This window comes from Rhopalosiphum padi, chromosome 3 (genome assembly GCF_020882245.1).
Source record: "Rhopalosiphum padi isolate XX-2018 chromosome 3, ASM2088224v1, whole genome shotgun sequence".
Classification (NCBI taxonomy): Eukaryota; Metazoa; Arthropoda; class Insecta; order Hemiptera; family Aphididae; genus Rhopalosiphum; species Rhopalosiphum padi.
In genome coordinates, this window is record NC_083599.1 from 25,412,000 (window position 1) to 25,543,576 (window position 131,577).

Sequence of the window (131,577 nt, forward strand, 5' to 3'; positions counted from 1 at the left end):
TACGTTTATAGGTATGTTGATTTTATTCGATGTACTTATTTAATTCGAATTTAATTCTCATCTGTAATAAAACAAAGTTTTAATAACTAATTTTTTATAAAATAATAAATAATATCCTATTTTTAGATAGCTCAAGCCTAAAATTCCATTGATATTGGAGTAATAAATTCTCGAAAATAAAAATGGATAGCATATACTTTTCCTTTGTTGTTTGACACATTCATGAGTTGAATTAATTTTATGTTGCTCTAAAATATATTTTTTAGATATTGAATTCAATCTTGCGTTATTTTATTTCTATTATTCATCTGAATAAAAATTATTACTGCTTGCTGTTATTTATCTTATTAGTACGATTTAATATATTGATACATATATTAAGACATTTGTCAACATTATTATTATTTTATTATTATAATTTACTTAATATAATTTTATTATAATATCAATAAAACATCTTCACAATAAAATTTTTATTGATTCATCTGGGTTAAAACTTAAATAATGTTATCTATAATTATGTTTCTAATTGATTTAATGAAAAATGAAACATTTTAACTTAATAGTTGACAATTATTTTATGGAAAGTAAATTAAAACAAATAAAATTTAAATAAATTATCTTTATTCTTGTAGTAAACCCAATACACTCGTATTGTGTTTAATTATTATTTAGTGTAGAAAACACATTAATTTAACATTTTTACTTACTTACTATTCCTACATGGTAAACAATAGGCCAAAGGCCAGAAAAATACGGCTTTCCGCCGAATAATAGTTTTTTACTACACTCAGCGGAAACACCATGTTATATTTACATGGGCCAAAGTCCAGAAAATATGTTATTTCTGTGAATAGGGGATTTTTACCACATTCAGCGGAAACAACATGTTATATTTTCATATATATATATGTAGATAGCATCACGCCACTCCAAATCAAGCCTGATTATAATTATTAATAATACTAGTCCCCTATACGTCATTGAGAACTCATATAAATACGAGTAGAGGACCTAGTGTTAGACAGAAGGTAACCGTAATTCTAGAAGGTAGTTAACTCCAGTGTAAGACTATTGCTCGTCGCCGCGGACTTCGTCACAGCCACATCGCCGCGAGTTTACGGTCATTCCCCAGTGTTTATAATTATACATAGCAGTAAACTATTTTAACTGTGTTTTATTTTATTTATATTTATTTATGGTTTTATTGTTAACGTAATAAAGTAACTATTTTATTTCAATTAAAACGACAAGTGTTTTAATTAATAATTACCTACCTTTCTCATCACCAACTCAAGTTCAACCAACGAACGTGCTACGTCGTTCAAATAATAATTGGTACGTGATCACAGTGTCCTGCACAGCGATCAATACAGATCTTTCCCAAATCAGACGGTCTTCAAGACTTGTATTAAAGATTTGGATCACCATTTTATGTATGTTTGAATATCATACACTGTATGAAATACAGTAAAGGTGATAGTTCACTTCCTTGGGATACTTCCGCTTTAATTTTATAGTAAGGAGAGTAAGAATTGTTATGTTTAACAGTGAAATATCGGTCTTCGATATAAGATTTTAGAATGAGGAGCAGGTAGAAACGATTTTAATTTGAACAATAGTGCGTCGTGCCAACGATCGAACGTTTGGCGTTTGCACGATATCAAGAAATACCCTTGGACAATATTCTTTTCTTTCGAATGATGATGATATTTTGTCAGTGATATTCTATGTATTTGATGAATTGTAGAATGATATGGATCGGAATCCAAATTGGTCATTTGGTATGATATTAGTTTCTATGATAATAGGGGTTATTCTTTTAAGAAATAATTTTTCGAAAAGTTTCCCTAACGTCGGTATAGTTAACTTATTGGGCGATATGAAGTTACTAAATGCTTTGGTTATTCTGGATTGGGAATTAATATTATTGTAGAGAATTTCCATATTGGGAGAATGTATGATAACCTGAGCATTGTGTTGTGTATATGAGTCAGAAGAAGGATGGTTTTGTTTGTTAATTATTTGTACGGTGTTATGGTTGATAATTTTAATTGGGGAGATAGTCTTAGTTAGAGTAGTATTCATTTTTAATTAGGTGTTGTTACGTAAGTGATATATGGATGGGAAGACGGTTCGTTTAACGTATAGGTTTGAGTAATTAAAATACTTACAAAAGTCTTGACTTGGGGTTTTGAGTCCCAGACAGACAGAGGTTTTTGTTAGAAAGCACTTATGAATTTTTTTTGTTTTTTTTTTTTTTTAACACTTCACAACGAAAACGGTTAAGTATTTGGTTTGGTTTTTAATAAAATGGTAATTAACGATTAATATAGAGCACACATTACGAGTGCGGGACATCGAATGCTAAAACTTAAATATTTAAATATTATTTTATTTTAAAATCATTTTATAATAATATTCATTATTCTAAATAGAATTAGGCATTGTCTCACCGGCGGAATGACCTTTTTTGATATCAACTACCAGAAATATTAATATGCTCTCTACTTAGTATTTATTATAATAGTATTACTATTTATCTATTTTTATAAAATAGATTTATACTACATTATATCATTTTTATTAACTTTTAAGTTGATATCACATTACCGTAAAGCAGTGTGATTATTTTCATAAAATAATAAATAGATACTTAATAATATCTTAAATGTTAAAATGTTATTGCGTAAAATAAAATTCATAAAACACGTAAATAATTAATTCCTTACCAAATACCAATAGTGTTATTGAATTTTAACAAAACAAATAAATATAATTAATCATCGTTAAAGTATGTAATTTTGTCCAAATTTGACTTACAAAAATATATAACAAACAATTTAGTATGTATATTTTTTTTAGTTTCAGTATGAATTACTTATAAAGAAACATTTTATTAAATTTTGAAAACTAAACTAAAATAATTAAATATTTTACAGATAATTGTATTATTACAAAATAATTAGCTTGTAATCTTTTGTCGTTTTGAACGAACAATTATTGTATAAAATAAAATTTTGCATATATATTTATTTATTCCAGTAGTTTTAAAAAGCGCAATAAGCATATTAGCAATAAGCAATATTTACGGCAAAATATTCAAAACTTTTTTTAAACTATTTAATGACAATTAAAAATTTTCGATTGTTATAAGTTTTTATTTTTGAAATGCCGATGAAAAAAATTTGACATTCCAAATCATAGACTAACTAATCATCTCCGTTAAAAATCGTTTTCGTTTACAATGGTACCTGTCATTGCATTCAAATTTAACACATCTATTTTAAGGACCAGTCCCCATCACTACCATACAGCAGAGCGATACCCACTTGCGCCCACCTTTTTCTTGTTATATATTATACATTTATAAATATTATATAAGTGTATTTTTACATTTTATACGTTTTTACATTAGGTACCAACTAAATTATTTATTATAACTAGTATAAGTGTCTTTTAAATTAACAAAGCCATGCTTAATTTTTAATATTGTTTAGGTTATAAAGTACTTTGGAGCAACTATGATTTAAAGTTACAGGGAACTAACATTTTAGTTTATTTAGACCTGTAATAAGTTTAATATTTTGTAATATTAAAAATAATGTTTTGCTCCAGAATGGATTTTTGGAAAGTGACAACTTCAAAATATTTAATAGTCTTGTCTATGTCTTCATTAGTAAGTGGGTCGCCTAATATTATTTCCAGAAATGAATTTAGTTTCCACTCCATCCGCTGTGATGCCCTTATCTATAAGACTATTCGTCATGGCCCAAAAGTTCTACTGTAGTATGATGTAGAGCACGGCCTTAGAAGATAGATAAAAAATAAGATATAAAAGATCTTCTAAGGACCATGAGTGTTGAACTGTAGACGATGTAGTCACTAGTCAGATTGCATCTACAGCTATACTTATCAAGTCTGTAGCATGCACTTATTAGTTATTTCTTATCAATACAATAATAATAATAATTTGAATCGAGTACCTACTTACTAGTTAGCATGATTAACTAAATTAGTTAGTTAGTTAATCACAGGCAGAAGTATGAACTAAGAACATCACTGGTAGAAGTAATAATATAGGTATTAAAAAACATGACTTAAAAATCACTTATTTAGTTATGGGAATATCGTGATATCGTGGTTCTCGACTGTGATGCTTTATTATAACTTTTAATTGATAAATTAGCAACTAATGAAGAGTTTTATATTACATTTTTCAAGCATTTCTATACAGAAAATAATATTTAATCGACTTTTATTTTATAAGAAAAACAATTAAACATTTTTTTTTATTTTTTTTTTTTGATATATATATATAGTTAAAAAACAGTAAAACATTTTAAGTACTTTTTAAGGCCTGCCATACTACGACCTATTTATTGTTCAAATTGGGTCATTAGCAAACTAAATATATCGATTATACGTATTATGTCAATTTATTATTTTGAACAAAACGATGAATTTTTGACTTCAGCCTCTCTTTGAAAAGGAAAATTCATCTAGTTGGTACATTGAGGGGGGGAGGGGAGGTCAAAAGTTAAAAATTTTCAGTAGTTTTCAAAAGCCTTAGGAAAAACCCTAAAAAAGTGACAAAAAATTAAAGCATTATTTCTACTCCAACTCGTGATGACAAACACGAAAAATAAACATAGATACATCAATATATCATTGTAAAATCAATATACATTCCTCACTTCGTTCAGATTCTAATATTTAAAAATTCTATACTCACATTATTTTAATATTATTATTAAAATAATTGATTGGCAACTTAAAATAGATACTAAAAAGTTAGAGACAGTTTTTTTCAATAAATAGTTCAAAAAACAGTCAAAACATATTATGATAAAATCAATAAATTCATCGCTCCACTCAAAATCTGAAATATACCACACACACACACACACACACACACACACACACACACACACACACACACACACATCATTGTATCACCATTAAATTCATCGTTATATTCCGAATTAAAAATCGTCATAATACGTATAATCGATATATTTAGTTTGCTAATGACCCAATTTAACAATAAATTGGTCGTAGTATTATAGCAGGTCTTAAAAAGTACACAATTGCTATTGGTTTTTTCATCGCCTGAAATAGAATTGTAGTATTACTACCTAATGGATATTTTTAGTTATTTACCATTTTTGTATGTCAAGTTAATTAGAAATGTTCCCTTAAGAAGTTACTTTCCAGATATTAAATTAAATATTGTTAAGTATTATTTCCATTGATCGATTTTTTAAAAAATAAATATATAAAAAACTGAAAAATTGAATTATCATGACGTATAAAAAATGATTATAAAATAAACATTTGATAAAAATTTCAAATACGTTTATTCGTTATATTATAAACATTTAAATTTTAAATCATTACACAACACCTATTAAAAATATAAAAAAAATATCATGTACAAAATAGGTACTTATAACTATAATAATAATAATAAAAGTTTATTGCGACAACATCAATTTAACATGATTTGATATCAACAATATCAATAAAAAAAAGTTGCAACTCGTCCTATAAGCATAACAACTTTAATGCGGATCAATTCAGTCCTATTAAAGTATAACAAAAAGTGAAAAAAATATTAAATTACAAATTAATTATGCCAATTATACAAAGCAATAAAAATCTAAGATAAAGCACTAATTATATGATTTTTCTATTGATTAAAATTAATAAAAGAAAAAACCATTATGTTATATACTCGTAATAATAAAACACCTTTAATAATAATGCTTTGATAACCAAAATTAGTTTTCTGGGGAATATTTAGGTTGTTATTATTTTTTTAGTCTTGTATAGTAAACATGCGCTGATTGATAATCCTTGATTAAGTTTTTAATATATATATGTATATAATTAAGTTTGACATTCTGATTTGGAACAATCAGTTTATTCATATGGCTCTTTGGTCTGTGGTTGTACATATTCCAGTCCAATTGATGTATTATGTACAACTATATAAATTCTAACTATTAAAACTATTTTAAAAAAACCAAGACTTTTTTCTTCAAATTTAATATATACAATTCTTAATGTTCAACCTTTGCTTGAAAAATGTAATACAAGACTCTTCATAAGTTGTAAAAAATATATAAAAATTCTATACTCACATTATTTTAATATTATTATTATATATATGATATTCTAAAAGGTTGAACATTAAGAATTGTATACTTATATTCAATTTGAAAAAAAAAATCTTGGTTAAGTTAGGTTAAATAATTTTTATTAAAGAATTTACAGTTGTACTATTTTATAAACATATAGGTTTTAATAATGCTGACAAAATTCATCAAAATAGAATTATTTTTTTTTTATTAATAATAATCTATATTTTACATAACAGTATTGATGTTTACAAAAATTAAGTAACATATATTACACTGCTTCGTCCACTAGGACGATAACAAAATATATAAAGATAAGATAGATAAGTGTCTCTAATAATAAAAAATGTTACTAAGAAAAATATAATATTAATAGAAATTAGTTGATTATAAAATAAAATATACAGAGTATGGTATTTTTTTAAACGAAATACACATATTTCAGCTTCTATTTTTGATAACTTTGTTTTATACAACTACCTACATCATTGTTCCATAATCACCTCTTTAATAACAACTTAAAAATTGAACATTTTTGACACTTTTTGATTTAATTAGGGATTTATTCGTATAATCTCAAGCCGGTTATTAAAAGAGCTATTATAATATTTTGGCGTTCAAATTTAACACATCCATTATAGTGACCTACTCCCCATCACTGCTATACAGCATAGCGATGATACCCACTTGCTCACCCTTTATTTATTTTTTTAATTGAATATCAAATTTATAAATGTTTTAGTTTTATAATTATTATAGTTTCATAGGTAATGCAATATTATTTTCATTATTTTTGGTATACGTAGAATATCATCAATATTGTTAACTCTGACATCATAGTGCTAATCGACTACATAATATTCTCAATATACTTAGTATAATAAAATATTTATTTTGTTATTGGCATCACTATACATATTACTCGTGACCCAGTTTGAACAATAATTGATCATTTGTTATTTTTATTCTTTAAAAAGAGTATAGTCATATTTAAAAAAACGTATATACATCATTATAATATAAACATTCAATTCATCGCCCTATTCCAAATCTAAAAGTTGCATACTACTCTCGTATTTATAAACAATATTTTAGTTAATGTATTATCAAGTTTATTTATTTATCGTTCATGCATAATTGGTGTAAAAAAAGTTCCCAATTGCTATATTGTTATATTTAGTTCGTTTACTAATCACATTTTTAGCAAAACAATTAAAAGGCGGTTTACATGTATATTTTTTAAACATATTACATCCTATAATGGATTGGTAGCGAAGTTATGAAAAAATAGAGCCTGTCGGGATGGCGATTTTTATGGGATGGCCAGTAGGATTGGGCATAGGTTGAAATGAAGGAAAAGTGATTATTTAGAATTTTATTGTAAAATGTTTGTCCTCTAAGGTTATTTGATCTACAAAGTCACCGCCAATAATTAATGAATTTTTTAGTGTTCTGAGGAATGTTCGAAGTCGGGTAGGGGTAATTTTTTGATTAGAGGGAGGGGGGCAATGAACTGATGATATTTTAATGGGGATATGGTCAAGTATTATTTGAATATAACATTTTTAAATTCTATTCGTGGCGACTAATGTATTATATTTCAATAATATGTGTAACTATAAGATATAGTTGCTTCGTTCGGAATTTAGAACCAAATAAAATGGTTTTTTACGCAAAATTGATCTTCTTTTTCGATTTAAATTAAAAAAGAATAAAAGTAGATACCTAATTAATAGGTATGTAATAGTATCTTAATATTAATCTACATATTTTGAAAATGTCATTGCGTAAAGTTAAATTGATACATTATGTAAAGGTTAGGTACTTAATACTTAAGAATCAGAATGTCAAACTTAATTATATACATATATATATTAAAAACTTAATCAAGGATTATCAATCAGCGCATGTTTACTATACAAGACTAAAAAAATAATAACAACCTAAATATTCCCCAGAAAACTAATTTTGGTTATCAAAGCATTATTATTAAAGGTGTTTTATTATTACGAGTATATAACATAATGGTTTTTTCTTTTATTAATTTTAATCAATAGAAAAATCATATAATTAGTGTTTTATCTTAGATTTTTATTGCTTTGTATAATTGGTATAATTAATTTGTAATTTAATATTTTTTTCACTTTTTGTTATACTTTAATAGGACTGAATTGATCCGCATTAAAGTTGTTATGCTTATAGGATGAGTTGCAACTTTTTTTTATTGATATTGTTGATATCTAATCATGTTAAATTGATGTTGTCGCAATAAACTTTTATTATTATTATTATAGTTATAAGTACCTATTTTGTACATGATATTTTTTTTATATTTTTAATAGGTGTTGTGTAATGATTTAAAATTTAAATGTTTATAATATAACGAATAAACGTATTTGAAATTTTTATCAAATGTTTATTTTATAATCATTTTCTATACGTCATGATAATTCAATTTTTCAGTTTTTTATATATTTATTTTTTAAAAAATCGATCAATGGAAATAATACTTAATAATATTTAATTTAATATCTGGAAAGTAACTTCTTAAGGGAACATTTCTAATTAACTTGACATACAAAAATGGTAAATAACTAAAAATATCCATTAGGTAGTAATACTACAATTCTATTTCAGGCGATGAAAAAAACCAATAGCAATTGTGTACTTTTTAAGACCTGCTATAATACTACGACCAATTTATTGTTAAATTGGGTCATTAGCAAACTAAATATATCGATTATACGTATTATGACGATTTTTAATTCGGAATATAACGATGAATTTAATGGTGATACAATGATGTGTGTGTGTGTGTGTGTGTGTGGTATATTTCAGATTTTGAGTGGAGCGATGAATTTATTGATTTTATCATAATATGTTTTGACTGTTTTTTGAACTATTTATTGAAAAAAACTGTCTCTAACTTTTTAGTATCTATTTTAAGTTGCCAATCAATTATTTTAATAATAATATTAAAATAATGTGAGTATAGAATTTTTAAATATTAGAATCTGAACGAAGTGAGGAATGTATATTGATTTTACAATGATATATTGATGTATCTATGTTTATTTTTCGTGTTTGTCATCACGAGTTGGAGTAGAAATAATGCTTTAATTTTTTGTCACTTTTTTAGGGTTTTTCCTAAGGCTTTTGAAAACTACTGAAAATTTTTAACTTTTGACCTCCCCTCCCCCCCTCAATGTACCAACTAGATGAATTTTCCTTTTCAAAGAGAGGCTGAAGTCAAAAATTCATCGTTTTGTTCAAAATAATAAATTGACATAATACGTATAATCGATATATTTAGTTTGCTAATGACCCAATTTGAACAATAAATAGGTCGTAGTATGGCAGGCCTTAAAAAGTACTTAAAATGTTTTACTGTTTTTTAACTATATATATATATCAAAAAAAAAAAATAAAAAAAAATGTTTAATTGTTTTTCTTATAAAATAAAAGTCGATTAAATATTATTTTCTGTATAGAAATGCTTGAAAAATGTAATATAAAACTCTTCATTAGTTGCTAATTTATCAATTGAAAGTTATAATAAAGCATCACAGTCGAGAACCACGATATCACGATATTCCCATAACTAAATAAGTGATTTTTAAGTCATTTTTTTTAATACCTATATTATTACTTCTACCAGTGAAGTTCTTAGTTCATACTTCTGCCCGTGATTAACTAACTAACTAATTTAGTTAATCATGCTAACTAGTAAGTAGGTACTCGATTCAAATTATTATTATTATTGTATTGATAAGAAATAACTAATAAGTGCATGCTACAGACTTGATAAGTATAGCTGCAGATGCAATCTGACTAGTGACTACATTGTCTACAGTTCAACACTCATGGTCCTTAGAAGATCTTTTATATCTTATTTTTTATCTATCTTCTAAGGCCGTGCTCTACATCATACTACAGTAGAACTTTTGGGCCATGACGAATAGTCTTATAGATAAGGGCATCGAAGTTTCACTGTATAAACATTCAATTTAACGCTCGGCCTATTCAAAATCTAAAATTTGCATACTCGAGGCTCATACATTCGTATAATTATAGTCAATTATACTATACGTTTAGTGTCTATAGACTATGTAGTAGTAGCTTATATTTTTATAATAATAATACTGTCCACTGTGTAAGGTTTTTTTTTGTAAAACTTTTGATCTGACGTATGATAACAGTCAAGTTAGCCTACATAACCAGAAAACAAAAAAGCAGCTTAACAAATTAAAATGTTATTACATCATCATAAATTATATAGATGTGAGTTTACGACATACATTTTTAATGAATAAACAAAATATTGTAAACATTGTATCATCTGTATTCTAAGAATGGACGGGATCACGACGGATCTCCTATAAATTTACTATTGAAGTATGATTGGATTTAGTATAATATTTAACGTTCTCATAATTTTTAATATTTTCGTAAATCAAATCAAAATGGTTTTTTTTAAACATAGTTTAATTACTATTACAATTGTAATGATTATATTTTGGACTATGTCAGTTATATCAGTTATTACTGATCAGGCTTTATTAGAAAGTATGATTTAATTTAAAAATATATAAAATAATATAATCAATTTAAATATTTAAACAATAAAAATACAACATATTATAATACATATACTATAATAATAATGTGAACATTATTCTATTATGTAATTTTTTAAAATTGAAAACAAAAATTTACTCATAAAAATTGAATTATTTATAGTTAGATGTAAAGGTAATATTTCAAATTAATTATTTATCAAATAGTAACATAATATATAAAATAGTAATAATATGAAATATTTAAAAAAATATATTAATAATATTTATGCATGGTATTGTGGACTTGTATTAATTATTGTTAATTAGTGTTAAAAGTTATTTTGTATCTAAGAAAACCACATATGACAACTGACAGTGTTAGCCTGTAAGACAAATATTAGAATTTTATAGTAAATCAATAAAATATCTAATGAATACTCGTAATTGGCGAGTTATGTTCCTTCAATTATGATTTGTAACTAGTGTTATATTCAGTTGCATGGACTATTATTGGTTAATATAAATATTATAAGAATCATTTAATAAAAAACCTTTTTTTTGCCTATCAAGAATATTTTACTATAAATTCTTATGTATGATTTTAAATCTTTTAGATTTCCTAGAAGATTTTGCTGGATTTAACAGTAAGTAATTGCATCAGGATAGTAATTTTATTGTTATCAATTCTTTTTCTTAAGTTTTTTAAAAATATTTTGATACAGTATTATAAGCATTAACTTTTTAAGTCTTTAAGGTAAATTTATTAGTTTCAATAATATATACTTAAATTCATAGAATCAGAAGTATATTTATTATTTTCCAATAACAAAATATTCTATGACTCGTATGATATATAATATTTCGTTTTCGAGTTGTAATTTCTATAGTTTCTTATAAGTCATCAACGTTGTATCATCTGTATTCTAAGAATGGATGGGATTAGGACAAATCGCCTATAAGTTAACTATTGAAGTATGATTGGATTTAGTATAACATTTAACGTTCACATAATTTTCAAGATTTTCGTAAATCAAATCAAAATGTTTTTTTTAAGCATAGTTTAATTACTATCACAATTGTATTGATTAGATTTTGGAATATGCCTGTTATATCAGCTACTAATAGGGATTTATTAAAAAGTATGATTTAATTTAAATATATAGAATATTATAAATTATAATCAATTTAAATATTTTAACATTGAATGCACATATTATATAATATATAATATAACAATAATGTGAACATTATACTATTATATAATTTGTTAAAATTAAGCACAAAAAATTTACTGATAAAAATTGAATTCTTTATAGATGATAGTAGTGAAGGTAATATTTTAAATTAATTATTATAATTAATAACTATTTAACAAATAGTAACATATTATATAGAATAACATGAAATATTTAAAAAAAAATATATTAATAATTTATACATTGTATTGATTATTGTTGAGAATTCAAGATTAATGATTGTTATATTGTATATTGTGTAATATACAAATCATTTAATAAATAACCATTTTTTTTCATAATTTTAATTTTTTTAGATACAATAGAAACTTCTGGTGGATTGAAAAGTAAGTAATTGCATCAGGGGAGTCATTTTATTGATATCACTTCTTTTTCTTAAGGTTTTAAAAATAATATCATACAGAATTAGAAGCATTAACTTTTTAAATCTTTATAATGTAAATTTAATAGATTCAACTATATTGTCTATGCATACTAAAATACATAGAATCAGAAATATATGTATTATTTTCTAATAACAAAATATTGTGTGTGTATGAGATATAATATTTTTTTTTCGAGTTGTAATTTTTATACTCTTCTTGTAAGTCATTTGTAGACCGTGTAGAATATTTTATAATTATTTTGAGTTTTAGTTCGTGTCACACAAAATTTTTGATTCGTCCAATCAATTTATATTTTCGATATAGAATATTTTATAGGGCTTTACTACTGCGGTATTTTATCAATATCTGCGCTTTTAGTTCTTAAATGTAATTTGTATAATTAGTGGACATATATAAATAGTTACAAATCTACTAAAAAATGTATCGTTACTACTTACTAATAATAATAATCCATCTTCAATGCTTGTTTGACATTTTTTTTTATTATTATATCGTATATTGTGTAATATACAAATCATTTAATAAATCACCTTTTTTTTTCATAATTTTAATTTTTTTAGATACAATAGAAACTTCTGGTGGATTTAAAAGTAAGTAATTGCATCAGGGGAGTCATTTTATTGATATCACTTCTTTTTCTTAAGGTTTTAAAAATAATATCATACAGAATTAGAAGCATTAACTTTTTAAATCTTTATAATGTAAATTTAATAGATTCAACTATATTGTCTATGCATACTAAAATACATAGAATCAGAAATATATGTATTATTTTCTAATAACAAAATATTGTGTGTGTATGAGATATAATATTTTTTTTTCGAGTTGTAATTTTTATACTCTTCTTGTAAGTCATTTGTAGACCGTGTAAAATATTTTATAATTATTTTGAGTTTTAGTTCGTGTTACACAAAATTTTTGATTCATATTTCTTATTTATATTTTCTATATACAATATTTTATAGGGCTTTACTACTATGATATTTTATCAATATCTGCACTTTTAGTTCTTAAATGTAATTTGTATAATTTATTGACAGATATGAATTAGTTACAAATCTATTTAAAAATGTATGGTTACTATAATAATAATAACCCATCTTCAATGCTCGTTTGTAATTTATTTTTAATTTTTAACATGTATAAATCCTCTAATGATACAATATGTAAGCCTAGCACACCACTTTGTTAGTTTCTAATTCTACCATTTTACGTAACAAAATATTTTGAATAGTATTTGGTTTTTTATATAAGTATTATGTTATCGAAGTATTCATTTAAATTGAAGTTCATCGATAATAAGTGCCTTGTAGTTTGTATGTTAGCAAATTATTGTGTTTATAATGTTTATATAATATTTGTTTAATGAAATTTATTCACGATAAATTGAATGCAATTAAAACCCTATGGCCTATTTTATATAATATTCATACCCTCCAATAATTCTAAGCTAGCCATAAATTTATTATTTTTTGAAATGGTATACTGTCTCTCGCTATAAACCAATAAGTTATAGGTATAAACACCCTTTGTACTTTATCCACAACCACTTAAAATGAATAAAATCAATTAAGACAAATTACGTTCCATATGGTAGTAAGCCTTGGTGCTTTTGTCGCTATTATATACATCTACAGTATTCATATCTTAAATCTGACACGGTAGGCAACGGTCGCCGGTACAGCAAAGGTACCACAGCAACCGAACTGCATCTTACCAACCGCCACCACAGGCAACGACGTCGCGACGTTGTTAACTTTCCCGTCAAGAAGCAAAGGCACCAGACGGTACGGGAAGACAAGTCAGTCCGGACAAGTACCGAACGGTTAGGTCCATCGACAACCACGCTGGCACTTCATCACCTTTTCACCTGTGTGACCACGACAACGCTCACGTCATTCACCCTTTGTATAAACCGAATGATTAGTGTCTTTTTCTTTACTCTCTTGTGCTGTTGTTCGAATAAAGCGCTACAACCGCCTTTTTCAAGTTAAGACTCGTGTGTGTGCTTCTTTTTCAATTCCTACCAAAATAACCTGATCGATCTACCGTGGATCAAATACCACAGCGGCTGCCGTATCAAGTGTCAAAGTCACTAAAAACTGCTAATGTGTCTTACAAATTTAATGAATTTTAATGTTTACTAAACTAATATAATTTAATTACAGATAAAGTTATTGAAGATAGTAAATTGGATTACATAGGTAATTTTTAAACAATATAAATAAACATTTTTTTTAAATATTTCCCATCGATTTTGTAGGTTTTTTTAATTAAATGATCATCATCTACACAAAATTTATCTTTTCTCATATATTAATTATAAATAATTAGTCATATCTATTTTATAGCGTACATTAGTAAGTATTTTTTTGTATTTTTATTGCCAATAGTATCACCAAAAAAATTATTTTTTAGAAATGTTTAGTTGGCTACTGTTCATAGTTCATACCTATCTCACTATCCAAACCACTTACTACCGTATATGTAAACTATAATATAAATGTTTGTAAAATTAGTACTTAAACTTTAAATCGTTATACTATTCTTATTTTAAATCTAATAACTTCAATTTTAACATAGTTTTATATCGAACTTTTTTCATTTTTACACTTTATTATTAGGTATGAAGGATAATAGATATTTAATTGATAGTAAATTACCTATCTTACTATAGACAAATGATTTAATATTATGGTCGACACCAAAAAAATTTTTAAATTTTGAATAATAGTTTTGATTTGTTATTTTTACAAATTGTACCTATTTTATGAAAATGTATGTCAAATATTCTTTCTACTTTTAAGAATTAGTAACAGTGCGCTAATACATGTATACCTATTTTATATTATTTATAATATATTATTATAATTTATAGATACAACGAAAAGTATGTATTTCATTTTTCTTGCAACTAAATATTAGGTTATTTTATAATATACGTGATTAATTTTTATTTTTATTATATTTTAAGTCGACTAACTCAGTATTATGGAATAATATTATAATGAGGATGTTATTATAAACATGTTGGTTTCACATTTACTTTGTTTCATACATCATACTATAATAATTTATTGCAATTTATGTTATGTGATATTATATTATTATAACAATAAAATATATTTATCACCTAACGTTTTCTTTTTTTTTTATATAAATTAGAGCTACTTAAAATCTAACTGATATTAAAATAATACAATTAATATCTATATAACCAAATATCATCACTCATAATCGTCTTTCATCGTTAACAAGTTATTCTACTGACATAATATTAATACATTTTTAACAATAATCGACTATACTGAATAAATTAATGATTTTAAAATGCCCAATATTGTAAACCAATTGTAGTGCATACATACATAGTTATTAAAATAAAGCTGAAACACTAACCCAAATAATGAAACATCCATTTAATTAAAAAAAATAAAACTATATGGCTTATAAAGAATCATAGATCTACTAGAAATCATCCCATTGATAAAAAATTTTTTTTTTTTTTATTTAGCTAATTCAGGTAAATACTTTTAAGTTTTATAAATTGATTTCATAATAAATATTTTGGAAAAATAATTGTGCTGCAAATATAATGTTACGATTGTTACGATGCCATATCCGCAGTATTAAAAATTGAAAAAATTATTAATTTTCTTATATACATTTTGCCATATCGTCAATTTATAAAGTTAATTCATTCACTGTGGTTCTGTATTCTTGAGAATGTTTTGTAAAAAAAAATGATAATTTAAAGTACTGGTAATGAGATTTAGTATTATATTCAGTCTCAAATTAAGATATAACCAATATTAAAAATAATAAGTTTGTGTCATAATAGTATTTTTTTTTATTTTGTATAGATAAATTGGGTAACTTCAATATTTATCATTTTACTCATAACTCATAAGTTTTATAATTTGTGTTCTAAATATTTTTGTTAAACTAAAATAATAAATTACTTATTTTTTTAAATTTTATTTTAGCAATGTTAAAAAGTATGTTTAAAGATTAAAATTTATTTATTATTATTATTATTAGGTTATTATTAATTTATGCAAGGTTTTTTATAATTTCAATTTATTGTGGCTACTTATTTTATTTTTATTTAAAGAATGCTTTTTTTCCAAACTAAATTACACATTATAATGATTAACATTATTGATGCAGTTTTAAGTTATGTACTATGTAAAATTGGTTTATGTTAAATAAACAATACAAACAAATAAGCTATATATTTTTCAGTATAAAAGTTTCACCATTAAAAATGTTTATTACAATTTTTTTCTAGTTTTTAATTACTATTGTTTTTTTTCCTAGATAACCTTGGTACGTTTATTTATTGTAATTTTTAATTTAACTACAATCCAAAAACAAAACAAGATGTATAACAATCAATTAAACTATAAATCGTGACATATAATAGCATAATAATTTTGTGTATAATTGTATCACAAATAATAACTCTATAATACATTCTATATGTTATGCAGAACAAATGAGTAAGTATTTTTGTTATTTAATATTTGTATTTACTCCTCTTCTAGAACAAGTTGAAAAATTAAAAACTACTCTTTAGTTATAGACCATTTAATGATGTTATTATCATTCTAATATTATAATATTTTAATATCCTTATAAAAATTGCTAAAATCTCTGATATTTTCCATTATTTAAGTTTTACGTAACTACATATTGTTACATTTTCAAATAGCAATCCAAATTATAACTAATTTATTCAATTTGATGATTTAAATAATAATATTCGATATTATATAATAATTATTAAATTTAAGAATAAATGAACCTTTGTATAACAATCTAAAAGACTTTAAAACTTTTAGACTTTTAAAACTTAATATACGCATGACGATAGTATGGTTAGAAAAAATATTATGTACATACAGTTAAAAATTAATTAAACCACCTTGCTTACAGGTGCTATAAGTATGTAATTTTATTTAACAAAAATCTATTATTGTTATTTTTTATTGCGATGGTCTTTAAAAATTGTCAAATATTAATTGGCTAAGAATATGTATATGTTTAAAAAGGATATAATAATATTATGTGGTTTTAATTTCACACTTTAGAACAGTCAGAATGCTTTAATTTATAACATTTACAGTAATTTTTAGTAGTTAGCGAGATAATGATATACCTATTACAATTTATAAAAAATAAGAAAAAACGGAAAAATGTTTGCAACTCAAGTTTTCGAAAAATCGATTTAAAAGATCATAAAGATCTAAGATATTTTAAATAACTGATAATTTTATTTGAATTAATTAAGTTATTATCTTTACACCACAAACAAAATAAAGTCATAAATAAATTATTAAGTTACTCTGTTTAAAACAGTACTTTGCACCCGAATTATTTATTTGGGATTCGGATGCTGCATAGATATATTCGAGTGTTCAAACACCGGAATAATAAATTTAAACAAAAGTTTGGCTTTTATAAACCATTATTATTCGGGTTAATATTGGGTAATGCGGGTGTTCACTAGTCTGGGAAAAACAACAACTTTTTATTGAAGGCAAACCCCTCCTCCCAAAAACAAAATACTAGCGTTATTTCAATAAAATATATCACGAATGCACAACATTTGATTTAGAGTTTAGATTAATGATAAGTCACAAAATTCTGAAATTTGTTTCTTATTAAACATATTACAATTATTTTATTTCACTTAATACCATCAATTATCTATAACAACTTGTAAGTAACAATTATAATTACTTATTTTCTTAGCAGGGGAAAGTACGTAACTATTGTTATTAAATTGAATAAAAAAAACATAATTTAATCTTTGTTAAATTTTAAATTTGTCCGAAAAAAATGTACATGCTTGAAAGTAATATGTGCGAAAAAATTTTTTGGAAATTTATTTTTAATAAGTAAATACTAAGTGTGACTAAGATTAAAAACAATCTATAAAGGTCCATTTAAAAGACATATATTATAGCATAAAATAATTTTATCACCACACTTCAGATTTTGAATAATTATAAAATGCAGTAGACTTAAACTAAAATATAGTATTGAGACTAAGACGATATTAAGAACTATTTGAACTTTAAAAAAATAGGGAAGAGAGAGATTGTTTCACTGCATCAGATATATTTACTATTATGTTTAAAAATCCTCTATTTCTTTTATATAATAATTGAAATATATTTCAACTATGATTATTAAATATTATTTATTCATTTTTTCCAGGTGGTATGAAACAATCATTTTTATGTTTATTTTTTATTAATATAGGTTTACAACTTTATTAATCCAGTTAACTAGTTAGACATTATATATTATTAATGTAACATTAATATTGTGGATATTATCATTTTTTTAATATATCAAAATTATCTTACCTATACTGTGCTTTTAGTAATAATATATTCATGATTAAAGATCCGATTGTATTTGCTTACGTATATTCCTATCAAAACTAATACATTTAAAATTTGGTTTCTTACTGAATAGGTCATAAATTCCGTTAATGTCTCTATGGTGGTTTAATAAATAATTAATATTTTTAGTATCTCATTAATTTTTCAGTATATTTTTTATTTAACTGTTATTGTACTTTAAATGACTTTTGATTTTTCATAATATTTGGTGATTTTATAAACAATGTACAGGGGATAAAAATATTTTAGCCTTTATTACTACTTATTAATTCTATAATTTAATCATAATTTATTAATGTGTATTGTTATACTTAAAAATTATTACTGTGTACTTGTTTTTCTATAGTTGACACATGTAAGTAAAAGAGTTGATAAATTATTTTAAATAATTAATTTAAAACTATCTATCTCCCGTTCTTAAATTACCAGTTTGTTTTGAAGCCATCTTCTCTATTATTCCATTTTTTTTTCATTTTTTTATATATATAAATGATGATATCCTTGGGTCAATGGTTCTTTATTTTACACTTCGTTCTATATAATTAGTTTTAACAATCATCCGCGTCATACATTAATATGTCCTATCTATTCTTTCCGTCTTTTACTATAATCGTGATATTTTTCCTTCCTATACTTTTTAAAGTTCTTCATGATTGATAATTCTGTCTATTAATCGTATATTCGATAAAGTTCGATAACACTACATTTTGAAGGATACTATTTTATATACTTCTGCTGCTACTAGTCAAGTCTCGCTACCAGTACGCATTACATAAAGGGTAATAAATATGCATACCACCTGTTATTGGTAATCATTATTCAACTCCATGATAATATTTAAGCTTTTAAGCAAAACAATTATAAATACTTTATGATTACTAACTAGTTTCTACTTTTACATTTCCATTACAGCTACAGATGGTGAGTAAATATTTTTATTTGACCTTTATTCTTACAAAAATTCGCGTGAATGTATTTTCCAACGATATTTTTTCTATTTATTATCGATAAACTCTTAAAAAATCAACTTTATTATCGATAAAACACTCATTAATATCGTTATAAATTAAATATCTTATCTGGTGGATAAAATATGATAGATAAATAATTTATCTATTACATATTTACTAAGTATGGAACAACTTACTAACGTAAACAGATCGTGTCGAAATAAGAAAAGTGCCAAAATACTTCTAAGTGTTTTTATTTAATTTAATTGAAAATATCACTAAGTCTAATTGACAATGTTCTGATGTAGACTGGCGTGAACGTGCTCGCGCTAAATCTGGTAAATCACGTCTGCCGGAGTCCTCTCCAAGGCCCCCTTATATAGCCGGAGTCCCTCGACCTACTACCCATGTCCCTTCTGGCCTATTCCTAAGTGCGTCATTCGTTCTCATGCTATTACGCATTTCATGAGGCATGTGCGATGATTAATCCCAATATAATACAAAGTATCCCAATACAAGGAAAGTATTTGGTCATCCTCATCCTTAGATGTTATAACTGAATCATAATGTACCTACATAATATTGTTTATTAATTAGTATGTTTGTTCTTTTTTTTTATTTTAGATAAAATGAGTACGTGTAATTTATATTATAACTATTGCCTATTCATTTCGGCGTATAATTTATTTCTGCCGATTTCAAATTGAACGTAAAACTTATATTTATACATTTTTGTATATTTTTTACTACACAATTTACGGTTGGATTTTTAAATTATTCAATATCAAATAAAAAATGTATATATTTTTTTAGTAAAAGCAGTTGAGAGTAAGTATATTATTCTTACTGTTCTTAGCATTATGTATTACTTTTCACCGTGAAAATTCTAGAAAGTTGAAAGTATGTTTTAAAAAATGATTATGAATTTTTTAATTTACTTCAAACTATCATGAATAATAAAATTAAATAAAAATTAGATAAGCTATGCAATAGTTACCTATATAATAAATAATTTTTAAATTAGAAAAAAAAACAATATATAACTGGATATTTAATTTTTATTTTTATTAAAACATTAATAGTTCATTAATATTATTTCATGAATGATACAACTAACGTGGATAATTTAAAATGCTTATAAACAGCATTATAAAAATATAAATCTTATGAAAATATTATTATGTAAATTATAAATGTTAATTTAAAATTTGGTTGCACATTTGCTAGTATCTATGTTGAATATTAAGTCACTGTCAATTATTGTTTTCAGAGATTGCATCCGATTACAAGGAGTTTTTATCTAACCCCGAGAAAGGTGTGTATCACTGTGTATAAGAAATTAGAATTCACTAAAAACATTTAAATGGTTCTGAATAGTGTCTATATTTACTATCAATCAGACCCTGACTTATAGTAAAATAATATTTTGGTTTTTAAACACTATAACAAGTAACAACGTGTTTATACTCATTACACACTAATTAAATCAAAATAAATCTTGTAGTTCAATTATATTTGCCCTTACCCAGTGGCGTATATAGGGGGGGGGGAGTTTAGAGGTTTAAACCCCTCCCCCGAAATATATGGTTAGAACGGACATTGATTTTGATTGTATAATTAATTGGTATTTAAGAATGGTAAGTTTTTAACCCCCCCACCAGAAATTAATTTTTATGTACGCCACTGCCCTTACCTAAATAAGAGACTGAATAGAACTGTGAACCAGAAGCACCATTTCAACAGCATGTACATTTGCGATTTTTTGAATTTTGTTATATACATTATTTTGCGGATAATTTGCGTGATTTTGCGGATTAGTTTTCAATTTTTGCGGACAACCAGTTTTTTAGCAAATCAAAAAAAAACGGTTGACATGCTGTTGAAATGGAGCTTGAACCAGAATATGGTCGGCCAGGATCGACCGTAGGAGTAATTAAACAACAGTTTATAATTTTAGATAAAAAAAAAAAAAAACAATGCGATGAGAATATACAGTTTAAGGTTTTACAGCTCAAGTGAAGGGGCAACGATAATTGATAATCCTGGAGACAGATATCAATTAGTAACATACACAAAAACAATACATTTTTAGAGAGTAACAGAAACTGTCAAGTTAAGACAATTTTTTTTGAGTTCTACTTGCGCAAATCCGCCGTTTTTTATATAAACGTTTTCTTTATATTATATTTTTATATTACATATTGCGTGGGTACTAATTGCCATATTATATTTTGCTATTATTTTCTACTTTATATTATACGTGTAACGTGTGTGCGAATCGCCACGTTTTTATGTTATTTTCATATTATATACTATATTCGATGTTACGATTTGGCGGAATTATTTGTCATCTATTTCGTTATAATTACATATTTATTGAGTGTGAATTTTATTTAGTGAAACTGTTATTGACGGCAGTGGACCCCTTGGAAAATACCTGTGAGTTATTTTTTATATCAGTATGTTATATTTAATTTATTATTATTGGTATTACATATATTATATTTTATTCTGTTGGGCAACGTGTTATTTATAATATATTATCCGCCTATTTTTTTTTTATTCTGCTCAGTCATAAGGGCCGTGCAGCTATCATATTTATTATTTATACCTTACATGTCAGTGTAAATTCTTATATATTTGCACTTATTAATTATTCAATATTATTATCACACCGGTTGTGCCGAACCGTCAACTTGTTATATTATATACATTTTTACTTTTTGGTCCAAAAGAGCTGTAATTTGTTTATCATTTTATTTATACCATATTTATTATTACCATTGCCATATGAGTTACCCCTTTTCCTTAGTTTTAAGCTTACACACATATGCAGATATACACACACCAACCACACACTAGCACTCACAGATTTTTTTCGGCGACCCTGTCCAATTTCTGTTGAGTGCTTTATAATATATACATAAATATACACACTATCTACACAGGTTTTGTCGGTGTGCGGCGTACGAAGTACTTTGGTGACCCGCGCGCACGTATTACTATTCATATAGTCATATAGACCCATTTCTATGTTAAGTAATTTCTCTAAAATATTTGAAAAAATTGTTAAAAATAGACATAGACTTATCATATTTTTAGAAAAATTCGAACTTCTGTCCAGAAATCAGTTTGGTTTCAGACCGGGATTAGGTACGGAAAATGCATTATATGTCACACGTTTTATAAATTCTGCACTTGATGAGGATAAGAAAGCAATGACTATATATATAAATTTATCCAAAGCGTTCGACACGGTTAATCACTCAGAACTTTTAAATATTTTGCCTGAATTTAGTATTATTTCATTAAGTTTAAATTGGTTTAAGAGGTATTTGGATGACAGAAGGCAAATAGTGCTAGTAAATAAATAATTAACTATATCGATAATGAAATGGTAGTAAACTGTGAAGTTCCTTAAGGTAGTGTACTGGGTCCTATTTTATTTATCCTATATATTATAAATAGTGTCAGTAATTTAAAAATTGAAAGACTTATTACTACCTATGCTGATGATACATGTCTACTTTTCTCGGGAAATTCATAGGTTGATTTACGTATTAAAGCTACTTAAGGGCTTAAAAGATCTTGGTCGATTTTCTAAACCATAGAAAACTATCGATAAATTATGATAAAACAATTTTTGTGAACTTCATAATTATTGATAGAGAAGACAATTTTGATACATTAAAAATTCATGTCTGTGATAATAATAACCCATGTCGTGATATAAAATGTAAAACGTTATTAAGGGTCTCTAGTATTCGTTATTTAGGTCTAATTTTTGATAAGAATTTAAGATGGAATCAGCACGTGAACAATTTAGTAATGCGTTTACGTACTATGGTCTATAAGGTATAATTTTTATAAATTACAAATGGTAGTACCAATACAAGTTGTTCCAATAGTATATCTAGCATTATATCAAGAATTATTGCAATATGGTCTCCTTATTTGGGGAGGCCTATCTACTAATGCTCTAAAACCTTTATTAATCCAACAAAGACAAATTTCCATATATGCCTGCAGAAACCTATACTCTTGAAGGTTCAACAAGTCAACATTTTAAATTATTTAATGTATTACCTGTGCATTTACTATTTAAAAAAACTGCTATTTTATGGGTAGGTAAAAATATAGATAATTGGAGAACTAAAAATAATGAAAAAACAAAACGGGAACATTATTAGTATACGATGTTAAAGTAATATATTTAAAAACATCTTTCGGTCAAAAATGCTTGGACTACCCGGGTCTTACCTATTTTAATTCAATGCCTGTTATTATTAAAAAGAATATAATCAACAAACAGAAAAATGTTAAAACAACTATTAATAACTGGTTAATATTGTACTTAGGATAGTTATATAATATGTTTACATGCAGTTACGGTGTTTTCTATTATGTATTATTTTAGTTTTTAATTGTATTTATATTATTTAAAATTATTTTGTAAGTAAATTGTCGCTCTCTATACCTTCAACACAAGCCTTGCTTTTAGAAGGTAGATAAATCTCTTTGCTTATTATATAATTTTTATATTTTATGTAATAAATAGATTTATTATAGTTATTAATTTATTATTAGTTTTATTAAACTTATTTTGAGACAGTATTTTCTAAAACGTTGAACTTGAAACCGTGGGCAAAAATAATGAATTATTTTTAAACGAAAACAGTACGGCCTAAGTGCAGGGTGTTATGAGTGGGCATTTTATATTGTTAATCTTTTAGAACCTAATAATTAGATTACAAATTTAAAATAGGAAAATTATATGACACAAATTAGATAAATCTAACAACAATTTTTATTTCAGCGGAACCTTTATACCCGGCTGCTGCCTTCGTTAAAGAAATATCTAAAAATGATATTTTTGAATATGTGAAGCTATTGTTAAAATCAACTAAATTATATGACGCTTAAATATGTTGTCAAACCATTTCACGATGAAAGTAATTTGAATTATCTAATAAAATAATATGTTAACTTTAATTTGACAATTATGAAAAAGAATTGTAAATTTATATCATGTTTATATGTTCTTACATAGTATGTAATGTTATTTTACATAATATTATTATAATATTTATAACGTATATTATTTTCTATTTTACATAATAAATAACTTGATATTCTACGATAAGAAAAGTATTATTTTTTGGTATTTAGGTTTATAAATTATCCTCGTTTTTCCATTTAATTCATGCATAATATTCATCAGAAATAGGTACAAGTAAAATATTTATTACCGAAAATAATCAACATTTCTAATAATACTAAATAATATATTTATACATGTAAGTTGTTACCCCACTCTGGTCCTAAGTGACTTGAGGCCCTCCAGGTTGGTGGTTGAGCGTCGGGCTAACAACCCGAAAAAAAACCTTTGTTCAGGACTCATATACATGAAACCTCAGAATAGATTTATTGGAAATAAGACTGGAAATTGGAAATTTGACTTTGTTATTGGTACCTGTAATTTACGGATTCTGTACAAATCAGGAGCGATTACGGGGGGCTAGGTAAATTGAAACCGAAATACCGTTTTTGTGGTAAACCGAGTCCCTGGTTATAATAGGTTTAGTTTCCAAAACAGCACATTTTCCTTCTCACTTTTATAGGCTTGGTACTATCTATAGTTAACATAACTGGCGTGGTTAAAAATATGCTTTTTTTGCTTTTAATATCTAATATAATACACAACGTTGTACATAAAAATCACAACTAATTAAATATAAAATATACAAATTCAAGTCAATTTTTTTTTTTATTTATTACTATTTATTGTTATTTATGTACATGGTAAAAATGTATTTGATATATTCAGATATTCATAACGAATTCAAATCTTTAAATATTTTTATTTTCATATTTCAACATCATTTCTTGTCTCAAAAAAATTGTTTTTATTGTTTTTAATTTTAATTACCTACCTCTTTGCTACGTATATATATATATATTTGAATGTATTTAAGTAAGCAAATCGGTAATCGATAATCACTAATTGGTGACTATATTCACTATATATAGTACTCATTGAAGAGAATTTTTATTTTTAAGTAGGTACATTGTCATTATTTATAAATTATTCTTTCGAAAAATATTATTTCTCGGGACTCAGTTTACCTAGCACGTTAAAGTTTTTCGGACTCAATTTATCTAGCACCAATGTCCACCTAATTATTTGGGACTCAGTTTACTACTCCCGGATTACGAATCTAATTAAGGAAGTAGAGAGGTATGAAATGAAGTGCGTAGCATTAAAAAAAGTGAGATGGGATGATTCTGCAACAACCAAAATGTCAAAAACAACAATTTTTAGTGGCAATTGTGAACATAATTATCAGGTTTGAACCGGTTTTGATGGTTTCGTAGTACATGAATCTATCACATGCAGTAAGATAATTTAGGGATATCAACCCAAGAATATCGACCTTAACCTTAAGAGAAAGTAGTACCCGCATGTGTTGTCTCCGTCAGGTTAGGTTTATATATTAGTGTGAACTGACCTATTATAACATTTAAAGGTAAGATTATTAGCCAAGGCCCCACGGAAGCCTTTTATTGATATTATTATTCTTAAATAAGTTATGATCATTTTGAAACTGTACATTTTAAAATGATCATAATTTACTTAAAAAAAAATAATATCAATAAAAGGCTTCCGTGGGTCCCTGGCTAATAATCTTACCTTTAAATTTTAGATATAATAGGTCAGTTCATACTAATATTAAAACTCACAGTACAATATTGAAACTGGTGAACGAAAATTTGCTATGTTGTACGTGTGTAAGACGGAGACAACACATGCGGGTACTACGTCCTCTTAAGAACTGATAATATGGATATAGAGCTAATTAATGTCTACAATATTATTAGGGCTCGGGACTTCTAGGAGTCTACGTGTTTTTAAATAATCATTAAACACATAGCTAAGTAATATAGAAATTTGTTACATAGCAATACGAATTTATATTTAAAATTTATAAGTAGTTACATATTTTACATATTCGACCATTTTTCATTTTATAAGTAAGTGCATATTTCACAATTATGTATATGAATGAATAAGTTTTTAATTCCCAACTTAAGAAAATATATAATAGCTCAATTTTCAAGGTAATTAGTACTACTTATATTAAAAATATACAAATGTATTCAATTTAAGTTGTTTTTTAAAAAAATTTTAAAAATTTTTATTTTAGACTAAAACTCAATGTAAAATGAAAACAAATCTGAAAAAAGGAAAATAAGTATCTCAGATAATTAATCAAATTTATCTATTTATGAATCATATATCTACAAATATTATTATTATTTATTACAAATATACTTTTTTTTTTAATGCATATTTTAATAGCATATTTAGAGATTCTTTAGGGCATAAATGCATGCATATTTTAAGGTTTTTTGGAGCATGAAATCACTAGCCTTAATAATTATCTTGTATTTAAGTTCATATATCAAAATGTAAAAGTCTGGTCCATTTTACTTGGAATTGTTTATCTAAATATTGGGAAAAATACTAAGTTTAGAGTGACATAAATAGATTTGTTGATTATAAAAAATAGATTTAAAGGATTAAACGTAATCGCAACGATTACTTTACATCCACAAATACTATCCTATCTACGAAGTAAAAAATTTCCTTTGTGTGAAGTCAGTCCGACTTTTTTATGTATCTCAAGAAAGAGGGGCCTATATACATTTGTTTGCACCTGGGTCTTTGACACTCTAGTTACGGCATTTATAACACTATTTATGCAAGCTGTGTCAACATGCAACATAAAATAATTTTTAATTGAAAAATTGGCGAAGTGCGCAATGACGCGACAACCGATTATATGGCGGTGACGAATACTCAAAAATAAAATAAAACAAAAATATGAACAGTTGGACACGTCTCATAGCGCACCAATAACTGTTGCACATTTATAATTTTCTGTACATGCTATGCCAGAAAAATTAAACTTTATAAGGCGTCATACCGTATTTATATTTATAGGTACTGAATTTGGATGATTACTGAGCCTCACGCTCTGAACACTGCCGTAGTGCCGTGACAGGTCACGTCTCACGTGTGTGATCCGCAACTATAATCTATTGGAGTTTAAGGGGCCTCGCTACTGCCGTCAATGTTAGCTCAAAAGGCTTTAAGTTTTGTTAAAATAAAAGTTAGTTTAAGATGTCCGATTTTGATTCTGAAAAAAAATTTGAACTCGTTAAAAAATTGTCTAAGATCGTACGGAATACTTTGTAAAAATTAAATCTTATATTACAATGTAGTGTAAATAAAAATTTAAAAATATGAATTTTTTCAATTCATGATTAAAATTAAAATTAGCTGGTACCTGTATGGAATTTCACTCACATTAATAATAATCATTTACAACTAAAACATAAATCCCAAATGGTTAAGACGAGATTATAAATTGCCTAAATGTTGTCCGTAGCGAGGCCCCTTAAGAGGACGTCGCACCCGCATATGTGTTGTCTCCATCTTACACACGTATACGACATGGTAAATAGTCGTTCATCAGTTTCAATAGTGTGCTTTTAGTCTTGGTATTATAGTGAATTAACATATTATCTAACTTTTAGGTAAGAACATTATCTGTGTTCTCTAGTTGGTTTTTTACGATATTTTAATTTTTAAGTGAGTTATAAGCATTTTCAAATATTTAATATTTTCCATACTCATAACCAGGTTTCGAGACTTCTAGCACTACAAAAACCATAAAATATGAGCTATAATATGCCTTAAAAAAATGGTGAAATATGCACTATAATATGCTCAAAATATAATTAAATAAGTATGCTCGAAAAAATAAAAATTTAAAAAAATTTATTTTGATCAATCCTAATTCTAAAAATATTTATTTATAATCTAATTCTAAAAAATATACCCGAGTGTTCTTCTTTTTGTCGACCATTGTACATGTATGATTTCTTCATTCTGTAAACATAATTGGTAAAATTCAATAAATCAATAAAAAAGTAAATATAATAATTAATAAATTATAAATTTTAGTTTATACGTTGAAAATTGCATTGTATTATTATGTGTTTGTGAATATTTTCAAATTTGAACGATCTCCTATTATTGGTCAGAAAAGATTTATACATTGAGAATGAACGTTCTATGTCGACCGATGTGGTGATGTGATAGTGGTAGACTTGAAGTATGGAACATCACTACTAGAAAATAATATCATCTGGAAAACTATCCAATTCTTCGATGTCTCTTATAGCCAAAAAAATGCAAGACATTTTTTTCAAAAGTGATAGACCCGTATTTTTTTTCTAAAACTTGCTTTAGTTTTGACTATATTTTCAATCCAATTGGACATCGTAGAGTTTCAAATGATTTTTCTACATCGTTAATTATTTCAATATAGTCAGTTAATAACAATCCCCATGTTTGTAATTTTTTTTGAAGATGTAGTAAGAGATTTGATTTTGGTATGAGTCATAACTCACTTAAAAATTAAAACACCGTAAAAACCGATGAGAGAACACAAATAGTGTTCTTACCTAAAAGTTTGATAATTTTATGTCAATTCACTCTATTATCAAAACTAAAAGCACACTATTGAAACTGATGAACGAAAATTTACCATGTCGTACGTGTGTAAGACGAAAACAACACATGCGGGTGCAACGTCCTCTAATTGCCTATATATAGATTCTAAGATATTATTTATGTTATTTTGTATTGTACCTATCTATAAACATGACTCATGAGCCAAATAAATTATAAGATGATGTTATATCAACCATAGCAGGAAACAAGCATACACTTTGCATATGCCTCATTAGTCAGGATTAGCCAGGATTTATGAAAGGGAGGGGGGAGGCAACAAAAAAAATCTTATAAAAATTAAATTTGTACTGTTCAATTTTTCATCATAAAAAATAATAGAGATAATTCTTATACTTATTATAATATTATGTGACCACATATAAATATATAATACTAAATAAATCCTGCTAAAATTAATAAAATATTTAATACTGTCAGTAGGTATTGGATGTACCTCAACATTGAGTAAATCACTGTAATGAATGAGTTAAATATCAATTAAATGATAAATAAGTAGGTATTTGACGAAAAACGATTCTGAGCAGTTGTCGCTGTATATGTATGTCGAAAAATAAATCATAATTTCTACGAATTTCATTAGAATTTTAAATTCAAACCTTTACACAATATTAATGTGATATTATGCTTAAGTTTTCAATAGAAAACTTTTTCTGTTTTCTTAAGAAAACATATGAGGAATCATATATTACATTTTAAAATGTATTTACTTACAAACAAAAATGTTATTAGGTATAGCCTATAGCCTATAGGTACATAAGTCTAATAAAAATTTAAAAAAATGAAATGTCTATAAAATATAAATAGCCGAAAAAGAATTAAAATACTTATAAAATTGCATTGCATTGAAAATTATGTATTCATAAATATTTTTTGGAAATTTTAAATCCCTATTATTCATTTTTGAGCTACAACAACAAATCAAAGTCAATTTAGTTTTTTTTTTTGTAATTTTTGATTTTAAAAAGTACTTTTGAATTTTGATCCTCCAAAGTACAAAATAAATCAAATTAACTACTACCTCCTTTAAGTTTATGATTAGAACAGTTTTTCTAGAAAAAGTATATTCGCGCAAAAAGAAACATAATGTTAGACTTGCATCATTATATTATATAGTGTGTTAAGCGTGATAAGTCGGCACGCGAACGCGGTCGGTTATTACCGCAAGGAACATATAATATTATAAAATATTATATAAAATGCACTGCTGATCGCCTAGACAAAACGGATTTGGTAACGTTTGCAATCGAACTAGGCATCGTAGCTATAGATAATAAATAACATATTTTATACTTTTTATTATACTCTATGGACGTACTGATATAAAAACAATAATATAAAACACGGCTGATGAGGGGGGGCATGGCCCCTCTGCTCCCCCTGGCTACGCCACTGTTATTAGTCATTATTAAAAATACAATTGTAAAACCATATTCACATTATATTATTATAAGCCTATTAACTTTATATAATATAAATAAAATAGTCTTTCTTTGGCCGTTATTTTTTAAAAACTCTATTACCGTCGCTCTATCTTGTGGTTGATTTGGAATACAAGCGTTTGGCGCTTGGTATACATTGAAACGTAACCAAGTACCTATACTAAGAAAGAGATTTTTTATCACTAGTCGTCCGAAAAAAAAGTCACCCAACTTCACACCCGTAATCAGTATCGTTGGAAATTGAAATACAAACGTTTGTTGTACGACGACTAGGTGCATTGTTCTGGATTGCCAACCATTTGCGTTCAAAATTGCAATCTAAGTAATCGGACGCCGTTGAAGTCTATAGCCAAGTAAGTCCCTTTTGCTGTCCGTGTATTTCCGCGGCACTCACGAAAATTATATAGTTGAATCTTAGTAGATATATTACTATTTCATTTTTAATTTATATGTCTTTGAGGATATGAGAACATTTCGATATTCTTAATATTGGACTAGAGTCTAGTCACTAGACACTTGATTATATCAAGTACAATTTAACATATTATATTGAAATAATATATATAAGTTATAATATTAAATATAACAAAATCAAAATTAAATAAAAGGCAGAGTACCTATAAAAGTTGTGTTGTAGGTATATTATTGTAATTTACCGAAACATGTTTTTTTTTTTTTTAGTGAATAGGTAATTATTAATTATATTAGAATTGCATAATTATGTTGATAATTTTATTATTTTATAACAAGTTTATTGTATAACCAAAAATAACTACCTATTATATATTATAAAGATTAGACATTTTATTATTTTTACAGACTACCTATTATTTGATAGTAATATATATTTTAATTAATTTCTTTGTAGCCATTGTTTTTGTTGGTCTCTACTGAATTCCAATTACCAATGATACACAATCTTCTTAAGAAAATATAATTCTTCTAAAAGTTTAATTTTAGCAATTCATCTTATAAACATAATGGTTTTAATTATGTATATTACCTATTTGTTAACTTAGTTTAGTACATAGTTTAAAATAATGAGAGTTATTCTATAAAGCAATTAATTTAATAGGATTCACCTACAATGCTGTAAGGACGGCCAGACTAGAGAAATTGATCTGAATTTGACGATTATGAGTAAATTTATTTGTGAATAAGGAACTAATCCAGAAGTCACAACTATATTCATGAAAACTAATTCAAAATCCTCCATTAAAGTAAATAAAATTATTTTAATATCTAATAAATGATAAAATTAGTTATACCTTGCATTACGTTGTGTTTGTTAAGTTTTAATTATTACTTAATAATTAATAATTCATATCAGAACTTATTACATGTTGATAGCTTTCATATTATAGTGAATTTAACTGTTATCAAATTTAAAAATAAGTACATTATTATTAATTAAGCTCTGACTATTTTTGATATTTTAATTTTTAAGCAAAATATGAGTATGTAAAATTGTAAAAATTAAAAATGTTCATATCTAGCTTAAAAATAATTCAAAAAAATCTAATACTTATTCACTGATGATGTTATAACTATCAACTTTGGTAATAGATCAATTCACTCTAATATATAACTAATAACACATAACGAGTTCTACTGGATGCAAATTTGCTATGTTGTATGTATAACGTATGTAAGATGAAGACAACACATTATGATATAGTGTAGAGGGCTTCTCTTTAATGACTATTTAAAGGATAAATAACAAATAATTCTTCAACAGAATAATCAAAATCACACCCAAATTATGACTATGTATTAATTAGATAAAATAACTTAAATTATTTTAAGATAAAATCCAACAATAACTCAACTTATATGAACAACAAACAAATAAGCAATTAAAAAGTGTTAAATCTCTTAAAAACAAACTTATTTTAAACTACCTAACTATACCAAATAAACAAAAATTAATTTTAAAAATTAATATTTAAGTATGATAAATTTAAAAACCAACTAATTTCTAAACAAATATATCATAATATAAACATAGTACAAATCCATACAATCAAATAACTAAAAATATAAACATTAAAATAATAATATTTAGATACAATTTAATTTAATATTATTAATCATAAAAATATTGTACAAAATGATATTCCTGTAATCCTTTAAATATAATTCTTATAATTATTCATATATTCAATATTAAATCTTGATATTACTTCTGATTCTCCTTCAGGAAAATTAAAAGAAGAATATTTTACTAATGCTAAAAATATAATTAGTTCAGTATTTTATAAATATAAAATTCACCATTTATAATTAAATTTTAATTTAACACAATCCTCTGCCAGAATGAACAAAAATTTTGTTTTTAAAAGGATATTCAATTATTTTTTTATTAGGTATATTTATTTTTTAGTTTAACTAATCAAGCAAAGTATTAATTTTTATTAGATTTATTCCATCTTTAGACTTTAAGAATTAAAATAAAAATATTTATAGTCTTGTCAAACTATCAGTTTGTTACGTGTGTGACAAACTGCCTTGACCATCATTATAGTCATAATAGTCATTGCATAGATAATGTCAGTTACCATTTTTTCCAAAATAGAATAGTTTGACATTATCTCAAAAATTCTCTTAAGCTTTTAGCTATATGATGTCACTTCATATCTATTTTAACATAATACCTTCCTAAGTACCTAACAAAAATTACCTATATTTGTAATTTTATTAAGTTGAAAACTATACAAGGTGTAAATATTTTCATATAGTTTGGTGTATTTTGGGGAGACTTTGATAATTAAAATGTAACTAATTATATTAAAATATAATTTCAATCATTGAAATTACTATAACAATATATAGTATTATATTATATTGTATTATATTATAATATTATAAATATAATTTAATATCCTAATTTGAATGTTCAAAATCTATTAAAAAATTCAGATTTTTATTTTTACGCCGGACAGAAATAAATATTTATACCAATTAATTATTAATTATAAATTTTATAATACATAAAAAACTTTTACTTAATTACTTCTACTTGTTATAAGTTACATTTAATTAATTTTTTTAGATAAAGGATTGAAAAACAATTAGACTATTATCAACTACCATTACGGTTTGCTAATTTTTAGCTGAAGTAGTCCCACAAAGTTATGAAAGAGACAATATTGAAGATGCCCTTCAACAATATGTAATATCTAATAATTGTGATAGTTGCTGTTCATCAATCTAAAAAAACTAAAAATTATGATTCAGAAGAACATTTTTATAGAGCAAAAGCATCAAAACAGGGTCAAATAAAAAGACAGAGAAAGAAAATCAACTGAAGATCTAAGATTAAAATGATTGGAAACTTGACGCTAAACAGATGAAATAACTGTTTAACTCTAAAACAAAACTGATCATTTCAAATACACTACATAATCCATTGAGAAAAGTATTTGATTATAAAGAGTGAATGATAGTTGCAGATTTGGCCAAAAGGCTGGTTCTGTATGAAGTTTATAAGTGATTGGTATACGCAAATAAAAATGGGTAATTAATTTTTTTATAATTTCTAATTTAAAAAAATTCAGTTTGTAATATTTTATACTAAACAATAGTTCATATTGATTTTTTAGGAAATAAATCATGTTTGAGCATGGAAACAGATGCATACAATGACTTACATTTTATAAAATGGCTAATCAAAGTATACCATTTTCAATCTTTTTCTCAAAAAAGAGTTAACTAATGACTGAAGACTTAGTTTCTTAAAAAGTAATGTATTTAAATAGCTTTTTCATTTAAGTGCATAATTTAATTAATTATTTTTCATTTTATAGAAACATAAATCTTTATTGGCAGCTGAAAACAATTTGACTACATGAAAAAATAAATTACCTTGCATTTAGTAAGTTCTTAATGAATTTTCTACATATTTCTTTTCATCATCTTCATGCATTAACTTGACAAGATTGGCAGTTGGTCTTGTCCATAATTCAATCAACAGCTAAGAATTTGTCTATTCTACTACTGTATTTTACATGTTTTAACAATTTGATGATATTTAACTAAACACTTCGAAATTATTAGTAGTGAATGTGTTTATATATTTTATGTACATGATATGTTACATTTTATAGTTTGTCTTAGGCTTTACTTCAATATTTTGATCAATAAATACTATGCCCACAGTTTGTCGACTGACACTATGTCTTTTCTCTATCAGACGGTGGATCTTTTGATTTCGGCAAACACAGAAAATATTTTATAAGGTTGAATATAAAATTCAAAATTTTATCTACTGTTTTCCATATTAGAAGAGCCACCCTTTAATGGAGAGAGACTTAGACTTAATTCATCTGAATCAAAATCATCTGAATTGACTATGGCCGTTGATCATATTTATCAGTTTTTAAAGTTAATGGCAAAAATAATAATAATAAAAAGATCAAAATACTATAGCTAATCCTTAAACCAGTAGTTCTCAATCAGGGTGACACAAAATCACTGCCTTAGACATACTATAAGATTTAACATAAGAAGTTTTATGATGAAGAACCACATTCTTTGCTAATAGCGTTAGAACATTCAATAAAATTGTGCCAAATAACTGTTCAAACATGGAAATGATGGTAATGATATCTATTACATTGGCTATAGATTTAATTATGGACAAGACTAACTGCTACATACGTAGAAAATTGTAGTACTCGCGACTAGAAATGCATGCTGCAAACTTAGTCTTGGCGAAGTTGTGAATACGGACAATAGTAAAATATGATCAGTTTGTTGAAGAGCTGTTGAGGATATATTGATCACTATTATAGATCTCCTTTGGTATCACTTAGAATTAATCGAGAAACGAAACTAGATAGACAATGAATTTCTTAATATGTTAAGCAAAAGGGTTTATATATATTTATACATACCATGTTGAAAATTGTTATTTTATTCATAATTTGTGTGCTTGAATAAGTACTCTTGAATAATACAGTGTCATTTATTAGAAATTCTTGTTACCATTTTATATAGTATTAATCACACACCCACATATGCTCATAATAACTCATCGGTTATTTCTGATTAAGCTGTATATTACATTATTACTACACACTATATATACAGATATTCACAAGTTGATCAGGGTGTTATAGGTATGCTATGAAAAATGACTAGTTTAATAGCTTATTATTATTTATTTCATGTTCATACAAATTATTTTATTTTCTGTAATCAATTAAAATTTTAACAAAGAAATATTTTTTCGTGAGCCAGCAACTCATATTTTTTTCATTTATTTTTCAATAAAAATTACATTTTTTTTGTGAATATCATTATCTTAGAACCTGGCCAATAGGATACTAGCATGCAGCTTGTTTATTATTCATAAATATTATGAAGATACATGTTCAACAAATAATACTAGTTACACACACATAAGCAAATCACCACCACAATTCACTGTGTAATACACTACACTGTAAATATGAATGCATACAACTGCAGTATTGTCAAACTTGTGCATACCATATAAATTAATACTCATAATTAATAACATAAATAAATATAATTTGATGATGTTCCCGGACTGTGCATTATCTGATAACTATTGTATTAATATATTAATATTTGTATTCAAACTATGAATGAACTTTAGATAAGTAGTAGGTACCTAATTATAATTTTTTCTTTGAAATTATGACCTTTAAGGTTCTACTATTGTTTTTGATAGTTAACAATGAAATTACCCAAACGATAGACCTAATTCCAGATGTCACCAACCACTCCCTGTCCCTACAGTCTGTTATTAATTGATTATCCCATAACAAGACTAAGATATAAAAAAAAAAAATCATTTTCCATTTTTAGAGTATAAAATATATTTATGAGCATAGTTACAAAATCTAGGATATTAAAAAAAAGTAACTTTTAACTTAACTTATGTTAATAATATATCTCTGAAGATTTAAGTTGACAAGTAGATAACTTAACTAGTTACAAAAATTTTTTACCTAACTGGCCCAGTGTAGCCTATACAACCACAGATATAGATAATAAACTAAATTGCTAACTGTTGTTATTGGTAATGGGGAGATTTGAAGCCGCGAAATCGGTAGTCGCCATTTTTAAAAAGGGCAGCTAAACGCTAATAACACAGAATACAATGTCATATTATTTATAACTATAATATAAATTATATTATGTGTCTTGTTCCTTCAAGTTGTAAACTGTTGATATTTAAATTTACTAAACATACATTATTAATAGTCAAATAATATAATAATACATTATTTTAATTATAATTATAATTACAAACCACCCGGGGCGGATCTAGAAATTCATCAAGGGAAGTAATTAAAATATATCTGTTACTGTGAATGTCCGCAATTGATGAGTGCTGACAATCACCTAGTGAATGTCGACATGCACCTATTAAATTGGTGAATGTTGAAAAATTAAAATAATATAGACATGCACTAGTGGATGTTGACATTTATATTAGGATTTTGGTCAATGTGACATACACAACATGGTTTTGGTTAATGTTGACATAGGTTACGTATTCGCACATAATATTATAGTATAGTACTATAGAGTCTATAGTATAGACAATAATATAAAATAGAAATTATATATTTAGTTATAAATATTAACAATTAGGTACTTTTATTAATTATGACTCTATTTATTGCAACATGACAAACTATCATGACATTTTGAATTGCATAAAATGCCAACATTTCTACAACTACAACTTTTTTGTGGTGCACTTTGTTTTGTAATTACATCGTGTATAACCTTGCCCACCGGTTGATGAATTTGATGCAGAAGCTTGCCTTAAGGAAATTTGTTAATCCATTTGTACATCAGTGATTGATATTAAATTAAAGTTCTCAACATTTTTACGGCTTGTACTTGGAGACTTGTGATAGCTACTTCTCTATTCAAAATTATTTTTTCTTTTCTTCTGTCAATTGGTTTATCTAAAAATTAATTGAGTTGAATAAATTAAGTTTCGATTGTTAATTTATTTATTAATAATACGTACTTGATATTTTTTTTGCCTGTTGTTCGTCATCACACGATTTTTCACTTTCTCGATCACCTTTTTCACAATCTGTTAATAATTTTCAAATATTAATTATTATTTATTTATTTATTTTTAATGTTTTTTTTTTATACTTGATACTTACCTGTCTTATTATTTTCGTGTTGTTCGTCATCACTCGACTTTTCATTTTCTCGATCACCTTTTTCACAATCTGTTAATAATTTTCAAATATTTATTATTATTTATTTCATTAACTTTATATTAAATTTTTATTATAATTACTAATAAGTACGTACTCATATATTTGATTACGTTTTCCAAATGCTCTTCTGATTCAAGTTGACGTAGTTTATCTCGAGGAAGAGAAGACGAAAACAGACCCCTTTTGGGTTTTGTGCCAAACATAGCTTCATATGGACTTTGCTTTATACCTTCGTGGTATGCTGTATTTTTTGTAAATTGAACAAAATATAGACCATCCGCCCATTTATTAGTATTATTATCGGACATCCATGCTCTTAGTAGGTTCTGAATATCTTGATTCGCTCTTTCTATTGAACCTTGTGTTTGGCTATGGCGTGGTTTGCCATGAACTATTTTTACACCATCCCACATAAAACACAGTTCTGTGATTATTTTATTCACAAATTCCCTACCATTATCAGAATGTAAAATATTTGGTGCTCCAAAAGTTAAGAATATATGTAACAAATTATGGGCAACTTCTTCCGCGGTTTTAGATTTTAATGGCCGTAGTTGTATAAATTTTGTCAAATGATCTTGATAGTTCAAAATAAATTTGTATTCTCCATCTTTACATGTTTGCATATCAACAAGATCTATTTGACATCGGGAATTTAACTCTGAACTTATTAAAGGCTTCACAACAATGCCTTTTCTAGGTGCTTTTTGTTTTGTTTGACATTGAATGCATAAACTCAAATATAGCATAACGATTTCATATATAATATTTTTGTATTTACATTGCAATTCTTTAATCATCCGAGTACGTCCTCCGTGTCCAGTTTGAATGTGTGTTTGTTGAATAATATCAAACATGTCTTCATTTTTTACATAATATATTCATATTCGTTTCTCCTGGTTTTAAAGGAACTATAAGTTTAGTACTTCCCATTATATTCAATACATCATACCGCTTTAATCGTCGATAGTCATTACGTTGTTTATTAGATTTATCTTTCGAAATGTTCACTTCACTAATTAGAAATTTATATTTTTCAGCCGATAGAAAAAAAGAATTATCATGTCTCTTTTTAGATACTAAATTATTAAATTTATTATAAAATACTTCACGTATGTTTTCCATTAAAAAAAAAATGTTTTGGTTATTGTGCAAATCACTATACTACGATAACACTATAACTATGTTGAATGACAATATCATACTAAATGTTAACGAGGCAGCATATATCATGGTGGTTATCCAGATATAATAAGTCGCAGGGTAAGATAATAAAATATTTTATCGAAATTATCAACTTGTACAATACCTACCTTGTGTATTAGTTAATAGGTAGGTACAATAATATTAGATAAGATCAGATTAAATAATATTGGCATTACTAACATTCACCAATATCGTTATATACATGTCGAAATTCGCTAGTAAATGTTTAAAAACAGTACAAATTTAATCAATATGCCAACATACACCAATGACTATGGTGTATGACGACATTAACCGGTGAATGTCAAAACATTTGTCATATTGAGGTACTTAATATTGATAAATCCCAGCCTACTAACAAACATAGGCGGACATCAGGGGGGACTTAGGGGGGCTCAGACCCCCCCCCCCGAGTATTTCAATAGACCCCCAAAAATCGAAGGTAATATGTTATACTTCTGTATAAAAAGGTGGCGCGGGGTCACTTTACATTAGATTATTATATCCCCCTTAAAAATTCAATTGAATGTCCGCCTATGCTAACAAATTTTGGACAGTTAATAATATTATAATTTTTTTATCAATACTTTTTATTAACAAAGTATATTTATTAATAAAATAAAAGATTTAAAATATTGTTCAGTAATTTAATAACAATTTTTAGTGCTTTAGATGCATGTTTAGGGCCTTCTCTACCTTTGATTGATACAAAGCTATCGATTATACACTATTCACAGTCAGGGCCCCCACAAGAGGGGGCTGATGGACTTTGAGTACAGGGGCCCGGCTATTTTAAGGGCCAGTAGGCCCATTGAAATTTATTTGTAATTTTTATAAAGTTTTATAAAGGGCCCGGACAAACATATTTTAGTACAGGGGCCCGAGATTGTATGTGGGGGCCCCGTTCACAGTTAATATCTCGATAAAAATGCTTGACAATATGTCCACAAATATAATAAAATATTTGTCAATAATTGTATTCAAAAACTATCATTACATACAGTCAGGGCAGGGCAGTATTTTAGATAAGTACTTGTATTTAAGATACGTGTCTGAGATACAATTGTATCTTGTATCGTGGATTTAAATACTTTTTTGACTTGTATCATATAATTATATCCACAAGTAATTGAATATTTTCAATAAAAAATAAATCTAGAGTTTCCAGTTGACATTTTAATGGAATCGTGAAGTAAATTACTGCGGATAGCATATTTAAATAGTAAACAGTTTGGATTAAATTGGCATTATACATTTTAACAGTATTGAAAAATTAAAATATATGAATAAACTTGGTGTTTATAATATAATATAGTATTGTTGACAGGGCCGTAGAGGGAAAAGTTCAGGCTCGGGTGGAAAATACTTAAGGGCCCCTATTAGTGGTGGTTCTAGGAGCCACGGTCACTTTCCTTCCCACAACCCAACATACCATCAGCTAAAATTTGTAAAAATCAAAAAAAAATTGTTCGAATTATATAATTAATTACGGTGCCTCCTTTTTCGGGCCCCTTAAAACGTTCGGGCTCGGAAGAAATCCTACTAGGTGCCCTTTTTAAAGATGGCGGGCTGATTAGTTTCTAACTTCACTTTATTATCACAGTTAGCAATCTAGTTTATTATCTATACAACATTTTACTCCAATGGTGAATCCTAAAAATCTAATAAATAAATAAACAAAAATATTCTTATAGACATCTGTTTATTTGAATTTCTAGGTTTGATGTTATTATTGTTATTAACAATAATTCAATAAGTACAAAAATTATACTGGGTAGGTATACATTTTAAACATAATTTTGAATTCTCTGTTATGAATAAAATCTAAATAATATTCATTAAGTATTTTAAATAATATAATATATATTACACTATTAATTATTATATGATATCCTCATATTTCTATAAATCTTTTAATTTTCGAGTATAGCCAGTATAGGTACTGTATATATATTATATGAAAATTCAGAGCCTATCAAATACCAACTATACCTATAGTGAATGCGAGGGGCAAGTGCCCATTCTCAGTCTCTCCCGACCCTGGGTTCAGCCTTGGGAGTCTACTCACTACTTCTATTACCACTATCTTATATTATCGTACTAGTTACTACTATGCTGTTCGACTGGCCTCTGCCGCCCGGGAAACGCGGACTGTGGTATTTTACGCCACTCTAGACTTTAGCTATCGTGTGTGAAGGGGTGGTTTCCACCGACTGTGTGCGCATGAGCGATCACCACCGATCACGTTCACGTTACGCGGCGTTGTCACTTTACTCCACCAGCTGATCGAACTATAATATTGCGAAGATGTCGACGCTTTATTTATTTTGTCCCTGGGCCACTATACCCACGCGCAACATGGACCAATTAATATATTAAATATTTTTTTGAAACAAATATTATTATTATTAGGTAATAAAAATATTCTTTTATTTTTAAAGTCGAATAATAATAAATAAAAAATTACAAGACAGATTAGTCGAATCTTTGAAAATGTTGATTTGTATCACCTTCCACTGTTCAAAATAATATACTCGTCCAGTATGTCATCTGTTATTTTTAAGAGCGTGTTAAGCACATAATATATGCAGTGCTAAGTTTAACAAAATATTTTAATATAAAATGTGTTTAATAAGGGTATGCAACAATTTCTGAAAAATTGGTAGAGGTATTCTCCCGCCATAGTGCCATAGGGTATATAGAAGCGTCTAAATGAAATAATATGAAGTGGAAATGGAAACTAAGCACAATTGTAGGCCAGGCACGTATACAGGGGAGGTTTTTGGTGTTCAACCCCAATTTTTTTTTTTTTGTATACGTGCCTGTTGTAGGCAAATATCATAGAAACTATTTTCCCGTATGTGAAATATAGAACAATAAAATTGTTATATTCTAATTATGATAATTATTATATTACTAAATACTATTTAAATAAACATCCATTATGTTTCAAAAACGAGTACACTTAAATACTTGATTGTTCCGTACCGGACTATACCTATTTCAAGTACTATAACTAAATAAAAAAAGTAACGATGTAACGAGTATTTTGGAATCGGTGCTATTTTAACTACTTGTTGTAATTGTACCGATTGTAACGATTCCACAAAAGGAACGAAAATTCCCACCACTACTAAATAGTATATTTACATATTATTCTAGATAATAAATATATATTATAATGCTCGCATAAATTAAATTATTATAATTTATTAGGTACTAATAATATTATGAAATGATTATTTATTTAAAAGTTTGTATATGTACAATTTTGTAGATATATGGTACCTATAAATTATTAACATTTAGAACGTAAATTCATCAGTACCTAACACATATTTAATTATATTAACTAATAAAATAAAATTAAGTATATTGTACCAGCAGTAGTAATAACTTGGTATTATAATTTTTAATCAAAAAAATGTTTCTGAAACACATAACATTATTGCTCTTTAAACAAAATCATTTTATTATAACAGTGCTTCGAAGAAAAACATTCACTATATTTTTTTAAATTATATTTTATTTCTATGTCACAATAAACAGAAATTGCTATTTTTATTAAAACAAAATAAAGTGAACAGTCAATAGACCAAGGTTCGTTATCGTATTGATGATTTTATAAAATTATCGCGTCATTCAAAATTTAAATATTAAATTAGCATTTTCTACAGCTAGATACATGTATATAGCTAGTTATTGAAAACAAAATTTGACATAATTTGATTCTATTGAGTATTATAGACCTCATAAGTTATAATGGTAAAGTACATGCACAATTTACAAAAAGTAGGGACTGGTATAAAGTTTGTTTTATCATTTTTGGTTTACATAATATAATAATTATATTCTACTCTATGTCTCCCACTAGTTGAGCACTGCATAATATGCGTTTTCTCAGTCTTACTTAAATTCTGAATAATTCAATTAACTTCTGGATGTTTATAATATTACAATAATTTACAGACTATATTAACTTATTATCAAATTTAATATTAAGAGCAAGTATGAATCTCATAAGTTTTTTTTATTTACCGATTATCGGGTACGTTTAAGAAGAGATTGTATTGATTTCGGACGACGTCATACGGTTGCCGGGCGACAGACGGGCATGTGATCAGTTGCTATGGGTTACCACTTGCTATATTCGTTTCGTTTCAACTTTCAACTCACTTTTACCTTTCACAGCAGCTGATGATCTAAAATTCTGGCATGTTCTACTCGAAAATATCACTGTGTCACTGGGCTGAGCCCTTCCGCCGGTATTCCATTTCTTTAGTTTAAACGTCAATATTATTTTCCCCGACATACATACAGTTTCGTATATTGAAATTAATTTCAGAGGGGTTAAAAAAATGTCCATTCTTAAATTCCAATTAATTATACAATCAAAATCAATGCCTGTTCCAACCATATATTTCGGGGGGGCCTTATAATATGCACCTATACTATGAACATAACATTTTCAGTAATAAAAATACAAACGTTTTAATGTATGGTCTATATTTATTGTCAAACATTTAAAGTGTTAATTAATCAACACGACGTATTAAGGGTTCCGCAACAAATCATAAAAAGTATAATAATATAGTTTTTTTACAATTATTTGACAATAGGTATATAAGTATAAAGAACATTAATAAATATAGTAATTTTTTACATATTTAAAAATAAAAATGTATTCATTATTATCACAATTATTAAGATATTGGATTTGAGTATCTAAAAATTAATTTCGCCACAACTGCTATAAATTATTTTTATATATATTATCAATATAGCATATATTTTTTAACCCAATTTGCCACTTGTAGGAACTTGTACATTCATCCCCTTTAAACACCACGTTACTACCTATTTAATAACAGGTGGTAGTATAGTATATTATCTCCATAGTCCATATTATATATTTATATTGTAGTTACGGCGAATGCCTCCTATAGAATAATAGATAGGTATTATGATTTTATGACATGATTTAATATATTACGTATTGCGTAACCGGGTGGACATGTTTTCCACGTGTATAATACAATAAAAATAAAAAAAAAACAATAATATGTGATTCGACCTCGCCCTTACTATACTACCTCAGTGTAATGACCCTTAATACTTGTATAAAAATTAAGAATAACAGCTGCGCGTAGAACGATTTTCGGAATGACGCACGACGGTGAAATTGGATATATTAGGGGTCGCCAAAATACGGACGTACAGCATCGATTATTATCGCGCAAGACAGATAGGTAACTCATTTTACCAAGGGTCGGTAAAAATATAACATAATATTAAATATTCTACTTTTTGAGTCCTATGGGCATTTATACGCATTGGAGCCAAGTTTACTTAAAAATGGTTCAATTTTAACCGATGCCTATATTCACTTACCCAACCACCCAATTCATCATTCAAAAATTGAGAAAAATGTTTAAACGGCTACACATTAAAATCCATACAATATAAAGCCGTTCGTTCAACTCGTAAATGACACAACTGTTGCTACAATTATATTTTTTATTTTATTACATAAATCAATTTAAATAATAGCCACTCTCCAAAAACATTTAAATACATTTGTATAACATAAAAATAAAACAATTTTAGTACTTAATTTACAACTTACTAACAAGTACCTATAAAAAATATTAATATGCAAAATGTCAAGATTATTAATAAAATTCATAAAAAATTAAATAATACATAGTGCCGATTTAGGTCTTTTGATGAAAATTTTAAGTTTATTGCAGTTATTCATTTTTTAATTACAACAAAATAAGAAATTGATTTTTTTTAAAACTGCCTTTACGTAATAATTCCATTTTTCCTTATATTTTTTCTAATTATTAAGAAAAGTACTAGACATTTTATACTTTCAACCCCTGTGTATATATACTATATTCATTTTCCTATCAGAAAATATATTGAAGTTGAATATCTAAGCATTTTCACTGCTCCAAAAGCCAGAAGAAGACGACAGACACAAAAAAAAACACATCATTGTAAAATCAATACTCACCCTTTTATAATCTAAAATGGTATAAAATGTTTAGTCATACAGTCATAGACATAGTAATATATTTTCATTTAACTAACTTCTATAATATTTACAAATATACAATAAATAGTACGTGATGTGTTGTGTATATAAAAATTTAAAATAATAATTGTTTTTTTAATAATATAATGATAAAACCATGTCAAGTGTTAACAACGACGCAGAAGCGTAGACCTTTAGTGGTGGCGCCACTGAGGGTTATGAACAAGTGTTTGTGCGTGTGTCGGTGCTTGGTATCACATCAAAATCAAAATGTTCATCAGTTGTTAAACGACTTGGCAGTAGTCAGAAGCGTCAAGACGCAATCGATAATCATAATCGTATAAATATTAAATAGTTCAAATTATTATTGACATACAGTAAAATTTAAAGAAGAAAAACTACTATTATTAATATAGGTAATTATTATGTAGATATTTTTAAATGTTTTAATATAATTCATTGATTTAATAGTTTTATAAATATTATATAATGTAACCGATAAAAATAATATTTTAAATGATTTAAAATTGAAGAAATATCATTTATCAATAGTAAAAGTATTAAAGCCATTAAAGGAAAACTGTGATATCCGTGAGGTAGATACTTCAAATAAAACATGAAAAGGGAACTAAAAATATAATTGTACTTAACAATTTATTGTCTATTAGTTAGAAAAAATGCAAACCATGAAGGTTATACTATTTAAAATTATTTGGTAGCAAATAAAATATTTTGTACTACGTTCCTTTGTTTTTATTTGAAAACATATTAGAAAATCTATTAGATAAAATAAATAAATATATATTATCTAATATAAGTTATAGCTGATAACTTGTTACTGAATTTAGTATTGATCATTTCAATATTAGGTAGTTGTTTAATATATTTTTTTCTTAATACCAAGTCACATAATTTTATGTATTATTTTTTATTTCTAGTATTAATTTCTTTTATATTTATTGTTTTTCTATCAATCAATTTCTCATTTAATAGAATATGTATTGAAAAAAATAGTACTTTTTTCCATTTTAATTAGTTATTTCTAAAATAAAAAAATAATTAATTTTAATAATTAAAATATAATAGTAACAATGTTTATGTATATCGTTACATACTTGTATAATATTACTTAATATGAATGTCATTTTACGTAATATCACAGAAATTAGATAAACGTTTTTTTTAATAATAATACTATATAGGTAAGTAGTGGTTGGTAGGGAAATCACTAATTATTAGTTGACTATAGTGTTATTATGTTTTTATTTATTATTAATATATCTAACTTTATCTTAACCACATATCTGACATATCCAGTGCTTTCGTAAATATAATATATCACGCATTTTATCGATCTAGAACAAATGGACGTAGCCATTTGGATGTAGCCGTTTGGACGTGGGGACAATTGGACGTCAAAAAAATAAATATATTAATCAGTAAATACAATTAATAAGCTATTTATATTTTATATTTATTATTATACGTCAAAAATGGTTATAAAATATTTAAAAGTACAAATTATTCATTATATAAAATATTAAAATTAAAAAAAACAATATATGTTATATGTACACGAGCCTTACATTCTCGTTTATACCTACATCGCCAAAACCGTTTTAAACCATCAGAACTAAAAGCGTCAAATAAGTACATGAAACCGTCATTCAAAAAAATTTCACCATCGCGATTCGAGTTAATTAACGACATTTTACATGTACACTTTTACACAATTTGTACTCGACTAACACGATTATAAGTGTGTATTGTCGTGTATTACTGTGTTTCGATAAAGTGTGATAAAAACGGTTGTAATAACCAATAAGTAAGTTATACATTATTTTTATATGAAAGGTACCTATTGCCAAAACGATAAAATTCAATCTATAAATAATACGCGTATTATATGTAAAATTCAATAATAAGCTATACTATTTGATATAATACAATACCATTAGTTATATTATGAACATGTAATATCAATGGTTTTATAATTTATAAATACCTAAGAATAAACCAGAACTATTAATTTTTAGTTTTTTTTTGAAATTTTCTTTGTATTTTATTTTTTACATCCAATTGTCCCCACGTCCAAACGGCTACGGCCATTTGTCCCTATTCGGCATTTTATTGTTGTGCATGGCTTTGATAATGTATAATATATTTAAATCAAAATATTATAATATCAGAAGGCGGATAAAAAATTATAAAATGTATATAATAGGTAGTTGCTAGTTGATAATGAGCAATCAATAATCATCGATTCATCTATAATATATTCAATCAAACCCAAGACTATGTTAATTAAGTATAGTGCCTGGTAGACCCCACCAAATAATATATCATCGATTCCTATAACATAAGACTATCATAGTACCTTTTTAAGATTATGAAAAAAAATATGGGAGAATAATCAGAAATGTAATTACAATTTATTATTACAATAAAATTATCCGCACTAATTGGTATAGAGAGGGGCGTGCGGATAATCAAACAACGATTAAAAATATACGGTAAACATTCATTTAAATTTTTTATAAAATTAAATAAAAATGAAACTTAAACCTACACTATATGCAGACTTGGGTAGAATACTTTATGATAATAGTATTCCCAAGTATTTGAAATACTTCATAAAAAGTATTCTAAATATTTTTCAAATATTCTTTTTAGTAGATTTAGATTTCAATAAAAAGTAATACAATTATAGGTGCTTATATGGTTATATTATATATAAGTACAAAAGCAATTTATATGACAGAAGAAGTAATGGAATTATGATTTAGTGTGATTGGACGGTAAAAAAGTATATCAAATACAGTATTAAGAATATTTATAAAAAGTATTCAAAATACTGTAGTGTATTGAATACGTCATTCAAAAAGTATTCGGAATACTACCCAAGTCTGACTATATGTATAACTTATAACTTATTAGTATAATGCGATAAAATAAATATATATGTATATGTATTGTTCAAAGTACATAAGATAATTAATTTAATTTAAAATTTAAAAATATTGGTGAAATAATTTCAATAATTTCGCTGTGGTATAGATAATTGACGTGCGGATAATCGATATTCTACTTTGTTAAAAATAATGTGAAAAATATTTTTACGAGAAAAAACTAGAAATTATAAATATTTAAGTTTGTTTTTGTGAATCTATCCATTAACAAAAATAAATAAAATAAAATTTTTCAAACTTTCCATAGACTCAAATATTTATCTTATTATACTGTTTTTTTATCAGGTTAGGTTATCTGATTCGCATTTTAAATTTAATATTAACTAGTATTATATTTTAAAGTCAATTCGATTTTAATATATTATATTATATTATAAATATATATATATACATGCATTATATATGTCTAACCATTTTATCATTAAGACTATAAATTTAATAAAACAAGATTAATTAAAATTTTTTTTTTAATTTTTTTTTTAGTAACAATGAATATTTCTGATGAAAATTATAGAAAAATACTGGCTAGTTTTCGGACTAATGACTTACAAAAACTATTGGAAGCCTTTGGTCAAAATAAAACAGGTCAAAGATCTGAATTACGAGATCGAGCACTTGAATTGTTAAAGTCTAAACCAACTGGTCTTAACTATGTAGCATATCTAACAAAAATACTTGAACTACATGGTATCATACAATCTGATTCGTATATTAATGATATGATGCATAATTATTCTATGCCACCTCAACAAAGACAGATGATGTCTATAGGTCAGTCACAGACACCACAACAAAGAATGTACCTACTGCCACAACGTCCTCAACAATCGATGCAAACGACCCGCGCTGGATTACCACAGTTTACGTTCCAAATGCAAAGAGTCGTACATGGAAACCCTACTGATGCAAATACTATTCCTGGAAACACTATGGCTATCAAAAATATTCAGCATACATTTGGTAGTAATCAGCCAGCTGGACCTCATACTGCAGTACCATATCAATTACCCGTAAATCAACCAAGTATGGCGTATATGGTGCAACAAAATACTGTGAGATTTGTTTTGAATACATTGGCAGGTAGAAACAGTAATGATTTAACACCAGCACCTCAAATTTTAGCCAAATACAAGTTCAAAAAACTACCATTTTACGAAGTTATTGAAGATATTATTAAGCCAACTCTTCTAAATGGATCAGAAACATGTACATTAGAAAACTTTACTATAGGTAGCATTATATTTTATCTTTATGATCACTCTTCTTAACTTAATCGTATTCATAATATGTATTTTATTTCAGGAACTAGACAAATGACATTCATCCATACTATGTCACCCGAACAAGCATCACTTATTGCGATGAATAGAGATATTTCATATGGAAAAAATGAGTATCTTTATCAATACCAGATTCGAATTTGTCAGTTAGAAATTGGACGTAATGAGGTAACTGATTTTTTGCCCTTAGGACTCCACATTCGAGTTGGAAATAAAATATGTTCATTGCCACCTACTGCTTCTGTACGATTAGGAATTGAATCTAGACGAATTGCAAAACCTATTAATTGCGCGCAATATCTAAAACTTAATCCAAATATTTCAAACTCGATCACTATAAATTGGGTTCCAGATGGGAAAAAATATGCCTTGGCAATGTTTATTGTAAAAAAGTTAAGTTCAGATAATTTATTAAAAAAACTTCTAGATAGAGAAACGAAGAGTTCAGAAGAGACGAAACATTATATTATTAAAAAGTTCACAGATGTTGATCCAGATTTGGCCACTACGTCTTATTATTTTTCCTTGGTTTGTCCATTGGGTAAAACTAGGATGAAGATACCTGCAAAATCTATCCATTGTGATCATATACAGTGTTTTGATGCAGCTACATTCATTTCAATGAACGAGAGAAAGCCAACATGGGTGTGCCCAACGTGTAATAAACCTTGTTTATACGATGATATACGAGTAGAAAATTATTTTTTGGATATTGTCACAAGTCCTATGCTCAAAGACGACAATGAGGATATTGAAATTTTGGCAGATGGTTCATGGATTATATCTGAAAAAAATAAATATACCAAAAATATGAATAATACTCATGATACTAAAAAAAACCCTATAGATTCTATCGATTTAGATGACAGTGACGAAGAAATGTCTATTGAACCAAAAAAAGAACTTAGACTAGAAGGTTTAGAAAAGCAGAAATCTGAAAACATGAAATCACATCTTGTTGATTTGACAAAAGATGAGAACGAAGAACCACTAAAACATACTGTTAAACTGGAAATTGAGGATCAGACAGTTGATGCTAAACAACCAGTTACTGAACCTGATTTAATACCACAAATTCAAGTACAGCCGCAACAAACAATTACCAGTTCTGGACAAGAATGAAAAATGCAATTGTTCTTTTCGTCATCTCCTTCAAGTTTTACCACTACAACAAAAGTCTCTTAATATTTTTATTATTATTGTAATCGATACTATTTTTAGATGGACAGACTTTTTTTAAAGTCACGATGCGGTTCTATATTTCTATACAAAATAAAAATATTTCTTAGTTAAATATTTAATATAATAAAAATGTTAACATTCTTTCTATTTATCATAATATATTTTCTAGTTAATAACACAGGTAATATTTTAAACAATGAATGCCCATATTTTCTGATAACATTAAATTATTCATATTTATTATAAGTTTCTCCATAATATTTACTTATTTCAAAACGATTAAGACTAATTAACTCATGAAGTAAGCTTTATGATTGCTGTATGAGAACATAGCGCAAATCCGCAATATCAAATTATTAAAAATATAAATATAAAAATAAAAGATAAACTTTTAAATTCTATATTGAAACCAGATACTAGTTCTGATTCTCCCTCAAAAAAATCAAAAAGAGAATGATTTATTGATGTAAAAAATGTAATTTATATTAAAATAAATATTACCAAAGTAAAAATATATGATAAATATAAAATCATTTTAATTAAATCTATTGGTTAGGTTAGGTTATATGTATGCCTCATAAGAAATAATTTGTGATATAAAACAAATTATTTCTGAAACAAAATAGTTTGAATCAGTGTTCGATCTGGAGGGGTGCGTAGTGGGACGGAGCTCCTTACTATTTTTTTTCGCGTACCCCAACTTTATGTTTTTCACAAGAACCGGGGTGATATCACAAACTTATGTCTAAAATAATTTTTATTAAAATGTGGATTTCAATTTATAATATAAGAAATTTTAAAATTTTCAGTATCAAAATTATATTTGATAATAGTTTATTAATTTATTATTATTATTATTATCATCACTTCTATGGCCCTTTATACTTTTTTTTGTAGTTTGATTATTAATTAATTATAATATACGGTTCTTTGCCTATAATTAATTGTACATAATATCTATTCTGTGGACTAGTATGAAGGTAGAATTGTGTAGCTGAAAAGTGATATTCAAAATATAAGTAAGGTTGGCAAAAGGAGTGTGGGGGGGCAAGCCATTCACGTGTTTGTGTTAAGTAATTGTGCGCTTGGAACGCAGTTTTTAAATCGTTGATTGAGCTCCTCTGCTTAATTTTTCCCAATTCGAGCACTGGTTTGAATTAGTAAATTATCTATATTAAAACCATTTATTTTTTAAAAATATACTAAGCTCGAACTAAAAACAAATCAAAACCTTTAGTATAATTAATACCAGTATAAGGATAAATATAATGTGTGTATATTATATATTAGTTAACCAAATATAGTACAAAATTAAAATTAAAAAAAATAAATAATTTATATTATGATGATTTCAAGCCTGAAAAACACCTATAAGATAAAATGTAATTAAACCCTTACATAATTCAATATGACCAAAAATTATAAATACTCTAGTATTAAGTAAAAAACCATATCTGTAAAAAATTATTATTATTATTATTATTTTAAGTTTAAAAATAACTATAATTTAATTAATTAATTCAACACAATTATCTGCCAAAATATTTTTATTCATTTTTTTAATTGTTAAATTATGTAATTCTTTCAAACTAATATAAATTTTTTTTATATAAAAAATTGCGTGTTAGATAGTAAGGTAAGAGTGAATTTATTATATCAATAATAATGTATAACATCAATATAATACAATTTTTCAAATCTTAACGGTTATAAAGTACCAAGATAAACTAAGAAGGTTATACACATAATATTATAACATAGAGGAATACTTTTATTCGGGATTGTAATTGCTTTATGAAGGGTCATAGTTAAATTTTAAAGAAAAATGTTATCAAAAATGATTCCAAATAAAAATGTTTGTATTTTACAAAGTTAAGTTAGTTAAGTTTCATTATTGTATGTTTGTGTTTTAGACTTAAGATTAAAATAAGGGAGAAAAATATTTTTTTTTTAATAACTTACAAGGCAATGAATGTGCCATTGTGAAAAATATTTAAGGCAACCAGACAGACACAAAAAATCAGTCTCTCCAAATCGTTGTATAAGTTAGTACGTCGATCAAGAAAAATGTAAGTTATCAAAATTGTTTTCTTGAATAAGTGTTATAATAAATAAAGTTTTTTGTGCATTTAAATTAACTGTTTTTCTTTGAACAGCCACATTAATTAAATGTATTTTTTTAGTTCAATCTGAAACCAGTTAATTTATTGTTGTTATAAGGATTAAATTCCTAAACAGTTAAAGTAGCTGGCTCTATCAATTATCAACTCTTGAGAGTTTAACTGTTACATGTTAATTGCTAGGTGCAGATAGAAGTTTATCGCTAAAAAAAAGTATATCTACAATAGTGTTCAAGATTTTTTTTTTAATTCAAAAATGAATTTAGGTTTTTGTTAAAGTTTAAGTCTGCAAACAAAAACTTGGAAAATAATGAAAAAAACAACTAAAATTTAACTTATTTTTAATTTAAAAAAAATATACGAATTGAGTAAGTAATAAAATAACTGAAATAGGTGCCTACTTAATGAGTACTGGACACAGATCCTTCTGATAAATATTGAGATTAGTTCTCGATATCTCCTATTCATACTAGAATAAACTAATTTTGTTATCCATTTTTATTTGGTTGTAATGTTTATTACCTACTCTTTCTGTAGTCATTGCATTTTGGGCAAATAATTAAGAGAGCTACTTATAATTTTTATAATATATACATATATATATATATATATTATCATCTATTTTTGTTGTAATGGATCATAATTCCAAAGAATGCACTGTATCTATGTATTACTAGGTATACGTGCTCTGAATATCTAATATCCAATATTCGATACATGTAATACATAGGGGTAGGTACTGCGATGTAAGCTTAAAGATTAAAATACTTAATGACAGGATGGCATCCATTCTACCTGGGTCGGATAGTTTTACTCATAAATATAATAAACAAAAGTAACGAAGGAGTCACACAACATGAACTTGGAAAATGAATCGACATGACCCGCATATTTTTAATATTAAAACAGTAGATTGTAGGACTATAATGGCTATAATCGATGACGGCGATAAAAAGATAAAATAGCATTTCTGGGAAACGCTAGCGAAACTACAACATTCATGCATATCAATTATCAAAACGTTACATGAAACAAAATTTGGTACTTAATATCATCACAAAATATATTATATTATGTAAAATAAATATCGTATTTGTAAAAATGGTTAAAAAAATTTCTATAACAGTTAAAAGTACGTTACATACACATAAAAAAAAATGTAATAGGTACCTTCATTCACACCATGTTATTAACATTATGTTTGTTGTGCTTTTATTATTTTAAATATTTTACTTTCAATAGTTCATATAATTATATTTTCCCATAACAGATATATTTTTTAGTATCTTTTAAGTATCTACAAAATATTTAATAGGATTCAATACTCAATGATTATTATTTTATGTTCACACAATAAATAAAATCTTACTACATTTGAACACAAAAAGTACAAAGACAAGTACTACATTCAGTAGTAAATATTATTTTTAATAATTCTAATTAATTTAGAATTTATATTTTAAATTTTTTTAATTAATTTTATAATTTTTTATAAATATGAAAATGTAGATTATTTTTATTTTTTTTAATAAAAAGTTACTTGCGAATAAATATTATTTTTGGCTTATATAGATATCTAAATTAATCTACATATTAGAAAATTACATAGCGTATAATAAAATTCATAATATGCATAAAAGTTTTAAGTCTCCCATGAATAATGTTTTTGAATTATAATAAAATGATTAACATCATTGTACGTCTTTAAAATAATAATTAAAAAAATAATTTAATTCAAATTTGATATACAATTAGGACAAAAACATACAAAACAATATAATTATTTATAAAAAATGATTGCTTATATATTTTTTAGATTTTTTTAGTTCAAGTATGAACAACTTATGAGGAACATTTCATTACATTTTCATACCTAAGCTATAAAAATTAAAAATATTATAAATGTTTTTCTACAATATACTTGTAGTTTATAAATTTAGTAAAGTAAAATTGATACTTTTAAAAACATAAAATGTATTATGTTTTGCATGAATATTTAATCATTTTTAATACAACATTTAATATACAAAGAACCTAGTTTGTGTCTGGGTTAAAGCATATTTATTTTTAATGGGCATAGGATACCGAACAAATTAAGTCATCCTTGGCCAATTGAATCTATTTGCCACATTATCTTTTGGTTTCCAGGATATTAACAGCTGTTTCAGATCTGCTTCAAGGACTGTTACTGCATACAGAATACTGGCAAACATTAACCCTTTCGGCATCAATTACATTTAAAAGTAAAAGAGGAATTTCATTCTTTGAAAAATAGATAAATGAACATATAAACATATTATGTATTGTACATTTTTTTCGTTCAAAATATTAGAATACATGTCTAGAATATTTTTCATAACTTCTTTTAACTTAAGTTCTAGTTCTTTGTAAAATAATTTTAAAAATGGAATTGTAATACTCTTATGTAAAATAAGTCAACAATTTGTTGATGTGCTTCATCAAAACAGTATAACAAGTCAACAAGTCAGCTATATTAAAACCTATACAACCTATATAGTGTGCTATACTTTGTACAGTATAATAGATAATGACCAGAATAAATTTTCATCTCTTACCAACAATAACTAATTATTTATTTATTGAAATATATTAAAAGAGTTATTCCAGGAACCCCTGGAAAATTTTTCTACAATGAATTATGCTTTTAGAAATAAACAAACTGAAAACATTGTTAACTAGAATTTAAAATAAACTTATTAAGATGTTCAAATTTATTTTCAATATCAAATTATCATAATCAATAATTACATAAATATTTTCTTTACAAAACTCCTTAAAAATAGTATGTTTTAAATAAAAAAAAAAACACAACATTTATCTCATTAATGGTAAGCATATTAATAATATAATTTAATAAAAATACATACTTTAATGTAACTTATATTTTATAACAATAATAGTTGTATTAAAACATTAAGATATACAATAATAAAAATGAAAGTGTTTAAAAATTGTAAACCAATTGAAGTATATAGTAATAAAAATTTACAAATACATTTATCTTTTTTAATAAGCCCATTAATTTTTAGGAATTTATGACTTAGCATTTTTTTTCTTTTCTATCTCTTTTTTTTTCTCTTCTATGGATGCACTTAGTTTAATAGCTTCTTGTTCATTCTCTACTATCCGTTTGACCATTTTATTCATCTCCTCAATTAAAGCAGTTCTCATGTTGTATACAGACACTTTTGAACACTGTTCTTTCCTGTAGTTTGGAACAAGATAATTTATTAAATAAATGATTATTGTACATTTTATTCATTTTTAGTAATTAAGTATATTCTAGATAAAATATAATTTGTTTTGTAAAATAGTGAAATTAAATACAAAGTTTGACTTTGCATGTTTTAATACATTTTATAAACAAAAAAGAAATATTCAATAAATTAAATCATTTTTAACTATTGTTGAATGTTGATATCATATACCTAATATTTTCGTATGCATATTATATTTTTCCAATTTTTCCTATGTGTTGAGCATATTTAAGACTTTAGACTTTTAGAGCATTGTTTTTAAATTTAATCACATATTTTTTTAAGTAATTAGTCCCAAAACTTAAAAATAATATTCAGTAAATCTAAAATAAGTCTGAATAAAAATTCCCGTTTTTATTATTTATATTTTTATATAATAAGAAAACATCATACAAATAATAGTAAGTTCTACGTTCAGATTAGAAATACTCCATTTTACTCTATTATGTTTAATGTTAAGAGAAATTGAAGTGAATTTACCTATTATATTATTAAAAAAATGTAATGTAAAGATATATTTTTTATAAAAACCTACATAGGACTATTAAAAGATTCATGTATTTTAATTTATTACAGATAAATAATTTATATTTATAAATTTTAATTAATTTGTATTTAATATTAAAATAACCGAATTAAATGTATTATTGTGAATTTAAAATTTGTCATGTTAGGTGTTATTAAAACAGAAACCACACATACAGGTATGAAGTTTTTTTGAGTAAATAATTAATTTTTAAAAGTTATTTTTATAATACTATTTTAATATAAAAGTATTTCAAAATTATTAGAACAACATTTAGAAAGTAGAAAAATAAATATTAAATTGATATCCTTTTTACATTAAAAACAATTAAGTTTTTATTTAATGTTAATGACTAATGATTAAAGAGCAGATATTTATAAATTCACATACTGTTTTAAAGTTATAGAGTAATATAAAAATATATTTTGTAACTATTGCCTATTACAATATAAAGGTAAAATGTATACGTTATACTTATAAATAATATATATTTGAATATTTCTAACTGTTTTACATTAAATAAATTTAAATACATATTTTATTATATCAGTATATGATATTTAATATATTTTGGTTTTTTCTCTGTTGAAATTTAAAATGGAATAATTACATAGCACTAAAGCAGCCTTGTAAAGTATTTGAATAAATATACTACTTTAATATTTTACTTATATTATTAATACTTTTCAAAAGAAGTATCAAATACATATTTTTAATACTTTTGTTGTATGTTATTAAAACAAAAAAAGTTATAGTAACTAATTTTTCAAATAAATTTATTTTTGTTATCAACAGTCCCGGATTGAGCCGGAGAGCTACCAGACCAAATCCTGTGGGCCATTAAAAAATTCGAAAGATTTGGGCCAGACGGGCCAGTTTGATGATATTTTGAATCAGTAGAAATATCTTATCTATATTTTAAAAATATGATTCTAAAATGTAATTTATAACGAAAATCGTTTTCTTCCGTTGAATAATAATATAATGATATCTAATGAAAAACAATGGTTAGAGTATGGTCACTATTAGAATTGTTTTGTTTATCTTAATCTTTTGACAACTGACAAATAGCAATAATATGATAATATAATAGATACCTATATCTTGTGTGGTTTATAAATTTAATAAAATTTAGGTTTTGTATATTTTCCATTTGACAGTTAAATGTTAACGTAATAATAATATTGCAGATATCGATATAACAAAATAATTTAGTAGACTAACAAGTATTTTAAACAAATTTGATCCTAGCTAACTGTAGGAGCGTTTACTGATGAAATTTAAGATTTTGCATCTAAATGGCCTAAAAAACAACTTGTTGTTGATGATGACCAGGAAAAATTATTACAACATGACGATAATGATGAGGACAATGAGAAAAAAATATAAATGTATGATAATAATGAGTGTATTGTATGTTGTTTTAAAGTTTTAAAAATCTACAATTTACATTCCATGGTATATTCAAGTTTATTTTTAACATATAAGTTTATCTTAACACTGTCTTGCACGCAAGTACTTTGTGAAACAATATTTTTGAAGTCGAAGTATATACTAAATAGTAAATAGACTCAGAAAATATGTATTGCAAGGAAAAATGGGTACATATTTATTAATGAAATTGAGAGAAAGACATTTTGAAAAACATAAAAAATGAAGATGTTATTGAGTTATAAATATCTATTAAAAGTAATTTATTGACAAATTTACTCATTTGAAAATTATCTGACAATATTTAGTTTTATTTTTTAACGCCGTACAATAATATTGTTTAATAATAATAAAAATAAAAAACTATTAACATTTTACTCATGTTTGTAATTATTATAATACCAAGTGTTTAAATGTTTGATTTAAAATTAGAGAAAAAGAAAGTATTGCTTGTATTTATAATAAGGGTCAGTAAATTAAATTATACTAAAAATTTTTGTATAGATTTAGAAGAAAATTGTTTAATAACTTTGGCCAGTCTAGGTGGACAGCTCGATAAGCAATTTTTTACGAATCCAGTGCTGGTTATCAAGTATATCATTATATCTTGTGCAATTTTTATAAATATTATACATTTTTGTACATTTCACATGTTATTGATGTAACTATAAACTATAATTCTTAATCTTCTAAAATTAATATAAATTAGTGGGGAAAATATATATATTTTAAAAATATTTTGTGTGTATATTTTTTTTAATTATTTGACCATTGTTAACCCATTTAATTACATTTTTTTTTTAAACTTAAATTTGTTTTTAGCTTAAATTGACAGTAAAAGATTAGTATACTTTATGTAATATACATAAATGCATATAATATTGTAAAGCTAAGATTAGAGTTTATATTTTATCTAATAAAAAAAATTAAAATTTTTTTATATTTTAGTGCATGTTTTGGTACTTAATGGAGGATAAAACTATATTTAACTTTTTTGATGTACTTTAAGTCCAGCTTTCACTAATGGGAATCATTAATACATCATACATTTTCCAGATATTATGATTAGTTTAATGATTCAACAGGTATTTTACAACATTGTAATTTCACTAATTCCTCATAACATTACTTAATTAATAATTTAATTTAAATAGATTTGCACAGGTAATAATACTATTAGATATAACCATTTTAATTGTGTTAAGTTATTGACTTACCCATTTCCGAATACTTTATTTATAGTATCTGTATATGCTTTGCAGTTATCAATCAAATTAACGTTTGTTTTATATCCAAGATTATCATCTTCAATGAAAGGTTTTGTACTTAAATTCACAATATCAACTTTAACTGGGTTTAAGCACTTCCTAAATAATACAAAAAAAAAAATTTTAATCAATATGTTCATAATAAGTATATAAATACCCTTGATACAATATATTAATGTATATTTAAATGTAGATATTTAATTACATTTTTTAGTATTTACCCAGTGTCACATCTGTAAAATATATGATTGAACTTATGATCCATGGATCCAATATAGTTATGGTTGAACATACAAAAGAGGAATTTGTTTGTGGATACACTCATTTTATCAAAAATATTACTGAGTTGTGCATGAAAACGAATATCAGCAATACTAGGAGATAATACAGCATTTCTGCGAAATCTGTACCAACCAACAATAGACTTCTAAAATAAATTAGATGTGCATAATTAATCTAACATAATATATGGTTTACACGTAGGTATACGACTGTTTATTTTCATACCTCAAAATTTGCTGGACATTTTTGTAAGAAGTATTTCAATTTTTTGTAATCTATTTGTAATGGGTTTGAACAAAGTTGTTCATAGAAATCTGGTAGCGGATATGAAGCATGGATACCTGAAATCAAAAATAAAATATTAAAAATTCATACGACAAAGTAGGTATTTAATAATATTTATATTTATTTATAACTGTTAATTACATATTGTTTCTTCTGTGATGGTGTTGTTCAATGATTCATCGGTTATAACGTTTGATACTTTAATTTTTTTATCTCCAATTAGGAATCCAATCTAAAAAAAACCCATAGTAAATTATTTTGATTAATTTGATGGTGTAAGTAAACATACAAAGTTTGTAATTGTGATCAAGTAATAGATAAGGTCTATACAATTTGTTTACTATAACATTAATCTAACATAATATCACCAAATCGATATGACTTATATTATCAACTTGAGTGTGTGGTCAAAAATTTAATTTAAATTATGAAATGTCTAACAGTGTTATAAGGAAATCATTGTCAAATTATGACACATTACTGGGTGGGTGCTTGTGTAGCAATAAAGTTGGGTGACAATTTGCAACGCCAATGATGTTGGTCGTTACCATCGGCATGTGTTTTGATGTTTTTCGACTCCGTTCGGTGAAAGCAGTGTACGACGACTATTGTTCACAGTTGATACATAAATAAAGGACTTTTTAAAGGCATATTTTAATAATCGTACGCACCTGGTTGCACGGTTCTTTCAGGCAGTTGTACTCGGTGATGGACAGCGTCGGCGTGGTTACGACGAATCGCAGATTGTAGTATTCTCGTGACATGACTTACGTGAACGCAGACAAACTCGTTCCAGTTCTAGACTTAACTACCAGAGGTTGTTCGGTCGTTACCAGAAGAACCGTTTGGACATTACAAGACGAACACTGTTCGGTCTTCACGAACGGCAATTTAAAAATGGCGAAATGCCGATTGCCGGTAAATCTGGACGTCGGACGAGTATATATTATTATTATTATTATTATTATATTTACATGTCACTTCGCGTGACGATAATAATAATAAAAAAATAATAAAACAATTAAACAATATTATTGTGAGTGGAGATAACGTTGCTATACGTCGTAATCCACAATACCATGAGCATTAAACATTACCTACGTATTATCACATGAAACTTAATAAATTCTGTGATATTATCTATGACTATTCGATTCATTTTAAACTGATAAGGTCATAATATTGCTTTACGACGACACAAATAAAATTGATGATTAAATATTTAAATTTGTATACAGCGTTGAAAAGTACTCGAGTAAAAGTATTTGGTCAAAGTTTTAAATAGGTACTTTCTCAAAGTATCTGTACTTAAGATTAATTACTAATTTTTTAATACTTTATTTTTTAGTGCTTATATATCTTTTATATACCATGTACTATTCTATCACGTGAAATAAAATAAAATGAGAGATTGATGTGTGTTTCGAGTCAGAAAATATAATCCATATAAAAATGATCAATATAGTTTAATATACAGTGATAACAATACAGTCGTAGGTAGTTGTAGTTTAATACGTAGGTAGGTAGTAGATATGATTTCAAAAACCGTGTACTGTACGGCTGTACAACATTGGCGACTGTTGACCGCTGTCTGTTGAGTATTTATGTAGAGCCGTAACCGATTGTCGTTAGGTTAAACACCATACAAGAAATTTTCTAAATAATAAGAATGATAATATTAAACATAATATCATAAAATATCACAGCTTAGTAACATACCTAATATATTTATTTATTGCAAATGAATAAATGTTAACATTTTTATTTGAATTATATTTGTACTTTATTTAATAGGTGCAGACAATACAGTACCTAGTACAAATTATTAATTTATTATTGTATTTTATTATCTTTATTATATCTATATAGAGACTCAAGATTGTATTTACATTTTTCAGGAGGTGTAGTGAACACCATGAAAGTTCAAAGTATTATAACTATTATAGGTACTAGGTAGTAGAACTTTATCAGTTTTTCCCAATTAAAATATTTTTTTGTGAGATAACGGAAATCAAAATCAAAATTACTTGTTAGTTGTTTTTAGGAAACAGATAAGTAATTTATGGCTATATTTTCGCAGTAAATAGTATAGTACATTAGTACATAAGTATATAGACATATAGTACTACGTTTGGAACAATTCTAGTTTAGCAACCTATCGATTTTTTTTTTTTAATGTGTGTCACCGATAATTTTAAAACGAAGTTTGTCCAACCTTTTTTTTACATTCTTATAAAGCATGCAAAAATACACATTAAAAAAAAAATCAAAATAATCGATAGGTTGCTAAACTAGAATTATGCTCTACGTTTAGAATAAGGATAACTTTGGTGAACACATATACGTAGCTAATATTCGTATACTTAATACGTCTTGATGGTTGCAAATATTTCCTAACTCATGGTAGTCACTTGTCTTTGTTTAAGTAAATAAATGATTAAAATATTTAAAATTGTTACATCAACTTTATAAAATACACAGTACCTATTGTATTTATAAATGCAACATAGGCTCCATTATATATGTACGTTAAAAATTATATGATACAATTTTCATAGATAATTTAAAATATTGTTAAATGGGCAATTTTTAAGGGCTTCAGACGGTTCAGTATACGAAATATTATAATTTATAGATGTATGTGTGAGTCGTACAAGTGTGTGCGTAGTAAATGATGGTTAGTGTGTGTATATACTTCCCAACCATCACCCGCATAACAAAGCGCAGTTTATAATTCAATGAAACGAAATAGTTTTGTCATAAATTTAAGATGTATTTAATAAACGCTTTCACAATACAAATTGTTTGGAACACACGATTAACAACTATTGATTACTAAAAAATGATTTAATTACACCATTCCAGTCTTTTGTTTTGTTAAATGTCATTACGAAGTATTATTGATGACATACGAGTATTTTGTAATTGATCTATTCTGTAATATTATTATTATTTTATAATATAAGATATTAGGTGTTATAATTTAGCATTATTATTTTCATTTTTCATTGGTAGTATCTACCACTAGTAGTACCGCTGTACGCATGATTTAAGATTCTGATTAAATATTGTAAAAAAATCGAAGTTTATTTAACATTAGTTTAAACTTGTTTATTAATTCATTATTATAATATTAAAAAAAAAACAAAACAAAACAAAAAAGTTAATGCCAATATGTGACGCTACTAACATAAAAAAAAATCAAGGACAAAAAATGTTAGATATAACAACATAAATAAAACAATTTTAAATTATTTTATGTGACATATAAATGATAAAATTAATTTTTTTAACTTAGTATATAATAATTTTTTATTATAGGCTTATTATACCTAGCCAATGTTTTATTTATATTTTGTATATGGTCAAAATAATATGTACCTATCAACAATTATTATAATAATATGGTATGGTTTCTATTAAAACATTTGAAACTCATAAGTCACTAATCACTATGCTTACATTTCTTAACTTACGATTAATAAATCAAAATCAATAAGCTCACATTCTGACTAGTGACTAGTGTGTTATTTTTCTGTATTCAGAGTTTTAAAAGCGAGTTGTAATTGAAAATTGAACATTCAAAAAGAACAATAATTATACCTACCCAAATTAAATAGCCTAATATAAGAATATCCTTTTAGTTGATATTTTTGTATTGGCATGTTATTTTTTCAACAAGTTATAATTATTCTACACTCTACATAGTATTGGTTAATAAAAAAGTTCTAATAAGCTTATAACACGGATACTGACTATAAAATGAGTCAAATATGTCGATATTGACGTCATTGACGAGTTAAACTAAATTTAGAAAAACCTTTAAGCATTTACAGACATGATGTCGTATTGACAAATGTTGGATTTATATAAATTATTAACTATTGCATACAAAATAAAGGACCTAATTACTGAGTTAACTACTGAGTATTCGACTACACGTGGGTCTTTTTAAAGTCTAGTGGCGGCACTAAGCGATGACAACAAAGATAATAATGATTATGATTTTATGAATAACAATTAATTTGTTTAATACTTTATACTTACTCACTTCAAAAGTGCATTGCACATTAATAATAATTTCACTGATCTTAGGTACCTTATTAGCACTTAATATTTGAGTTAATAAATTATAATTATACAATATTTATATTAGGTATATCGTAAAATGCAACAATTCATATTCTATTTTTACTATTCAAATTTAAGAATAAGAAAATTATTTTCGTATTTTAATATTTTGGTCATTTTACTAGCATGTTGCAAATATTAATTTTACCATTTTTTTGAATATAAGCATGAAATAAATTAAGTTGTGTATAGTCGTCTATAAAAATAATGTAACAGACAGGTATGAATACATCATATTTATACATCGCTGATCGGCAGTCCATATTTATGTGTCGTAAATGCAGTATGTTCATAGGCGCAATTAGGGGGGGGGGCTTAGCTCCTCTAGTTTTATCCATAGCCCCCCCCCAGTTTTTAAACGATTTTACTTGAAGCTTATTAAAATTATTGAAACCATTTAAGGACAGTTTCCAGTCCTGTTAATCTTAGTCCGTGATTACAACTAAAAAAATAATTTAATATTTATTGACGTTTATATTATATAACAACTCTATTGCAGCATATTAGTTATAATTTCCAATAAGAAATCGACAGTTTAAGGTCCTAAATGGTAGTTGTACATAATTGTTTAAAAGTATCAAAAAATTATATTGATTTTAATGATTTAAAAAAAGTTGTTGAAAACCATCTATTATCTATCCAAATTTATATAAGCTGTTACAGTAAATTGCAGTAACAATACCTGTAAGTTCAGCTACATGCGAACGCTCATTTTCCTCAATGAGGAGTATAAAAAATTGGTTAAGAAGTAGTATGGGACAAGAAAGGTTTAGTTATTTATCTATTTTATGTATAGAAAGAGACATTGTTAATATAATTGACACTCAGGTTATTGTTGATAAATTTTCAAAAAAAGGATTGGTGTATCACTTTAATATAAAATAATAATACTATCAATATGTTATGTATTATGAGTTAAGTACTTATGTAATTTATTATAATAGGTGTATGATAAAATTATTTTTTTTATTTTTCCCTGCATACTTTTTTTATTTCATATAATTTTGTTTAAAAACATTATTATTATTCATAATAAACAACACTTTTTATTAATAAATAGGTGTATTATCTTTTTAAGTTCTCTATTTTTATTGATTAAACAGTAGCATGTAAAAAGGAAGTGTTAGGAGGTTATGAGTGTTATGACATCCTCATTTTATTATATATTTATTATGAGTAAGTATGCATAGCTTATTTTTACTGAATTAATAACCAGGTTACTTAAAACTGTACTGTCAAAACATGCCTACCTATACCTTATTTACAAATAATTTAATATTTTGGGCTTTTGCCACATTTCTCTTTAAAAATCTCCTATATAAATCATTGCTAGGCGATTATGAGGGGTAGAACATTTTTAGATTAAACATAAGGCTTGTAAATATTTTTAGCTCTTTCAGCTTTTTGAGCCTAGTTGCGCCTATGAGTATGTTCAGAAAAAAACGTTTCCGAACTGAAATTTTCAAATAATATCCACAAGGGTTTAATAATATTCAAACGCTTAGCCCAAAACGACGAAATGTAATTGTTGATTCTTCCGTGTAGCTTCAGTAACTAAGTTAAAGGATAGGTAACTCAATAACGTTATTACGATAGTCGATGTACGTGTAGCCAATAATCATTTGTATTATTGTATTATTTGTCGGTATTTTAAAACGTGTTTTGTAATTCCATTACTGCCATTACTGGGTATTCTGAATATTCTGATATACTCCTATAAAAATAAATATTAAGATATCAGTAATATATCATTATAATAATAATGAATACATTTATTTAATCACCGTAGTTAACACAATACACATATTAAATCGTCAATATTTATGATGAATATAGTTTAGCTTCGAAATATTTATGATTTTGATGAAAAAAATCTAATGGTTAAGATTAAACTGGCTTGTATATATATAAATCAACCGCCTAATTTTCGACATAGGGTAGAGCGATAGCATAACGTTCTGTTCATAGCTCAATCGATGACCGAATATAGTAAAGACGTTCGAGAAAGCCGCTAAATAACGCTATGCAATCGGTTTCCAAATAAATTAATGTCACGTTTATTACGTTTCCGACGGTAAACACGGCCGAACCGTACAAAAATAAGTATGTTACTGTCGATTATGTAAATTAGGTAATAACGTAAACTCCTAGCCAATATTATAAGTTCGTAACTTTAGTAGACGATATCGTCAATGCCTAGGCATTAACTGACAACATGGCCGTTGTTGTGAAAAATCAAGTATTTTGTTAACGCATTTACAACTATGACTAGGAACTAGGAAGTTACCTTATTAATGACTAATATTGATAGACGATGTTGATCATTTTGTTTAGTGGAATATATATTGGGTCGAAATTTTAATAATTATATGACATATTACATAAGATAAATTATAGATACATAATTATTTATTTTCACAATTTAATGAACTGTGACATTTTGAATTGCATAAAACATTAATTTTTTTACAAGCACATCTATTAGTTTTGCAACCCATTTTACAAATACATCTAGTATTCTAGTATATCCTTGAGATCCTTGAATGATTCCATATAGCCAGCAGCTGAGCAGCTTATAACTAACGGTAACTACTTTTTCTCCGGCAGTCGCGATTGTCTTTTCATAGTCTAATGTCTAATATATTATCAGAATACGGAACCAATATAGTGATCTAGTAAACCTTTGTTTTAGCATTCCATACTCAGCGCCGGTTGTCGTTTGCGCATCACTATTGTTAATTTTGACCTTTTTTGTACGACAGCTAGTCTGCGCATGATTCGATTTTTGGGTTATACATCATTTATGTTATAAATCAAGTCATCAATCTGTTTAGAAACAGTGTATGTTACTATTGTAACTGGTTATTAATCATTATTATTTAAATCAAATTAAAGTACCTATTAGGTTTTGTTTGTCTTGGAAATGTATAATCTTTTATTTTTAGGAAAATAATGTACAAAAGATGGCTTCAGGTGATAGTAGTATTTACCTAATCGAACCTGTCCCTTTGGCATTGGTAGTAGATGAAGAAAACAATAATCAAGATTTATAATTGATGTTATATAATATATAAAATATATATGCTAATAATGTCATCTTCTTCTTCAATGATCGGCAGACCATTTATGTGTCGTAAATGTAGTAGGTATGTACAGCACAAAGTCAAATAATATTAACAATGGTCAATGATATTATTAATTTTATTATAGATTTTTGCTAAAATTACCGATATTTTTGTTCAATGAAAATGTCTTCCGTTCGACCAAAAAGATGTCGGTTACGTCTACAAGATAAGTTTCCGCGCGGCTCGCTACGCAATGGACGTTGACGAAATTGAAATTTTTGACAAAATTGAATGTATGGATTAAAATAAAAAACATCTATGAAAACTTTAATGAATAGTTACTTAAAAAAATGTTTAGTCCGATACAAGTCGATCAAGCGAAAAATAATTTTTAATTCTGCTCTTAAATAGTCAAAATTTGCACGGACATCGCTGGGCAGGAGAGCTATCGCTATGGTTGATATGTCAGAAATATGATCTATACGCCAAATCAGAAAATCAAAAATATGATTTATCTACACGTGTTACGTTAAATGTGAGCATTACATAGCTAGCTAGCTAGTAAGTAGTAATATTACTAAAATTATATTATTATATTAATAATCTACAACAGAAAAAAAAATTGGGTACTGAACATACTCAAATTAATTCAAATATATAAAAAAATAATGCATTTTTTAAGAACGAACAAAATTGTAAACAAATAATTTATCATAAATTAATCCACTAAAAAATAAAAATAAAATAATTTTTAGGTATTTATTTTTCTTTGACATATTATTTTATTATGTGTGTTCTTAGTTTTTTTTTACCTATTTTGAGTATTTTTATTGATTACACATATATAGAGTTACTATTATGTATTGTATATAATTATATAAATGCTAGGTATGTACCAGACAAAACCTCTAGCTGCTACACAACGGTCTGAAAAACTACATTATCATCACATACAGGCATACAGCCCACACTGGTATATTGTATATATACATATATTATTATACATAAGTATACGAGATATTGATGAATGATGATTCTATAATAACAGATCGTTTTTTTAATATCAGTTCTACTAGTTCTAAACAACCAATTAAGTTACAGTGTTATTTAAATATAATATAGTTATAGTCAAGGGCCCAATTGGAGGTGGGTTTTTTCTATTTCTGTTAGTGTATTGATGAGTCAGGTATAAATGTACAATATAAATTGTATATGGTACCAATAAAAATAATCTCAAACAAGGCAAGTGGTAGTACTAATAAGTACAAATGTATAGTTTACTTTTGTTTTAAAAAATCTCATAGTTATTTTAATTGTTCTTTTTCTTCTAGAAATAGTATCACAAAATCTCAACAGTCTACTATAAACTGCTAGAAATGCATTCAATGTAATTGCATATTAACAATAAGTTGGTTATATTCAAGTTATAGCAAATTCTTTATTTGTAATCGAAAAGGCTCTTGATAAAATTACTGAATACTGATAACGATATAAAAAGAACAGAGAATGAAAGGAAGATGTTAATATTGTATGAAAAAATACTTGAAAAAAAAAAATAGCCCATATTATTATGACGATTATCATATAAATATTATTAAAAATATACAAATTTTTTTAATTTTATAAGAAATATTTAAATATTTTTTTTTTTTTTATTTATATTTTTTTTTTATTTATTTTTTAATTTTTTATTTTTTTAATTTTTTTTTTTTTATTTTATTTTATTTTATTTTTTTATTTTTTTTTTGAGTTTGTTAATTAATATTTATTTTATTCACAACATAATATTATGTACATTTTTTGGTGTAATGTGTTCCTTTAATTGTTTTAATCATCTTCTCCTGATTTAAATGATCAACCTTATCTAGAATTTGTTTTTCTATACGCTTAGCCACTGCTCTTGGACCACCTTGCTGATTTCTAGATTTTTATCCATATTTTGAACAATTTGTTCAATACCTAAATCTTCTTCATGAGAACTGAGAAGGAAATTTATAATGAACTCTCATATGTTGTGAAGCATAGGCATTTACTATTCTACCAGCTTTATATCACTAGCATACATTAATTATTAATACTCTTTGATATGAAAGACATCTCCAAACACTTATAAATACAATTACTCTTGATTTATATGATCGTACCAATTTACTATTTTCAAATTTTCAATTTTGATGTTGTGAAGTACTTATTTTAAATTGAAAATTTGAAAATAGTAAATTGGTACGATCATAAATCAATGACAACACGAAACGTAACGTTTTTCCTCTTATCCATCTCCGGTAACTGGTACCTAAGTATTATCGAGGGATCTTGATGGGTCTATCAGGCTAACGATATTTTATTTTCACTATCGACAGTTTTAACGAAAATAATTATTAAGTTAACGAATTTTGTAGTACAGAATCGATTTTATTGATAATATTTGATAAGAGAATTTTCGTTAGCTTAACGAATCGAAAGTTGTCGTTAAACTACCTTATCCTAGTTGGTGTGGCATCGCCGCTGAGACTCTCGGCATCGCCAACGTCGTCATTGCTGTCGTTGTTGTTTTTGACGTCATAGGAGTCGCTTTCAGAACGCGTTTCACCAGTTTTGACTTCTTTGGTTCGGTCTTATTGATGGTCGAAGAATTTGGTTCTTTCGGACGTTTCTTGATAGGCCGAGACTTAAGAAGATTGGTTGATGTTTGTTCGGTGGTCAGAGCCAACGCTTTTGGCGCTAACAATTTCTTCACGGCCGATTGTGTAATAGATTTTTTAACGATCCCTTTAGTAGCAGTCAATGCTTTAAGTTGCACTTTCGGTTTCACTTGCACTGGATGGATATTTTCAATAGTCGTCGACAATAATTTTCCTACCATTTCTGTATGTTTTTTGACGATTTTTCGATGGATTTTCTTAGGAGTGGTTCCTTTTCCATTTTTAGACTTCTTCTTGTCACTCAACACCAATTTCTCATTAGATAATTTGTTCATCGTTTGGTTTTAAAAATTTATTTAAAAATTTAATAATTGTTTGACCTAGTCTGTGTATTTAAAACTTGTTTATTATTATTCACTCGAAGTAGTTCCTATTGATCATCATTACGCGGTTGGCATTAGAAACAACGAACAGCCAACTACATGAATATTATTTTTCTTTTTAAACAACAATATTTTTCAAAAAAAATATTTTATTTTGTCTCCAAAAACAATATCATAATAATTGTTAAATTTACGCTTTCAATGATGAATACATTTTAATGATTGCAAGATAATATTATGTAATAAATAATAATATAGGCCTTCGCGGTAATTTGGTCTCACGACAATTCGCCACTTATCGATATGAGCAATAATTATTTGGCTATATATGATGTATGAGGTACATTTATGTGTTATATCGACTCAAAACGTAATAAAAAAATGTTTAAAATAAATACATTAGAATTTGTGTAGTTTGAAGGTATATATCAAGGTTAAAGTTAAGGTTAAGGATTTATATTTTCAGAAGATTGTATTAAATTTTGAACGAAGTGATGAATGTATTGATTTTACAATTATGTATGTCCGACGTCCGTATACCTAGATACTTTTTATAATAGAAAAAGTGCTTTTGTTATCAACTTTGATGGAAGTTTCTTGTAGAAAATAATCTTCTAACTTTGGTATCCCAAATTTAAATATTTTTGCTTATTTATATATATTAAAGCAGAAATTTATTTAGAAACAATACATAAATTTAAAACTAATCTAAATTAATTTTATAGAAAAACAAATTTGATTAATATATAGCGAATAGTTATACAAAAGATGATGTTTATTTAAATTGTAGTTTGTGTATAATAAAAACATACTTTTGACAAATTATTCTTTCGAAGCACATCAAATACATCATGTATGAATGCCACGATTAATAATGCCTTATTCCAAAATAGGACGAATTAATGAAAACACAAGGACTTAACTTGAGCATCAATGGTTATAGCAACAAAATAATAATAATTTAAACTATAGATAATATGTAAATTATATATAGCAGAGGTTAAGATATATATTTTTTTCGTATTAGATAGGTACACACTTTATGTTAAACTTGGGTCTTGGAGTTACCGTGGTGGGCTCTGCCCCCTCCCCTAAAAAAGTTTATTTAATCCATACACATAAACAAAGCTAGGGTAATCAATTTCTATTTTTTTTATCTACAGAGTACAGATTACATCACAATATATTCGAAACACTACCAGAAAAACAAATAGCTGGTATATGATTATTTTGCTTTGTGAGTATCAATACTGTACCTGCAGGATACTAAACACAAATAGAACATTTCATTAATTTACCTACCTTTGGTCTAAGGAATTTTTTCAAAACAATCATTATTTATATAATATTACTCTCAACACCATAATCTTCTGGCATAATAATATGATCATTAGTATCATTAACATAACTTAATTTATTTGCCACATAAGAAGTTTCATTTCCATCACAATTGTTTTCATCATCATTACTAATAATTTCAAAATAAACATTATCTAAAAAATACAACGCATCTAATCAAATTAAAGTTACAATACTAATACTAAATTAATAATAAATTATCTTGAAAAAATAAACTGATGAAAATATTAAAAATTTAAATTTATATTGTTATGATATTATTATTATTACTTTTTCAATTAATGAAGAACAAACTGTAAAAGTCACTAGTTATTACACATTTGGTATTTCGTACTATACAAATAACTAATAAGTGTATCGTATTACACTCAATATATAGAACCGAACCGAAAGGTAGATAATTGAATTTATTCTGTAGTATTCACTTTTTAATTATGTGTGTATTAAAATCTTCTATAAATATCTTTTTTTAAATACATAATAAATTGTATTGTGTTTTAATAATTGAAAAAATTAAATTATTAAAATTACATTTATTAATAGGTATAGGTACGCAATCATATTATTTATGTCCAGGCGTGGATTCGAGGGGGGGCTATAGGTGCTCGGGCACCCCCTGTCGTCTAAGCCACCAACAGGGATATTAAAATCACTCCAGAGGAAGCTATTGAAGAATTATATGTGTAACAATATATATAAGAAATTAATGTAATTTTTAAATTAATATTTAATAAATACTGATGTTTTAAAAAAAAGTTAGCTCTATAATAAATGAAATAGAAAGTAGAAAGGTGTAACATTATTTTTTTCGAGCACCCCCTGGTAAAATTTACTGGACCCACGCCTGTTTATGCCATATTATTATCATAAAAGTATTGTAGAATTTAAGCAGGATTCATATACAGCATATATATTTAATTTGTAAAAAAAAAACGGACTGGCTAAAAGACTTATATTGCATTTATTGTTAGTTATTAAGGAGATATGTTGGCTCCAATGTTTATATAACACATTCGTTCCATTGCAAATAAAACACCAAATTTCGTCGTCGGCATTAGTTTAGACCCTTTTCACGCCGTTGTCGCGTGCCTTTAACAGTTTATTTGTTTTTATTGTCGTGTGGTTGTAACGCGGTACACCGTTTTTGCGTCAAGCGCAATCATTGTTGTGTTGCGAGTTTGACGGGGCCGTTCGACGCCGTAGTCCTGTCCGAGCGATACGATTCATCGTCGACACCCGGCAATCCGTCGTGCAAAACACGCGTATTATAGTCGCGCGGTCCGCCAAGTTACTAGCCGCCGTCGTTTTCGCGTGTCCCGCCTACGCCTAACGTGAATGTCACTTATATAGGCGCGTCGTCTCAAGCCGTTGTCACATTACCAGCGTAGAGGACGGCCGCGGTAACAGCACAGCCGCATTCTCCCGCAAATGTCGACCACCGTGTCACCATCGCAGTCGTGGTTCATTGGTAATAAGTTATTACTAATAACGTTTGTTTTGTCTTTTAGATTCTGAACAATTATGTGTGTTTATTTTTTTTTGTTATGTCATCACGTTTTTGAGTAGTAATTGTGCTTTGATTTTTGACTTCAGCCCCTTTGAAAATAAAAATAAATCTAGTTGGTACTTTGGTGGATCAAAAGTAAACAATTTCCAGTAGTGTTCAAAAGGGTCAGGAAAAATCCTAAAAAGTAACGGAAAAACGGAAATTTTTACACATAACAAGTTTTCGACAAAATCGATTTTTTTATTTTGCTGTAACTCAAAAGCGAATCGTTGTAAATAATAAATTGAAATTTTCACCAAATGGTTATACGAGTATTAGCGCTATATATTTACGATTACATTTTCAAAATATTTTGATTTTTTTAAAGTTATTTATAGACAATTTAAATTTTCAATATTTCTAATTTTTTTTTTTTGAAATGTCGATAAAATAAATTTGGTTTACCAAAAAATCTTTAAAATAAAATTTAATACAATAGGTTTATTATAAGTTGTACTTATCGTAAAAAAAAAATCAAAAATCGTTAATCACAATTTTTTTTATAAGCATTTAAAGTTCAACAAATGTTTACAAAATCGCGAAAATTTGCAAGGAATTTTGAAGTTGAAAATTCACAAAATTGATGTGATTTATACCTAAGGTTCAAAATCCCAATGCAAGGCTCTCCATAAATTGTTCTTCAAATAACTGTAAAAAAAAAAATTCTAGCGTTAATATAGAACAAATTTTATGAGCATATGAAATTTAATTTTTACGAAATCGCATAAAATAAAAACGATATATTACAGCAATTTAAATATACTATATAGGTAATAATATAATGTATCCTAGACTGACAAATTGTCTCTGTTCAGAATCGTTTTTCGTATACTATATAATATTTAATGACGTTTCAATATATTCAAGTATATTATATTATTATTAATTTATATATTTATTTTATGAATAGGTATTATGGATATCCGATATCTTAGTCTCACCAAGAGGTCCCAAATTAGCCCTAATTACATAGGCCTTAACCGGCCGTTAGATTTGGATCTAATGTATCAATGGCGCCGAATAGGACATCATCATATTTAAGGCAGCAGAGAAAATGGTGTCAATGCAGAAGCATGCTGAAAAAACATTATAAGTATCTATAAGGCAGAAGCAAGTAACGTTGAGCCCGTTGAGGAGAAAGCAGTAGAAGAATCATTTACATGTAATGTAGTTCTTTTCTGTCAGCACAAGAGGGCCGTATCCCGGTTATTTTAACTGGGGGAGTAATAATCGCCCACAGTAAATATTTTCTATACTAAACTATGAAATACTAGCGAAACGGTTGACAAGCTTATACGTGGACAGGGCGTCATCCGGACATCATATTAGAATACAATCATCGTACGTGCATGAATCCTGAAATGCGTAATAGCGTGAGAACGTAATGACACATTTAGAATAGGCCAGAAGGAATATGAGAATTGAGAAGTAGGACGAGGGGATCTAATGACTAGGGACTTTTTAGTTCTACGCCATAAAGAGTTACGTTTACGACGTGTCGTATCCGTTATGGGTGATGGTGCCGGTGCCTGTGTCAGCTCCTGTGCACCAGTTAATTCACTTTGCTCCTCTTGGCCATCGGCTACTATTGTATAATATAAATTCGGCATGGAAATGGCGTTGCGTCGTAGGCATTTCATTGGCTTTATTTTTGATAACTCGTCAGTCTCTATTAATGTAGTAATTTTGGGCAAAGACTTACATTTGATTATGTTTGTGCCATTCATGATTGTTTTCGGCTGATACGACTCATTCGATAGAATAGTTGTAACGATCACGTCCTTCAACAAACTGCTAGAATTTTCCGTTATAGATTTATTCGGCATGGAAATGGCGTTGCGGCGTAGGTATTTCAAATTGTTTATTCCTGACAGCTGTAGGTTAGACTCTGATGAGATGTTAGGTAAACTTGCAAAGTTAATTTTGTTCATTGTGACTACAAAACGTTAATATAATTTTAGATAAATACAAGATAAAAAAATAAAATATTTTCATATACGTATAGTCATATTTGGCCATATTTGTGCCGAATAGAATCTATGAAACGACCGGAACCCCCAAACAATACGGTAATAAGTTTACGGACATAAAATCGCCGTGCAGAATTTCTGCTTTACCTTTCTGACGGGGAACTATAGTACATTATAACCAGTACCGAAGAAATGCGCCGTTCTGCATCGCTAATTGTTACCATGATTATGGTATGAGCCGGAAGCCGTCGGGGACAATTCTATATACTTGGCGAACGGCTCGAGAACAGCAATATAAAAGTGACAGGATAAGTCTGTACACTACCGATTAACTGTGTGTAAAATTTGAAATTAATTAAAAAACGTTACTATTTTTAACATATCTACATATTATTTAATAAAACGCATACAATGTCATTTTTGACGTTTGCAGTAACGATTCACTTTATACCTCATGTAGGTATAATGTGTTCGGGATTGTTGGATTTCTATTGTGCGCCGTTCCGCTCCTACTTTTAATATCGCGGTTAGCGGCAATGACTCGCGTAATGCTGCTATGGACGGGAAGGGTTACATACTGTATGAAATATTAATATACAATATAATTATAATAGGCTAAAGGGACGCTGGGCGCCAGACATATTACATTAACCATAAAAAGAAACAGCGTAGATATAATAACAATAATAATAATATTAAATATGCCGTCCCGTATTATTCATAACAATACTAATAAAATTAATAATAAATAAAAAAACAGATTTTTGTTTACATACAATACAAATAACGAAAACAATAATAAATATAAAGAAAGAGGATAACCTGTTCCGCTACTCGGCACGACCACGTTTGTATCCGGGCTGGTAAGGCGACAGCCTCTTGACGTAGATATATGTATAAATATAATGTCGCGCGGAATTATATACTAGGCGACGGAGTGAGACGCACACGTCAGGCCCCGACTGTCTCGGAGCTTACGGCGATTGTCGCGCACACCAAAAATAAAAAGTCACGACTTTTGAAGGACCCAAAATTAGGTCGGTTGACCACGAGGTCAATGAACAAAAAAATACGGGACGAACGGGCGAGCACTTGGACACGCTAGGTTCGGCCGTTGGCAAAAGGCAAAACCGGCTATATCGGACGAAAGTTGTAGTGGACATCGGCCGGCCACGAGTACGTAGAGGGGGAATGACTGTCGCGGATATTCCACACCGATCGCGCGAGACTTGTAAAGCCTTTGGCGATGACGCCTAGTAGGCAATTCGGCGGGAAGTCAGCCGCGTTCAAACATCTATGTTTCTAATAAATAGAAAACATTAGGGAAGTAAAAAAATGGTTGAAATATTAATCCCACTTTAAATATCAAGACTATAAGCTGATTTTAATTTTTACACAATTTTGTCAAAGTTGTAGAAGATTGTTAGAAAAGCACCATAGTGGTTTATAAAATATATTATTGAAAAAGTCGTTATTGAAAAAATATCTTTGTTCTAAAATGTCGTTAAATCAACAATAATTAAGTATAGAACCGAAATGAATATTTATTAATCGATTTATCATTATTTTGGTTAACATGACAACGAGTTTACCCGTGGTCCTTGAGGATGGCTGGACGGTCCTAAAGAAAGTACAACAGGCATACATTATAAGAATTTCTTATAGAATTTAATTTAAAATTTTAAAAATAGAGGTATAAGTATGAAAAGTTTGTGGTGAGTCGTGAGATAATATCTATATAATAATCAAATGTATTCCATTATAAAATTGTGCAAATGTGCAATATTATACAAAGCATGCAGTTTGGAACTATCACTTTAATTGTTTAGTTAATGTAGAACAAATATTAATATAGTTGCTTATTAAAAATTAATAAATTAATATGAATACCTCAAAGTTTAAAGTCATAGTCAAAAGCTGAATTTAATTTTTACACAACTTTGTCAAAGTTATAAGAATCTACTGTATTCCTACTCATAAGCGTGCGCACAGGGGGGCGGGTGGACCAAATTTTTATACATAGTAATACATAACGTTCTAAACATAACGATTTTTGATTTTTCAAAAATCCTAAAACATTAAATAGGTAGGTGAAAAATAACTGATACACAATAATAATAAATAATAATAAATAATAATAAATTAAATGTCTTTAAAAATAAAATTGATAACATATTATGTCATATTACCATTACAGATTGCGAAATTGTATTAAACTGTGTTGGCAATTACAATATTTCTTATTTAATTAAAAAAATAATATGTATCTGTTTTTAATCATATGAATGATTTATGCCTTAAATAGTGGGTGATTATGAGTTGGTAAATTAAAGTATGTAACATTTTAATTGTTTCTTCCATCAGAGTTCAGGTTTCTTAATATTTATTGACTTAGCCCACCCTGCCACAAATGTCTGCGCACGCCTATGGGATCTACTATATATAAAGGGGCCCTGGAGAGGACTCCGGGAGACGTGATTTTACCAGAGTTAGCACAAGCACCTTCACGCCAGCCTACATAAGAATCTTGTCATTTGGACTTAGAATAATTTTCAATTTAAAAAACACTGAAACAGTTTTAATTAAAAAAAAAAGGACAGGCAAGTGCGGAGTATTGCTCTGCTGTATAGTAGAGGTGGAGAGGTGGGTCATTATAATGGATGTACTATATATTTGAATACAATGATATATAAACGAATAATGTAATCAAACGATTCTGAACGGAGATGATTTTTAAGTCTAGATTATATTATACTCTATATAGATGTAATTAAATTGAAAAGATAAGAGTATTTTTATTTTTAATTGATACAATTTTATTTGTAGGCACGTACTTATTGTCTTACAAGCGTTGAACGCGGCTCAATATAATATTTTATTCCACATTATCAAGGCTGGGCAAGTTAACGATTTTTTTTAACTCGTCAAGTTATTTAGTTATTTTAAAAAGAATCAAGTTAAATTAAATTAAAAGTTACTCATATTTTTTTCGCTAACTTGTTAAGTTAAAAGTTAACTTTAAAAAAAAAAATAACTTAATTTAGTTTAAAGTTAAAATTTTTTAATTTGGAAAAATAAAAAGTTCCAGACACATGATCTTGTTTATTAGATAGTTTTTCTTTACGCTCAAGAAAATTACCAGGTAAATTTAATCACATCTAAGTACCAATTAGCTATCAAAAAACCTAATTTTCTAAAATAAATCCTAAGTTTTTGAATTATTCTTGCATTATTTTTCAGACGAAAATTAACTTGAAATTAACACATTAATCTTAAAAAAAGTAACTTATTAAGTTAAAAGTTAATTTGAAAAAAAAGTGACGAGTTAATTAACTTAACGTATTAACTTAATTTTAACTTTTAAATTTTAATTCGTTAATGCCCAAACAGCCTTGCACATTATAATAATAATATAAGATTAATTTATATTACCTATATTTAAATTATAGTATATTTATTTTTTTGATACAAGTAATTCATTTTTAAGTAGGATTTAGGACGGGTTGCATATTTCCAAATGCATATCAGTCAAATAGTGTACTTACAGGTAATGTTTATAATTTATTTTTAGTTGTGTATAGTTTTTTTTGTAATTTTTTAATTGGAAAATATTGTTACATTATGTTTAGAATTTCAGTAATTTCCAACCTAGCGGATTCTGTTAGCAGAGTGATATGAGAGATATGGTATGTTGAAGCGACATTTTTTTAATTTGTTTGCCTTTGTCAGTTCTGTAACAAAAGTGTGTGTGGCTATGAGTATTTTTATTTAAATACTGATGGGCAGGACTACTATCGTCTACCATACACGTCATGTATTTGTTAATTAGTGTTACACAAGAACCAAAAATTTTCGGTTTGCTGTGTCGAAAACAGGAATATTGTCTAACCACAATAGCATGTGTACATGTGAACTACCTCTATTTTGATATTCAACACGATAAAATGAACGTTTTACATAATGTTCTTTGAACTTTGAAAGTTACATTTTTGAACTTGATCAATTTGAAAAGTGCTCTAAACCTATGATCAAAATAAGTACCTAGCACACACAACTGGGTCTTGTCGAATTAAAGCCGATTTTTGTGCATATGTTAAAACGTATCATCGGACAATGTTATGTACAAATATATTTTAGATAGAGATAGCGAATTTTTGTAAAAAGCTTTGTTTCTTAGAATTCTATAAAGAAAATTAACGCAATACAATTAATGCAATAATAATAATTTTTGGTTTTTAATTTTTATCGGAAAGAATACATTTTTTTTCTTTATATTGTGTAGAAAAAAAATACGCATATTTTGGTGCTGCCTACAATGTTCTAGGATTAAAATTGATGACGGTAAATAACAAAAACTGATAAAATAACACGATGTCATTTAGCATCATTAGCTCTGAAAGGGTTATAATCTTATGGCTGGATTTGCTACTTTATCCGCAGTTGTGTTTCCTTTTTTGTTTTTCCGTAGAATAATTTGCGCATTGCTATAAGAATTAATTTTTGAACTAATACTTTGCATTTAAAAAACAAATTTGACGAGTCCGATGCAAACTTTCGATCTACATTCAGCAGTTCAGACCTTACTACTTTTGAGTAATTTTTTAAAAAAGATTTATTTGTATGTGGATGCCCAACAAATAAATCAGGAAAGGATTTTTCTCTGCATGATCATCAATAAGAATATTGATATATATAATAATAATACCAAATTGTATACACTATGAAATACTCTCAACCATCATATATTGTAATTTAGGAATATATTGTTTGTGTTTGGGAGTAAAAAGATCATCTCACAATTAAGTATATAAGATTAGTAATTTTGACTCAAATTAATAGATATTATTTTTATATAAAAAAATACATCAAATTACATGTTTAATGATTTTTCTTTATTGGACCTAGCCACAAATTTATTTTAACCTATTTTAAATTATAAATTAAGACATATTTTGTTAGGAAAAACAGCAAATATAGTAGTAAGTATCCTTCAAATTTTCAATTCATGACATGATAGTTTATTGTATAAACTAAATTTAAAAGAATATACAAAAAAAAATGTTTAATTAAATAAACTTATATTATATAGATAATATTGCAAGCATATTGAAGAACATCATTTAATAACACAAAATAAAATGGAAAATACATTGTAATAATGAGTTGTCATTATTATTATTATTATTCTATTATGAAATTTAAAAAATAAAAATAATTAACATTTCATGAAGTAGTAAATTCTATCCATTACATGTATTTTAAACGTATTGTTTTAACTGTGATAATATAAGTTATATCACATCAACAATTTAATTTCTGGGAGGTGTAATACATAACACAGACTACTATTTTTCTATTATTATTGAATATATTTAATATAACATACAATCTTAACTCATTTGTAATAGAGGTATTAACTTTGTATTTTGTGACCCGGGTATTAGTGGGTAATTATTTTAAACACTTATAACATAAACAGTCATGGGCTTAGGAAATAGAATTTTTTTTTGAAATACATTAAAACAAAATAGAATTCTAAAATAAATACAAATTAAAACAAAAATACAAATTTAATGAGATTGATATATATTTAAATGCTTTTAAAGTTAAACAATTAACATACTGTATTAATACACTACAATATTGATAATATAAAAAAAGGAAAACGAATTAAAACAATGTATAAATGATTACTTTTAATGCTGTAAAAAAAGTTAGTATATTTTACAATACATGATATTAATTTTATTCAAGGGGGAAAAATAACGGTAGATACTTTTCATAGTATTCTTTGTCAGTATCAAGGAATACACAGAATATTATGCGTTCAATCTGAAAAAGAAATGTTAATACAATATATAAATTTGAGTGCACAAAAATAAAACTTACAAATAAATCACTAATATAATTATCATTTATTATACATATCACTATAGTCGAGCCAACGAAAGAGTACTTTTGGGCGGCGACCAAAACTCCTCCGTTCTCGCGCATTCCCACCACTAAACCTCCCAAACTAGATGGTAGAGTGGGAGAAATTTGGATACAAAACCACGGAGCTCGACCATTTGGATGCGCAAAGGAATAGTACTCTCTCGTTGGCTCAAGTATATAATAAAGGCACTAATCATAATTTAAATCAATTTTTAACACTAAAAGTAAAATAAATATACATAATAATATCAATAATTCAATTAAAATATATTACATACATAAATAACTGCACAAAAAGATGATAATAATGATAGTTTCTATTTTTAACATATTGAAAACATTTATTTAATATAGATGAATAATATTGAAAACCATTTATATATAATTATTAGAATAAATATGTTTTTATTATTTGTTTAGCGTTAATAGCACTTAATGTAAAATAAAAATTTGAGTTTAAATTCAACTTTTATTCAGTATTTGGTAAAAGAATGCTGAAATAGGACATTTTTTATGGTAAAACTTTGATTAAACATAATTATGTTACTTTTTTTAAAATTTGTCCATCAAATAAATAAAATATAATATCATTTATCATTATTATTAAAAACAATTCTTTGGGAAATGAGACTCAATTGTATTCGATACTGCTCCTAGATTATACAGTTGAAATATAGGTAATGAAGTCTAATATAATAACTGTGATGATCTGAGGATTACATATTAAATTCTTTTAAATAATAAAAGATCAGATCACAGTTTTGGCTAATGAAAGTAAATTTGGTATATTGTGCATACGGCATATGATAGACCGAGTTAAAAATCATCTAAATATTTTATTTTACCCATGTCGTATATGTATTTTAATAGTTTAACTAGAATGAGTTTTTTAAACTTTATGATTTTTAAGAGCTTTTATTGATAATATAAATTTAAATGTAAAAATTTGAAATGTTACCAAGTTATGATCATGCTCTAAAAAGTCTCTTATAGCTTTCAAGGCAACAATGGATGCTTCTTCTTGCGGATAACCTAAACATTTTTTATTTATTAAAAATAAATATTAAATTTTAATTTAAAATTGAAACTATGTAAAAAGATATATAAAATATGTCAAATTTACCATATACGCCAGTAGAAATACATGGAAATGCCTGAAATTAAAAATATCAAGTAATAATTAAAAGAAAAAAAAATTATCAATTTTAACTATATTTTAATACTTACAATTGTTCTTAACTTCTTTTCAACAGCTAAATCCAAACTGTTTTGATAAGCTGATTGCAGTTCTTCTGCATTTTCTCCTTTTGGTCCAACTGTATGTATAATATCTATAACAATAAATTAACAATAAGCAAATGGATAATAGAATAAAATTAAAAAAGAAAATAATTTTTTGAAACAATTTATTTAGTAGTTCAATATTTTATGAGTTCATAATTAATGTAAGCAATTAAGCATAGTTAGTTTTAAAGTTAAGAAGTTGCTACACCCATATGTGATGTATCCGTCTCACATTCATAAAAAATAGAAAATTTGCATTCATCAAAATCCATTTTATGTTGTTAGCTTTAACATTAAAGTAAATTTACCTATAATCAAACTTTAAGATAAGAATATTATCCAGATCATTACATAGGATTTTATTGATATTATCATTTATAAGTGAACTATAGCTATGTTAAATATTACAACTTTAAAATGCTTATAACTAAATTTTGAAAAAATAAATAATGTTCAAACAGTACCTATTAAAATAATATTTTAGTATTTATTTAGTATAGAAGTTAATTTCTTTTTTTTGAAAGTAGGATCTGAGCATGTGAATACATATATAAATAAATTTTCATATGACCATTGTTGGAATTAATAATTCCAAATAAAGTGACTGACTGGAAAGGTACCAATAAATGTGAACAGCTCAGTGCTTAATATCGATCATGATCTGTATGCAATTGGAGTTTCATATACAAAAGCAATATAACTATGTGTTAAAAGAAACATTATAGATTAAACATACTATAATTTGAAATACTGTTAACGAAAAAGCTTACCAGAACTCATTAGTAGCTATATGCATTTAAGTAAAATAAATATATAAAACTGGCCAAAAAATCTAAATTATAAGTTAATAACGTTTGTATTAAAGTAACATAAAAATTTAAATTGTACTTGAATTTATCAGATACCATCATATTATCAGTGGTATTGATAAAATGATTATGTAAAGATTGTCCTCCATTTATATTATGATTAACTTTAACATTGAATATATGGGTGTATAACAAATTAACTAATAATAAATAGTTACCAACTTATATTCTAGTAATTTATTGATTGAAGTTAACATTTTTTTTTTATGCGCAGAAATAATTACTATTTAATATGTTTATATTAGATAGATTACAATTTAATTGTATTATATAATTAATGCATTTATCGACTTACATTTTGCTGGGAGTTTGTACCCTTTGGTGATTTTGGCACAACCTGTTTTACAACCATTTAATGTAGCACATTCCTCCAGAAGTTCTCGCCCAGCAGCTTTATGAATAGCGCCATCAACTATAATACATTTAAATATATATTGTAAATAATAAATAATATTTAATTTGAAATATTGGCATGCAATTATTTATAATTTAACATAGAATATATAGATATAATATATTTTTACCTCCTCCACCACCAGCTAACTTAGAATTGGCTGCATTGACAATAACGTCTATTGCTAATTTTGTTAGATCACCTTGATACAAAGATACTTTTTCATTCAACTCCTTATTAAATTCTGGTTTTGGACCATCAATGGGTTTCAAAAATGCTGGTTTAGCTGTAAAAGCAGGAATAACTTTGTTAACAAAATCATATTTACTTAAATATAGTTAATATGCATAAATAATAGCTACAATTAATTATTACTATGAAGATTAATTATCTACCTAATAGTTAATAATGGTATATTGTGCATAATAAAAATACATTATTTAAAACGAAAACAAATATATAATAATATCTTAATATTATTTTACTAATTAAAAACAAAAAACGAAACAGAAAATCAACAAAATCACATTTTTTGAATTGTATAGTGTTCACAGAAATATCTGTAATAGCTAAGAAAGTTTTACTTTTTGCAAGAAAAATGTAGGTTTTAAGGCAAGTCTTTTGGTAAGGCTGTTTGTGTAGAATTATTTATATTATATATCAAATTCAGAAGGCTGATTTTATAGCTTAAAGTCAAAGTAAGTAATCATATACTTAACTGTTTTAACTGTATATTATTATTTTCCTGTTAATATTTATACTTTAAAAAGTCACTTAGCACGTATATATATTTATAATACATGTTTAAATAAATAAAATAAAAAATTATTATTATTGTATTCTTATATTTTACTAATTACATTTTTCAGGTATTTAAGTTATAAAATTTAAAGATAAGTTTATTATTAATGGCTTTTTTAAATATTTTAATTAAAAGTAAATTATAAACATTTAAAAAATTCATTTTTTAGGAATTTTAAATCGATCATTAATTTATTCAAAATTAAAATATCAAACTAAATCTGGACAAGATACTCCAGTTATTCTTAACTTTAAATTTTTAAATTGTTTAATTCACACTAAATTTAAAATTAAAAAGACATACAGATGAAATTTGTTTTCAACTTAACTAACCATGAAATAATTAATTAATCCAGTCCTATAAACAAGTCCCTAAATAACTCTATTTTGAGCATCTCTAATAAAATTCCCTGCTTAGCATCGTTGTATAATGGCTATCTATACTGCTACCACTGCCCTTAAGATATATATTTGAAATCTGATTTGAGACATATCCATTTAATATATTTTATATGTAAACAAGTCATAAATAAAACTAATACAATTAAAAAATAGTTTATTGATCTATTAAAAAAAGTGATTAAATATAGAATGATAGATGTGTAATTCTATGGTAAAATAAGTAACAAAAATAAAAATAAATATTACTGCTCAATGAATTTGAAACATTTTGATGAGTGGTAAAAATATTTAAAATATCATTTTCAAAAGAAATTTTCTAGGAAATCAAACAATTAAAAAATTGCTGTATATTAGGTATACTAGTATTTCAAATAAGCTTATTGTAACACTAATAAATTGGGGTTTTAAAATTTTTTTTTAAGATTTTAAATATCAATGTACGAATTACACATACTTATGAAATAATAACACTTATAGGATGTTAACGAAAACGAATAGCTTAACTATAATAGTCAAAAAAATTTAGTACATTTAATAACAAGGAACATGATGCAAATTGGCATTATTCAGCAGTGAACATCTTAAGTCAATAGTGTAGACTTTTATTTTAGGTTTATTTTAGCAATTTAATTTTACTATTTATAAAATAATATCAATAAAATTACTTAAAACTTTGATTTAAATTCGCATTTTTTTTTTTTTAATTTTTAGCAGAAGATACTTAAAAATGTTATTTTATTTTTATTATTATTATTTGTAAAAGGTAGGTATGTAAAAATTTTCAAATTCAAGTACTTATTTGAATAATTTTAAGTGCATTAAGTAAACAAATTTTAATAATAAGTTTTTATTTTATTTTCAAAAGACCTGCAATTTTTTATGCAATAAACATTGATAATAAACAATTTCTTAAAAGTTTTAAGAAAAAGAAAAAAAATTTTTAAGAGAGCATTTTTTATTGCATTATCCTATCATTGTCTCCATTTTACAGAACATTTTAAAAACTGTTTTGCCAAGGATAGGCTATAGTGATAGTTAAGACTTCAAATTGTTAAACTATATAGTTGAAAACATTATCTAAGAAATATCGTTTTTAATTTTTTTTATATCATTTACACAAAAAGAGTTCTTATTGTTTTAAAATCCATTTTTTTTAATTAACTTTTATTGGTGTTCCAATATCGAAAAATTAAAAACAATATTTAAGAGCCAAAGTGCTTCTTTTTATATGGTGAAAATTTCATTTTTTAATAATGACAATCACTTTCATGATTCTTTCCTGCGCAAAACAGTTTTTGCTGTTTTAAATTTGTAAGACAGAGATAATACATACTCTATAACTATTATAGAAATAATATTTATCATTTTTACAATATGATAACTATTTTTCTTAATTAAATATGTTTTGTAATATTAAGTACCAATTTAATTTCATGATAATATCACAAGCCAAGATTTTATTATCTTTTAACTTAATGTATGTCACAAATTTTGATTATCCACTACCGATGCTTATGTTTTTCTAGTTCAAAGTCCTGAGATTATGATGTATTTTCACTATTAAGATTCTTCTGTGAAAGAGATTTTTCCAAACTGGGTTTAGTGAAAACAAAATTATTTAAGCCACATTAAACAAGTACATTATATCCCGTCTCAAAAGAGAATAATCACTTTTAGCGCATACCTACTACTGACGGTTCCAGCAAATTTCCTTAATATTGCTAGTCGACGTTTTCTGAAGACAATGTATGAACATTTTCAACTAATATTCCTATTTAGTATTATTATATTTAATTTGGGGATCGTCCAATAGTACGGGTCATTGGTGGGAGATGCAGGGAAATGGCTAACAATCGATTGACTGACTGATTATTCTCTTTTAAGACAGGATGTAGATGCAATGATAATGATTTGAGTTATAGAATAGTAGATTTGTATGTAACTAATTAGTTATTTTATAAAATACAAATAAACAGAAAATGGTATTCATTCTTTTAATCTTTTGAATTAATAATAATTATTAAATTAGGTATCTCATATGAATATTATATATTATTTAATCAACTATTATTTCATTTAAATAGTAAACAACCTATGACAAAAAAAATATAGGTATTGTACCCACTCAACAAATCAATAACCCTATCACTGAGTACATTGCATTTTATTAAAGTGATATATTGTTTTTTAAATTAAACATTAAAATAATGATAATACTTAAATAATATTAAAATCAATTGAGAAAATGTATGTAAGAACTAAAAACAAGTATTTTAATTTGTCTATACAACATTTGTATTTTTGACTTGATGTTCCAATGCAAATCAGGAACACCACTACACTAGTTATTTGAAAAATCACACGTATCTACTCTAATTAAAAATCAAATCACCATAAATATGTTGTTAGCAATGATGATGAAACGTGATGACATATCGCTAGCAATAATAAAAATTAATAAGTAATAATAATAATGATTATAAACATAGAATAACCAATAACCATAGCGCCTCTTAACCTACAAAACGTTTGATGCAAATCGAGTAGATTGTTATCTGAAAACCCAGTTCGGAATCCATCGAAAAGCGATGGAAAAACGTGATTCAGGACCTATCAGTTTTACGTCGACAAAAACGACGCAATTGCGCGATGTACAGAGACGGGCGGCCGAGGCGGGGAAAGACATTTTGAAAAATAATATGGACGTGATCCTTACTCGTGCTGTTCAACACCTGTCTATAGTATTCCGGCCATGGTAAAATGGAATCCAAGTTAATCGTAGCCATTTCACGAGAAATCCGAACAAAATAATTGTTGGCGGCGAAACGACGGCCGGGTACCAGCGTAGCAATGAATCGGACCAAACTCCAACAGGACGCCGACAAACACACTGAGCGATCGCCGGGCAGCAGCAACAACAGTGACAGAGAAGCAGTACTGGAAACCTCCGTCGATGAGTGGGAACAAAAACCTCCGTGGAACTGACGAATTTGATGTAATAACTACAATCGTACACGGTGGTATACACGAAAATAATTTAATAATCGGTTAGTATTATTATTATTATTATTACTATATTTACCGTAGGCCGGGACGGACAGAGTCGACGCGAACCGATATGACACGAGAAAGCGACGCGAAGCCGATTGAAACGATAACGAACGGAGAATAATAATAGTAATATTATATTATCGGTAATAATAACTATTATTAATTTATTAATATTTATCTAATGCGTCGCGACTTGGGTATTTACACGATGACGGTGTACCGAAATATCATATAGCATTTATAATTATTATTTTTATTTAATATATTACGCATTGCATGGGTGAAATTCCTCGATAAGGCGATAATAGGGCGCAATCGCACTGATAACGTGCGACCAGTCGCGAGACCGATTCGAAGGAGCGTACAGTTTTCTGCAAACGTGAAACGGGCCACTAGTTCGACCGACGACTACTGCTACTGCCACCGCCGTCGCTGCAGCAGCAGCAGCAGCTGCCGTCGGGGAGGTCTTATCTCGGGCAATAAAAACGATAAGGTCGATGACGACGACCTCACTACCACCACAGTCCAGTTAACGATTCACAATCACACATATCTTTCCGTTGTCAACAGAAGTATTTAGCAAGCCGTACTCATTGCACTAGTAATAACTGTAATTTTGTCAGTTACCGTTTTACTCGCGGTTTTATTTCACGCAACGACTGTAAAAATAATTACTCATCGGCAGCATCCGCCGTGGTTCAGATCTCTCTGCTACCCGCTTTCACCCCGTTTGCCGACGGACCCGCATACGATTGCGCGCCCACTTGAGCCCAGCTACTAGAACCACCCGCCCACGCACAAGCGCGATTCGACCATGGTGAGTCCGTATTAATATTTGCTCTTGCCGATACTCGGGTAGATTCACTGACTCCGGGTTTTATTATCATTATTGTTGTACACACTTATTACCTACTATTGTTACTATTGCACTGAGTTATTGATTTTTGTTTTGAGTGTAGTGAGTAGGTACTTGAGCATCCCCTGTAAATAGGCTAATATGCATTGGCAAAATTGTGTAAGACAATGAGTTGCGAGGGTAATAAACTTTTAAATTTCCTTGATAATACCCAAATTTATAATAGTATTATATATTTATACCACAATAGTAAAAAATACCTTGTTTAAACTCGAGGACTTTTTACTAAGACTTGTGAGATCAATACTATAATAGTTTCTATAATGTTCAAAATATGTGGGTGTATAACCTATAAGTTATAGGTATTTATATTAATTAATTTAAATTTAAAATGTTTAATAGAATATATGTTAGACATTGGCTTACTAATTTCACCAGATGGCAAGTTGTTTAATGTTGAAAAAATATATCAAACTACTCATACCCTAACGATAAATAGTTTGAGATGTAACCAAATAACTTCTGAAAAAGTGCACTATGTTATACCCACAAGATTTCATATGTCTATAAAATAAAGTGTTAGGTAATGTGCATATTGCTTAACTAAAGCACAGAAGTTAAGTCACTTCCTATAAGTAATGCTTGTGATGGAAGTGAGGAGCACTTAAAAAATACCTAATTTACAAAATTATAGTTTTTAATTTTAATTTTACTAAAGTTTTCTTAAAGCTGTAATGATTGTTATATTAGTTAATATTAATACTTAGAGATTTACATATCTCAACTGCAATATTAATACAAATGTTAAGCCCAAAAGACTTTTTACAATTTGTTAAAATTACATATTATTATATTTTTTATAGGTACCTAGTATTATGTTCATGCTCACAAGTACAAATATAATTTTTAATTTTATGCTAAAAGTTATACATTTTTTAAAAAAAGTTTATTTATTAATTAAATACGTAAAAGTCTTTGTAAATTGAGTTCTATACTATAAAGATTTTGATAACCTTAGTATATATTTAATAATTTTGTTTAAAGTTGTTTTTAACTTGAATTAAAAGTCTGTCTCCAGATTACCAAAAGTAATAACTGATTGTACTAAGGAGAAATATAATTATATTTAAATAGATCATATTTTTAATACTATGTCAGATTTGATTACTATTATTTTGCATGTTACATAGTTTCTGGATAGTATCATTGTTATTTAATTAAATATTTTATGTTCTACCTAATTTGGATTAATCCTAAGTTATTCATATACATTTCTAAATTTAAAATGTATTAAGTGCTTTATGCTGATTTGTTTCGACCACAAAATCAACTATTGATTTTATAGTATTTAATCAAACAATAAGCATCAATTACCGTTGAATGAATAAAATAAATAAATATGTTTTACTGTAACTATCAACAAAGTTAATTAAAATAATAATAAATCTATAATGTTTATAAATTAATGGTGTACATTTTGTTGTATCAGAATAAATAAAGTAACAGACGGCGCGTCATATTTCATTATAATATGTAAATAATAATCTGTAAATTGTAAATATCAGTTATCAATGTATAATAATTAATATTAGATAAATATTACAACTATACAAATTTGAAAATATACTTTAACACATTATTCCTCTATAACAATGGATTTCAAGTGAGGGACACAGTGTTATATCCTCGGTTATATCATTTATGTATTTTATAAGGAGAGAATATTTATTTTGTTTTGCCTATTTTGAAATGTATTTATGAACCAAACAGAATCATAATTATTTTTGATTATAAAATGTTAATAGTCAGCCATTTAATTATAATAGAATTATTATTACATCAGACAAGTTTATCTCACATAAAACAGCAGACTTCACACTTGACACCGAAATTCATAAAAAAGAATTGATGGAATTATAGCTAAGGCGATATCAATTTAAAAATTAAACCTTATATTAACTCCTTTTTCATTGACACATCTCTGTAATTTTGCATTTACAATTAAAAACAAACGTAGATCATGCCTCAGAAAATATTGTAATAGCAAACATCATTGTTTATATATCACCCTGAACATTGATTTATTGTGTAAACATGTATAAGGTCGCCTATCAATATTAACTTTAAAAAATATGTAATATAATTTTGTCTAGTTAATTACTATGTGTATTTAAAGTTAAAAGTTATTGTGAAGTTTTATTCAAAGGAGTTCAAAAGTGTGTATGTACTTACTATTTATTATATATTTAATGTATGTGTTCCACATAGCTAAAAATAATATAGTTAAGTTCAAGAAAAAAATAATTCTTATTATTTTAACAATTTTTATGGTAACAAAAATTCTTAGGGGCCATAACGATTATATATTAAATTAAGAGGACTAAATTAAAAAATAGTTTGAGAAGTACTGTCCTATTATAGTGCATATAAACCAAATTTTCTAGTTAATTTTATTATAAACATAGATATCACACTAGAATTGCTATTTTCCTTACATGTTAACTTTTAATTTTCTTTAATGTTAGCCTGTAACATTTTATTTATAGATATTCTACCGATGCATATTTTTGGGTAATTGAGTATTTTTTAAATTTTATTTTGATGTTGATAATTATTAATTAATGTTAGTAGCTAATATTCATAGGACATTTTAATAGCATTTAATTCAGTTTAAAATATAATAATTATAAATACTAGATAAATACCAAATTGTTTTAAAACTTGCAGTTACTGAACTACACCCATTGTAGCAAACTTTTGTTGAGCTGAACGAGTTGTTAATTTATATTATAATGAATTGACCTCTTACCAAATTTAAAGTTAAAAACATTATTTGTGTTGTACATTGCCTGTTTTACAATGTGTTAATTTTTATACAAACTATGAGTAAAATATAATTTAAAAATGTTCATTATTATTATTATTATAGAAAAATTTAAATTTTTTAAAAAGTCAACTTACAAACTCAGTTAATGTTCTTATCTTTAAATTTAATTATAGTTGAATTTACTAAACTATTATAGTCAGATGATGTTTGTAATACTAAGAAATACAGTTTGAGAATAAGTTTATATTTCTATATTTCTACTACTATTCTAGTTTTGTTATTGCCTACCTATTTGTTAGTTATCAGAATCTTATTACAATTTAAGAGCGTTTGATATTATTGTATCAATACTTAATATACTCAAAAGTTTTCTCAATAGTTTATATTTAATGTAATATATATATATTTGTATTGTATTTCTATTAAACTTTTATCTTGTATCTAAAAATAATTACATTTTTAAAGGTACTACTTTTGTAACCTTTTATTAATTTTAATTTGAAACAATTACAAAGCTGTGTCAATAATATTAAATAAAAATTAATTCTATTATTAATTAAAGTAAATTTAAATACATTTAATTATTCTATAGCCTGACAGCAGTGAAAAATTTCTTAAATTGAGAATATAATTATAACAATAGAGTTGGAATTAAAATTTCCAAAATATATAATTCATTATTTTTTAATATAATATTTTTTTTTATATGTTTAAGAAATACAATTGATTCAAATATTTAATAATGCAAAGTAAAACAATGGCTAATCATATAATTTTTTAAGTTTAAAAAAATTAAAATATATTGATTCAATCTTAACACTTAAATCTGTTAAATGAGCATGAATTTTTCTGTAATTCTACATCACAAAATGTTGTTGGTCCATATTTCATATTAATATGCAATGCAATAAAGTAAATAAGAAAATGTTGATAGGAAAATCAAGAATAAAATTTTAAATTTAAATTTTAGTAGATGTTTTATGCATTATTTTGGTTTGATTAAGGAGTTGTCATAAAACTTAAATACTGTACGTAGTGTAAGTGCTGTTGTAAATGATAATAAATACAATTATTTTTGTATCAGTTTTTCTATTAATTTTGATATCAAATTTTGTTAAATAATTGTCGAAACAGATATGTGATAATTATTTATGGTCATTAAGATAAATTTGTTAAATGTTATACATACACACTATATTTTTATGAATACTAATATCAAAGTATAATATTACTAAACTACTAATAATTTTGATAATATAAATTGACCAATTATTTTAGTTTTTAGTATTATAAATGAATTTCATGAAATATGTAAATAATGTAAAATAAAATATGCCTGAAATCACGTGAAATAAATGTATTGTTTAGATTAATTAATTTATCATATTTTAGAAAAAATATGGATGTATTTATAATTGTTGTTGGAATACTTTAAAAATATCCTGTGAAAATTGATGAATAATACATGTTAAATTTGTTAGATTTTTGTTTTGGTAAATCATACTAAAATTTAAAATATTAATTATAGTCACTATCATATTGAACAAAAGATAAAATTAAAAAAAAAATTATCTTATTTTTGTCATATCTGCATTATATTTATATTACAATTCAATTTAATAATGAGGAATTTGTATAAAAGAATTATTGAATCATTTTAAAGTACATATTAATAATGCATTTTAAAGTAAAAATGTTGCTGTTCATTTTTATAATTCTTATAATATTATAGTCACAATATTTAAAACAAAATAGATTTTTGATTATTAAGTTTTATTTTTAGTTAAATATTATTACAGACCTTAAATTAATTCACTTACTGGCTTGTGATTAAAAATTGTATTCTGTTAAGATTATACCAAAAGATTTGAATAATATCAAAATAATAGTATTTAAAATACTTCTATTCTGTTAATTATCAGAGGTAACCTTGGAAGGAATATTTAGTCGAAATAAATGTATATTTTGATTGACCAATATATTTTGTTATCACAAAATTAATTAGACTAATTGAAAACTAGATAATTCAGCATGTATTGACTATCTCCATCTTACTAACACGTTACACAATAAATTGTACGTTAAAAAGAATTTGTTTGTTCTGTTATTTTTAATATTAAATTGAATTGACCTACTATCATATTTAAAATTAAGAATATTGTTATGATGATGTTGTATTTTAAAAAAAAATTATAAGCATTTTTAAGTCATAAATATTAAAATACTCATAAATTACTTCAAAATTAAAATACCAAAAATACACCTTCTGAAGTGCCCTAAATAATATTTTAACCTTTAAACTTGATTATAGGTTAATGTACTTAAATATTAAAATTAATTGAGTAAAATGGATTTTGCATAAAGTAAAATTTGATATGTTATACCTTAATATTCAGTAAGAAAATATAGGTAAAATTTGGATATAACCTCTTCAAATTATAGAATAGTACAAATTAAAAATAAATTTTGTTTCAGATCAATAAATAAAAAAATATGTATGTACGTAAGGGTAAAAAACTTTTTGTTGGAATATATTCTTCATTGTAATTAACTTCAATTGGGTAGATATAATGTACCTATATTTTTGTATACAAAAATAATTTTTGTTTTTATAAGACTTCATTTAAAGCATAATGTATATATATTTTATGTTATTATGCTTTAAGTAAAATTTTATATATTATAGATTATGTATTTTAAATAAGAATAAATTACTTAAAAATGTTGTATGAAATATAAAGTTCTAAAGAAGAACTGATGTACAATTTCACTTTACTATCATTAAAATAAATTTAATTAAAATAGGTAATCATTGTTCTTTAATATTTCAATTTTGTACAACAACCATTATAATTAGAAATAATATATATTGATTTTATCTGGTAAAAAAATTGAATGTAGGTAACACAACACTTATCTATAGTAATCAGTAGAGTGTGATGAATATTATATCATAATACGAGTGTTGCATTTTTTTTACAATTGGTCTATGTTATTATATTACATAGGTATATTACATAATGGTTAAGCAATTTAGAAAAACATGTATATAATTTTTTAATTTAATCAAAAACAATATTATATTTCATGTAAATTAATTTATGTATAATTATGTTATAGTTTATTTAATTTAATAATATTTTTTTTTCCAATAGTCTATGGGAGATAAAGTCACAAATCTTTGGAAAAGGGCTAGCGATGAAGGTGAAAATAGAGATGAAATTCCTTGGCACTTAAAATATGGTAGTAGAACATTAGGAACATTTGCTGGCATTGGTATGTATCATTGATAATAATTGTTAAATATTTCATAATAGATAATTTAAATTATTATTATTATTATTATTAATTGTTATATCTTTTCAGTTAATTTATTCACTGGTATTTGGAATGGACTCGGATTAATTTTTTTAAACACAGATTGTTTATTTGGTGGAATTTTACAACTGTATGTTTATCAAGTATTAATTAAATATTTTTTTGTAAATTTTATACTTATATTAATCAAGTTGTGTGTAATTTTAGACTTCTCGGTATTTTACTAATTGCGTTAGAAGCACCTTTTCTATGTGTGTTTATTGATTATATGCAGAAAGTCAGTGATGTCGCTGAAAATAAACCCTATTGGACTAGAGCTATTGTATATGCTGGGTAAGAAACAACACCTATATTTATTAAATATGTTTGTACTAATTACTATTTAATGCATTATTAACTCTAAAAAATTATAATTGACGTTAAATTATGAAATATTGTTAAATTACATTGTAATTTTCAGGCTATCCTTAGTACCATTGCTTTTATGTTTTGGTCCAAGTACATTAATAGCCAGCGCTTTAGTATTTTGTACTGGTTTATTGTATGGTCTCATGTCAGTTGGAAAAAAGTAAGTTCTTATTTATGTTTTACATACACGTTTTATAATAACTATATAAATAATATGTTAAACATTTGTTTACTTTGTGTTTGATTATAATTGTTCTAAGAACACTGGCTTTTGTTTTTGTGTTTGTTACAATACTTACTACTAAATAGAGGATCTAGGGAAGACATGGGAGCTATTGCTTCTCCCGTTGATAACGTCTCTCAACCCATGGGCGGACATCACACAACTTTAATGGAAGATCCAGATGTGTGGCGTCCCACTTAAGGCAAACTGAACTAAATTTTTAAAGTGTATTATTGTTGCTTATTTTACTGGTAGTTCATCCGCTCCAATCATTCCATATAAATAGGATTTTGGTATACTTATAGATTTAGTTTTCATAATTCATTACTGTAGTAACCCAAAATTTATTTTACTACAATAATATTAAATGTAGAAACTTTAAAAAAAAATTTAAATTCAAAGAATTGCACGTTAAAATCAACTACTTTTTGTTCAATATTTAAAATTTTAACTATTTTGTATTTAAATTTGATGTTTGAAATTGATTTATAAATGCATGTATATTTATAATTTTAATAATTATTTTCAATTATTTGTTATAGGGCACCAGCAGAACAAATGAAAACTACAGCATCCACATTAGAGCCATGAAACATATACAACATTAGTGGAAAATATACACATATATATAGATGTATACAACTGTATATCACAACCTTAGAATTCACTAAAACCAATTTAAATTAATTTATTGGTTCTCAAGTGATTTTATTGAAATCACTATCCACATGCATTCCAATATACCATGGTCTCCTAACTGATGATACTCATTTATCTATGGTAATGAAGTTCAACAAAATTATTAAATTGATTCAATATATATATATAAATATATCTATATATATATATCTATAGATGTATTGATGTCCATTAATAGTATTCCTCTACATTTCATCCCATTCAATTGTATAATAGATTTTCACATATATATCTAAAAAACCTTAAATAAGATTATCTTAATATTTATTCTAATTTTACAATATAATCTTGTTGCATGCCATTAATATACATAAATTTAGTTGTCATGATTTAAAACAATTTTTAATAGGATATTGAAATTTTTACTGCTAAAATATAAATATAACATTAACCAAGTGACTGCAGAATCTCTATTGAATCATTTTTATGATAATTATATCCAATATTAATAATTTGTAATTCTAAAATTATTTACCTAGTTGAATAAGTTTTAGGTTACTTATAAAGTAACTTAAACTACTTTTAAATATTTTGTTTATTTATTATTACCATTTTTCTTTAAGTATTTAATTTATGTGAATTATCCCAAAGAACACGCTCGCACTGTAATAACTCATTTTAATGTTCCTGTTATTGATAAATAATATTTATCGTACAATATAAACAAGTTTATGTACTATGGACATCTTAAATATCTTTTTATTTAATTATTTATTAATGTCATCTAATTTAAATTATTTTATCAAGTAATAATTAAACATAAAAAAAAAAAAATTAAAAACTACCCTTTGTTTTAAACGATATTATTAAAAATAATAATAATTTTTCAAGTAACAAAATTATTTTCATAAAATTAATTAATTAAATAAAATACAAATATGTTCATAATTTCATTACTGTTTTTCTAACTTAAATTATTAAAGTGTAACATAAATTATGAAAATGTAATGTTTCATATTATCGTTATTTACATTTAAAATGTATTTATAAATAAATTATTTAAAATAAAGAAATGTGTTTAAATACAATTATATATTATTAGGTATTACAGATATGAGATAATATGTAAAATCCATGTATATTTTACTAAGAATTAATTTATTCATTCAATATTAAACAAAATGGACTTAATGTGTTTAACTGCAGTCAGTGAATGGTGCTGCGGTTATGCACTATCCGATATTGCTTGCTCTTGGATAGATGACCACCCAAATTCCTAGCAACAAAACTATGTTTCATATATGAGAATACATGTTTCAAAAATTCTAACGTATCATACTTTACCTTAACAAAATATATCTCTCAGCTTATGGTTATAGTTGCTAAAATTTAATTAAAAATATATATATGTATTATGAATGTATTAATTATTTATTGGTAACATTTTCTGATGAGCAAAAGTAAAATTAAATTCCTTATACTTTAACATAATTTTTTAATTATCTGACAGTTTATATCATATCTTTAATACCTATGAGTAAAAATAATAAGTATATTTTCACTACATAAACTATACAAATGTTTGTTATCATTTACTTATTTCTAAAATGTCAGTAGTTGATTTAAAAATGAATAAAAAATGAATTGTACTTATCATTTCCTAACTGTTAATAATATCAATTATGCGAGTACAAATATATAGAGAATTTGGGTTTTTTCCTTAAAAAAAATATACTATAATATGTAAGTTAATTAATATAATTACTGTAATAATATCTTTAAATTTTAAAAACTATATGGAAGCTTTTTAACTCCTTTTTTTTTATAGAATTATTGTTATTTTTAATAAACCATATTAATTGAATTTAGCCTTTAGAAAATAACTGTTTTCATGAAATATAGGCAAAAACTTATTATATATTAATTAATTTGACTTTTGAATACTAAGTCATAGTTTAACATTGATTATTATTTATAGTTTTAGTTTTAAGTTTAGACTATTAACTATTTTAATATTCATTGTAAACATAATTGTTATAAATTGTTGTGTAATTGGCAAAAAAATATGTTACCTACTAAATTAATACACAATAGTATAGTTTATTAAGACTATAATAATCCATTACTATTCGTGCATACTTTACTACATATTTTATGGATTTTATAACAATATGTTCATCAGTATTTAAACAAAATATTAACCATTGTATTATTTAATGTGACATTTAAAAAAGTTATTTAGAAAATAAATAATTAGAATTATATTTTAACTGTATTCAATTAAAATATACATAAACTTGAGGTTGTTATTACTGTATACACCATTATGACTGTATCCATTATAATATTAATTATATAAAATGTATCTATATGAAGGTTAAAGATCATAAAAATATAATAAATAATATCAACAACTTCCAGAATACATTTATTAATAAAGTATGTCATTTTTTCATTAATTCATTTTTAAATTCAAACGTTATTGAATTTTTATTTATTTTATTTGTTTTTTTCTAATGAATAATTAATCACATTTGGATATTCTTGCTATAATTTATCTATATTATTTGATATTTTAATATTTTAATTTACATTACCTAAAATATTTTTTCTTATATTATTATTTTTAACAAATTATTAGTAAAAAGTACTTTATCAATTATTTGTAATCTATACATAAATGTATTTGAAAAAAAATTGTATGTATTACCTACATACTTAAAATTCCTTTTGAGTTGAAAATATTAGTTTTATTATTCTATGCGTTTTTTTGATAACAGTGAATATGATTTAAGTGTTAAGTGGTTATTTTATGTGAAAATAATGCAACTCTTATATAAATTATAATAATTTTAGATAAGTATTCAATAAGTTGTGAAAAAAATACTGGTATCTATTTGATAAATATTCTAGGAATTAAAATAGTCACAATTTTTCTGTTTAGTGTAAAATTAGTAAGATGCAATTACCTGATGACAAAAAATATTATTATCAATTATGAACAACAGAAGAATATTATATTTACTAATTGTTCTTATACTTTTATTTTTCTATAAAACTACTAGCCCTAATCTTATTACATTGGTAGATTTAATTGATTTTATATATTTAATGTGAGTAATTCTGATGAAGTTAGGATAAAAATATATTTGTAATATTAAAAATAACTAATAAGATTCAATTAAGTTATAAAATGTGGTAAACTGGGTAATGTGGTACATAAAATAAACCTATGTTACTTCTTATAATATAACCTTACATTTTTATAATTCAATTTGTATTAATTGAAAAAACTATTGTAAGAAGACGTTTAAGATAGAATACTATTTGATCTTCAGTATCTTTTTTCATTTAACAAATTAGCAGTCTGCAAGTAGTAAGTAAATTTACTAAAAATTCAAATAATTTTGCGTTCTCAATTTAAAAAAATCAATTAATGGTATATAATATGTATTAAGCCTTTTTCAGATTAAAAGTCCTCAAACTACATTTTTACCTTTCTTGCATTTAATGCACAGACTATGTCTGACATTTTATTAATTAACAGATTTAATTTATAACAAAAGACCATGTAGTTAGTACAACAATGATATTCATATGAACTTTTTTTCTATACTGTGCAAGTTTTGTACTTATGAGAAATTTTTTAAATACATTTTGAGTAAGTAATGAATTTATTTATTTTGTATGGGTTGTTTTATAAATTATATAATAATAATTGTCAATAAGTACAAAATATGGTTTTTTTCTTATATCCATTTAATAAATCTGCCATGGATTGTAAGTATATTTTAAGGAAATATGACTATTGAGTAGTTCAATATAGGCAATTTTATAAGTACATGTGAATAGATTTTTGTGTATATATAAGCTGAGCATGCACATACATAATATCATTATAGTACAAATATTAATTATTTTGTCTTAAACAAAATTCTGAAAACAATTGATTTGTTATGTGATTTAGATGAAAATGACTCTTAAAATGTTTAAATTAATTTTTACATTAGAATTCTTAATATTCAAAATAAACGCCCCTGCAAAAAATGGAAATATCGTTTTTAAATAATGATAAATTAATTTATACTTTTAAAGTTTTATACAATTAATATTTTAACTTTTCAGTTTTTACTATTAAAAATAAGTATGGTTACAATCAGTCTTGTAAAAAATACTTTTGAAAAAGTATTAAGATACCTACTATTTACTAATAATAGAATAGTAGTATTTGAATAAAAAAGTATTAAAAATATTTTTAAAATACTATGATAAAAATGTATATTGTATATCATTAGTATTTGTTACTACTGACCATAGATTTTAATAATTACACAAATACTATAACCAAAGTGGATATATAAATATATGTATCCACCTTGATTATAACATGTCTGACTATTTAGAGGTAAATACATGTTCACATATTGCATATACATTAAACATAAATTTCAACTAATATTAATAAAATTATTAGATTTTCATTCTTAAAAAATTACAATACAGAACCCTTACCTATAGAATAAGATGTGGCATTTTTTTAATTTTAAAATTTTTTGTCAAATTATGAAAAATAATTATTATAAAATGGATTTTATATATAGTATTCAAATACTTTACAAGGCTGTATACAATAAATATACTGTAGATATCCCTTCCTCCTTGGTTGCCAACTGTGATTAACCAGTCAATATTCTATTTGATGTCCTTATAAATATCCTTACCTAGGTAAAAAGAAAATCGTTATTATTTTATATATGGGAATTCACGAATTTGTGCTTATAATTTTTGGGTCCATATTAGTATATTACATAATATCAACCTGTATAGTGTATATTATTAAATGAAGCATGATGAAAATGTATAACGTCTTGAAGTGAAGGTTTTATATACTCAATATTTGGTAACTTATTCTATTTATCTATGACAGATACGAACACCAAGAATTCAAAATTCAAATTGTAAACAAAATTAAATTTCGCAGTAATAAACTATGTTAATGGTGGTTGAGCGTTAGATGCGATTCCCATAAGCTATATTTGAAGATAAACATTATGGACATTAAAAATAATTTTCTATTTATTAACCAGTACCTATATCTTAAAACGTGCTGGGCAATATACCCTGGGGGTGCCTATTACTTATTAGGTATTGTATACATTAAAGTACTATAAACGTATATTGTATAAATTATAACAAAACAAATAGGTAATCGGAAATTAAATAGATAGATAGGTAGTTACTAAAAATATATATTGTTATCAACTATAAAATATAATATAGGTAATCTAGACTCGATTTTATATAGCAACGCATCATAAATGTAAATAACACCTAATTTAATTTAAATAATTAAATTTGAAAACTATTTTTATAAACGTTAAATGTAAATTAAATTAAATTTCTCAAATAATAAATTATAAAACGATGTCAGAGCAATTGATTAATGAAAATCAAGCCAAACTTTTAACCAACACAAAAAACAAAAATAAAAATGTTATTAAGAAGAAGAAGCGGCGGCGAAAGAAAAAAAAATGTGTATGTTGTTCCAGGATATTACGTCCAGATGAATCCTTGGAAAAAGTTGTGGCTAATGACAGAATGATATTCTTGTCTTCTATTCATCCTCCCGTCATTGTAGGCCACAAAAATTGCATTCAAGCACCAATCAAAACACCCAAGCGTAGAGGATTTTTGTTGAACTTGGAAAACTATGGAGTAAGTGTACCTACTTATAGTGTTATTGACTTATTAGCTATTATTTATTACACATACGTTACACATAATGATTGTTAATTAGGTATTAAAAGAATTTTTAATTCTATATATTTCTGTATGGTTTTTATTAGATATAAATATATATAAAATTATACTAATATAAGTATAATAATAACCACATTAATATGAGACCATTTATACTGCTTTATTTATAGTTAAAAACCATAAAATTACAATATCGACTGTGTAAAATGCTTTTTTGTGTTCGTTTAAGTTATTTAAATTTAATTATTGAGTTAAAGAAACCATATTATCAGTAGGAATTCAATGTAATAATAAGATCAGTAAAATTGTTTTCAATTTATTTCCAATTTCAATAATATTGTATACAATAGATATTGGCGAATATTACAATATTGTAACTTAATGGCTAATATCTTAATGGAGCAATGCGGGGTACAAAATATTTATGCAACTAAATATTATAAAATGTTTGTAACCGTTTTTTAGAGAAGGTGGTTACCGGGTGCCGTGACCAAATATGTGGCTGAATTGATGGAGCAAACAAAAGCAGGAACTCTTGGACCGTTACCGGGGAGGATAAGAAATAATAGGAAAATACTAGACTAGTTAGCGATATTCCGTGGAAGGTGTTAAAGAAAAGATTGAACAACCATTTGTGACGATTGTTATAAGCCGATCAAAAAACTATGTCTATATAAGTATATAGGTGTATAGGTGTATATATATTTAGCTATAGGGATATAAAAAAAAGTCATCGGGCATCAAACAGCGTTCAAATCTTGTACAGCTATACGCTTAAACTAAGTGCTGTATTATAGCCCCAAATACAAATTTACGTAGGTATAGACTAACTTCTACCACGCGGAATGTAGCAATGTTGGAATGTGTGATAATAAAAGAAATCAGGTCACGGATTTCTGTACAATTTTAACAATATTTAATTATGTATAAAAAATACATTTATTTTTATTATTTTAATCGATTAAAACATTTATTTTATCAATTATTGATAACTTGGTATAGGCATATAGTTAGGCATTGTAATTGTGTTATGTAGGTTTATAACAATCCACGAAGCAAGGTGGATTTAGAATTTTTGGTGCTACCGTTTTGGTGGTTTATGTAGAATAAAATTGTCCAGCATAATTATCTATGGATAGCACGGAAAGTAATATTTCTTCTCGGCGTATGATAACAGTCAATTAGTAGTAGGTATAAACTTAACTACAATTACACAATAAATGTAGGTTTATACAACAGCGTACGAAACAGCTAGCGTTGTGCGAACGCTATTAATGATTTCGTTAATATTATTAGAATACTGAATAATATAGGATTTACCAAAGTACCTATATGCCATATAGATTTAAACGTTCATACGCAGTAACAACGTCATGCAGTATCGTATTCAATTTGATATATTATATACTTACTCAGATGTAACGAATAAACGAAACACAAAAGTAAAATAGTTTTCATCACTGTTTGCAGTGAAATTAAATTTGTAATTTATTAAGTATACAATTATACATATATTAGGTACATATTAAAATCATTATTTTGTAGAATTTACTATAAAATAAATGTCAAATACATATCTCTGATCAAGATAATATTTTATTAATAGGATGTCTGCAACGCACATACGTGGAAAATTTGAATTCAGCTAAATCAATCAAATTTAAAGTTAAGAACATCATTTGTGTTTAGACGATAGCTTTTGACGATACTTTCAAACTTTCTGTGACACGATGATCATTTTTAGTTTGTATTACCTACCTTACATATTCATAATTTATTATAGGTACTTAGGTACCTAAGGAAAAATATTTATACATACAACATACAATATACATACATACATACATACAACATATATTTATACATATTTATACTATATATATATAACTTTATATAGGTACAAAGTAGTATAGTAGAATGCTACTAAGTACCTACTAGATATTTTTCTCGGCAAGAATAATTGAGGAATCATAGATACATTTTTGGTCATTATAATATTATATTATTATTTTTTTAATTATTACCGTATCGACTATAATATATAAGTAGATTTTAAATCAATGTTTAGATCGCCGCCAAGAATGATGGGAAACATATCTGTATTAAATTGAAATATTATAAAAAGCCATCATATTTACCTATATGACTTAGCCATAATGACTATATTATAATATAGGTACTTACTATATACTAGGGTGGTTTTTATAATTATTGTTGCTTGTTATTGGGTTATTTTAAAATAAATACGTTGTGGAATCTTGTAAATTTTTGTATTAATTGATCTTAATTTCATTTAATCAATCATGTGATCATTTTCAACTTCTTTGGGAAAAAATAAAGATAAACAAAAAAATATTTCAATGCTTGTGTTATTTTGGAATCTGTATTTTTAAACTAATTCGACAAACATAATTTTTATATTTTCTTCCGTCAGGCTAAATCTAAACCAAAACGAAACCGACAGCACTTTATAGCTCAGCTTTAGGCTATACTTACGAAGCTACTACATGAATAATGGTTTAATATTTGACTCAAAATCTGCGTATTATTTTATATGGCGTCAAATGCATTTGGATTAAACAAAATGTGTTTGTATAAGTACCAATGTCCAATAGTTTTACTTGGAAGTAAAAAGTATAGATGTACATAATAATTAGTTTTAAAATTAATTTAGAAATTAAATATTTTGACAATATTTTAAAACATTCTGACAACCCAAAATTCGGCCCGCGCCGCTATTGTATACAGCTCGCTTTAAATTTTAGAACGAAGAATTTTTTGTTTATACATTTCATTATTTTAAAGTTTTAGAGAGTATTTTTTTTCATAATAAATAATTTAAGAATATAAAATTTTTATTTTTATCTGGCACGCCAAAAATTATAATATTTTTTAATTTCAAAAAACAATATTTCCACAGTATTTTTAAAATATAATTTTGCTGTGCGGGGCATGTCAAAAAAACGTCTCAAATTGTGTATTGTATGGACAATATACATTATAGAGACTATCTGGTTGGTAGATCACGGCGGGTTAAGGTTCTCAATTGTATTTTATATCTACCGTTTAATAACTCATCGAATATATCCACGGGTGGCCCTTACGGTATACATTGTTTATTATTATTATTTTCGTTTTTATAAATTATGTCAAGTTTGTTTCACTTTTATTGACCATTTTATCATATTATATAAGTATGCAACAGTCGGCTGTCAACTATGTACCTGATTATTATAATATATATATATAATATATACATTTATGCCTGTGTGTAGGATTCAGTTAAACTGGCGAAAATCAGACAAGTGTTTTAGGACGAAATCGCTATTTCATTGCATACTTATAATATATTGTGCGCTAGGTATTCTAGTATAGTATAATTGGTTATTTTATGCTTTTACATATTTTTATTGGTGTATGCTAGGTAATTGCTAGGTAAGCGCAAAACAAAGTATGTTTGATAAAAGTGTGATAAAAATATAATTTAATTAATATCGTAATTCAAAAATATTTTTCGTGGGAATTTAAAACTTTTACATATAATATATTATTATATTTTATAAAAACAATTACATTTTTTAAATATTTAGATTAATAATAATAATAACAATTTGTTTTATAATATTGCCTATTTGTAGTTTATACTATTATTGTACCAGTGTATTACTAATAATTACTTAATAATAATTATTAATATAACTATATATTTTTAAGTGTATGATTACGTATGATAAAAGCATAAAGCACTGTTTCCACTCAAAATAGTTTTAATAGTTTTTCATATTCAAATTTAACACATTCATTATGATGACTTATAGGTACTCAGTGAGTTAATAATTGTTGTGCTTATCATTACTCATTAGTTATAGGTAATCTTTTGGAGTAGTAGAAATGCACCAAATGTCAACTTCAATATCTTTCTGGTAGAAAAGTAAATTTAGTTGTAGTGTTTAAAGGGGATTAAAAATAAATAATAATCTTCTTACATTTTTTTTAATAATTGTGGGAAAATAATTAGGGGAAAATGGGAATTTTTTTGCAAAACCATTTTTACTTTCTCGAATTATCGTTGAATTAAAAAAAAAACCAAATACTCATTACTATACATATTATGCATTTTAAAAGTCATTAATTTATAACACAATAAATATTTTATTATTTATTATAATACAATAATAAACATATTTTTATTCACGAATTTATCAATAGCGTTCTTAATATCGATGTTGATATTTTTTTCAATGTAAAATATTGAAGAGTTATTACATTTTTACTTTGCAACTCATACGCAGCTATGTATTAACTTTACGCATTGCAGAATAGCTTCGTTCACACGTAGCCGAAAACGGTAAAACGAGAAATATTTTTTCATGCATGGAATAGATTATAATTGTATTAACTAGATTTAAGAAAAAAAATAAATATTTTGTTATTGTCCAAGATTTTGGCAATTATTATTGTTGTAAAATAAGTATTTTTTACTTTTTATAACGTTCGATAATTTTTTTCGAGGGGAAGTGTAAGTAGCGATTACTTGTTATACTTTATTTAAACCTATAACCCATGTAAAAAATGTATTTGCAAATAGCTTTTTTGTCATCATGCCTACACCAAAACTTTAATTTTCAATGACAGCTGAAGTGCTTGAAAATGAGCTCTTTCTGTCAAGCGAATAGTTAATGATACTACGCGGTGGTAAGAAAGATTACTATTCAAATCATATATATATATATATATATTTCAATAAATACTTTAAATAAATTTAAACCAGAATTGATTAATAAAAACTAGTGAAACCTAAAGAGTAAAGGTGTTTGCAAGAATGCAATTTTTACATAATTGTTAACAATTTTATTTTTACTTAGTTTCTACAACATTTAATAAAAATGATTTATTACGCATGACCTCGCAGTAAATATTAGTTGTATTCTTATTTTTAGATAGGCAGACAATTTATTGATATTTTTATCAAGTAATAAATATTGTACCGTGACCTTTAAGTTAATTATTTTTTCTATAGGTGAATCTTAGTTACAGCAGTGATTCAACAGTTGGTGCGTATCATGCATAGCTTGATGTAAAATATTTTTTGATTTATTTATTATAATATTTATTATGAATTAATCAATTACTAACTATAATCACTTAAAACGGAAATTAGAAAAAATATTTTTAAATAAAGTTATAAATATGATAGATTCTAATTTTTCTATTAAAAGAATATTATAATAAGTTCTTTCAAGAAATTATACATTATATACAACTCCGGTCTTACAAAGTCTATTGGTGCTTACCACTCAAGTCTAATGCCAAAAGTCCTAAATAAAGCTGAAATCCTTCATTCCCTTCACTTGATATGTTAAGACTTAAATTTTCATTAAATCAAGAATTAAAATTCGTAAGTAGTAACATTTTATCACATAATTTTAATTCTAACCTCCAAAGAATACACAATTACTTTAAAAAAATTAATTAGAAATCACTATAATACTTTTGATCTCACCTGCCATTGAATCGCCACGAATGAACTAAATCGATACAAATTTCAAACTCTCTTCACTAAAAAAAAAAAAATAATTTAAAAAATCAGTTAGTTTATAAACAATATTACTTTTACCTAAACTAAGATGTACCGTACAACAGGGCGACTCCGAACATATTTTGACATTTTTTTAAAATTATTCTCAAAGTATTGATTGCAAAATTATAAAAAAAATATAGAATATTCTTTAAACAAATTGGAATAACATTGTTAAAAAACCAATTAAAAAAATTAAAAACCCCGACTTTTTAAAAAAGTTGAACTTTGTTCGAGTGGTGAAATATATACATCGGTGCATCTAAAAGCCGGGAAAACGATGGTGCCGCTGTGAACTGTAATAATTCTAAATGTATACAATTTTACTAGTTAAATATTAATCGTAAAATGCATATAACTATCTTTAAAGCTTTTTATCTTATTATGCGAATGAAAATTATATGTCCGCCATCATAGTAATATCATTAATTAATATCGGATGCGAAGTCGATGACGACTGACGACTAATGCAAAATTAATACTTATTTGTATATATTTAATGACTTTTATTTTTCATTTTTTTTTAAATTTCTTACATATTATAATTTCAATTATAAATCTCTTAGAGACAAGATTAAAACAAAAGTACTACAATATTATTTTGAATATTTTGAGAGATTCAACATCTTGGTTCCTCATATATAAAAAGTTTTAATTATTTGTTCTTACCATTTAATATTTTTAACTTATAAATTGTGAACCTTGTATATTAAACCTTAGTAATAACTTATAATGTAATAATGATTATAGATCAAACTGCGGATATTAAAAAAAACTATGGCATGCGGGGATGGTGTATCTAAATTGCATATCTAATGCGCCGTGTTAATATAATTTTTATATTGAAATTTGAATAGCATAAAAAAATCTAATACAGAATATTATTATACGATACAAGAAAAAATATTTATTTATTTTTTATTTGACAATGTTATAAGTTTTATATAAGTTAAATAAGTTAATAACAATTGTATACATAGATTATGACGAATTGATTTCGTTTATTTTTTTTTACATTAATAAGAAATCCATTAAAAATTTTAATTTATTATACAAGATTATAATAATAAATTATTCAATGAATAATATATAAAAATATGTTTCCTACTAATTAAATTTATAGTATTATGTATAGAAAATAATCATATAACCATTTTATAAAAATTTCAAGTATCTACATTTATTCGTTTTTGAATTACAACAAAATACAAAATTCGTTTAGAAAATAATAGTAATTATACAGGAAAATATGCAATGTCGTAAACATTTGAATTTGAAACGCTTGTAGGTTAGGTTTGAATAACTTATGAGCAATTTAGTAGCCAATTTTAAAATCTTAGATATATAAAATAATTTTTTTTTATAAATTTCTTACAAACAAAATACATTTTAATTTAATTACTTATAAAAAAATATTGTGAGTATTTATTTAATATTTTTAATATTTTTTTGTTGAAATATTAAAATCTCGTGAGAAACCTTGTATTAGATTTTTAAGCATTTTTGTTCAGTCAATAATTTTTTATCGACAGTTATAAATAAAAAAAAATGGAAATTTTTAAATATCTATTAACTCAAAGAGAATTAAAATACTTTTGAAAACTATATTGTGTATAAAAAATTATCATATATTATGAAAGACTTTTCTACAGTGCAAGTTGTAGGTGGCAATATAATGTATAATAGACAGTATTTATATTTATATTTTATAATTTCAATTTTCTTTAGTTAGGTCGTATAATCATTTATAATGTACACATATATCATTATATTTTATAAAAAAAATTTAATATTTTTAACATTAATTATACATAAACTAAAAAATTGTATACGTTTAACATTAGTTATATGTTAATAAAAAAAAATAAATACTTTGAATATTAAAAATTAATTATTTATTACTAAATAAGTAAATTCGAGGTAATAGCGAACCAACTAATATGAATTTTTTTTAAATGATGTGTGTATTATTTTTTATAAAATAATTTTCATATTAAATTTAATTGATAAAATATGTAACTATGGTTTATATATTATTTAAAATAATTTCATGGCGTGCCCTCTACTCAAGTTCGTGATATCATAATTGGGAACCTCTGCCATTCAAACAATATATTTAGTTTTTATACTTAATGTTAAAATATAAAAAAAACATATTATTATAATTATTTAATAAAATATTTTTTAAATATTCTCACATACGTATATGTTAATTTAAAAAAAAATATATTTTTATATAAATTATTCTTTAATGTACACGTGGATTAACTTTATACAGTTTCTACTTAATGGCTAGGAATATTTGACAACGTATATCCAAAAGTTTGTTTTGTATCTTTCTTATTGCAGAAAATTACTTATAACTGACCCCATGCATTATATAATTTTTAATATTATAAGAGTATTATCTAAGACTGCACGTAGACTTTTTATTATGTTTTAATTTGAAGATAAATCATGAATTCGATAATTGGTCATTTCTTTTTAATATTAAAAAGTAATCATAAAACACTATTTTAAAATTGGAAAAAGATGCACTAAATATTATCGAAGAGTACTTGGCATTTGGAATTACTTAAAAAAGTTCAATAATGTCTTCAGAAACGTGGTACATGAAAAAAAATCTATTGCTTTATCATATATGTATTCAGGATGACTCATCCATTTTTTCCTTTATAAAGTAAAGTAAAGTCATATATTTTTAAGGATCATATACTATGTTTTATATCATTTAAAAAGTGTCTTATAAAAAGTTACCAGATAGAATATATTATTATCTACTATTATTATATTATTTTTAATTTGTATCAAATATAAATCTATTTGAACCGTTAATGTGTTAAAATTCTTGTTTGAACGACGACGATGTTTCTTGTTATTCAGACAAGAGACAGAAATGCTGCAGAGTGCAGATTTTGTGCATTAATTCTGATCCCCCACCACTCTCACCATAAATTGATATAAATAAAAGTATAAATAATTGTTTGTATTGCGTTATCTATTCAATTGATGCGATAAATCATGTTTTTTTTTTTTTTTTTCGTATAAATGTGTATAAAAAAACCTATTCTCTCTTTTAGAAATAGATCACTTATTAAAAACAATTTACAATAATATGTCTACCTAATATTATGTAATTTTGTTTTGGTATCATATGATAGGCTTAACATGTTACTCTTGTAAATTATATGGTATAAACAATCAAAATAATTTGTAATTCTATTGCGCAGTTCAATATACATTCGATTAGATCCCCAGAGATCCCCGCGCCTATTACTTCATTCGACCTTGAAAGTACCTGCATATATATAATAATAATATACATGTATTGGAAAAAAAAAACGTTAGACGGAACAGGAAAATGTCAACAGCAGCTTACCAATTACAGGTCATACAGCTACAGAGTACAGTTTGCTATTAACTCGAATAATATAATTATTTATAATAATATAAAATATGTTATAAAGAGTGTTTAGCTAATTTGCATACTAAATCGCTTATTATTTATACACATTAGTATATTATATATTATTATGCATCTATAACTTACAGAGAAATTGTTTTTATCGATAAACCGCTCAATGAACTATAATAAATAATCATACCAGCTGATCAACGAACTTCTCACCGAAAACTGATATGTACATTTTAAAAAGTCAGCATTATACTATTACAATTATAATATATGGATAAGTAATCAAATAAACATTTAAACGCACACAGTTTTACTTAATTGATTTAATATCGATATTTTTCAAAAAAAACTTTGATTACACGTGCTTTTTTGTTGATATATTGCCATATTGGTTGGTGTTACACTAAATATATGGGTATTAATGGTTAATATTTCAAATAATTATATATCATAATATTGGTTTCGTAAAAATATTATCAAAACTATATTTGGTTGCACCGTTAAAATTAAATGTTTCGTACTATGGGGTATGTCTGGACTAACGAAGTAAATTTGGAAAAATAGTTACTATATTGAATCATTCTGATGAGGTAATAAATTAATAAATTGATACCATTGTTATCAAAACTATTGGGTAGGTATTTCGAACGAACTTATTGCATAGGTTGGCATAATCATGTACAAGTTAACAAACTGTATCAATAAATATGTATTTAAAAAAAACGTTATTACATATTAATAAATAGACTACAGTAAATATATTTCATTCATGAAAAACAATTGATAAAAGTAAATGGATATATAACAATAAAAAACATATCTTAACACAAAAAAAAAAATAATATTATACAATTTTCATAAAATATATGTAAGTACCTATTACAGCGATGCATATTGACATAGTTCTACAGGTAATATAAAGTCGTTTGGTACAAAACATTTTTTTTACTATTTTCAAAAATTAAATTCTTATTAATAAATATTATGCCAGTATTATGCAATACAAATATTATACTTAGTGAACGGATTTAAATGCTCTAAGAAACAAGAAAAATGCCTTAAAAAATACGATTTAATGCATTCATGATAGAAATTTTTTTTTAAATGCACTGAAAAAATGGCAAATGTTCTTAAAATAATTATCTTTAACATTGAAAAAAAATTGTTTAATTAATTATATATTTTTTTTCTTAGGTATTAATTTATTCATATCATTTTCCTCATCTTCTAGTTTTCCTATCTTCTTTTTACTGTGAAAATTATTTTCAAAAAATGAATATACAATGTATATAGATACATTTGTTATATTTTTACCTTGTGTTTCATTATAGCACTGTGTAATCAGGTACTGCTTAACTTTTATCCAATTTTATCAATTCTCATGTAAAAAAATGCTCTAAAAATCAATTAAGTCTTAAAAATGTAGCAAAATGCAAAATAAAAGTTACATTTTTTAATTTCTTGCTGTATGAAATTAACTTTGTGCTTGGAAAACAATGTTTTCGGACATTCAGAAAAAATGCAATTTACATTTATATCTGTTCCCTAATTATAATAATATAATCACTGAAATACTATAGATACACAACTGGTATAACCATAATAGCCCAAAAGTGAGCAAATTAATGAAAATAATTAACTCAAGTTAAGTTAAGTGAACACATATTTACAAATGATATAATTGACTTGCGAGACGTTTAAGATTAGCATGAAAAAAAATATTTACTTAAGTCTGATTAAAAAAGGCGATCTACTTTTATAGTTAATACGAAGCACACATAAAGAGTATTTTTGATGTATCATCAAAATATACTATAATTTTCAAACAGAACAAAAATTATAGTATTAGATTATTTGTTTTTAAAACTGTGTAGTTGCAGTAATATATAATATTGTGTAAAATCATTAAAACTGATAATAATTTCAAAAATTTTAATTTTAAATTGATTATAGATTGACAAAGCTAAATTATTTCAATCACAGTAAATTAAATTATTTCTTAAATTAATGAGAAAATGAATGAACAATTTAAGTTATGGTTAAATGAACTATAATACCTACCTATGTATTATGTGCATATAATGCATACGTGATAACTGATAATTATAATCATCCATTATACAGATATCATGTATCCAAATATTTAAGAAATTAACTTAAAATGGATGTTAATCCTATTTCTTATACGATTTTCACTTATACGTCGTATGATATATAATGACGTTTATATGATATCGATTTCTTCTTTATATATATTGTATAGGTATGTTCAGAACGACATAACCAGACCTTGAACGAGAGTAATATTATAGAGGTACGTACCAATTATTCATGACAACATTTGTTTTCAACTATTTTTTCAACCATCAGCTAAATTAAAGTAAATAATAAATCGAACATTAAGTATTTTTACACGTCGTGAATAATAACAATTAATCATCGTCAGGTATAATAAAGGTATAAAAATAGTCTTATAAATTAAATACATACCTAATACGTAGAGGTATGTAACGTTACGCGAAAATAAGCGAATGCTATATGAAATAGGAATAATATTAAATAACCGTGTAAACGTGTGTAGAATTGTTTCAAACAATAATTTTTTGGCGGGTCTCTTAAATGAAATTAGTCCCTATTATAAAAATAAATCTAAAAGTTAGTCTTGAGTAACGTGATTTGAATTCACAGGCCTGGCCGGACACTGAGACATATTCTTAAGGATTTTCTGAAATCGTAAAGCATTATTTACGTACAGAAATGTAAATATTAAACAAAATCAATTTGATGATTATAATAATAGTACGTAATAAAACAAAAGCAATGCATATCGATTATCAATAATGCGCGATAAACAAGTAGGCAATAAAAATATAATAAACATTATAAGCCTTCGGAGTATAATATATACTTGAACGAGAAAATGTAAAAAATATGCACTAAGAAATAAAATGACACAATGCGTGTTAATAATTTGTTGTTTACTTACGTAGACTATTTAATAATTTAATTAAAAAAAAAAACTATACATTTATAAATATATAATCTATATTTGCGTTGAATATATAGAAAAAAAAATTATTGAAACGTCGCCGTCGTTATGTTGCAATAAATAACGATTTATATGGTGAAAGTCTATGAAGATACCTATAAATGTATATAAGGAATACAATTGTGGTCATATGATTCGTGTTCTATTTTATTGAAATTAATATGAACATAAAATATAATAATATATTATATATTATATAATAGGTACTAACGTAGTTTGTGATAATTAGTGACAAACGAAATACGATAAATTCCATTAAATTTGTTCACATTAGTCGGGGAAAAATTCAAAAATGTACCTACCAAAATAGTAATTGGCTTATAATTTTTATATAAAAATCGTCAATCGATTTTAATTAATTGATTAGTTTAAAATTTAACTATAAGGTCTAACTATAATCTATGTAATATTGTTCATTTTGAAAACGACTTTATATATTATGAGTAATAAAAATTAAAAAACACGGTGTTGCGTAAATATTTCCATTTTTACAATTATTTTCAAAGTATTTTTTTTACTTTTCACCCTCAAAGTACCAATGCACGTCGGTATCAATTTATAAAATTCCACGTTCTACATATATTTAATAACTAATTTAATTTTATAAAATGACATGTATTTTCAATATTGAAATTCAATAGTAATACAAAGATACATATTTTAACTAGTTATATTCTATAAGCATATAATTGTTGGTATTATAAATTATAAACTATCTAGTGGTTGAAAATAAATTAATACATTGACAGTATTATTAATACAATGAAATAAAGTACTTTTAATTTTTTTTTTTAATTTATCGAATTATTTATTTACCTACCTCTAAAATATTTTATTAAGCATATAATATTAATCAAATCAAAATAAAAATATTGACTGAAATGGTTATTATATGATTTTTCAATTCAATTAATTTTGATGTAGGTCAAAAGCATCATTCGCTCTACATGTATAATGCACACCAAGTTAATTAAAATTCAAAGTCAATTATAAATATAAAACATTTAAATGTACGTAAATAAAAAATTGCCAATAAAGTATAAAAATAGAAATCATCACACATTATCGTACATTTTTACACAATATACATTAACTATTAACTAAGAGCTAACCGTTGTTTATTATATTTACTAGTCAAACACTAAAAGTATACTCGAAACATTAATATCATGAGCTTATTTTGGAATTTTGTAGAATAATATATTACATACATTAATGTTATATTAATAAGTAGAAGATAAAAATTGTCTAGTAGAAATATCCTTCAAAATTTAACATTAAAGCATTTTTACTGGTCCGAAAGGCGACAATAATAGACACAAGACTAAATAAATAAATTAAAAAACACACATAATTCTAAAATAAATACATATTATATCGTTCTGTTCAGAATCAAAGAAACGATATTAAATTATATTTTCATAACTGGGTTGCAGCCCACACACACGTCTTGAGACTGACCTTTTGATTCTCATTATGAGGGTGGCGTTTTAAAATAATTACATTATACTATTATACTGTAATTGAATAATTGGAGAGACTTGACATTTTCACCAAAATACATTTTCATATTAGTTTTTTCTTAACATAATATAATAGTTTCAAAATATTTTGTGATTTATATAGACATTTAAAGTTTTTGTCTTTTTTAGATTCTGAACGGAGTGATGAATGTATTAATTTTACAATGATGTGTATTTTTTTTTGTGTGTGTGTGTCTGTCAGTTATCACGTTTTGAAGCAGTAGTAATTGTGCTTTGATTTTTGACTTCAGCCCCACATTGAAAATAAAAATGAATCTTATAGGTACATTGATGGGTCAAAAGTAAACAATTTTCAGTAGTTTTCAAAAGCATCAGGAAAAACCCTGAAAAAGTAACGGAAAAAACGGGGATTTTTACGCATAACTTCTTTTTGACAAAATCGATTTTTTGATTTTGCTGTAACTCAAAAGCGAATTATTGTAAATCCTTGACATTTTCACAAAATGTTTATATTAACGCTATCTATTTACGATTAAATTTTCAAAATATTTTGACTTTTTTTAAATTATTTGGAGACAATTGAAATTTTTGATTTTTCTAAATTTTTTTTTCTTGAAATGCCGATAAAAAAATTTGGTTTCCAAAAAATCTTTAAAATTGAATACAAGGTTTATTATAAGTTGTACTTATCGTAGTAAAAAAAAAATCAAAAATAATTAGTCACAATTTTTGTTTATAAGCATTTAAAATTCAAATGTTTACAAAATATATCAAAATTGCGAAAATTTGCAAGGAATTTTGAAGTTGAAAATTCGTAAAATATTTGTGATTTATACCTAAGGTTAAAAAACCCAAAACAAGGTTATCCATAAGTTTTCCTTCAAGTAACTGTAAAAAAAATTCTAGCGTCAATATAGAAAAAATTTTATGAGCGTATGAAATTTAATTTTTTCGAAATCACGTAAAATAACGATACATTACAATTTACAAATTAAATATAGGTAATAAACTAATAATATAATAGTATATCCTACTATAATAATTATCCTAGGTTGACAAATTAATTTCGTTCAGAATCGTTTTTCGTATACAACGATACCTGTCATTGCATTCAAATTTAACACAACCATTATAGTGACCTACTCTCCATCTCTAGGTACGATACAGGAGAGCGATACCCACTTGCCTACCTTTTTAAATATGTATTAATATATAACAATGACAAAAATGATTAAAAAAAAAAAAAAATTTAAAAAATTAAATATTTTTAAAGCTATCATTTACTTAAAAACAGTTAGTAAATGAGTTAATACTACTCTATCTAGAGTAAAAATTTAAACTATCAAATGTAGGAGTTAAAACTGTGTTAATATAGGAAATTACATAAGCTAATTTTATAGAAGTTTACATATTATATAATATTTTCTATTTATAATCATAATTCACTGAGTTTATTATTTTTCGTTATTAAATTAAATGTTGTCAAATTGTTTTTAATGTTATATTTTATAACTTTATAAGCTGTATTATTATTAATGTATTTAATTATTGTTTTGTACTTTGTACAAAGTTGATATCTACAATTTAAATCTAAATAGCGATGGATTTGTGGAAGATATAAATATATAAATCAGCATATTATTATAGAATCTTAATTTGATTTATTAAATGTTATTGATTCTGGTATTATTATTACCACGAAACTATAAATAAATTTAATTAAAATAATAGGCATTCATAGGCACGATATTTTTGCTCTTCGTTTACTATTAATAAACATTCTAAATTTTTACTTTTTTTTTCTTTATAAGGTTCGTGATTAAACTTAAAATCAAATACAAGGATCCTCATAAATTATTATTTGAAAAATTAAAAAATGCAGAACATATTATAATATGCACAATTATACAAATACATACATATTTAACAACTCTACATTGTATTTGGGACCTTTTTTTAGGACGATTTTGTAAATATTATTTAATATGGCTTTAAGTCGTCTATAATATAGACGCTATAGTCTATATCAGCGGTTCCCAAGATTTATTTTCCGCGGTGCCTTTTTTTGGACCCAATTTTAGCCACGGTGCCCTTCTGTGAATAACACGAAAGACAGAACAAAAAAAAATACTCATCGATAACCAATTTCACGTGGACCGCGGTGCCCTTAGAAAGTGTTCGAGGTGCCCCTAGGACACCGCGGTGCACAATTTGGGAACCGCTTGTTTATATCATATTTAGGATCTGACACAATAAGTACTAACACATTTAAATATTTTATCAGGCGTTTTATATTTAATGAATAGCTTGTTAATTTCACAAGTTCATATTTAGATATAGGTATAATAATTGTGATTATTCAGTTTACTATTGTTGTTTAAAAATCCTGAACGATAGTGAATTTTTTTATGGAAAATACAAAGTGATTGTCTGTATTGTGGTTTCTGATATTAAATTAGTGCCGAATCCATTATTATTTATTGTTAAGTTATGAAATTTAATTAATAAAATATCATTTAATGTTTCACAAATAGAAGCAAGGTTTTTGTCTGTTAAATGGAAACCAGTTGACATTGCACAAATACCTATTAATTTTAAAATAAAAAATTAAATTAAAATAAATATTAAAAAAAAAAATAAATTTTTTACCAAATTTTTAACGCGAATGTGCTCCGCTATTGCCATCTCCTGATACCTGTGGCTATCATTGTTCTATAGTTCTTTACACATAATCGATTAATTAAATATTCACAATACCTTAAAAAAGTAGGACCCGAGTTGTTTAAACCTTGATAGGTTGTTTAAAACTATCAAAGTATACCTATAACGAAAATTCAGTAAAAAAAGGTTAAAAAAAAGTTTATAAGTAAGTACTATATTTTGTTTTGATCTTATTTTTCAGCGAATAAAACCATAACTGTAATATTTTTCTTTATAATTTTAGTGTAAAATGTCGCTAGTACTGTACAAATATAAAATACATTTTTAGTAAAAGTGGTTAACATTTTGACTGAATAAAAAAAATTCTTCACTTTCCGTGACCTGATTGAATGAACGACAGCTGCCCATAATTAGTAAAAAAAAAAAATGACAAGATAACCGGAAAGCCCGCTTCTGCTGCATAGTAGATTTTAGTTCATTAATACGAAAAATAATTCTGAGCAATGAAGTAGACGCTTATCGAATAAAACTGTGCAATAAACTGTGCATAAAAACCATCTTTTCGATATTTTTAAATTGCGGAAAGCATAATTTAATATTTATAATAAATATTTATTCATTGTATCACATTTTCTAGCTTTAGTGCCAGTAAAATATTTTATTTATCCACAAATAGTTTAAGATTTGTATAAACAATTATAATATACTGCATAATGATAGAAACTAGAAAGTTTCAACTTTCTTTGATAAGGAAATATTTTTTAAATTACAACAAATGAATTAATTTTGTTTGATAAAAATTGTTATTTTTCATTTAATTCTTTATTTCTGACTAAATTCCATTTTTAATCGTTCATATAATAATAGTTTAATATTGCTTTACGCTTGAATTTTAATTTAAATAAAAACATTCTATGATATGATGACAAGGTTCATTATATTTCATTTTAAAAGCTTATATTTAAAAAGAAAATTACATATTATATATTTTTATGTGCGATTACGTGATATCGTTTATATCATTTTTACGATTTTTCGTCAGATAGAAATAATAATAATTAATAATATAATAATAATACATAAATAGGCTATTTTTATAGGAATTTTGTATTTTATTTGTACCGTAAATAATAAATAGTATATTACACACTTTAGATAGGTATTCAAATTTTACAAAATAAATAAAAAATATATTTTTAACCATATTTACTTTTTTGTTTTTTTTGTGACAAATATTCCTATGTTCGTAGAAATGACAAGTAAATTTTATTTTTTGAGTTTGACGAGTTAACGACGTAAACTCAATTAGTATTATATTTTTAATTTCATGAAACTCAAATAGTACGTACCTTAAACAGTCAGGGACTCAATTAGTTCCAAAAGGTTTTATTTGTAGTTCAAATATACAACAATCACCTTGGTATAATAAGTGTATTACTTCTAGTTTAGTTATTTTTAGTTTCCTTTGATTAAATAAAAATCTACAGTTGGGTGTTTTTTTAAAATTAAAATTACTATTATTTCATAATTACTTCAATAAACATCAGTTGGTTTGTTTATTTTTAAATATAAATTGACAAGGTTTTGGTCAGTCATGTATTAATAATATAAATTAAAGTGCTATAAATATACTGTTGTTATAGACTTGAATGGTTTATATTTTAAACTTGTAGATAAATTAAATATAAAAGTAAAATTATTGAAATTATATTCTCACACCAATATATTATAATAGCGTCTTTCGTTGCAATTTCATAAACACATCGATTGCATACGAGGTAGCAATAATGATCATCTACAATATTTACAAGTATTTATTTTCAAATAAATTAATGTTTGAATAATTCATATTGAATTATTATTCTATTTTTTTTTGTATTTATAAGAAATTAAATAAATAGTAAGGTATTTAACATTTTCTATAACAGTTTAAAAATTTAAATATTGGTAAGGACCTGAATGGCTGAATCTCGTAAGTTCAGGAACGATGCATCTGCTGGACACACGGTAAAACTGGTATTGGTCTCAGCACATTCGCTTCATAGGCCTAACCTATATCGATAAGTAATCATTAATAAATATAAGCATGTAGTCAATAATTACTTATTTTTTCTATTATATTCTATATATGTACTTTATTAAATTGTTATGAAATATAATCATCTGTAGTATATACAAAATAGTTTAAAAATTAATAACAATTTGAACCAAGAAACAACAAGTGATTTTCCACTTCAATTCATAAACACTGTATCTTAATTTTTAATTTGTAATCATATATTTTTCCAATCTTAAGACATTGTTCGCAAATAATATTATTCTATATAAAATTAAAATCAATAACTAACAAATCAACCATTTTTTAAAAGACATTTTCGTTTAATTTTATTCGGTGAACTATTTAATTATTTCTTTTATTTTGTTAATCTTAGTAATTAATTAATTTAATAAAGTTAATTAACCTAAGCCGTTTTGATGTGACACAAGTCAACTTAAACCATTTTTAAAGATTTTTTATAAAATATCTTATGTTAGTTAAAGAGAATACAAATATTGATTGTTTATTTTTTTTTTCAAATAATTATTTAATTAAAAAGTGTATAACATTAAAAAACTAGTATGGTCAAGTACATTTGGAAATCACATTACATAGAAAATAAATATTTAACACAAAAATAGATGTTTAATTAAAAACTCATAATCTAAATTTATATATGTAGTTAGCTTCAGAAATTATTTTGACATATTATATTTTATTGTTTGACATCTCAAACTTCGGTCCGTGGCGTAATTTGTCCTTATTTGTTCGAGAAAGATTTTCAATGACTAAATCGTAGTAGTTTAAGTAATCTCAAAATATAATACTTCAATAATTATGCCCCGGGCACTAATATATAATACATATATTTATTCAACATTAATGCTGTTCTTATTAATAATCGGAATCGGTGCCCATAGGTTATAAATTTATAATGGTTTATTGTTACAACTTATAAGTTAAAACTGCGTAAGGAAATATTTCCTTATTTTCTTTCTAGGAACAGATTAGCTTTTAAGTTTTTAATAAACTAACGTAGTGACATGCAATGTTAGATAATAAAACATGATGTTTTTATTTAATTACAAAATACATTCGGTTTATTGACTTGAAATAATACATATTTATAAGCGACTAGACTGTTGTTGACGGTTTTTCTGAAACAATAGAACCATAATTTAAAGTTATTTTTTGTTATTAATCACATTGTTTGTAAAATATTTAATCAGTTAAGTTAAAGTTCTACTTATATTAGTATAATATCCAATTTTTAGAGATTAAATAAATATAAGGATTGTAATATATTATAGTCAAGTGAACAGTTGTAATTATATTAAAAAGATACAATTAAATAAAGTCACATAATATATGATACATTTGTATCAAATTTAAAATAAATATAGGTACTTTGATTAAATAACATAAATAATACTAAAAAATTGAATCAAATTAAATTAGAATTTATAACTCATAATTATTTGTATTCATTGTATCTCCCTTTTATTTTGTTGAGTGTTTTAAAATAATATAAAATAGGATTCTGGTGTCAACTCAACGAAAATGTTGAAGCTTAATTCGAAGTTTGTGTATAGTAATTAGTAAATATACTGAGTAAACTGAGATGATATAGCAGGTGCCTCAAAGGGTATTGAATATATTAATAAATTATTGTAATAACGTAAAAAATAATCGAATAACAGAAAAGAACTGTTAATGATAAAACTAGATAATGCTTAAATAAGAAAGCTAATACAATAATATCATGCCGTTTAGTACTAGAGGACTACTTTATATCTACACTTATAAATACTGAAGAACGTTATCATTTACAAATATTAAAATTACGCTATTACCTTTCTCTAGATCTTCGGAGGGCTCTCGAGATCGTGATTCAAGAATTTGCTCAGATATATTGTAGGTACAATAAAATTTATGTAAAATCTACTATGTATAACGCATTGTAATATATTTATACTATATATAATATCTATAAATGTGCGTTTTACTTAGCTCGTAACTGTGTGTAGACGATGCTGTAGTAGGATACAATAACACAATCCATGCGTTCAAAATACGAAAAATGAAAAACACGCTGATATAGCTAAAATTAAAAGTATTGTCTACTGAATTTCATACGCTCATTTTGTATTTTGGTTTTAAAGCCTCAAGTTATGGGAATTTTAAAATTGTAAATTGTTTATGCCGTTCTCTTGAAAAAACAGCAGATTTCTGGAATATATTTCACAGGAAATGTTTTGATTTAATTATATATTTAAAATTTGAGTGAATAAATTGTCTTAATGTTACCAATTTCATGTTAAATTAATTTTTAATTGTTGTAGATCATAATTCATAATATACATTATATATTAATTTTACTGTGCATTGATCACATTCCAACACACACGCGCATACACACACAGATTTTTTAAATTTATTCCAGCGTTGAACATTACTCTGTAATTATTCACCAAAAAAGAAAATTTAAATTAATACATTGAACAGTATTTTTATTCAGGCGGGTGCGTATATATAAAAAACAGCAACATTATATCTAATATAAGTTATGCTGTAATTATGCCAATGAGTATAATATATTTTAGGATAACAATATAAATAAAATTGAAAAAATTGTTTTTATTATTTTCAACTGTTCAATACATAAAGAAAACTGACCTCTTCCAAAACTTATTTTTCTACTGTCATCAGCATAAAAGTTTCTGAGGGTTCTAAGAACGTATTAATCATTACGTAACTATCTTTTCATTGAGCGAGTGACTCAACTGACTGCAGTAAAATTTATCCGATTATCGTTTCTGTAAATTTGTTCCGTGAAATAAATTATTATCCCTTTCGCGATTAGTAGAATTTTCTTTAGTTTTATTACGTTGATTATTCCTATTTTGGCGTGTGATGTAGAGAGTTTCTTCTATAGAAAATAATACATAATTCTCTTTTTAGTATAAATAAGAGGAAAAGGTATTAAGAGGACAACAGGTACCTTTCTGTAGTCACAGTAAAGTAAAAGTTTCGGTAACTAAATACTTAATAACTGATTAATGCATTTTTACACACCTTTTATATCAAGTAAAAATTTTAAAAATTAAACTTCTGTAAATTTATTCATCGAACAGATTCCTTGTCCCAAAGTATAGGTATACTTTTCGTTAATGATACTGTGCAAATTTTGTCATAAAATTGATATTGTTCATACACTGAGTCACTGAGGTACAACAATTTAGCCAGTGAATGTCTCAACAAAATGATAACATATTTCATTAATCATAAGCAATTGCAATTACATATTCCTTATGGTCGTATTATTATAACATTTTGAGCGTTAAAATAATTGAAAAGATTTACGATAATTTATTTTACGAGTAAATTTACCACACTCGCCACTCTGATTGACTAGGTTTATTATTTATACGTCGAGTGGTGAAAAGCAGTACCTATTGCCTATTAGCAGCTCTGGTCGGCCGTTTAATTATATATTCCATAACTTTCCTACCGCACCAGACACCGTTTATTACACATATTTATTAAATGATATTCCGGATATTCGTTATTATACTTATTTATTATAAGACAACCGGACATCGACCCACGGCCTAAACAAGTAAAACGATCCACTGTCATCCACTAGGCCAATCCGGTACTGTAATAACATTATAGCACTGCAGGCAAAGTCCTTAATAACGTAATTAAATTATAAAGTTACAAATCAAATCTATTCATATAGTCATATCGTTACTAATAATGTCTAACTTTTTACACTTATCTATAGGTACACAAAGAAATCTAACGACTAAAGACACAGTGATGTCATTAAAATATTGATGGCAATGACGAGGGTAGTGAGAGAGGGTTGCAGGTTGGCATTTGGGCCTGTCTGATTTTAAGCTGGAAAGCCGTTCGATTGGCAGATTGTCAGGCGAAAAATATTGCTAAAATCGAAGAAATATAATAAAGCGTGCTGGAAAGTTATACAACATCTTGTAACCTAAATGTTACATGCATTATAGTTAAACAAGCTCCAAAGCATTTTAACGGTGCAATTTTCAGTCTCTCAGTCTTCATATTCAATAGAAAATAAAGAGTAAATAATACGGCGAGTTTTCGTTACGATTGTTGAACAACGTACATATATAACAATTTATTAATGGTTAAAAACAATACAAAAATATGAACAGTCAACAGTGTAGCATTCATTACGAATAATCAGTGTAACGTTTTCGTATTCTCTCAGTCCGCAGTCGGTGTCTCGTCAAACGGTCGTTTTCAATAAATGTCTAGCCGCAAATACCACACGAGAATGGTCTCTGCTCATCCGTGTGCGTCCATCGGTGTATAACAAAATTGCCTTTTTCAATGAATTCTTTGCTGCACGCGTCATACTTCTATAACTTATCGGAATTTACTTTATCGTTAAGATAAAATAAGTTACTATACTCCTAGCAATCCAGTGTTTTATTATTGTAATATACTAATATGTATTATAGTATCACAATAATATAATGCCAATCAATAATGAATAATGTTAGCATTGAGTGTTGATATTCCATGTTTAAAAACGATGAAATACATATATGTAAAACAAAAAGCATATAGTTAATGTCGATATTATCTAAATATCAACATTATTTATAACATGTATATTGCATATAAGCGGGAAATAAACTGGTTCAAGGTAGTCCCCAAGTCACTAATATAAATATAATTTTATATTAAAATACTAAATAATATTTTGTATTTTAGGTAATTATTTATATACTATACATATTTAATAATATTTATATAAATTAATTTTTAGTGTAAATATTATAAAATATACAAAACATATAGGGCATATTTTAAACACAATAACACGTTGATAAATAACTGCTTAAAATACATAATATTTAGTAATGATGGGTCGAACTGTTCGAATCTCGAACCGAACCGAACCGAACCCTTGATGTTCGGTTCGATTCGAAATTCGAACTCGGCACGAAAAAAATTCGAACCGAACTATCAAACATCTTTGACTGTTCGAAAATCGAACTTGAAAATATTTGTCGAACCTGACTTACTGACCACGATTGTTCAGAGACCAAATATTTGTACAATTCTTCAAAATTTATTTACAAAAAATAGAAATAATTAGACTATTGGCGATAGAAAGTTATAAACTGTAACAGGCACCTTATGTATCATTTATAATAATAATGATAAAAAATATTGAGTTCAAGTTCGAGTTCGACTTAAAATGATTCTAGGTTCGTTTCGGTTCGGTTCGGTAGAAAATATGAAGGTTCGGTTCGGTTCGAGTTTGAAAAAATAATTTAAAGTTCGGTTCAAGTTCGGTTCGATTTAAAAAATCAGAGTTCGACCCATCACTAATATTTAGTATTTAAATAATTGATAGGTATAGAAATGTCGTTACTTATAGGTATGAATTCCATAGGTATTCTCAAAAAAAAAAAAAAAAACTGATCGTACATGAATATTAATAAAAACATAATTTTTTACATAACTTAATCTTATATTAAAATTATAATCATAACATACTAATAACAAAAATATATTTCATTATTTTGTATTGTTATGTGGTATACTAGTACAATATTATAGTAACTTGAAATAATAATATTATACCTATGGATATAATAGTTGTTAATATGACAAATCTATTCATTCCGTTATATCCGTTATAATAGCTAGTAATATTATACGTAATAATAATTACAATATAATAATATACGCGAACTTTTTTTGGCAAAAATTTGGTCAACCTACCGTGTTATCAATAGAAAAAGAAATTACTAATAAAATAGCGACTTAAATGTATTATAAAACATACTTAGAAATATAGTTTAACAGACCATTTCCACTCATAAATATTGTTTTTCAAATTTAAACAATCAGAACAATTAGAATATGTACCTACTGTACTTAGACAATAATACAATATCATGAAATAATTGAACTATATTTCAATCCAATGGCCCCTATGTCGCCGGGGGTCTTATATAATAATAATAAAAAAAAATATTGTTTTTCGTATATGCAGTGATCAATTGAATTTTAATTCGACACACGCGTACAGTTTATATTATTATGCATATTTTTTGTTACTTAAATTTAACATCTAATCAGTAATTTAAAAATAGCAGTTGTTTGTTATAAATTATATGAACATTTAAAATTTACGTAAATAGAATGGATAATACTATATTGCTTATAAAAAATTAAAGAACCCTTATACATACATATTACATAATATTGCTTATGATTTTTTTTAAATATTATAACCGTGTATTAAGTAACGTTAATTTAAAATTATTAATTTGTTTGAACTCTTAATTTTTTTATTCTTCTCGTGCGAAGTTACCTATGTTAATTATAGAAAATAAAACAAATTACATTTTTTTTTATTAAACACATTTTTAATTTAATTCATTTAATAATAATAAATAGCATGTTTAAATTAGACTTTAATTGCTACCTTTTTTTGTTGCCAATATTTTAATTTAACTTAACATAAAAGAGTTAGAAAAAATAACTATAATTTGTCCATCATTTCGTCTATTAGTAAGAGTATAATAACAGGAATATTCATGTAAAAATGTTCATTAAATAGTTTTAGAAACTGACTATTATAGATAGTAACATAATACATATAATAATATAGTGTGATAAAAAGCTATAAATTATAACATTATTCACAAGAGTAGAATAGAAGATTAGTGTATTACATAATAGTAGAAGTAATAGGTAGGTATAGCTGTGTATACATAGTATAATATATTAAAGGTAAAAGTAATAATATAATTTTGAACAAATGTCATTGGAAATAATACCTGCCATTGAACCTTGATATATATATATACAATATACTTATTACTTATACACCATGACAGTTAAACAGAGCAAACAATTCGGCGCTATGTAGAGATTTTCTTTTGGGTTTTATTCAATAATTTCCAATGCTAAAATACAAGGTAAAATCCACTCAATAAGATTATTAAAATAATAATTGCATCTATCAATTTTACAACAAATAAATAGGTACTACATTTCATTCACAAGTGTGTATATATATTATATTGTATACTTTTCCTAAACGAATAATATAATTGTGCGCAATGAATGTTAAATAGGTATAAAACGACAATGAATCCTAATAAAAAAATTTCCAATTACAACGATAGTTTAAATTGCAGGCACAGAATACCTATTATTGTATTTTTATAATAAACGTTAATAAGAGTCAATTGACATATGTCATTTTAATGTTCTGTGTTCGCAGTCTATATAATTAAAAACATTTTCAAGATTCTGAGCGGAGCAATAAATGTATTGATTTTACAATATGATGTGTTTTGTGTGTGTATACAAAAAAAAATGTTTCCAATTTCAACTTAATAGATAGTTTTAGATAGAAAATTGGATTTTAAAGCACAAACTAATGAACATTTTTCAAAATAATCAAGAAGAAAAACATAAAAATTTAGTAAAAACACGAATTTTCATGAAAATATAATTTTTTGATTTCGATTTTTTTTATGCAAATCAAAATCCAATAACTCTAGATACTTGAAATTTCTTACAAGTATTTTCTATTCATGATATATCTTTTTAAATGTTTATTTTGATCGTCCACACAAATCTTTTCATGCAGGGACATACAAACGCTAATAATAAAAATATGTTAACTCTGATGGTATCAGAGATGGACATCTTACTCAATTAAATTAAATGAAAGTAAACACAACATCGAAAATTCGACCTTCCCCGTCAAAATACACCTCAACACCCGAAAAAAACTCAAACTCTCCAATTCAATGTCTGAAATACTTCAAAATCATCCCTAGTTAATCTCTAACATCATCAATTTCATCACCACCGCCAAACTTCAAAACAAAATTTAAAACTTGAAAAAAAATGTGTTTTTTAATGTGTATACAAACTTTGAAAAAGCATGTGATAGAGTTGATCATCAATTATTAATAAAAAAATTAGAATCAATTAGTTTTAATAATCCGTTGCTTTCACGGATAAACTCTTTTTTAACAAACCGCACTCAAATTGTAAAATATTAAAACTACACTTTTAATTTAATTAATGTTCTATCTGGTCTCCCTCAAGGAGATAATTTATCACCGTTATTATTCTCTCTTTTTTCATCAATGACATTGTTAAGGTTTTAAAACACTCTGAATGCCTATTACTTGCTGATGGCACTAAACTTTTTAAAATATTGAGTATATTGAAAATTTAATTAACTTTCAAGTTGATTTAGATAATTTTTATCAATGGTGCTATAAGTAAGAATGGTACATCTTTAAAAATAAAAAAATGCTTTACTGTATCTTTTTCATTAAAAAAAATTAACCTAATATTTTAATTATTCTATAAATAAACTTAGTTTATCTTATAATAATACCATCAAAGACTTAAGAGTCTCTGACTCTAAAAGTAATTTTATTCAAAATTGATTTTTAATAAGCATGTAGATTATATTCGAAATAAATCATTTATGAAATTAGGTCTTTTAAAATGTATGTGCAATGTGCATAGATTTTTACGACAATGTGGCATTAAAAACTTTATAGGTATTTCTCATTAGTTGATCCCAAATAGAATATGCCTTATTAATATAGCATACAGGCAATATCGGTCAAAATACGAGCCTTTCATAAATTCAAATTAATTTTTTTAAGATATCTTATACGTTATAAATATAATGTTGAAAAAACCTCCCTTTCAGAATATAATACAATAAGTGATTTTTTTTAAATTTATTCTTTATAAATAGATACCTTATATTAAATTTGAGATTCCTATTCAAATTATATCATAATATGATTGGTTGTTCAGAACTGTTTGATCAATTTAACTTTAAAGTTAATTCGACTAACTCCAGAAATAAATACACAGTTTTGTTAAATGTATTAAAACTTAATGACTAAATATATGTTGTATAGCCCTGTTAAAGTGTTAACATTTTAATGTTTGAAGGTAATACTATATTAAATTTTGATTTGTTCTCTTGATAAGTTTTATAATAATTATATAAATAATAATTACATTTTTACTTAAATAGGAATAAATTACTTAATATTTTATTATATTATATACTTTAGTTTCGATAATTTACAAAAAATGACATGTAATACATTTGCATTACTCAACAATCATTATACTTCACAGAATATTTGTATTTGGAATTTATTCCGTTATTAAAGAATTATTATTATTAAATATAATATATAATATATTATATGTAATGTATGAACATTTTTTTATATATAACCATAAATCAATGAAAAACACTTTATACACCCAATGGCCAATACTGTCAAAGGTTTTTTTCTTTAATAATAATAATAATAATAATAATAAAATATTTGACTCTTTTTGTGCTATTTATAAACATTTTCATATTTGTTTATATACATATATAATATATACATAAATGTCGATAAACAATTATTTACCGGGGAAAAATATTTGAATATTTAATACAAAGTTTCTCATACAATGTTCATTTACAAATAGTAAAAGTTAGTACAAAGTATATTTAGTTCACAGTGTTCATACTTAAATCTAAAATATATGAGCATGATTATAACAAATATTATAAACGATGTATAACTTTATGCATTATTCTGTTATAGATCAAAAACGTTATTTGTAAGCACTTAAGACTCTTACATAGTTATATATATTTTTAAATGTTGTACATGTAAAGATTAAAAAGTAAAATTAATTCAATCTATTTATTAGTTCTTATTAATAGATAATTAAATTACTATACCTAATAGTAATATCAAAAAACAAAACATCAAATATACATAATGATTTAGACTGATAAACTGACTCCATTTACTATTTAGAATGGTTTTTCGTATAAAATATTACAACAGTATATCATTGAGTTCAAATTTAAAATATCCATCACAGTAACCCACTCGACACCTAATGTACAGTAGAGTGATACCCATTTGTTTATCTTTTTTTTTTCATTTATATTACTCATGACTTTTAAGCCCAATAATATTAATTAGTATAGAGTGTAAATAAAAAGTATTTAAAAATACAAAACTTTTTTTTCAAATCGATCAACTTCATGGGCTCGTACTAAAGTTTCTTACTCAAATTTCTTGCACTCAATAGGTTTTGCTTCATTATCTCACACCACACTAAAAACTAAATATTGTTAATAAATAGTATAATAATATAGTATTGTTTGTTTTAAACGATAGCCAATTAACCGGTTTGTAATTATTTTTGAAGTTATTACAATAAGCAAGCTAGAATAACTGTATTATGTTTTAAGTACGATTTTACAGTTTTTGTTTACGTAAATAATAAATTTAATAGTTAGTAGTTATACATCTATACTCAATAATATACTATTATATTCCCTTTCTGGTATTTATGATGCAGTAAACACATTTATAAAGAATATTAAAGTATAATTGTATACTTTTTTGTAACAACGACATAGACCGTGGTATAATACTCAAACATTTAAATACCATAGGAAAGAGGATTGTAATTTTTAACTATTAATAAATAATTAATATAATCTATATTTTTATAAATTTGAAAGTGTCAGTTTTAACCATAATTATTCTACTTGTCAAAATGGATACAATGTTTTTAGATTAAAAAAATATAATAAGGAATTTGAGGAAAAAGATCCCTTTAATATAGGTATACATTTATGTATGAAGTACGATATACCTATTAAACAATTTTTATTTTATAATGATTATATGAACATTATAAAAAGTATATTAAGTATAAAATTAAAACTTGTTTATAAAACCTACACTTGTGCTGAGCTTAAATATTGTGCCTGTCTTATAATTTATTGTTTAATTATTACTTTTATTTGTATAAACTTAACTTATAAATTTTGATAAGAATTAGTAGTTGTCTTAAAATTGTAAACACACCTTAAAATTAGAACTGTTGTCTCCTCCACAAGCCTAGACTTTTGGAGACAATCATTTAAAATTTTTTTTACTTGTATAATGTATGTTAAATTTTTTTCTTAAATGCAATAATGTTATTATTATTAATTATATTTATTATTATTATTATTTTTTTTATGTATTCTTGCCCTCTAAAAGCATAATCCGACCGCACTCGTATTCCTTTTGACTTATGCCTATCATTTTTTTTTTTTTGTATATAATCGAAAAGATATATACGCATACCGACCAACTAGGGTGCAAATCGAAAAAAAAAACATTACCCACTATATTTTATTATTTTTATTATATTTAATAACTATTTAAACATTATGCATATTTTTATGATAAAAGTTAATGCATTTTCATACGCTATTTGATTTTTTCTTATAACGTTACTATATTTATTTATTAATAGGTACATCAATTTTAGCTTATGCTATATGATATAGCCTGATGACTCTGATGACTAAAAACAAAAATTTATCGACATAAACGAGTTAGAAAATCTGTTTAATAGATTCTAAATTAAAAGATTTAATTTTTCTAATTATTTTAATTCTTCGACTCCTTGAAGTGGAACATAAATGTATAAAATAATAAGTATTTATAGTTAATAAAATACATTTGAAATGTTCAGCACATACCACGTTATTTTTTATTAACGTTATATAACGTTGGTT

General features: G+C 25.5%; 6 protein-coding genes and 1 pseudogene across 10 annotated transcripts; 4 read left to right on the forward strand and 3 right to left on the reverse strand.

The window, feature by feature from the left end:
* The first annotated feature begins 30,977 nt into the window (after positions 1-30,977).
* Positions 30,978-52,012, forward strand: LOC132927605 (E3 SUMO-protein ligase PIAS2-like). 2 transcript variants are annotated; one of them, XM_060992164.1, is made up of 8 exons: positions 30,978-31,106; positions 31,829-31,973; positions 33,806-33,925; positions 33,991-34,269; positions 34,356-34,494; positions 34,560-34,627; positions 48,672-49,418; positions 49,491-52,012. In XM_060992164.1, exons 7-8 carry the CDS (start codon positions 48,677-48,679, stop codon positions 50,588-50,590), a joined length of 1,842 nt encoding a protein of 613 aa, XP_060848147.1. In that variant the 5' UTR covers positions 30,978-31,106; positions 31,829-31,973; positions 33,806-33,925; positions 33,991-34,269; positions 34,356-34,494; positions 34,560-34,627; positions 48,672-48,676; the 3' UTR covers positions 50,591-52,012. The 2 variants fall into 2 exon arrangements, with proteins under 2 accessions (XP_060848147.1, XP_060848148.1); XM_060992165.1 differs by lacking the exon at positions 31,829-31,973 and having other exon boundaries at positions 33,806-34,269.
* Positions 37,600-38,830, reverse strand: LOC132924946 (KRAB-A domain-containing protein 2-like). The gene is made up of 4 exons (XM_060989381.1): positions 38,068-38,830; positions 37,914-37,982; positions 37,769-37,837; positions 37,600-37,703 (listed from the first exon to the last, which is right to left on the reverse strand). Exons 1-4 carry the CDS (start codon positions 38,828-38,830, stop codon positions 37,600-37,602), a joined length of 1,005 nt encoding a protein of 334 aa, XP_060845364.1.
* A 3,460-nt stretch (positions 52,013-55,472) lies between the features above and the next one.
* LOC132927375 (BRCA1-A complex subunit Abraxas 1-like) lies at positions 55,473-60,919 on the reverse strand. 2 transcript variants are annotated; one of them, XM_060991891.1, is made up of 6 exons: positions 60,512-60,919; positions 59,982-60,072; positions 59,781-59,896; positions 59,495-59,697; positions 59,223-59,372; positions 55,473-55,996 (listed from the first exon to the last, which is right to left on the reverse strand). In XM_060991891.1, the coding sequence occupies exons 1-6, from the start codon at positions 60,602-60,604 to the stop codon at positions 55,825-55,827; spliced, it is 825 nt and encodes a 274-aa protein (XP_060847874.1). In that variant the 5' UTR covers positions 60,605-60,919; the 3' UTR covers positions 55,473-55,824. The 2 variants fall into 2 exon arrangements, with proteins under 2 accessions (XP_060847874.1, XP_060847873.1); XM_060991890.1 differs by having other exon boundaries at positions 59,495-59,700; positions 60,512-60,917.
* LOC132924947 (uncharacterized) lies at positions 60,603-68,583 on the forward strand (annotated as a pseudogene).
* An 11,922-nt stretch (positions 68,584-80,505) lies between these two features.
* Positions 80,506-87,870, reverse strand: LOC132924276 (macro domain-containing protein CT2219-like). Its single transcript, XM_060988480.1, has 8 exons — positions 87,703-87,870; positions 87,337-87,622; positions 83,548-83,703; positions 83,319-83,435; positions 82,098-82,201; positions 81,994-82,024; positions 81,829-81,902; positions 80,506-80,768 (listed from the first exon to the last, which is right to left on the reverse strand). Exons 2-8 carry the CDS (start codon positions 87,404-87,406, stop codon positions 80,682-80,684), a joined length of 639 nt encoding a protein of 212 aa, XP_060844463.1. The 5' UTR covers positions 87,407-87,622; positions 87,703-87,870; the 3' UTR covers positions 80,506-80,681.
* A 243-nt stretch (positions 87,871-88,113) lies between these two features.
* Positions 88,114-98,243, forward strand: LOC132924278 (calcium channel flower). 3 transcript variants are annotated; one of them, XR_009661305.1, is made up of 7 exons: positions 88,114-88,488; positions 94,510-94,630; positions 94,721-94,802; positions 94,880-95,005; positions 95,133-95,240; positions 95,390-95,596; positions 95,846-98,243. XR_009661305.1 is itself a non-coding variant. In XM_060988481.1 (7 exons), exons 1-6 carry the CDS (start codon positions 88,486-88,488, stop codon positions 95,502-95,504), a joined length of 555 nt encoding a protein of 184 aa, XP_060844464.1. In that variant the 5' UTR covers positions 88,114-88,485; the 3' UTR covers positions 95,505-95,528; positions 95,846-98,243. The 3 variants fall into 3 exon arrangements, 2 of the variants coding, with proteins under 2 accessions (XP_060844464.1, XP_060844465.1); XM_060988481.1 differs by having other exon boundaries at positions 95,390-95,528; XM_060988482.1 differs by lacking the exon at positions 95,390-95,596.
* A 3,106-nt stretch (positions 98,244-101,349) lies between these two features.
* On the forward strand, positions 101,350-102,658 carry LOC132927895 (uncharacterized). Its single transcript, XM_060992473.1, has 2 exons — positions 101,350-101,657; positions 102,168-102,658. Exons 1-2 carry the CDS (start codon positions 101,367-101,369, stop codon positions 102,285-102,287), a joined length of 411 nt encoding a protein of 136 aa, XP_060848456.1. The 5' UTR covers positions 101,350-101,366; the 3' UTR covers positions 102,288-102,658.
* Positions 102,659-131,577: the final 28,919 nt, after the last annotated feature.

Excerpts from the sequence above, each read along its gene's own strand:
- LOC132924946 (XM_060989381.1), bottom strand. The coding sequence starts at position 38,830 with ATGTTTGATATTATTCAACAAACACACATTCAAACTGGACACGGAGGA. Across the intron at positions 37,983-38,067 it reads AAACGTAATCAAATATATGA|ATTGTGAAAAAGGTGATCGA; the intron begins GTACGTACTTAT and ends AATTATTAACAG. Across the intron at positions 37,838-37,913 it reads ACACGAAAATAATAAGACAG|ATTGTGAAAAAGGTGATCGA; the intron begins GTAAGTATCAAG and ends AATTATTAACAG.
- LOC132927605 (XM_060992164.1), top strand. The coding sequence starts at position 48,677 with ATGAATATTTCTGATGAAAATTATAGAAAAATACTGGCTAGTTTTCGG. Across the intron at positions 49,419-49,490 it reads ATTAGAAAACTTTACTATAG|GAACTAGACAAATGACATTC; the intron begins GTAGCATTATAT and ends ATTTTATTTCAG.
- LOC132927375 (XM_060991890.1), bottom strand. The coding sequence starts at position 60,604 with ATGTCACGAGAATACTACAATCTGCGATTCGTCGTAACCACGCCGACG. Across the intron at positions 59,897-59,981 it reads CATCACAGAAGAAACAATAT|GTATCCATGCTTCATATCCG; the intron begins GTAATTAACAGT and ends TTTTGATTTCAG. Across the intron at positions 59,701-59,780 it reads AATGTCCAGCAAATTTTGAG|AAGTCTATTGTTGGTTGGTA; the intron begins GTATGAAAATAA and ends AATTTATTTTAG.
- LOC132924276 (XM_060988480.1), bottom strand. The coding sequence starts at position 87,406 with ATGGCTACGATTAACTTGGATTCCATTTTACCATGGCCGGAATACTAT. Across the intron at positions 83,436-83,547 it reads GTTAGCTGGTGGTGGAGGAG|TTGATGGCGCTATTCATAAA; the intron begins GTAAAAATATAT and ends AATGTATTATAG. Across the intron at positions 82,202-83,318 it reads GTACAAACTCCCAGCAAAAT|ATATTATACATACAGTTGGA; the intron begins GTAAGTCGATAA and ends TTATTGTTATAG.
- LOC132924278 (XM_060988481.1), top strand. Across the intron at positions 94,631-94,720 it reads AGGAACATTTGCTGGCATTG|TTAATTTATTCACTGGTATT; the intron begins GTATGTATCATT and ends ATATCTTTTCAG. Across the intron at positions 94,803-94,879 it reads TTTGGTGGAATTTTACAACT|ACTTCTCGGTATTTTACTAA; the intron begins GTATGTTTATCA and ends GTGTAATTTTAG.
- LOC132927895 (XM_060992473.1), top strand. The coding sequence starts at position 101,367 with ATGTCAGAGCAATTGATTAATGAAAATCAAGCCAAACTTTTAACCAAC. Across the intron at positions 101,658-102,167 it reads TGAACTTGGAAAACTATGGA|AGAAGGTGGTTACCGGGTGC; the intron begins GTAAGTGTACCT and ends ACCGTTTTTTAG.